Below are 124,718 nucleotides of genomic sequence, written 5' to 3' on the forward strand. Positions count from 1 at the left end.
CTTTCTAATAGGCAAAACTGTATTTTTTACGTTCATTTTCTTGCTTTCTCTTTATTTTTCAGTTCATATGGTCAAGATTGAGAGGATTGGAGGAGAGAGATAAACCATGGGAATTTGGGGGTAGGTTTGTGTGGAAATTTTTATTTATTTTTAATTTTTAATTTATTATGAAAGGCATAGTTGGATTTTAATGTTTTGAAAAAAAATATTGGAGTGAACTTGGATGTTTGATGGGTGCAAATAAAAAAAAAATTCAAAAGAAGGCAACTGGGTTTTGTTCTTTGTTTTTTTTTGTTCTTATGGTGGTGGAAATGGGTACAAAGTGGTGGTGGGAGTGGTAGCGTGATGAGGTAACAATTTCACCCCTAAATTTAACAAATTTGACAGCAGGACCAAATACAAATTGAATTTAAATTAAAGGACTATGACGACTAAATAACCTATATTGATGTAGCGTCTTGCCTTGTGGGATACCATGTTCCTTGAAATGCTCATGATTTGGCTCTATATCTTGAAAGGGACGGAACCAAAACCAAGTGTATTCCTAATATTTTGACTGGGCAACTTTGATATTAGCTAGGTTTGCAAATCTTAATTTCGTAGCAATTTAACAAGTATGCACATAGATCGTTTTAAGATAAGTACATTGAAATTTTATATCATACAAGTAATATTGAGAGAGACGTGTGATTCGAGCACAAGATTTTAAATGCATGAGTAAACTGATCTGAAATGCATGAAATAATTGAATGCATAGTGCACCGTCCACCGTCCACGTACCTTCCTCACGCGGTCCTGAGATTTGTGGTGGCAAACTATTTAGGGGGGCATGCATTTCTCACATGTTAGGAGTTGACTCTTTGTAAAAAGCCTTTTGTGATGAGTAGAGTAGGGAAAAGAAATTTGCCTTTCACTTTCTCACTCCATCACTCCAAATAATGATGGCGATTGGAAAGGCACACACACAAAAATATGGCTAATCCACATCTTTAATCACTGTAGTGGACACTAGTGGGATATGTGAGATTTCAACTCTGAAAATCCATTCCGTGTTTTAAAAAGTGATCCATATATTATTCTAAAATATGAAGCATGTTTGCCTTGTGGCCTTGCCTAATTACCGAGTTTTTTCCTTAATATATTGGGTCGTGTACAACGTGCTGCATGCTTAGGGCATGGTTTTAATATTAATTTGTTAATTACCAAACTAATTTAGTGACAAATGAAGTGGCCTGGAAATGGAAAAAGCTATAGGTTTCCTATATATAGAGAGTCCATAGACGACCAGCCGTAATTTTAAAGTTGAAAAAAGTGGCTCCCTACTCTCTCTCTCTCTATCAGTAGAGACCAAACTCTCTTTTGTTTGGTGGCCATTGGGCGAGAGTGCATCAACAAAGAATCATCTTCTTTTTCTGCGAGTCCAAATAAGAAAAGTTAACAGGACTGAAATAAGGATATATAAAAGTTTATTGGTTTTCTTTGTTGCTAAATTATTATCCCTAGGGTTTGTAGCTCATAAGACCATCTATTTTTGTTTTCTTTCTTTCTGTGATATATATTACCAACACCAGGGTAGATCATTGAAGATTTTAGATGCCCTTTTGTTTGGTGGAGGACAAAAGTAGAGGGGTCAGTCAGAGTACATCAACATGGAATCACCATTTTTTGTCGTTGGGAATTTAAAAGGACTTAAACAAAGAAATATTAATGGTAGTGTATGAAAGTACACCTACATATATTTATAATATATATTTTTCCTTTTCTAATTTACATGGTCGTCATCATTTAAATAGTAAAACCAATTAACAATTCTCAACTTTCTAATGTGCTTCTCATACGACAGTTCATACATGTGTGGCTACATTTCAAGCTTAACACGTGAACAACTCATATTGTGTGACATCGTATTGGGTGATGTTGAATACATGTGGCTATTGGGCCTCACATGTATTGAACCTATCTCAAATACCATGAAAGATATTGAGGTTTCACCCCCAAAACCAATTGACAATAAAGAGAGTAGTTCAACTCCTTGAAAATCCTTGTGTTAGCTTTCTCGAAACATTTCTTCACATTCTCACATTAACTATGATGAATGTAGGAGTGATAGGTTTGATCTTACCAGTAATATATTTGTTTTAGAAATAAGGGGAATTTGTGGAATATCTTAATTTAGTGACAAATTAAGAAGACATGGAAATGGAGAAGGAGTTCCTTTTATTATATATTCAACGAAGATACACTACCGACCCAGCAGTATAAAGATGAAAAGTGCTTCCTGCTCCAAAAGTAGAATCCAACTTAAACTAACTGAGTTACGAGTAGAGATCGAAAGGAGGTGGAAGAAAAGGAAGAATAATGAAAGGTGCTTTTTCGAAGTGGAGGGGTCAGAGTACATCGACAGGGAATCACAACTTTCAGTCAGTCCAATTGATAAAAGGTTAAGAGGACTGAAACAAGGAAATAAAAATGTGTTGCCGACGGATCCTTCCGCTGTGGTTGTAATCTATTAGAGCAACTCCACCCATTTGCCCTTTGCCATGGCAAGGGGGAGCTAAGGCAGCCACTATTCACGTGAATAGTAGTTGCCCTTACAAATAGTATTTTGTGTTTCCACCCGTTGCCATGCCTAAGGGCAATTACTATTCACTTTTTTGTTTTTTTCACAAATTTTTTTACCTCAATAATTAATTCGGATAATATTTTGTTTTTAAATCATAAAGAATTAACTTTGAGAATATTTCGGATAAGATTTCTTGTAATTATATTTTGTTTGATGTATTGAATGTGTTGAAAATTGTGTAGAAAATGAAAAATAATAGAAGGAGAAGAAATTATAAGAGGATTTTGTGTTGAAAATGAAGAAGAATGGCAGGTATTTATAGAAAAACAGTTCAGAACTTTTTGGTGAATTTTTAAATAATTATTCGAATTTTTTTCACATTTTTTTGTAGATTTTTTTCAATTTTTTTTATTGCTGACATCATCAATGACGTCAGCAAACTGGGGTTGGAACTAAGGCAGATCTTGCCTAAGGGCTAGCCTGGGTTCGTGGGCCCCATCTCCTACCAGGGCAAGCCCTTGCCGCTGGAAACAAGATTTTGGTCCAAACCCCCCCCCTCCCCCCAGACAAAGGCTTGGGCGCACCGCTGGAGTCGCTCTTAGTGGGTTGTTGTTACCTTTTGGGTAAGTGTCACCAAATGGCGGACCCATGAATTTTTATAGGGGTAGGCTAAATATATATATATATATATATATATTTTTATAGAGGAGATATATTATAAACCTTTTTTTTTTCTCTTGAAACAAAAATGTAAATAAAATTTTATAAATCAAACATGGCCACATTACAAGCAAATATAACATAAAAAAGTACAAAATATAAATAAATACCAAATCAAATACATTGTCCAACTTTAAAAAATCATATATGCTAATTAATAATTCAAGTTGCAAAAATAAAATATATATCAACAGTCTCTAAACGTTTTCACCCTAACCCTAAATCATAAAAACTTAACAACAACAATTAAAATTGGAAATTCAATATATATAAAATAAAAAAACTTACCAAGATTGAAGAACCTATTGAGGATAGGTTGGTAAATTTTTTAGAGGAGGAGAGCTATTTCCTCTAGGCTCTCAAGATTCAAATATGGCGTTTTGGGTGGTTAGAAGAAATTTTTTTATGTTTGCTCTTTGTAGGTGTAGCCACTGGCGGACCCATAAGTTTTTTAGCGGAGGTGCAATATTGACTAAGTATGAAAAATGGTTTTTCGGAGTACTCATTTTCTCAAGATAATTTTTGACGGCTTTTATTCCTTACACATCAAATAAGAAAACTTGATTTTATGGGATTTTAATATGAAGTATATATTGACCTACTGAGCCATCATTTTTAGCCTAAATCGTATTTTGCACTAAAACCGATTTTTCATATTTTGATTTGGTGAGAATTTGATTTTTCCAGTATTTTTATTTGAATCCAAATAGGGGGTACTTCCTTATTTACATTGTAAACTTAAGTAAATGGAGTAATATAAAAATAAATGAAAGTAAAAGGACAAAGACATTTACTTAAATGTTGAAAATGGAAATAAGGTAATCTGCACACCAGTTGAGCAAAGGGGCAATTTGAAGCACTTACAATGATTTTTCCGGCGAATTTATATAGATTTGGATTGATGTTATTATTTCCTATATGTTTTAGGAGTGGGCTAATATTTATTAGAGTAGAAATGAAACTTATAACATTTAAACCATCTTCAATACTTTATAAATCTTCCCCTAGGTTGGAGCCCACTCCAGCCTAAGCTTAGGTCCGCCCTTGGTGACACCGTTGTACCCCAATTGAGGGTCGTTATTACCCTTTGGGTATGTGGTACATTTTCCGGTGGTGCATCTGCCTTTTGGCTTCTTTAATACATTCTCCCGACTTTGATTTTTTATTTTTTATTTATATATATAAAAGAGTTTTTAAATACATCATGAATTTTTCTTTTTCTATTTACACTAATCATCTTTTAATGAACTTCCTTTTGCTAAACTATCCCTAATTAGAATTATTATTTTTTTAATGCCATAGGTTTAGTTTGTTAAATATATTTATTAAGGTGTGGCCATGATCATCATGATGGTTGATCATGCCATGGCTCATACCACGATCTTCTATTGGGTAAGTGTCACCGTTGTACCCCAATTGAGGGTCGTTATTACCCTTTCGGTATGTGGTACCTTTTCTGGTAGTGCGTCTGTAATGCCATGGCTCATACCATGATCTTCTATTGAGAACCATAAGATCGAAGTATCAATAATATAACGATGATTAACCTAATGATACGAGTAATGTATAAGTAATTTGAGTTTGTATCAAGCAACCATAAGTCGAGTTTGACATGCCAAATATATTTCAATACTTATCCCAAAACATACGCGGTATGAATAGTCTATTCATAAAAGATTTTTCTTTTTTGGTCAAAAATAACATAAAAGATGATCACGCTTCTCCCTTCAATATATTCCCCATATTTCCCATCCTTCTAACTTTTTTGGGAATAAAGAAAACCTCTTTGGTGGCCGGTGGGGGTGTGTTTTTCATTCTTTGTACCAAACATATAGTTTTATTGGTGCATCAAAGATTGAAAGTGACACCGGACACATTGACGAATGCAGCCCTAATGTGCCCGAGAGGGACAGACAAAAGTGACACAGATATATGTTTTGTATCTTAAATTAATCAAACAGAAGAAAAGCCCAATAAAATAACTTAATTAAGTGTGCAAATATGGATTAAGCAATGCATAAGAATAAACCACACGTGAGAGAGATGAGAGAATTGTAGCAATGGAGGAACACCAAACAACCAAACTATTTTTTTTTTAATTTTAGCAAAGCGATATTAACTATTCTAATGTTTGGGGAGATGAATTCAACTCGGGTGTAAAGGGTCAGACACAGTACCTTGGTCAACTAGCGTAACCCATATATGCACCCCCAACAACCGAATCTGAATAAGTATTTAAGTGAATGTGAAATCCGAAGGTGCTTTGTGCGCCTCCCCTTGAGGTTTAATTTGTTTTTATACAGAATTATAAGTTCCTTGACCTAGCTCCTCCAGAGGGTTTCTTTGCGGAAAATTAAAAGAAAATATATGTAGGACTGAGAAGTTAGACTAATTAATCATGATTTTTAATACACATGATAATGTGAGAGAACTGCGTTTTCACTTTGAAACATGGATTTGAGAATGTCCAGGTCAATTTTCTCTTTTTTGGGTCTGACAAAGAGACAATGGATGTCCACTTTCACCAAACATAAGGTTTACTTCTCTCTTATTTATTTATATTCAATTTGGTGACAACCCTGGATTTTTGCTTGATCTCGACCTTCTTCTTTGAATATTAATTTTCTTGTTGAACTTTTTGATTTATAAACTAGGGCGCAATTTAGGAGGGCTCATTCTTAACATGCCTAACCCAGTTCGAATTTTGAACTAGCATTTGAAAGAGCAAACGACTGGAGTATGAGTTTTGAAATTAGGTTAGGTACCAACTCCATCAAAATTTGACTTGAGCACGAGTTGTAGGTTTAGCTCAACCGGTATTCTCAACAAGTTACAAAAACCAAATTTACAACTCCAGCATGCATGACAGATATATAATTTTTACAAATATACATGAAACATAAATCGTATTCGATATTACATATTGAAAAGAAAATTTTTAGAATTAGGATAGGTCAAAATTTCGATCCATTCGTGATGGAACGGAAAAGCAACTTTAGTTGGTAAAAAGAAGAAAGAAAGTTACAATTAAGGGTGGACTTAGAGATTTTCTGGTGGCTGCGTTATATAAACTTTTTCCTATTTATTATGCGTGGGTAACTAACTGACTGACTTTATCTTGGAAGGTGTTAGAGTGTAGCAATTTCCATTAATTAAGGTGAATTTCATAAAAATTAGCACCAAAAATTTGTTTAACTGGGTTGGAATCCATGTGCACAAGCTGTATCACGTGGTCGTACTACCGTACTATTTTGTCATTTCTCATTGATCTGGGCGTGCTTAGTAGAAAAGGAAGGTTGAAATATAAATTTGCTTCCCATGTTTTGCTCTGTTTTCAAATTTTCATCCACGTGTTTTTTAATTTGACTAATTCGATCATCGTGCAAACCAATGACTTCTGAAAGGAATCTACGTCTTTCTGAGACTAAGAAGGGCTTGTGTGACTGGGTAAAGTAAAGTTATATATGTTTCTCCAACTTCAACATGTTGTTGCCAAGTTGACAAACAAAACTACTTTGTGTTTCTTCTTGTACTTACTTTTCATGTTGGGCAGGTTAATTTTTATTTGTAGCTAGAGCAACATTCGAAGAAACATCCTTAGTTATTGACCAAAACCTTACACAAAGGAAACCTAATAATATCTTATCCATAAGAGTGTTGAGAGTGTTTGTCCCACATCGAAAAATTAAGGGACCTAGCTTGAGCTTATAAGGAGTTGGGTTACTCCTCCAATTGTCAATTGATTTTGGAGTGGGGAACCTTAACTTTTTTCATGGTATCAGAGCAAGGCTTCAAGTGTTGAGCCCAACGGCCATATCAAACTTTAACGTACAATCTCATGCATGTGTGTGCTTTCTTCAACGAGTTGCACAAAAATTCTGTCAAATCCATTCTCTTCAAAGAGAGAGGCTTTTGACATAATTTGTTAAAATGGAGAGTCAAGGTTACGTTAAAGTTTCAAAGCAAGACAATTTGATTTGTTAAACTAGACTTTCACTTCGAACCAAAATTTTGGCTGTTCAAATATAAATGTCTAAGCTAACCAATTATTCAATAGAAAGCACACGTGTGATGTGCATATAAACTTTGTTGACCATATATTTCATAAAAAGCAATAAGACATTGAAGTTTGATAAATCATTTCCTTATTTAAGAATAGAAACAATTCAAGAAAAGAAAACAACCCGAACCCACGAACGAAATTTCTTTGCATACAACGATAGTCACATCACATAATAGTTAGGTATTGCAGGACGGAAAACTATCGTGCGTATCTGTTGCACCCATGGTCTTAAATATCGGAGGTATCGGAAGTATCGAAAGTCAAAAAACACGGAAATATCGCAGGAAATATCGGGATATTATCGGTATCGGAAAAAATTGAATAAAAACCACGGAAATTGTAAGAAAAACTTGGAAATTTTTATTGAAACTTTGTAGGATGTTTATTTAGTCAATTATCTATTAGTTTATCACAAAAAATTGGAAGGAAATACATTGCATGATGGATTTAATTGATTTAAGTTGATTATATAGCGAGCTGGCAAACACCGTAAGTGTAGAAATATGTAGTAATTAATGAAAGAAGATTAAACACACCATAATCATTTATATATAATGAATTACTACAATATTTTACACTTTATACATTGCATGGTAAGATACATGAGTGACTTAGTACCACATAGAGTTCCTATGAGGTTCAAAATTTTCACTATCTTCATCATCTCTATGTGTAGAGTAAGTATATTTTGAAGAGTAGTCATCAAATGATAAATCCCCAAAATAGTTTTCCATGTAATTGTTAACATGCCACCCATATGGATCCGAGATTGGTTGACGTTCTCCATAAGCAAAATCATTTGAAGATTGAGTCTCGGATTCTTTCCATGTGTCACTTGATTCCATCCCAACAGGAATGGGATATGAAGGGTAGGAAAATGGTTGGTTATGAGTATAACCATAGTTACTACTTCCTACTCCAACAGAGTCCGAAGTTATAGATAAGGAGTCATCTTCTTGACTTGACAATGTCCCCTTGCCTCTTTCTCTACGAGTATAGTTCTTCCCTATGACACCAATTCCTGGTCCTGCCTGCCTACTGCCATGGTAGGGTAAGTAAAAGCAGGTGAGTGGTTGAATGGTAGGGTAAGTAATGTAAGTTGAAAAAACGTTGGTGAGTTTTATATTTTATCCATTTTGTAAACCAAGCCAGGAATCCAAAGCTAAGTTTTATATTTTATCCATTTTGTAAAAGCATGTGAGCATTCTGTCGGCTAGACATGCTTTGTTTATTAGCTCAATGAGCTACTTTTGTATTACTCTAGGAGACATGCTTTCCGTAGAGTGCCCAAATCAGTTCAATGAGCTACTTCAGTTCTCTACATTTTTTGAGTTTCATATCGGGATATTATCGATAATATCTCGATATATTGACCAAATCATTCATAAAAGTGTTGAAAATATCTTTCCGATATTATCGGGAATCGGGATAATATCGATATATTGACGATAACTATATGGTTAGTTGTTAAAATATCGGACCCCCAAAAATCAGATATTATCGGGATAATATCGGGGATATTATCGATATTTAAGACCATGGTTGCACCACACACATGGTATCCCGTTCTATGTGGCAACGTTTCACTTATATTATTACGTGTATATGTATTTAATATTGAAGAATATAAGTCTTACATCGGATGATTGACTAAATAAAATACAACTTATAATAAGTGGTTCCATTTCTAATAGCATTGAAGCATTTTGTGATAAAACTTACTGGACTTTGTAAATGGTTAAGTTGAGAACAATATCGGTGTTGCTAGTGGTGAGATATTGGCCCGTTTTTCAGAAACTTAACACTTAAATCAACATATAATAGGGAGTACACGTCAATCACGTAGCATATCGAATACAAACTATAGCTTTTCGTTATGCACATACTATCTTCGTGAGAACAGTTGAAAAGATGAAGTATGTGTCAGAACATATTGACATTGTCAAAAGCTGATGAAATGGAGAGAGTAAAAGAAAAAGACTTGCAAGTGTCCCAAATGTTATACACATGTAACTGGATTATAGCTGGAAAATATGTGTTCATTTGAGTTAAACGTATGGACAACAATAAAAGTCTTCCTTTTCTTTTATGATGGCTAATTGAATTTGAACCGACACAGTTTTGGTCAGTACTGCAAGAAACAAGACAATAATGGATTCTAGGTTTTGCTGAGTGTTCATAGCAACTTGGCCAAGTCATGTAATTAATTCTAGGTTTATTTCTCTGTTGAATTGTTCTATCCACTCTGCAGAACTTAGCTGTAACCCAGTAACCAAAACCTAGTCTCAATTAAATTTATAGTCGTTATATTACTTGTACAAGCCAAGCGGTTGAGGGTCCAAATTCCTCATCATTCTTAGTCTTTAATTATAATTTGGTTGATAAGTTTGACGATTTTAATTTGTAAGATGAACATTCCACAATGTCTATATATAATATATAAGAAGAAGACCTTATATATAATATATCTCCTGTTTTAGTCATACAATTGACAGATCTATTCTGCATGTATGTGAGTCTTCCATAGTTGTTGGCTAATTAAACAGACTTCCGTTTGGCGTCATATATGTTGATCTTTGATGAGAATTTTGAAAGTTCCATGCTTTGACTTTGCGTTGACAAACATTATTTAGGAAAAGCTTCATATTACTGAAAATGATATTCGTAACGAGAATGATATTCGTCGTACAATTTTAGGTTATGTTGCACCCATATTTGTAACGGAGGCGAGGCCATTTGTATAGGTAATATTCCATCTTTATTGGAGAAGTGGTTTACAATATGAAAGTTTGATACTTTCTAGCATTAATCTTAGAAGTACATATGCTCTTCATTTAGATATTAGATATCTTTCTAGAGCAGTTTTACCAACAACCCTCTTTTGTACCAAAAGTTCCTTTTTGAAATCTCCCCAAGTGAAGGGCTGATACTTTTTAGGGTTGGTTTTTGGGTCCATTAGCTCAGGAGGGCACTCAATGAGAGCAGAGTTACCAGGGCTCATGAAATATGCTGCTGATAGCCTATTCTTCTCCTTGTTAACCACTGCTCTGTGCACTACACTCCGCAGCCTCCCATTAGTCCAAGCCTGCCAGCAATGAAAACAAATTTATAAACGAAATGAAATTTCCTCCTACCAAACTGTGAATTTGAACCATTTGTTATGTTGAAACCTATTAAAATGTGTGGTCTAGATTCACAATTTGGCAATATAAACATTTGTTCGATCGGCAACAAAACAATAGTATTTAAACTAAATCAAAGTATATGATACACAATTGCATATGAGAGAGAAATTACTTCAAGGGTGTCACCAATATTGATGATGAAAGAATTTTGAACAGGGCGGATACCAATCCATTTGTTGTTACCCATCAGAACTTGAAGCCCACCAACATCATCTTGCAGCAATATGGTTAAGGTGTGAGGGTCTGAATGGCTCCCAAGCCCAAGACATTTTTCCGGGAGAGGACAAGGTGGATATCTGTTGACCCTGATCATGGTAGCCTCTTTCTCTTCAAAGTGCTTTTTAAAAAAGTCGTCTGGAAGGTCCAGTCCATGAGCTAGCATCTCGAAAATGGTCATTCCTAGATTGTCTAATGCATTCAGGTAGTCAATCATGGCCTTGCTGATGCATATATTCCAAAGATTAGAATTAGTTTTATACTATGATCAATGAATAAAACTATTTGACCACAATGAATAAAACCATATGATGGGTTAAATAAATAAAATAAAACCATATTTCTTGCTACACAATGTTTAACGACAAAACAACCCATTTGAAAGATGACATGTAGAAAATATAAGATTGTCATAAAATTTAAACACATCATTTTCCAATTAGAGTATATTGTGTCACTTAGTATTGTCACATGCCAGGAATATCCCGAAGCATCAATAAATATGGTTCTAAAATCAGTGACCAGGAATTGAAGTATTTAGAGGATATGAAATTCTTACCTAAATGGCTGATGTTGATCACCAAAAACCTTCGTAGCAAATCCAACTACCTGTTGTGGGGACTGGAGCAATTGCAAGATCTCTGCCCAAGGCAAATTTTTTCCATAATCAGGATTTGTGGCACAGTAACCCAGTGGTAAGCTAGCTGATCTAACACCCTTCAACTTCTGCTCCATTGGAAGATCAAAAAGCCCATTTAAACTCCCCATGAAACTCTCTATCGTCTCCAAAGCAACCCCATGATCCACTAGCTTGAAGAACCCCCACTTCTCACAAGCCTTCACCATGACTTGGCAAACCTTGTCATAGTTAGGGTTTTTCCTCCCATCTAAAACCCCTTGGAGACTTATGACAGGGATGTCATCTGCATCTGCAAAGTCATCATGGTTAATTTCTGGCCATTCTTCTGTGGACCAAATGAAATTCTTGACACTTAGATTGTGCCCCATGGAGGAAAGTGACTCAACATATTGGTCTTCAATTTGTAGAGCCATGCCAAAGTCTCAAAGATTAGGGTTTGCAATTTCCTTTGCTCAATTCAGTATTAATTTGAACCAGAAACTTCATGTATATAAATGATTCATTTTGTATAGCCATATAGTGTGCTTTGTTAAGTGTGATAAAATTGAAGTTGATTGTAGTTTTCAAGGAGATTCAATGTTGGCTTATAGTATCATTTGTTGCCTAGGATTTATAACGAGGCTGTCTTTTAGTGGAAAAACATGCGATTCTATTGGAGATAACTAAGATTCCAACAAAACAAAGTAGAGAGAAAATGGAATCTGTGAGCCGTCCAATTGGGCAATTGTTTAACCACTAACATCAGAGCCGTGTTAGGCAAACAATGAATGCATCATATGATGTCCTTTCCGCCAACGGGCCAACTAACAAAGGAAAATATTCTAAACCTGATTGTTATATAAGTTTTTCTCACTAACCTGATTTGTTTTTGTTACGTAGAAATGGATCAAGCACTCTTGATCTATTCTAGTCGTAACTCATGACTCTACCCTCTTCATTACTTAGATGGTATCAGTAGAATTCCCATACCACATGGATGCAAGGATAAAGCATAACGAGTTAATTTATCTATGAATCGCTTTATTGGCCTTTCGAAAGACAAAAGCAATCGTAGTACTAATCAACTGTAACAAAAGCATAGCTCACTCTACACTTGTTAAACTAAACAAATTACTGCACTTTAAATTAATTTAAGGTTTAAATTTAGGACTGTTTTTTTCACCGGGAAAATTAACATGGCAGTACTGCCTTGACCAATTTGTTACAAATCTACTTCTCTTCAGCTTGGCATCTTGGTGTGACTTTCTTAAAGTTTTTGCTCTCTTTCTTCATTTTTCACACTTTTAAGTGCAATAATAATATTACTGGAGAAAAGGTGCAGAAAAGGTGAGGATGGACGCATTGCTGTTGGGGGTGTACTAAGAGATAGTTCTGGGCAGTGGATTAGAGGCTTTGCTGTTAGTCTTGGGGTCGGACAAGTCTTGGAAGCAGAGTTATGGGGCGTCTATCTTGGATTGAAAATTGCTTGGGATATGGGTTGCAATGCAGTTGTGCTTGAGTCTAACTCAGCGATTGTGGCACAAATGCTTAATAAAGATGTGGAAGAACTTGCTGCTATGTTGTGGGGATGCCAAGACTATATAAACAGAAGGTGGGTTTGTTCTATATATTCATCATGTATATCATGAATGCAATATGGTGGCAGATAGATTAGCTTAATCGGGTTCATGTTTTGAGTTGGGTCTGTCAACCTTCTATGATCCTCTTGATAATATTAGGTCTTTTCTTAGTGAAGATTTACTTGGAGTCTGTAGGCCTCAAGTTATTGTTTAGTTTCTCTATTGGGTGTTAGCCCCATTTCTTCACATAAAAAAAAAGAAAGAGAAAAACTAAGTTAGACATTTAGGTGGCGTTTGGGGTTGCTTAAATTTTTCAAAAAGCAGCTTTAATAAAAAAAGTTATGGTAGTTTGAGTGTTTGGTAAACATGAGGAATTGGGCTTTTAAAAAAGTTGTTGTCAATGACCCTTGTTTTTTAAAATCCCTCACAACCTAGCTTTTAAAAGCTACTTTAAAAAATTGAGATTTTCTATTTAAACCCCGCATTTCTCTTTGTTCACCCCATGTTCTAAGTTCACCCCAACTTCTAATTCAAATTTTCACAATTTCTAAGAAAACCCCACTATCTTCCTAAACTACCCCTAAATACACACCCAGCAGAAAAAATAAAAAATAAAAGAGTTTTTCTATTCAAACCCCACACTTTTTTTTGTTCACTCCAATACTTAAATCATTAAATGTCACATCCCGCGATCGGCTCCGTCGTAGCACAATATTGTCCACTTTGGGCCCCCCTCTCTGCCCTCACGGTTTTGTTTTTGGGAGCTCACGAGTAACTTCCCAGTGGGTCACCCATCCTGGGATTGCTCTAGCCCTCACTCGCTTAACTTCGGAGTTCCCATGACTCCGAAGCCAGTGAACTCCCAAAAAGCCTCGTGCTAGATGGATGTAGGTATGTACATATAAGACACATCACCCCCTCTCCGTTGGTCAATGTGGGATCCTACAATCCACCTCCCTTAGGGGCCTGACGTCATCGTCGGCACACTCGCACCACATAGCAGAGTGGCTCTGATACCAAATTGTCACATCTCGGGATCGGCTCCGCCGTAGCACGATATTATCCGATTTGGGCCCCCCTCTCTGCCCTCACGGTTTTGTTTTTGGGAGCTCACGAGCAACTTCCTAGTGGGTCACCTATCATGGGATTGCTCTAGCCCCCACTTGCTTAACTTCGGAAGTTCCCATGACTCCGAAGCCAGTGAGCTCCCAAAAGGCTTCGTCCTAGATGGATGCGGGCATGTACATATAAGGCACATCACCCCCTCTCCGTTGGTCGATGTGAGATCTTACATTAAACTCTTAAATTTTATTAGTATATAAAATAAAAAAAATCATATATTGTCATGAGACGATGGTGAAGAGGCAGAAGTGGTGAAGCATGATCATGAAAACGAAGGTGAACAAGAGCTGGAAATGTAGAAGGATGATTATGATATCCCAATTACTCAGGCGATGGTTTATTTTTGGGGTGTGGTTGGTCTTTATTTATAGAAGGAGATGCTGGTTTTAATTAATTAAATTACAATATTAATAATATGTATTTAACCTGATCATTGAGAATTAATTAAATAGGCATGCATGTTCCCCTCTCAATTTTATTTTGATGCTCATAGAGCTAGAGTCAGTCAAAGGCAGGCATGCTTTTTGTATGATTGATTGCTTGTACAATAAGACTAATCAAACTCTAAAGACTACTTAAACCCCGCTTAAAAGCCCCTCATTATAGCCACGCCGATTGCGGAAGATGCTTGTTTGGGCCTCTCTTGTTGCCTTCGGCCTGCCCATGTACCTGTTGGCGAGTATATCCTATTCTATTTGGGTTTTATTTATTTTTCCTTTTGTATAGATATTATGTAATTAGGATTCCACCTATTTCCTAATTAAACCCTACTAGGGTTTGTAACCTTGTATTATAAATACCTCCTTTCGGAGAATGAAATATATCTGAAAATATTCTACCATATTGTTTGACTTGGCATCAGAGCCGACTTTCTGGTGACCTGTGTGTGTTGTGCCCACCCGTGTTCTACTGTGTGCCCTAATTTCTTTTAGGGTTCTTGTGCATGTGCTTGTGCTGTGTTTGTGCTTCGTGTTGTGTTTGTTTCCGCTGCTATCATGGGTGATGATTCCAAGGTTGTGGTTGGTACTAGTGTGTCTACACAGAAGGAGGCACGTCCATCGGGTGATTACCCTACCCCGATTACTTCTGACAAACTGGATGGCTCCAATTATGCCTCTTGGTCTCGTGGTGCGCGTATTACGATTACTAGTCGTCGTATGGCAAGTTGGATCAATGGGAAGAAGCCTGCTCCGTCTCTAGATTCCGATGCCTATGCCGAATGTGAAGAAGATAATTGTCTGGTGCAGTCATGGCTTCTCAATTCCATGACTAAACCAGTTCGTGTCTTGTTTGAACATGGTGATACTGCTTTTGATATATGGGAGGCTGCTCGGAAGACCTATACTGTGACTCAGAATAGTTCTCGTTTGTTTCAACTCCGACGGCAGTCCATACTTACAGGTCAGAATGGTGAATCTGTGAAAGTGTTCTATGAAAAACTCCATACTATCTGGCAAGAGATTGATTGTCTGCGTCCGCATGAGTTTAGCTGTTCTACTGATGGGGCTCGTCGTCTGAAAGAGATTGAAGCCGATCGAGTTTATGATTTTCTTGGCGGACTTGATCCACCGTATGATGGTGTCCGTAGCCGTATTCTTGCTCTTAGTCCTGTCCCGCCTCCTCTCGAAGCCTATGCTATGGTTATGGAGGAAGACACCCATCAGTCCGCTATGCTTGGAGGAGGATCGCTAGCTCTCAAGGTTGACCCAGCTCGTCAACGACCGGTCGCCCAGCACGACGCGACCGGTCGCTCTCCGTCCAGAAAATTTGGTTCTTCTACTGGGTCTCGTCCTTCTGGCTCTACTCCTAGCTCTCTTGAAGGTCCGCCTAAATGTCGCCATTGTAATGGGAATCATTACTTTGAGAAGTGTTTTAAGGAGCATGGTTACCCTGATTGGTTTGCTGACTACAAAGCTCGTATGTATGGCCCTAAGGCCACTTACACTGTGATTCCTGATGAGGCCCATCCTCCGACTACATCTGCAAATTTGTGTGCTTCTGATACTATGCCAGGTATGGGTTCTACTACTTGGATAATTGACACTGGTGCTTCTGATCATATGACTTATAATGATAATATGTTTGATGAGTTGTCGCATGATGGGCATATTTTATATTATATATTTAGCCCCATTCTTAGTATATTTTGGTTGATATTTTGGAAGAATTTTGATACTTTGAATTATATTTCCAATATAGGACTTTCGACTTTTTCTGGAGCAAAACATAATCAAATGGATGAATTTTGGAGTAATTCCAGTTGGACGACGTTCCTGAGTCACTTGGCTTGATCGTATCAAAATTTCAGACTTTTCTATCAAGCGGTTATTTTCTGGCGATAAAATAAAGGAGCAGTGTGCAGTGCTGGAAAGTGATGTTTTGGGCTTTTATGGCGTTTTTGGAGCCCGATATGACCTCTGATGGATTCGTGGCCTTCTGGAGAAGTGTTCAGAACGTTTTTATCTTTAAAACGAGCTGTACTGGGCCGGATTTGGAGCAGATTTGAGGCCAAAACGTGGCTGGGCAGATTGGGGGCAGATTCTCCTAGTCCAATTTGGATTTTATGTCATGTCATTATTTTATTTTATTTAGTTTCCTTGTGGGGATAGAAAAGCAGGTTGTGGGCAGCTAGGTTTTAGGAAGTATTTAAGTTCTTTTTCACAACAAATTTAGGTCTCTCTCTTTTGGGTTTTGAACGCGACTTTTGCTAGGGTTTTTGAAGAACTTCTACTTCAAGGTGTTTTCGATCTTTATTATTTTAATGAAGAACTTGATTATTTTGATTATGAACATGCGTAACTAACTCTCTTTTGCTAGGGTGAGGCCACGAGCGTTAGCAAGAATATGTCGTTCTGTCCAATTTGCTTATGATTATATGCATGCAGGTTTTCAAATTATTCATCACTGGGTTAAACTATCTAAGTGTCTTGATGCTTGATCACCATTAGGATGTTTAGAAAAGTAATTTGATGCAGTTTTGGTCGGAGGTCGGTCCCTAAAATTGACGAAGGCTTCTTGTGATTAATATGTGCAAGTTCACTTAGGATGAATACCACGTCTTAAGGGTTGCATGGTTTTTCAAAAGGTTTCACAGAACTTAATGAGTCATGTATGTTTAGATTTGATCTGAATACCACAGACGGATTGCATGTGTGATATACGCTCTATGTTGGGGGTCCAAGTAGGCATATATTAGGAATACCTAACCTTCGAAATATGCATGTATAGGTCATAAGTAATTGGGAGAACTATATAGAATTGTTAAGGTGACGGCGGATCCCTAGTGCTTTCTTAATTTGATTTCTAAAAATACAACTGTTTCTCTTGCTCTTAGCTTTAATTTTGCATATTGCCTTATTTTTATTAGTTAAATTCGTTTTAATTTAAGGTCTTCAAATCAAACATCTCAATTTTCTCTTTTACAATAATTAATTAGAATTTGGTTTGCAACGAGTTATTTAATAATCCCTGCGGAGAACGACCTTGTGAGAATCATTTATACTACAACAACCTTGTCATTCTTGCAAGTTTTATAGGAGTTTTAACACTGTTTGCGCAGGTACTAAAAAGCCTATCATCGCATAACCCTCGTGACCCCTATATTACTAGTGCTAATGGTTTACCTTCCCCAGTTACCGGTCAAGGTACCATCCATCTCACTCCTTCTTTACCCCTGTCTCATGCACTCTTGGTTACCAATATTCATTGCAATTTGTTATCTGTTGGGCGTTTACTTGATACACTTAACGCGTCTGCTACCTTCTATTTTACCCATTGTTTTTTCCAGGATCTCAGGACTCACGAGAAGATTGGGCATGGTAAACGGATAGGGGGGTTGTATTACTTACAATTGCCGGCTGCAGCAGTTCGTGATTGTGTCGCTAATAAAGCTCCAAGTGGCAGTGTCAAAGACAAGCAACAACTTTGGTTATGGCATCGTCGCTTAGGACATCCGTCGTTTGGTTATCTTAGACATTTGTTTCCTTCGTTATTTAGTTCGTGTGATGAGTCTAGTTTCAAATGTGAGACTTGTGTAATGGCCAAGAGCCACCGTACTGTTTTTCCCTTAAGTAATAATAAAGCTGCTTTGCCTTTTGAATTAGTACATTCTGATGTCTGGGGTCCTGCTCGTGTGACTTCTCTCATGGTTTCCGTTGGTTTGTTACGTTTATTGATGACTGCACTCGCTTAACATGGGTGCATTTGATGAAGAATAAACATGATGTTGCCTCTATTCTTCCTGACTTTGGTGCCATGGTGTCTACTCAGTTTCATGCTCGTGGTAAAGTATTTCGGACTGATAATGGCGGTGAATATGTGAATCATACCTTGACCCAGTTCTTTCGTGATCAAGATATCATTCACCAAACTACCACTCCATTCACACATCAACAGAATGATGTGTCTGAAAGGAAGAATCGTCAGTTACTTGAAGTTGCTCGCTCTCTGATGTTGGATATGTCTGTTCCTCATAATCTTTGGGGACATGGTGTCTTGGCCGCCACCTACTTGATTAACCGTACTCCTAGTCGGGTTCTTGATTTCAAGACCCCACTTGATGTGTTGTGTGCTCATACTCCTCCGGTTTCGGTCTCTAAGTTACCTCCGAAGGTGTTTGGGTGTGTTGTGTATGTTCATGTCTACTCCCATCAACGGAGTAAACTTGATCCTTGTGCTCTCAGTTGCGTCTTCATTGGTTATTCTACTACTCATAAGGGTTATAAGTGTTATCACCCGCCTACTCAAAAGGTACATGTCACTTTGGATGTCACCTTTCATGAAGAAGTATCCTATTATGTTTCTCCCTCCTCTTCAATTCAGGGGGAGAGGGGGAGTGAATTGAAGAGTTTCGGAGTGGAAAATATGGAAGATCTTGGACCTGAAGAAGGAATTTCTGGTGAACAGGAAGCGACCGGTCGCGAGGATGAAACGACCGGTCGCGAACGAATCTGTCTGGATACGACCGGTGGCGTAGAAGTGAGCGACCGGTCACTAATGAATCTGCTTGGAAACGACCGGTCGCACATAGAAAGCGACCGGTCACTTGCCTCGACGAGCGACAACAGTACCGATACGAGTGACGCGACCGGTCGCCAGGAATGTCACGACCAGTCACTAGGAATGTCACGATCGGTCGCCAGATGATATTCTTGGAATTTTCGAGCGTCTCTCAGAAGGACATAACAGTGATACTAGCGACTCTCGTATAGATGAAATTGATACAAAACCCCCCTCTGCCCTGCCATTGCCTCAATCAAGTCGTGATAATGAGGTACTTTCTAGTGATGTGCCTACCTATTCTTTGCCCCCACGTACTACCCGTGGGAAACCTAAAGTGCAATATTCTCCTGATATACATGCCAAGTCTAAATATCCCGTTAACCATTATATGTCAACTCATCGTTTACCTAAAGTGCAATATTCTCCTGATATACATGCATCATATTTGTGTCAATTATCTAGTGTATGTGTGCCAACTAAGTTGCAGGATGCTCTATCTGATCAAAACTGGGTAGATGCAATGCATGTTGAGATGGAAGCCTTGAACAAGAATGCTACTTGGGAGTTAGTTCCTTTACCAAAAGGGAAAAAGGCAGTTGGGTGCAGATGGGTGTTTACTTTGAAGCATAAGGCTGATGGTTCCATTGACCGTTACAAGGCAAGATTGGTTGTGAAACCGATTTTTCATATTTTGATTTGATGGGAATTTGATTTTCTAGTATTTTTATTTGAATCCAAATATGGGGTACTTCCTTATTTACATTGTAAACTTAAGTAAAATGAGTAATATAAAAATAAATGAAAGTAAAAGGATAAAGACATTTACTTAAATGTTGAAAATGGAAATAAGATAATCTGTACACCTAGAGTACACCAATACCAACTGAGCAAATGGGCAATTTGAAGCACCTCCTTGTGCCTTAATAGATCCGTCACAACACTTGTAGGTACATATCAAAACGTAAAGTATTTGAAATAATATACATATAGAAATACATAACAATATATTATTTTTAAAATATAAAAAAATTGAGTGGGGGCCCGTGACCACACTGGTCCCAATGTGGCTCCGCCCCTGATGAGAATGGGCAGAATTTAGGAGCAATCACATGTAGCTCCTCTATTTCTAATTATAGTTTAATTTTATGGATATGGTATTTTGTATGGATATAGTTGGAGTCAAGATTGGTAAACTGTGTAATTACTATTGAATCTTCAAGTTTTATGAAAGAAACAATTTTTGAATATATATATGTATGGTGTGGGCAATAGCAGATTTGGACCTGAATTTATTGTTCACAAAAGAAAGAAGCTAATGAATGCATTGAGAAATAGCATCGCTACAAGTTTAATGAATGCATCTAATTAGCTTCTTTTATATTGTAGTGATCTATTGAGGCATTTTAAAATTGAACAATTTTTGTATATTTGTTATGTTCGAAACCCTCAAAAGACATTGTTATTATTAATATAACAATATTTAGAACTACTTTTGTTACAATAGTAATTTATAATTTATGGTAAAATATGTATGCTAATTGTAGATTAAAGTTTTTGACAAAAAAAAAGTGTAAATTAAAAAAAGAAAAAAATTTATGTAGTGAAGTTGGTTTTTTATATAAAAAAAAGTAGAAAAAGAATGAAGAAAATAGCAAACAGTTTCATCATCATGTCCTTTTTGGTTATTATACACGCTAAAAGCACTTTTGATAAAAATTTACTAAACACTTTGACTACTCACAGCAGTTTTTAAAAAACAGTTTACCAAACGCTTAGTAGCTTTTTTCACAGCACAGCATAAGCAGTTTTTTTTTAAAGCACAACAACGCAAAACTAGCCCTTAATCTTATCCCTACTATTTCGTTATCAATCCAAGCCAAACCAAACTGCAATTAATTTGGTTTGATTCGATTTTTTTGCCTATTACAAAACCACCTAATCCAAACAAAACCAGGTTTTTTTATCTTTTGACATTTATAGGTTGTCACCATCTATGTGTCATTCCCATAGTAATATCAACAATTTAAAATGAAAATGAAAATCCCTAAGAGCATCTTTAAGGGAGATGTCAAATACCAAACATCAAATTTAAATTTAATGGCTGATATGGCAATTTGACATTTTTACACAGTTTTACACTCCTCCCGATATGTCAAATAAATAATTATTGTAACAATCAAATCATTCAAGATAAAGAAAAAAATAAAAAAGGAAAATAATAAATGAAAGTAACAGCCAACTGTCTTTAAAAAATAATAAAATATTCATTTGACATCTTGCTTTTGGGATGTCAAAAGTAAAGGCTGAACCTCCAGCCTTCATTCCACATCAACTTTGACAATTCAGTTGGAGTTATGTGAGATGTTATTTCTAGCCGTTAAATGTCTATATGATACTTTTGACATATCGGTTGGAGATGCTCTAACCCATTTGAATTTGACGTCATTTTTCTCTCATAAAATTTCATCATCTTAAAAAATAAGAAGTTTTCTTACATATGAAAGTTCCCTTTGGTATATGTAAAAACTCTAATATATCTGGTTAATTTCTTATGAAGGGAAATGACTGAATCAAACTGAACCAAATCAACCACTAAATATGAATTAGTTTGGTTTGCTTAAACTACTACTTTGAAGTTTAAATCGAAGCAATTTGATTTGTAATGCTACATCGGTTCGGTGTGTGGTTTGAAGCATAAACTGGACCACTCCATACTCTGGTACTATCTATGCCTCCTACACCGTTGAAGCACAATTTTGCTTGGCTTTTCAATGATCTCTATCACATAACTTTATATCTCAAGATCTCAAATTGTGAACAACTTTCGGGGATTTAGCGATTATATGCTCTAGCTATCGGTTTTCTTCAACCAATAAGGGAGACACTTGACTTGAAGGATTTAGAATGACAATTTAGATCTAGAAAGAAGGTCTTCTCAGAAGATATTTTAGGTAATTCTTTCTGCTCAGTTAAATTATGAGATATTATAAATTGAAGAAGAGTACAATGAATTGTCTTCTAAATCTTATGTTTTGAATTTAGATTTTATGATCTTAAAGGTTATTTTAAAAATGAGAATTTTTCACATTTTTTTCCCTTGGCTTTCATAATTATAAATAATTTTTCTACCAAATCACTAATATCTAATTATTTTGAAAAAATTTTTTTGTCACTATTTTTCAATATCTTATATGGTGGAATGTGATTAATTGAGAATCACAAAATAGTGCTATTTGTATTGAGGATGACAAAACAATGCTATTTGCATGACAAGTTTTTTGTGCTTGTTGAGGGAAAAATGATGGGAGATTCGCAATTATACCCAACACAAGGGCCCAAATTATAAAAAAATTCTACATGAAATGGACTTTACACACCCAAAGTCCATTTACAACATAACAAATAGGCTTTGAATTTCCTATAAATTACAAAACTGCAATCGATTTCTTAAAACAAGCCCAATCCCAAAACTTCATAAAGAAATCCAAAACACTCAATAGAGCATCAAAGTAATTTAATAATCAAAATTAAATTCAATAAGGCCAGCTGTTATTTTTTGGATTTTTTTTTATAAAAATTAAATAGTGTAAAGTTTATCTACATCATTAATACTAATAAGGTGTATATGACTTCAACTTTTATGTAACTTGAAATTGTAATCAACCACTAAAATAATACTTCAACTTTTTCTTTACCGAGGGATAATAAAGAAAAGAATGCACCAAACACGAAAAAGTCCAAAGCAAGACTTCAAAAACGTTCCGGATTCATTTTCATACCAGACAAAAAAATTATTAAGAAAAAAGAAAAAAGAAAAAGAAAAATCCTAACGTTTACGGACCAAACTTCTAACAGCTCCTCCTCGCCTGCGCTCTGAAAGCTAAAGGCTAAAAACTCTTTCTTCTCCGGCGAATTTCCGGCCAAAACTTCTAACAGGCGAGCCTCCTGTCTCTTCTCTTCTCTCCATAGAACGTATTTTTTATTTTTTACATTTTTGTATGCTATACTTTGCTTTCTCTTATTATTATTTAGCTCACACCGAACAAATATGCTATTTCTGTTGAACTGGTGTTTATTTTTTCTTGATAATTTTATGTTTTAATTTCAACGAACCAAAATTGAAAAAGTTTTGTAGCTCAAATTACAATATGTAGCAGATCTCTGTGAAAACTAGAAATCGGAATTTTGATTTCTGTTGTTTGTTTTTGATTATTTTGTTTGCAGTAGGGATATAAGATGTGCCTTCAAAATTCTTGTGCGCATTTGTCGGCAGAGGAGGCGGTTGCAATCGAAGAGAGTCTTTTGATATACTGCAAGCCAGTTGAGCTTTACAATATCCTTCGCCCTCGTGCTCTGCACAATGTATATTTTCACTCTCTTGCATTTTGTTCCAGCTCAACTTTTTATTTATTTATTTCATCGTGCCATGTGTTAGTTTTCGGTTAGAATTGAACATTCATGCATGATAATCCGCTTGATAACGGCCGTGATTGTCAAAGTTTGATCATGATTGCACATTCAGACACCTTTGTTCTTTTCTTATTTTTGACATGTATTTGGTTAGGGATAAAAGGAATATTTGTGTTTATGTTTTCCATACTTATATTTTTATTTGCACACTCATGTAAATGCATTCGGGAATTTGTAGGTGTTCAATGGTCATTGCTGTACTCTTGTTAAAATGGTGCCGTCTGTGTTTTTATAGTCTAATCAAGTGCTTTCTATGTTGTAGCCTTTATTTCTGCGTAGATGTTTGCATTACAAAATCCAAGCAAGGCGCAAAAGGAGGTACCGGTTCTATCTTTGAATACACACAAACACGCATATGGAAGTATGTGTTTATGTATGAATATTATGTTTAGTACTTGTGTTCATTGCTCTGATTTATTTCATTTTGTCATGGCACATACGCACAAACACACAAACACACAAGCATGCTATTTTCTCTGTGAGGACTTCAATAAAACATTTTTGTTGCTGACTTTTAGAGGACAATTAATACTTTTGGCTGCATGCTATTGTCTAGGTTCAGGACTGGGATTGTAATATTCAACTATAGGGACTACAACAACACGTTACGAAAGACTGAAGGTATCATCAACTGCCCCTACTTAGCATGATGTTGACTGTAGAATAACGATGATTTAAGTTGAAAAACTTGATGAGAGTGGAAAATGGGTGTCCACAAGAAGGTCAACAAAGCATGAAAAATCCTATAGAATGCGTTTTTTTCTCTTCTTTCTCTCTTTAAGAGGAAAATGTATTGTTTAGTTTCTTATTTGAAATGGTTTGGTTTGCTGCATGGTGCTATGCACTCCTAGGACAAATATATAATTTAGTTTTTCCGCATTTGAGGTTAAACATTTAGATACCTTGGTTATACTGGTTGTAAATGACTTCAAGCCTATGGTAAACCTGAAGTTTGTAAATTTTTGTTTATATGAACTTATCTTCGTCAGCAGAAGTATCTTGAATTCAACATGATTGACACACTAATCATTATGTGTACTTCTTTTTTAAACATTCAGTTACTGAAGACTTCACCTGTCCCTTTTGCTTGATGCAATGTGCAAGCTTTAAGGTAGGTACTAATGTGGAGGTGTACTACTCTTTGTTGTCCCATTTATGTTTTGACTAAATTTAACATAAATTGTGGAATATCCAATGCTAGAGGTAAGGGAGAGAAAGGAAAACTACTCCACATCAGGAATACTTTCTCATGTACTTTGAAGTTTGCATAAAACCTTTAAAGTGTTTGCAGCAAATGCGAAAAGATTGGGCCCAAAGACTCCCAACATTTATGTTTTCATATACAACATGGTAGGAATTGCTCATCGAGTATGAAAATCTTAGTGATGTCCATATCCAAGATCAATTTTTCCTACATTATTCCTAGATATACATGCATACACACATTTGTTTATTCCTGTGAAACTTAAGCTTTGACTCTTCAACTTTTTTAAGCTTCTTTTTTCCTCAAAATTGATTTGATAGTTATTTGTAATTGTTATAGATCTATTTGATATGAGAGGCTGAATTGTTTGTGAAATGACATCGACATCCCCACCTGTATTGGCAGGAGTTTCAACTTTGTAATCATGTTGCGTATATTTGTTCTACTGAAGAAACCTAATTTATTTATTCGACCATAATATTTTTGGTTTCCTTTTTTCGTTATTCCCTTTCTTTTAAGTGACTATTTCCATGTTTTTTTTTTTCACAGCTTATATGGTTCAATTACTAATATTTACTTATTTAGCTTGATGCTGAAGAGAACGTTCATTTTCCCTTGTAGGGTCTGCGTTATCACCTGTGCTCTTCACATGACTTATTCAACTTCGAGTTTTGGGTTGGTAATGAGTATCTAGTTTCTTTCTGCTTATTCTGAAGAGGCTGCTCATAAAACATTTATTTTGTAGGTAACTGGAGAGTACCAGGCAGTAAACGTTTCTGTGAAAATTGATATATTGAGATCTGAGGTAAGAACTTTTTTATCATCCTGTTTCCATTTTCCAAATCAGAAATGCAAATAATCATTGTGATAGTTTCTTATGCCAGTGTTTAGGTACAGAAACTGAGCATCATATTTAGTCATAATTTGCAAGTGGATCATTTTCTGTGTTTTTTTATTTATGAATTTCTTTAAAATAAGTAAATGAATAAGTTATTTATGGCTAAACATATCCTGTTACATTTTTTGTATACAGACTGTAGCAGATGGAGCAGTCCCACAACTTCAAACATTCTTCTTCTGGTCGGTTTAAATCCTTGGTACAACTTAAAGCTACTGGCTAACATCCTATTTGTTCTTCAATAGGAATTCAGAGTTAATTTGGTGAAAAATTTGTTTTTGCAGTTCAAGGCCAAGAAAACGTAGGGCAGAGAACCATGGTCAAAATGAAAAGCATGTTAATGTACAATTCTTGGAGTTAGACTCACCTAGACTAGCCAATGGAATTGTACACGAGGGACTTTTTGAGAATGATGATGGTAAGTTTTTTTGGTTTTTGTGATACATTGGGTTGGTCATTTTTAACTAGTGAAGAAGGGAAAGAAACTCAAGAGAAAGAGACGAAAAATTCCGTTATATCCTCTTTTCTGCAAAGAACTGGAGAAAATATGAAATATGTATCACCACTGGCCTATTCAGAGTACCTGTAATCTCTGACAAGAATGTTTTTTGGAAATTTGATGTTTCCCTAAAATATATCCACATCTGTGTAAGACATCAGATTGGTCTAGGATTGGAGTTTTCTTTTTCATTTTGTGCATAATTAATTCTCCTCAGTAACAAGGAAACTTGAAGAGGTGTTCTTGCTCTTCTCTGGCTGATCACTGAGCTAATGCTTAAAATGGTGTGTTAATAATAGAATCAGGATCATGAAATATGTCTAAAGCGGGCCCCAGTGAATTATGACATTTCTTCTCTTTCTTTTTTATTTAGTTATTTTTTACCTCGAAAATAGCTGGTCAAGTTGGTATGCATTTGTAAATCTGGTTGATTTGTTCTGTGGTATATAGTAACTCCATGGGATATTCTTGCTGGAATGTCAGTCAATGGCTCAGATAAGTCTTGTTGTAGTTTGAATCAATTATAATAGATTTCGTAATTTTAAGAACTAACATAAAATATGTAGCATCCGTCTTAATTTTGTATATAAACCACAAACAGACTACCTGTTTGATTAATTCTATAATATTTGAATTGCATCCTCTGATTTGAATGTTCACTGTTCCAGCAGACTACCTGTTTGTGGCAAATTTAAGCTCAATTTCAGTTGCGAGGAGTCTCTGATTATTCTGATTGAACTTGAAGTGGGTTGAATGTTGTTGCTTTTAAATTCAAGCCATGCTTAGTTTATAATGGTTTCCCTTGGCCATTTTTATTAAATAAATATTTGATCGCATAGCACAGTTCAGACATCTACAGGTGCAGTAATTTCCAAATTTGTCTAGCAATTGGGTTGAAGGTTTAATTATTTACTCATATATTTCTTTTCTCGTATTCCTTTGTTTGGAAGACTGTCATTTAACTTCAATTTTGGTTGTTCTGTCCTCCAAAGGTGAGAAGGCTTCCAAGGTGCATTGGAAAGATATCCAGCTTCCATCTACAGGTGCAGTAATTTCCAAATTTGTCTAGCAATTGGGCTGAAGATTTAATGATTTACTCATATATTTCTTTTCTCGTATTCCTTTGTTTGGCAGACTGTAATTTAACTTCATTTTTGGTTGTTCTATCCTCAGAAGGTGAGAAGGCTTCCAAGCTTCGCGTCGAGTGGAAAGATATCCGGCATAGAAGGCATGAACATGATAACTATGGTCCTGATCATCCTAGTTCTGTAGAATGTGTAACATCAAGTTCCAATATTCCTGGTTCTACAGTTGGATCTCTGGAGCCTGATTGTGTTAAAATTCTATCTGGAAGTGATTCCGCACCACCTACTAAAATAAGGAAGTTAAATGGAGAGCGATCGGACCCAAAAAAGTATGTCAACCTAGGCCATGATTTTTAGTTCATGTCCATTGTTTTTCAGTATCTTATATTGATTTTCCTTATAATCACTATTTGATTAATGGTCTTCTCACGGTCATTACTATCATTTGGTTCACTTAACCTTTGGATGTGTTTTTACAGTATGAAAAGTAAAGAACTTATGTCTCCACCCTCTTGAGATTGTTATCCTTATCTAAAGGGCCCATATTGAGGCTGTTGATTGATTTTGAGACTTCTCATACTTCTTATTTTTGTTTGTCCAGCCGTATGCTCCTGCAGAAACGACAGTTCTTTCATTCTCATAGAGTTCAGGTAGTTATTGATCTCTAACCTGTTAGCTGTTTCAAAATCTTGTTTCTTCATTTATGTACTTCTTTTGCATGTAAGTTTTCTTATTATTTCTTGCATATCCATGCTGTGTCAACTCAGATCTTTGATTTTCCAAAGGTTTAACACTTGAACTGTTGGTTTCTTTATCAATCGAGAAACTTGGATATGAGCTTGTAATACTCCATTTTTCAACAATTTGGATAGTAATTTAATGCACTTACTTTCTTTCCTTTTTTTTAGTACTTAATTTGCGTAAGGTTAAATTTTATTGTTTAATGACCTGATGACTTTCTTTCTTTACATATAAAAGCATTTATTTAATATATACATAATTAGTACAAACTCCTTGCATGTATTTTAGGGTTGCATGTATTTTTATTATTTTTTGTGGTTTTCTGATTTGAAGGATTGAATTTGCAACATTTTTAATCTGTTGCCCCTGGGAATGCGTGCACCAGGCATGCAATTATCTTTAATAGGTTTCCTAAGAACTGATTCATTAAGAATAGCTTTTAAATTATGAATTATTCATGTGCATTTGAAATCGCAAGTAGACATTTATGCTGCGCACATGATCTATATTATGGTAAACTTATTACGTGTTACCAATCTGAGAAAATATGCATGATTTTTTATATGAAGCCTATGGAGTTAGAGCAAGTATTATCTGATCGGGATAGCGAAGATGAAGTTGATGACGACATTGCAGATCTTGAAGATCGGAGGGTATGCATGATATTCTTTTAGATATTGGGCCAAACACTCCATGTTTAACACTATTAATCTTAGGAACGCAAAAACTAATATCATATTGTCATGTGGCAGATGCTTGATGATTTTGTAGATGTTACCAAAGATGAAAAGCAGCTGATGCATCTCTGGAACTCATTTGTGCGAAAGCAAAGGTGATTATATTTTGCTGCTTTTGGCTTTCTGATAAGTTTTCAATTACTTTTGTGTGTGGTATCTTTGGAAATTTCAGTTGTCAGTTTATTGGGGGTTTCTTTGATGAGAAAGATTTATTTTCATTGTGGCAGTGTGCTGGCGGATGGTCATGTTCCCTGGGCTTGCGAAGCATTTTCAAAACTTCATGGACAGGAGCTAGTCTCCTCTCCGGCTCTCTTCTGGTACTGTTGTTGCATTAATTTTCTTAATCATTGGTACATTTAATGAAACATGATTTGCAGTAGAAGCAGAGGGACCAATTACTGTTGATGTCATTATGAAGAATGGTCATATTATGCATATCACTTCCTGCTTGGGAGTGCTTCTGGAATGAATAAAAGCACTTCCTAAGAACTAAAAACAATTCTTATGACTGCGTTTGGTAGGAAAATGTATAAGTGCTTATGGGCAATAAAAACGCTTTATGGAAAAGAACCTAACAGGTGCTTCTTTAGGAAGCACTTCCAAGTGCTTCTCACTTGGATTATTAACAAAATTTCAGCGTTCTTTTAATAAAAGCGCTTCCTCTGAGCACAATTGCTTCCTATAGAAGCATTCCCACATGGGCCAACATCCTTGTTGCATTTTGGAACTTTTCACTTATTTTCTTGCTTTTTGGTAGTGATGCATGTATTTGCGATTCATTGGAAAATTGTGTTTGAAATGTCAAGTGCATATTAACTCAGGTGTTGGAGGTTTTTCATGATCAAACTTTGGAATCACGGTCTGCTTGATGCGGGCACAATGAATAGTTGCAATATCATTCTCGACGGATACAAACACTAGCCAACAGATGCTATTAGAAGTTACAAAAAGTGGAGACGACTGACGTCTTCGGCTTTAGAAAGTATATAATGAGATGGGGAACTAATTTTTCCCTCGCAGGAGACTCTGGTCACCTTCTCAATGTAGTACTTTAAATTATATGAGCCTCCCATTGTTTTACATTATTGAGAAAAAAAAAAATCAGACTCAATTTATCAATATTAGATTAATGATTTACAAGTTCTTGTTACATATGATATAGTCACCCTTCTTCAGTCTCTCTCCTGGTTCTTTTGTATTTTAGTTTTTCGGATGCAGTTGTGATTCTTTTGCCCCCTGTACTGTATCATAATAATAAACTTACACCTAGACATTTTTTTTCGGGTAAATTGAGGAAGAAACAACCAGGCATGAGAGTTCCTGCTCCTGATCCTCCCCAGCAACCCCCTCCACTTGGCCCTCCTCTAGCCCTCGCTTCCGAACTACATCAACAATCTTGCCTAACAATAACTCATGTTGCTGCTATTATCACTATGCTTTTCTTTTATTTTCTTCGTAGGGTGGAGTTTGCTTGTTTCTTCCTTCTGTAATTTGGCCCATAAAGGGATAAGATTGCTAAGATTTTTTCTTGAGCAAAAATGTTGGGTGTGTTGAGTAATTCCATGGATATGGAGGAGGCTGGTAGGGGAGATGGTGGAGATGGGGAGCTGATGTTGTGGGTTGGGCTTGGTGGTAGCGGCTGGGCGGAGATGGAGGTTGCAGCTGGGAACCTTTTTATTTCTTCTCATTTTTCCTCCACATTTTTTTCCCCTGAAAAAATAACCATGTGCAGGTCACATGATAGAAATTTGAATGACATAAAAGAATAAATAAAATAGATATTTATAAAAATACCCAATCCTAGACATGTATTTATAAAAATACCCAAGCACTATTTAAACATAGAAATATACCCAAAATGGGTTTTGGGTATGTGTGTAATGATGGGTTTTGGGTATGTTTATAAATGGGTTTTGAGTGTGTGTAATGATGAGTTTTGGGTATGATTATAAAATGTTTTGGGTGTTGGGTATTTTTATAATTTCAGACCCCATTTTGGGTATTTAAATAAAACTTGACGGCTAGTCCCAAATTGGTCTATTTCGTATAATCTAAGCTCTTAATTTAAAAGGTAAATTGACAATTATGGTATAGTTTAGAGATAACCCACCTCTTTTTGGTGAGAATCGGGGCTCCAGGCCCAAAGCAACGATTAATGGCCCTAGGCCTACCTACACCTATGGTCTTCAATTTTGATAATCAAGCACAGATCCAACGACAGCGGGAAAGTTAGGCATTGCATTACAATCATATAAGGTCATGGACCTCTCCACCAGTTCCAATTGGTTGATATCGTGTGACAAACATGGCAAGACAAATACTTTTTCTTTATAAATTATATGGATACTCAATAACAAGGGGTTTTTTTTTTCTTTCACCAAGTTTGGAAGGGGGTGAGGTTGGTAGTATTATCGGGGTTCAAATTTGAGACTACTGATATGCCGGTAAATACTCTTATCACCAAGCTATGAACCCGTTAACAATAACAAGAATATTATCCACTCATATAAACACAAAATTGAGCTCTTATTACTCATTAAAGAAAGAAGGGCTACTAAATCCTCCAAATAAAAAACTCTTCAAATATTTCTCATTCAAGGACAAGAAATTTGGTAGGAGAGTGGCTGAAATTGAAACGAAGTGTCCCAAGCATGGGTGAAATTGAAATTTCCCCGCCCACGAATAGGTTGGCCATTGTTGACAACACACTCGGTGTCAGATTTGCTCAAGATTGAAGGATTAATGACTTCCACAGTTTGAAATCCATTGCACCTTAGCTTAATATCATGTCGAGCACATGCACAATCATTAGTGTGATTTCTAGCTTATAAAGCTTTTTACCACCTTTCCAGTTGAAGATTGTGTGATTTTAAGGTTGTCCATAGTAGTAAAAGTTACATGAGATGATGACGCAAGTTAGAAATTACTAAGAACTTGCAGTGATTTTTATTTGGGCTCTTATGTTTTTGGACGCCTAAGAAAAAAATTGTAATATGACCTTTTAGCAGTTATATATAGGCTATAATGAGGGGATTGTGGGTGAGGGCGTTGAATGAGGGGGACTATTCCTTGTTTCGAGCCCCAGAACAATCACCCTCGATGCCCAACCAAAGACCAGCCTTGGGCAAGGCCCATTATACCCTCAAGCTTAAGACAAATAAGCCCCTAACATTTTTACACCCCTTAGAAACACACTTCAAGCTGAATAAAATTGTCAAATCTTCAATCCTTAAAAAGAAATTAAGTGTGCGATCGTATGAGGACCATTATTGCGATTTGTGAATAACCACTTATTATAAACAAAAAGAGAGTCAACAACATTACAAAATGCATAAATCATATGAAACATGACTAACAAAAAGGATATATTGAATTATGAAACAACTAATAGAGTGTTATTAAACGAACCCTAAAATTAACTGAGTACACTATATGATCTAAGTACATTATAATTTTTAAATCAAAATGTAAATTATATACCCATTTTTAGCCAACATTTTTGGCTTCGATGCAGCCAGTTCCTCCTTCGTTACAACTTCGATTTGGGCCCACCACATGTTTACGAACACGTATCGCTGAGCTCTGCATAATGGTGCCACTCAATTTCTCAAAATCCTTCCCGAACAAGAAGTGACCATTGTGCCCCTATCCCTAATGGCAAAATTGTAAATTCACAAATGGAAATAACTTGAATAAAACGATAAATTGGGTCAGCGTGTTACATGTACTCAGTTAATTTTACATTTTGATTTAAATATTAGGGTGTACTGAGCTAATGTTAGGTTTCGTTTAGCAGCACTCTAAAGAAAACTAGTTTAATTGTTGCTCTAGTGTTTGGAGGGTTGTTTTTTTATGGTGCTCAGCTTCTTTCGATTTGTAAATGTTCTAGACTGAGTATAAGGTCCTTTGAAGAATTATGCCCTAATTAATTTATCTGAGGAAATGTTGCAGTTGAGAGGAGAGAAACTCTCATGCAAAGGGGATAACAATTTTTGCTATTCTCGGCTAATAACACAATGACACGTGGGATAACTTTTTACGTGTCGTGTTATTGGCCGAAGATAGCTAAATAGTACTATACCCGTTACATGAGAATTTATTTTCAGTTGAGAGAGAGAGAGAGAGAGAGAGAGATTCAAAACTGCCTATGTTTTCATCCCCAACGTGTCTCTCAATCTACAATGCCTAAAAAGATTAGTGCAAATTTTCAATATGGTCTCTGATATCTTCTCTCTTGAGAAAGTCCAAGAACATCTGTTGTCTAAATCATTCTTGGCCCCAACCATCTGCTCCAATTTCTCAAAAATCTCTTACAAAAGTTCATTTATGTCAACATTTATGTACAACAACAACAAAATTATAATACGATTAAATATCAGTGTAAGTAAATACCTCGTTGCACCTCTTACCTCAAATTTCCAATTGAGGTTATAGCTGTCTCCACTTCAGATGTTTGAGCAACATCAGTTAGTTCTTGTTTATTGCTTACTTCACTTTTTCAAAAAATGCTAGCGCTCTTTGCTTGCCTTCTTGGGGGCCTCCTTTTGTACTCAGGATCATCAGAACTATCTGTTTCATCATGTGCAAACATCGAACTACTTTAGTTACTTTGATATCCCAGCTCGTCCTTTCTATCTCTGAGATCGTACACCATTGTTTTGGTTCAACAATATTCCTACTTTGTAGTTTTGGTCTGGCAAAAAATAAAAATAAAAACTTCAAAAAGTAACAATGAAAGAAATATATGTATAGATAATCATATGATACGTACCAAGAACCAAAATAACAAAGAAAAATTGCATTTTTGCTTGATTGTGAACTCAGACTTATATATATAAATAAATTGATTTATTGACTCTATTGATTTGTTTATTTCAGGTGTAACCTTCGATCCGGTACGGCTTGTTGGTTCATTGGCCCGACCTATTAAGGTTTTAGGTTCATCATGTTAGTTGGGGTCCGGCTCATGGGCTTTTATGTAAGTCTGTTATGCCATATGCCATGAATCAGGTCTCGCAACCCTAACTCTTGCAAACCTCGCAAACACATCTTAACTCGCATTGGGTCTCGCAACCCTAAGTTTTTCATTGACGAACACATTGTTGTCGGACAAGATGAAATTCTCCGGTGGTAGAATCGGAGGCCCGAAACCAGCCGAAAATCTTTTAAAGGTTCTCGATCTAGGTGCGTATTTAATTTGTTGGAAATAGGCTTGCTTGTTTAAATTTTGTGCATTAGAATCTTAGTAAGAAGAAGCTCTTCTCTTCTTGTGTTTTGCGCAGTAAGCTAACTGGAAAGTGTACGGTAAAAGGGCTGCAGCCATCAAAGGCTCTGTTTTAAAGTCAAAATACCAGTGTCAAAGAAGAAGCTTGTCGTTGAATGGCTAATAGTGTAGTTGATGCTTTGTTGTTAAAGAATGCTTTTGAAAATCTCAGTGGAATACTTACGAACAATGTGTGTTTTTGAATTAGGTGTCTTGGTATGTTTTCATGGATTTTGCTGTCTAATGTTTCTTAAGTATCTATTTGTTTAGGTGGTTGAAGGATATAGCAACAAGAGTAATTTCTCTTGAGTGTAATCTTGAGGATACGTCTGTTTCTAGAGTAATGATAGGGGACCTGAAGTTTGTTCATTCTGACACTCCCACTTTTGAAGCCCTTCAAAAAATGCTAGATGGTTAGTAAAAAATTATAGGCAAATTTACTTCACGAAATTCCGTCTCTATAATTGTCTTGTTCATGTTTTATGTTACTGATTTATGCATTTACAAGAAAATTCAGGCATTTGCCTGTTCTTGAGAATGGAGAGCTCGTTGGTTTACTTGGTATAAGAAAGTGCTTACATGATACTATTGGTCGAATGAAAAAGACAGTTGAAAAGGGAAATGCTATTGCTTCTGCTGTTTGAGGTATTGAAAAACAATGGGGCACATTTTTTCTTCTAAATTTTTATCATATGCTTTTGATATTTTTGCAGCTTTGACAATTCGCTTTCTATTTGAGATGCAACTTCCAATAAATTTGTTGAGACACTTCTGAAGCGGTTGTTTAAGACATCCTTGTCTACAATTATTCTGGAAAATTCAAAGTGTGTAATATGTTTATGTTTTTTAATATTTAATATAGCTAGATATCTCGAAGCTTTTTTGAAGTTTTTATTTACTGATAGTTACGTCTTTCAGGGTTTTAACAGTTTCCCCATCAAATACTGTTTTGATGACAACAAAGAAGATGGAGGAGATGGCAGTTGTTACAGTTGATAACAAGTTGTGTGGAATTCTTACGTGAGTTTCTTGTCTTCTCTTTCTTTACATAAAGATATTGCACTTCCTTTCCCCCAATATCACTATATCATTTTACATATAAAATGAATTGTGAATTTCTCATTTGATTCTTGTCAGTTCAAGAATATCTTGATGCGGATAATAGCACAAAATCTTTCTCCAAAGACCACTATTGTAGAGAATGTAAATATCTTTTTCAATTTGGGAAAAATTTAAATCAATATGTCCTTGTCTTATTTGGCCAGAAGTTGTTACTTCTCCTTATTTTAATATTCTTATGTAACTGAATTGATTAATAGGTCATGACTTCAAATCTGAAATGTGCCACAGTTGATACACCAATTTGTGATGCATTGATTAAAAGGCATAAAAGAAAATGTTTACACATTCCTATAGTAGATGAAGGTAAGATGATGATATAGTAAGAGTAGTTTTGTTTTGTTTTGTTTGTATGGTTTAAAGGAGATTTTTAGTTTCTGATGTGTACGGATGATGTTGGTTTATAGGTGGAAATATGGTTGCTGTTGTTGATGTAGCTGATATTACTCGTGTTGTTATGGCTTATGTAGGTCACTACCTACTTTTAAATCATTACAATTAATTTTTTATTTGTTTGTTTATTTTTCTGCTTGGCCAAAGAACAAACTGTTAACATTATTTTGTTTGTTCACAAGGTTAAAATGACTAATGGATCAAGTGGTATTACTGATGCATTGGGTGATGGGCCTACAAGCTATATGATTCAATTGTTTTGGCATTCTACCTTGGTAAATAAAGATAAGGGTTTTCGAAGGTTGTATATTTGTTTATATGCGTATCTTCTCTATTTCAACATGATGTTTGACTTAATTTATTTTACATTTATATGTATTTACACAATCTCATTGTCATCTCAGTGTTGCTTTTGAAGGAGAAAAGATGAGGTCACTTTTCTTTCCATCGTCAAATTTATCTATCACATTTGCTTTCAAAGTTGAAGATAACATGAGTTTGATGCATAGATTTACTTGCAGTAAGTTCCTTGTCACAGTTACTCATAATTTTATGTGTGTCTGTGGTAGCTTTGAAATAAACACTTTTTTTTTTTCCCAAAAAGAACAGTTTGGCTAAAATTGTTGCTTGACTGGGTGTTTTATGTTTTGTCTTTCTTTTTAGATATTCAGAGTCTAACATACCTTATGACCGCAATAATTCAAAGAATGGGTGATGACATTGACCGCAACAACCTTCCTCAAATTTTGGTATTTTTTAGATAGATTACATGTTTTTTAAAAGGTTTTTGAATTTGACTTTAGAGTTTTCTCAGCCTAATCTTATTTTAAATGGTGAAAAATTGTGTAGTATGAAGATGATGATCGTGATGAGGTTATACTAGCATCAGATGAAGACCTTGTAACAACTGTGGACCTAGCAAAGCAACTTAGTTGAAAGGTATTTGCGCAAGCAAACATTTAACATCTATTAACCAAGTACATTAATTCAACTGCTAACTAAAACAAAATGGGCATATCCTAAAGCACAACTTTAGCATTACAAAATAAAATCAACCAATCCAAAACAAACCAAAGGTTCAGCCCTTAAGTCAAAACCAGGTTTAACAATATGACACCAAGAACTTCAAAATGCGCATCCATATTCCAAGTAAGCAAACTGTTACAAATTACCAGAGTAACAATGAATTGACTTAGACAGTGCCTCTCAGCCCCAAAGTTGGCAAAGATTGTAATTAGGACAAGTCTGTAAACCCAAATTACAAGCAAAACCCAAATTTGGGTATTAACAAAACGAATCCAGGTCTAAACCCATAAATTTGTGAAATCTAACATAGAACATATACACTTTGCAGTGCTTGAGATTATATTTGGATTATCTAATATTAAGGCCAGCTTTAGAAAAGGAAAAAGAATTTATGAAGTGTATTATAGAGGAGTATGAAAATATTAGTTCACGAGATCTTATAGTTGCTTGTAAGATTCGAAAGTTTACCTTGACTCCAGATTATTCCATCGAAGAATTTAGTTATGATGGTAAATCTCTACTTAGAGAAAATGGTTCACTTAAGGATGTCAGTGTGATTTCTGTAGGCATATTAGAGGAGTATGCGAAGCACGTGTTTAATTGGACACGTAGTGTGAAAGGTGGAGACATTTTATGCCCTTTTTCTTTTTGTTTTTTCAAACAAGACTTCAACGAGAATGATGTGCCTCTTTGTGTCAAAGAGGCTATGTTGAAGAAAGGGTTTTGGGGTTTATGTTACGAGAAATATGATATGTCATTGTTAGATTGGTATGGAAAGTAATAAAATCAAAAGCGGCAAAGATAAGAACGTAATTGTAAGAGATGAAAATGGATGCTAAACCGATGTCTGGCGTCGAAAAATTCTGTGAGTAGTATTTTTTTTTTTTAATGCAACTGTATTTTTATTGTTAAGTGTAATACTTTTTGTTTTATGACTAAATTTTTTTAATTTTTAATTTAACAGTACAATGTTGGGAACAATTTCTATGATTCATTTTGCAAAGTCATATCATGGTGAATTGGGTGAGAGAAGTTCTTATGTATTTCTTGATAGACAACTGTTGTTAATCAAGGTTGAGAAGACGTTGGAAGCTGTTAATTTGTCTAGCTGAAGTTCCATATTGAAGGATGATTACAAGAATTTTATAAACTTATTAAAGGATTTGCTTGAACCCGATAAGTTTTGGGATGAACGTGATAAGTTTTTCCATTGTTTTGATGATCTTAACCATTTAGAGTGAGTATTTGTTTGCTTGAATTGCATTGATTTTGAATTGTGTTGTTAGTAACTTGATATATTTGTTTTATGTGCAGTTATTAGGGGTGTAATTCGGCCGGAACGGATCGAAAACACATGTTCCGAATTCCGATCCGAAATTTTTCGGAATTGAAAATAAATTCCGATGCCGATTCCAAAATTTCGGAATATAACAACTCTATTCTGATACAGAATTTTCGGCACATTCGGAAATTTCGGAAATTTTTCGGAAGTTACTATTTTCGGAATATTCGGAATATCACTCTATATGCAATTGCGCAAATTAGAGGAGTATGCAGAGCACGTGTTTAATTTGACACGTAGGAGGGTGTATTAAATTAGGATTATAAAGCGTTTAAAAAGATTTTAAAAATCCGGGTGCATTCAATTTGGATTTAGATAAACTTTTAAAAAGTCTATAACAGGTGTGAAAGGTGGAGACATTTTATGCCCTTTTTCTTTTTGTTTTTTCAAACAATACTTCAACGAGAATGATGTGCCTCTCTGTGTCAGAGAGGCTATGTTGAAGAAAGGGTTTTGGGGTTTATGTTATGAGAAATATGATATGTCATTGTTAGATTGGTGTTGAAAGTAATAAAATCAAAAGCGGCAAAAATAAGATCGTAATTGTGAGAGATGAAAATGGATGCTAATCCGATGTCTGGCGACGAAAAATTGAGTGAGTAGTATATTTTTATTTTAATGCAACTATATTTTTATTGTGAAGTGTAATACTTTTTGTTTTATGATTTAATTTTTTAATTTTTTAATTTGACAGTTCAATGTTGGGAACAATTTCTAGGATTCATTTTGCAAAGTCATATCATGGTGAATTGGGTAAAAGAAGTTCTTATGTATTTCTTGATGGATAACTGTTGTTAATAAGGTTGAGAAGACGTTGGAAGTTGTTAATTCGTCTAGCCGAAGTTCCATATTGAAGGATGATTACAAGAATTTTAAAAACTTATTAAAGGATTTGCTTGAACCCGATAAGTTTTGGGATGAACGTGATAAGTTTTTCCATTATTTTGATGATCTTAACCATTTAGAGTGAGTATTTGTTTGCTTGAATTGTATTGATTGTGAATTGTGTTGTTAGTAACTTGGTATATTTGTTTTATGTGCTGTTATTCTTCCTATTTGGATGCGCTTCTTAATCATCCGTTTTTAATGACTGCCAAGTGTCATCGGATGAGCGAGCGATGCAACGTAGCGGTAGCAAAACACACATTTCGCTCACTTAAGTTCATGATATTCATGACTCTCACAATTCCGCGTAGGGGTGTAAATGGGATTGGAAAATCCGATTCCGGTCCAAAATTTTCCGAAAAAATATGACTCCAATACCTTCGATATTCGAAACCTTTGAAATCCAAAATTTCTGATAAAATTCGGATCGGAATTGAAATGAGTTTGTAAATTCCGAAAATTTCGATCCGAAAACTTCCGAAGTTCTCCGAACCCATTCCGATCGAATTTTTCCGAAATTTTCCGAAAAATTCCGAATTTATAATAATATTTTATTATTTATACTTTTCATTACATTGTTTTTTATTTATAGGTTGTATATATGTGTCATTTATTATTATTTTTATTTAAGTACCTACATACAAATATTCATATGTACATGTTTACTAAACATAAGAGCATATATTACTTTAGGACTATATATTAAACATCCATATATGCTAAACATTTGAGTATATTAATTTAATACCATTTCATTTTGTATTCTATGATTATTGTGTATCTCTTTTTGTTCACTAGTCATAATTGTAGCTAGGTTCCTTTGACTAGTACTACTTTGGAATGTTGAATTATGTTAGTTTGGTATAGTTTGATTTCTCCTTTGATTTTAACTTAAATTGAATCAAATTGTACCACTAAACGATTTATTAAATTGATCATACCACTAAACGATTTATTAAATTGATCATACTACTAAACGATTTATTAAATTGATTTTCAATTCCGAAAAATTTCGGATCGGAATTCGGAACATGTGTTTCCGATCTGTTACGGCTAAATTACACCCCTAACTCCGCGAAAGGTTCACCATCAAGTGTCGTCTCCCATAGGCGCCTTGCTCCATGGCTAGACAACGAGTCACACAACCTTGGGACAATACAATTACCCCGCATCCGGCAAAACCCTCGACGCCCATACATCAAGCGTTGCATAAGACACGTCAAATGCATTGACCACGTCGCATGCCAAACTCGTGGCTCACTCATGTCCAAGTCAAGACATAGCGATCCAACACCATCGGTTTACCCATACTTCTGTCGGTCATTCCGTTAGCAACCGAGATAGCCAACATCCTCAAGCTGTCACGCTCGCATGTCGCCCAAGCCTTGGCGACATATGTCTTCCGAATGTCCCACATAATCATCTATGCATTTTATGGGGTCTCAACCCATCCGTACGGGCATTCAAATATCTTCCTTCTAATTGAACAAGGCCAAACCCAAGCCAAGTCCATCAAGTATTGTCAAATGCCTCGCTTGCCGACGGCATAGTGAATGCCATACGTTGACCTCACTCTTCACAACGATGCACAATACGAACGGCCCCCTGTGTTCGTACTGTCCTCGGGAAGTCCTTTCCCTCAGAGACATAGATTATCCTTCAACAATCTTATGCCCGCCCTTATGACTACCTCCAAGGTCATAAGGATGCTCGCTTAGTGCCACAAGGGTGTAAGCATGAGAGGGGGTGAAGAAAACATCACTTATGCACGATGAGTCATAATTGAGCATAACTAATTCATACGAACTCCGAATGGCGAGCAATCAGTTGCGTTGGATGTATCTCAGAATCACGAACGTCCCAGTATTCTTATCTTCCTCAGATTCCTCCCATAACCTTCGAAAATACCTAAAATACCATTCACATGTGCAACCCAGCCAACACAAACCATTCTAGCTCTTAAGCCCTCGCCCTTCCACACTTAGACTATCTCGTAAGCGCATAGATGTCCCAATAGAGTCACGATAGCACTCGCTTATGTGCGATCCGTGACATTCTCTCCCACTGATAGTGTCGATGTCCTCATCGACGTGCCCACTGCACTGCCACATAACAACACCATATAGGAATATCCTCTTTTCCTCGCTCCATGGATCACAATGCACCACTGTGTTCACCCTTTTCAACTTCTCTCGAAGTTCCTCGTCTTTCCCTCTTTGGGCCGAGACCTCCGTTTCTTGTCGCACTCAACTATTGAACAAACACATAGCTCGTTGGTAGGTACTTCAACATTTTCCACATTCAAAGAGATGCACCTTGCCTGGGTGTGACTCATTAGCCAATTGCATGTCCTCCATGGCACCTCCATTTGTTTGTGCATCTGCATTGCTATACCTCCATGGCATTCGTGGTTCTCCCTCACTTATCTCATTAACACACCCTCACATCAATGTGCCTCGAAATAAAAGTTCCAAAACACTTAGGTCATCACAATTCACCAAGGTTAGACATCATCCTTACTACGAGTTGAACCACCTACCTACTAACGCCCAAACTCGAACTCGGCAGCACCACTTCCATAACATCCACACATGAACAAGTAAGATGTCAACACCCAAGTTACACCAACTTTGTCTACCATCAAGTGCGGACATACTCCATGTCCTTAGCAACTACGCTCACAACTATGCTCACAAGTTACACCAACTGGTTCTGTGGTGTAACTGTTGAGATTCGTTCGAAATCCCCAAATTTGGGTATGGAATGGCGAGTATGGATATCTAGAACAAGTATAATTTATCTTCTTTTGATTGGAATCACGATACTCATACACATTCAGCAAAACTTGCTCCCAAATAGTTTTGTTCCAACTCAAGAACTAACTAAAATCAGAATGTCCCAACATGGTGTTGATAAGACCAAGTTTTTAAGCAGCTTGCTAAATTCATCCATTCTTTCCTTGGCAGTCATTAAAAACGGATGATTAAGAAGTATATCCAAATAGGAAGAATAACTGCACATAAAACAAATATACCAAGCTACTAACAACACAATTCACAATCAATACAATTCAGGGAAACAAAAACTCACTCTAAGTGGTTGAGATCATCAAAACAATTGAAAAACTTATCACGTCCATCCAAAACTTATTGGGTTCAAGCAAATCCTTCAATAAGATTCTAAAATTCTTGTAATCATCCTTCAATATGGAACTTCGACTAGACGAATTAATAGCCTTCAACGTCTTCTCAACTTTGATTAACAACAGTTGTCCATCAAGAAATACATAAGAACTTTTCTCACCCAATTCACCATGATATGACTTTGCAAAAATGAATCTTAGAAATTGTTATCAACATTGAACTGTCAAATTAAAAATTAAAAAGATTTAGTCATAAAACAAAAAGTATTAATTACACTTAACAATAAAAATACAGTTGCATAAAATAAAATAAAATACTACTAACAGAATTTTTTGACGCCAGACATCGGATTAGCATCCATTTTGATCTCTCACAATCACGTTCTTATCTTTGTTGCTTTTGATTTTATTACTTTCCACACCAATCTGACAATGACATATCATATTTCTCGTAACATAGACCCCAAAACCCTTTCTTCAACATAGCCTCTCTATCACAGAGAGGCACATCATTCTCGTTGAAGTCTTGTTTGAAAAACAAAAAGAAAAAAATGCATAAAATGTCTCCACCTTTCACACTACGTGTCAAATTAAACACGTGCTCTGCATACTCCTCTAATATGCCTACAAAAATCACATTAAAATCCCTAGGTGAACCATTTTCTCTAAGTAGAGATTTACCATCATTACTAAATTCCTCGATGGAATAATTTGGAATCAAGGTAAACTTCCAAATCTTATAAGCAACTATAAGATCGCATGAAGTAATATTTTCATACTCCTTTGTAATAGATTTTATAAATTCTTCTTTCTTCTCTAAAGCTGGCTTTAATATTGAATAATCCAAATATAATCTCAAGCACTGCAAAGTGTATAGGTTCTATGTTAGATTTCATAAATTTATGGGTTTTAGACTTGGATTCGTTTTGTTAATACCCAAATTTGGGTTTTGCTTGTAAATTGGGTTTACAGACTTGTCCTACATCAGAGTGTAAGTGTTGGAACTCATTGTTGTCCCACATCGGCCAGAGGGCCGAAGAGAAAGTTGTTTAAATAGAAATACCCCTATCTAACTAACACCGAGGCCTTTTGTGATAAAACCCCACACCTGAGGATTGTGCTGGTGGTAAAGTGGGGACAGTATCGGTGTTGTTCGAGTGGGCCCTCGGCCCGTTAACCTGGAAATATGAGGAATACGAGATGTGGAATTTGATTCAGGGTTTGTGGTTCAAGAAAATTCGATACGAGTTAAAGAACACAGAAACCCTGTGAACACGGCTAAGAACATAGAAACCCTGTGAATTCGGTTAAAGGACACAGAAACCCTGTGAACACAGCTAAAGGACATAGAAAACCTGTGAACACGGCTTAAGAACATAGAAACTTCTCTTCAATTCTCTTCAATTCTCTTCTTCCCCTGAAGAGAAGGGTATGTCGGAGTCAAGAAAGAGACAAAATCTCCATGATAAAGAGAAACAGATCCGTTTTCACTCCCCATCCCCCCTTGAAGAGGAGGGGAGGAGAAATTTTGATATGAGAATTTAGAGACAACCGAGGATCGATTGCTCTGATACCAAGTCAAATTTTCCAGGTTAACGGGCCGAGGGCCCACTCCAACAACACCGATACTGTTGAACCACAGGGTTTCTGTGTTCTTAGCCGTGTTCACAGGGTTTCTGTGTTCTTTAACTCGTATCGAATTTTCTTGAACCACAAACCCTGAATCAAATTCCACATGTCGTATTCCTCATATTTCCAGGTTAACGGGCCGAGGGCCCACTCCAACAACACCGATACTGTCCCCACTTTACCACCAGCACAATCCTCAGGTGTGGGGTTTTATCACAAAGGCCTCGGTGTTAGTTAGAGAGGGGTATTTCTATTTAAACTACTTTCTCTTCGGCCCTCTGGCCGATGTGGGACAACAATGAGTTCCAACACTCCCCTGCACGTGAGACCCCATTTTTATGGGTCACACGTGGAGATCCACAGTAAGCAATCCTCCATCCAAGTTACAAACTCATCACAGTCGAGAGTAAATTTAGCTTGAGTTGAGAGCACCTCATTTATACTATAATCACAATTTGATAAGTGTGCATAAAGTTTTCTTTTTGTATTTTTAAAAATTATTCTTGTATATGTGTCAAACCATGATTTGCTGGAAGGAGGAATGTTCACACGAAATGAGGCAAGCCGTGTTCATTCACAATTTAGGAACATACTCATAAGAGATTAGCTATCTAGACTGAAAATGGGATTCTAATTGTGCTTATTTCATCCTAGTTGTTGGAAGTTCAAAACATTTTTTCGAAGTTCATTTGAAAATTAAACATGCATTTAATCAAATTAATCACAGCGGAAGTCTATAGTGGTTGTTTAAATTCAAAAACAAAACTTCTTCCAAGTATCTTAAGCCATGAACATTGATATGTTTTTCATAAATGGAAAAATCAAGAGAAAAGGATAAGATCTAATTAACCTTGAAGCAATTATATGAACCAATTTGTGTTTGGTCTTCTCTTGATGATTTCTTCTTTGTTGATCTCCTCTTTGATCTTTGATCTTTGCTCCTTGATCTTTCTCCTCCATGTGAGCCACAAAAGTATATGGCCTCTAAGTCTCCACACCAATGGAACCTTGAGATGAGAGAGGAAGTATCTTGAGAATACAAGGATGCTAGTACAAGATTCTCAAGATTAGTTTCAATCTAAACCCCTTTGAAAGATGAAAGTGTTTCACTCTTGAAAACTACTATCTTTTATCTCTCTTTGATCTCCCAAACTTATTTGGTTGATGTTGGATTGTGTTTGTATGTGAATGAGCTTATGGAAACAATTCCCATACACATTCACTTAAGCATTTTCGGCCAAACCCCATTGGGCTTCCAAAATTGGGCCTTATGACACTTAAACCATAATATTTAGTTGTCTTATAGCCCTTGGGCTTGATACCCAACCATTTGGGTTTTCCGTTAACTATTACTTAGGCCCAAATACGTTTTTACACGTAGTAAATCATCCACATCAAATCAATCAAATTGATTTCCTCATTCTCATTTGTATTACTCAAAGTTAACCATTTAAGGTGTGCGATCCATTAGGTTCTAATTAGCAAGGTAGTGGGAAAATATTAGAACTCTTTCTAACCAACTGGAATTAAAACCCCTTTTTAATTCTTCCTTTATTTGGATCGATCACAATCAATCATAGGACTTCCACAAGCCAAGAGTGACATCTAGCAATATATCAAGGCTACCCAAGCTAACCAGAATAGATGAAGAACCTATTCAGTTGGAATTGCAATGCAATACGGTCCTTCTCTTATACAATGTTTCAAATCATATTATTAGGGTACGGATTGATTATGTCAAACCCCTAATATGATTTATAACCTCATGTGATTTAAAAGAACATGATTAAGAACAACTTTCTAAATCAAGCTCAAAATACTTTGGCCAAAGATTTACTGAATCACATCTTGAAACATTCTCCTTCTTTATCGAAAGTAGAGATTCCTTATTGTACATTCACATGCCCCTATGATGAATTAAGAGATCCCAACAACACTTAAGACAAATCTATTACGGCTTGCCTTTAAGAGCTATCAAAGATCAATAACGCATCATAGGACAACCATGATGCCTCAGGTCTAAGGACTAATTTGCATTATTGCAACTATGAGTTCTCGTTTGACATATAGATAAATACTCCATACGAGAACTACGGTTGATCGCGTTCAGTGTACTCATTCACTAATGAGCACCCACATACTTGTATTAGTGTCAACTACACAAATGGTTTGAGACTAACCATCCTCCCAATTGAGCATACATAATATGCGCTAATCTTGACGGTTTATCAATGCCCATTTGATAACCTATGATTAGGAACATTTTGGGATACTGCAGTTAGAGATTAAAGGTCTCGTGAATCTAATCTTCTTTAGATTACTTTATCTCTTATTTAGCATACCCTAGACATTTGTTTCTTTTAGACTATGTAAAAGATAACAAAATAAGTTTGCCCTTTATATATCATATACGAAATGTATTCCAAGGAGATTACATCAAATGTATTGGCTCTTAGGGCACATTTCTAACACTAGTTTGGGTCCAGAACTGACCATTATTTCAATCTATTAACCCAAGTATATTATCCGGATTTAATAATCCATCAGCTTAACAATTCAAATACAAATTAATAAAGACTAATCCAATCCAACCTAATATGAGATACAACTCTTCACTTATTGTTATATGTTTGATATAATATGTCGTAGGAGTAATTCAAAGTTTTATGTATGCATTAAAATACAAATAAAGTGTTCACTTGTTTACACAAATTCAAGTTCATAAAATATCCAAAATTATAAGAAAGGAATTGCACAATGCACCAGATTATATAAATCTATAACCTAACATCAAATCGAAGAGATTTATGCTATCCGGATCTAAATGTGGATAGAGGTTAATCTAACACATATGCACATGCAAGTGTAGAATGAATGAGATTGCACTCTGAACCCAAAGGTTGAAAAAAAAAAACACAAATTACAGGTGTGGAACCCAAAGAATATTTATTATTTTACACCAGAACTCTAGTATTTGATTTTCCTTTCCCCTCCAATAATTAATTTTGATTGTTAACTTATTAAGATGAAAGTAAAAATACATTTTGAACTAAAAATTATAGAAAATTTGGCATAAGTCCAATTATGAGGAGAGATTTTGGGTGCAATCCACGCAGAAATTGTTGTTGATCCAAGTCCTTTGACTTTTGCGCCACATAAGATTACATGCCTATTTCAATTTATTGATATTTGCTTTTTTTTATTTTTTATTTTTTATTCCAGTTATGCACCTAAAACATAAATAAGGTAAATTATGAATTTGTAAAACTGGTAAGTTATTGATTTGTAGGATATTAATTATCATATTTGATTTGAATTTAATTGCAAATCTATTTATTGAATTCTGAAATTTTCCCAAGGTATACTGACATCAAAATTTGTAATAAGAGTTCATAAAAACTTCATACCTTAACAATAGATAAGGTACCTATGCATACACCTTGTATGCAGTATGCAGTATGCAGGTAATTAAACCCATAAATTACCTCTGGTCCAGGTAATTAAATCCATAAATTACCTCTAGTCTAGGTAGTTATACTCTCTAGCCCAGCTAATTGAACTCATATAATATCTTGGTATGGATCTTTAAACTCAACTGAGATAAAAATCGATACAAAATTTCTTTGGAAAAAAGGAAAAAACACTATTACATGAAAGACATGTATGTATGTATATAAATATGAACCTCCAGAAAAAACTGCTTAAGAAAACTCAAGAAAAAAACACTTACCTGTAAGGCAGGTACATATATACATGTATGTATTAACATTATTTACATGTATGTCAGGTACATAATTTAATGTGGGTGCTTGTCTGATCGATTGGTATAAAATGTGAGTCTTTACTTTTTATTGATTAAATTGTATTTTATCTATATATTAGGAATATTATCAAGGAAAAAAAAATTCAAAATTCAAAATTTGGAATTCAATTTCAAGGAAATAATGCATTAAATTTAGATTTTCAATGTGTTTTCCTTATTTACCTTAAAGGGTAAAATCGACACAACAAAAAAGTAATAAATGTCAAAGGACCTACATCTAAAACCAAAAACACGAGGACTAGATGACAGCTAATCGTTTTGGACCTAGATCTAAGAACCCCTAAAAATTATACTACAGACGAAACTAACTGGGTACCATTTCTTCATAGAAAAATAAATAAAAAGTTAATTTATGATCTAAGAAACAAGAAAGAATAATATTTGAGATCATATATAAAATGAGTATAAAGAGAATTCTTTTTTACCTTAACGATTCACTATATATGTGATTTATGTGTTAACTTGGAAATCAAAATTCAAGATTCCACCAGTCAAATTAAGGAATAATTCATCATAGTTCTTATCAAATTATATATCGCAAAATGTAGCTAAGTAGAAAGAATTACCTTGAATATCTTTGGAGAAATCGTCACTCTAGATCCCTAACACTATCCCTATCGGTTTCCATTGTCAAGCACCAATAGCAAGGAACGTACGATTTGACAAATCCTTGAAATGCTTTCACAATTTCGAATCCTAATATTTGAAGCTCGATAAAAGGTAAGCACTAAACAAACAAGGTAAATTGTAATTAATGCAGTAGTAAGTAGGCATATTACTCGAGGAGTTGTTGAAACAACTACAAGTTTATAAAAGCGACAAAATTATTACGGCACAAAGTAGCGAGAAACTAGGCAACAATATGAAACTACATGAAAGCTTACCTTGCTAAGTGTCTTGGTGCTTAAACACCCCCCCAAAGGCAAAATTGTATGATGAATTACACCACTTTTCTTATGTATATCTAAAATGGAGGAGGTTTGATGTTTTAAATTAGTGAAATTAACTTTGTTGAAGCAAATATTAATGTGTTATCATAAACCTGAAAGGTACAAAGTATTTGATGGAAAATTTCTTAATTAACCGGTAATCAAAATAAACTATCAAGGTAATACAACTATATTTGCTCCATACCAAGAAAGAGAGTTCATTATGCTTTGGATGTTCGTTTTCAAATTTTCAATTAAAAATTAATATAATATTTAATTATAAAAGAAAATAGTAATAAAGTGAGATAAGATTCAAACTTTAAGGTCCCGTTTCGTTCATGAGAAACGAGGCTTGGGGATGGGAAATCAATTGCTTTCCTATGTTTGATAAGTCCATGCATGGGAAATCATTGCCTTGCACATGGGAAAGTACAGGGGAAACTGAAGCCCCCCTCCCCAATTGGGTTTTGTTTTCCTCTTCATGGGAAAGTTTGGGAAAATGAGCCAACATTAAATACACATTTTTCATGACCATATTGTACTCCTAACAAGTTAGAATTACAATATAGCATTAAATGCATTCTTTTTTATTTGATTTTATATGGGTATAATTGGAAAATTAAACAAACTTTGTTTTACATTCCTACACAAACCAAATATGTGAAAGGAAATAAAGTGGTATTTCTTGGTTACTTTCCCCATGATTACGAAACATGGGAAATGAATCTCCATTTCTCTTCCCCTGAAAAATGACATGGAAAGTGATTTTCCCTCAAATCAGTTATGTGAACCAAACGAGGCCTAAAAGGAAAAAATGAAAACCAAGCTCTTGGGCTCCAGTTGTTTAAAAGGCATGCCACTGAAACGAATGGCTTCTAGGTTTTTGGGCCATGACATTGATAGGCACATCACTGTGCTATTTGAGTCAGGATGACAAGCATGTTAATGGACCAGCACAAGCACAACGTAAAACATGAATAGCCCCAAATTAAATGCGTATAAATTACACAAACATATATATATATATATATATATATATATATATATATATATGTTTGTGTGTGTCTGTATATATATATATGATTCTTTTTTTCTTTTTTCAAATTTGCTATATCTACTTATTGATATAAGGACTGCAAATTGTTTTATTTCTTTTTTGTGTAGACAAAGGAATTGATTTCTGAAATTGAATTACTTGAAGAAGAAGTTGCAAACCGCGAGCAGCATGTTCTCTCTCTCTATAGAAGTATTTTTTAGCATTGCATTAGCAGGCCACCTTCTGAGCAGAACTCAGTTTTGGCTTCCCCTGCCCATATGAAGAATGGATCCAGGAAACATCCGAGTATCATTTCAAGTGCATTTTGTTCCTCAAAAAAGTTTCCTTTCAGACATTTGCGAGCTCTAGTTGCTATTGATGACTCAGGAAAAAAAAACTTTAAAGACTAGGCATACTACACAATCCAGTGTCAAAAGTGACGCCGATTTTGCGAAGACTTGTTCAAACCTAGCAAAGGTAGAACATAAGTTTATTCTTCTTCTTTCACTGATGGACATTTATTAAATGTATTTGTGTCATTTTATTGAAGAACGTTACTTGTTTGTGACACACATAATATATATATATATATAGTGATTTTCTCATTCAGGCCACTCAGAGAAATCAAAATGAAAAGAGGGGATATTCTGATACCCGTTACTATTGCAGAAGATTTTGAAGTTAGTATGTTCTATTTTGAAGTTAGCATGTTACTGGCCGGTCATATAATGCTCTATTTCGTCGAAGTGATTTCAAGAAATTTATTTTCCAGGTTCGTGAAAGGGTTCCAGCCCTGGAAAAAAATTCTATGCTGCGAACTCTGAAAGATCATCTCTCCACCAGTGCCCTAGCAAGTTATCTGAGGAAGTGGTCAGATGCATGGCTGTTGTTTATTATTGGCTTTGCAATGCAGCATCTGTGAACATCGAAAAAAATAAATCACCTTTGTTGTCGAGGTCATCAACTAATGTTATCAACCTCGACATGGTGCTGGAGATGCCCCAGATTGGTCTGGTAAATCAATGGTAGAAGAAATAACTTGGATATCTACTAATAAGAGCAAGCTTCCTCATGCTTCTTTTGTCATCAATAACTACAGGTTGGCTTTTTCATTTAATCTAATCACCCAAAAAATTAACTCTATTTTTTGTCTTTAGAGATCCCCCCGCTGATGCTTATCTAAATTATAACCTTTTTGTTTCTATTTAATCTGCTTAATAACATTCTAATATCCAATATGGTGATGGAGCACAATAATGCCCAACCCATAAATCTTAGAGCTATATGATTAAACAACAAATCCATAATTTTGGATCCTAATATGGTTGATGGGGTGATGACTTGTACACTTATTAATTTTCTGTATGTGGGGCACATAGTTTAAGATACACATAAATGCAGCTAACACACTTGCAATGGATCTCCTCTTATGTTTTACGTCATCAGGAGTGCTGACTAGAATTGCAGAATCTTGGTTAGACAACTGGAGAGGGTGAATGTCACTCTGATGGAATTGCATGCCCAAATTGCATTTTGGATCAACACGTACAATGCTCTTGTTATGCATGTAAAAGTCTCTTAAACAACCATTGATTTGTAAGTCTCTCTAAATTTTCTCCCTACCCTTGTGCAGGCATATTTATCATATGGAATTCCCCACAGCTCTCTAAGAAAGCTAGCCTTGATCCACAAGGTAATTCACTTATTTGCTAGTACAATGGGTTTTTCTGGCAGCTAAAGAAGACTTGTGTATCTCATTACAAATGAATGCTTTCTCTTGAAGTCCTGTCCACCAAGTGTCATTTCGGTATTTTTTTTCTTTCTGAAAGATGGATTAATACATTCATTGGTTCATCCCATTTTAAAATTAAAAGTTAGTTGGTTTGATCTTTGTTTCCTTCTTTTATATTCAAGTCTATTGCTCTTGCCTTTCGAGACATGGACTAGAAGATCCCCATTAAAGACAATCAGAATATTATCTTACTCTTTTTGGCCATTACGTAAAATGCTCAAATACCTTTTCATTTTCTATTGTCAATGTTTGAGAAGTTATCTAGATATTTGGTTTTCATGCCCGAAAAAAAAGGTTCAATCTAAGATAAGTGGAGCAAGAAAAAAGAACCAATGCTTTGGTCTATCTGTGTATTCTAAGTTTGGAAAGAAAAAGAAAAAAGATGATGAGCTTTTTGGTATCGTGCAGGCTGCTTACAATATTGGGGGCCAAGTTATCAGTGCGAATGCCATAGAGCAATCCATGTTTGGCTTCCAAACACCCTGAATTGGACGGGTATTCACTACTCACCATACTCTCTCTGATATGCAACAGGAATGCTGACATCCATTGAATTATTTCGTTTATTTCATAATTTAAATGGTGTGGCAAATCATTTGAGCTCTTCTTATGAATGACAACTTGAACAGTGGATTTTCGTTTGTTTCTTTTTTTCTTTTTTTCTTTCTTTTATATGAATACCATGTTTTAGAATACTCATTTGATCTACTTTTGTGTTTCCAGTGGCTTGAAACCCTCCTTTCAACTGCCTGGAGGAAAAAATTTGGTGAAGACGGACAACTTCGCAATTCCAAATTGGGTCTTCCATTCTCTGAACCCCTTGTTTGCTTTGCTCTTTGTACTGGAGCCTTTTCTGATCCTGCGGTAACCACTTTGCTTTTATTGGTCCTGTTTTCACATTGTATTGAAGATTTAATATATAATTGTCTAATGAATGTTAGGTTGTTATTTTCAGTCTTTTCCCCTAATGCTACACATGTTTATTGGTCAATTACAGTGCTTTGGCACATGATTTTCCCTTGAAATTTCTGTTCATAACTTATCTTTTCTGCCTTATCTCTATGTTTAAAGAAATCTGGTGCTGCTGCAGAAAACTACTTAAAAAACAGAATAATTTTTTAATATAATCAAAAGCATATGGTAGCAACTTTTACTACTGAATTGTTTTGATTGTAAATCATTCTTCTAAAAACACACTCTGATCAGTGATATACTGCTACCACTATATATTTTGCTAACGGGATTACTTGTAGCTAAAAGTATACACAGCCCCAAATGTTAGAGATGAACTTGAAGAGGCAAAGGAGTTTATTAAAGCAAATGTAGTGGTGAAGAAGTGAAGGAAAGTTTTTCTGCCAAAGATACTTGAAAGGTTTGCAAGAGAAGCGTCTTTTGGCTCCAATGATCTTCTCAAATGGGTCACTGAGAATGCTGATGAGAAGCTTAATGATTCAATACATAAATGCATTGACAGTAAATCCAGCAAGAAGGCATCTCAGATCATAGAGTGGTTGCCATACAATTCAAGGTTCCGGTATGTATTCTCAAAGGAACTATCTGAGAAGCAATGGTGCTTGTGATTCATTCCAAATGCTGGAAGAAACAAACCTGACTGACCACTTGAGGAAGCTAGTAGCTCATCAGACTGGTCAATCAAAACCTTCTAATTGTTTTCTTAATGTGCATCTGATCTTTTCTTGTTTTGAACTCTAGTTTCTTGCCCTACAAGCTTCCGTCTCACGAGTACTTTGTATTAACCAGGTAGTTTCGATCTAACAAGCTTACCATTACTTGCAGCTGTTGTATAATTCTAGTTTCTCACCGTATTTCTACATTAATAAGGTTGCTTGGTTTGTGCAGTAAGACAGTACAGTGTAATTGTTTGTCATTTCTACTTTATCCATGCTTCTAAATTCTAATGGCAGCACTGTATGAAATTATATCATTAAAAAAAAAAAAAAGTAGAATTAAAGTAGAATCAAATTTCTAAATTCTAATAGACAATTATCACAACCACCAAAAAGTAGAATTAATGAACTGAATTGGAACAATAAATTCGATTACATGAAATGAAATTAAGAATTTAATTGGAAGAACAATGAAATGAATCAGATAAAATACATGAAAATTTCAATGTGGGAACCCTAAACTCCACGTCATCATCATAATCGACTTGGACTAGGACTAGGCAGGCAAGGAGAAACGACACAGAGGGCAGAAGTGGCTTTTCTCCAACCACTCCACGATGCAAGCTTCGTGGTAAATATGCGAACATGGCAGACCACGACCTTCCGAACCCACCGCAATCTCCGCTATACAAACCGAACAACAAACCCCAGCCGTTTCCACTCTCACCCTCTCCAGCTTCTCAATTGCAGATTTACTCGCCGGTACAAACGCGGGCTGCACTTCATCATCCGCCGCCACGTCCTCAACGATCGCATCAATCTTGATGCACGCCTCCATATGCACACGTAACCCCCTGCTGCCGCTGCTACACACTCTCCCAACAAGACTCCGTGAGGCGTCATGGACTATAGTAGCAGCGACGCACCGAAGGTCCTGGGACGAGACGTGGATAGACTTGGATAGCTCGTTGGATATGGTAGCCAAAATAGATGACTTGGAGCAGTCCTCAATTAGTAGGTCAATCTCAAGTTTGTCGTGGTAATCGAAGCTCTCGGTGGGTTGGCCCATGTGATCGTCTTCTAACATCATTAATTTGTAGTGATCTTCCAAATCCTCATCGTCCTCTAAATTCGAGGGCAACACAATTTGTGTGACTGTGGCGTTGATGTCTAGCCACAATTGGGATTTCATGGCGGTTTCGGGTAATTCGGAGACTTCGAGGATACGTGTGGCGTAATAGGGATCGCCCAACACCTCCCAATACTCATCGGCCATAACAACAACAAGAGCAGCAAACTCTAAGAATAATGAAAGAAGGAAGAATGCGGGTAGAGCAGCAAACTCTAAGAAAAATGGAAAAAGGAAGAATGCAGGTTGAAGGGAGACCCTGAGACTGAAAGTGAGGCGTTGAGAGTAGAAATGAGAAATGCACGGCTAGCTATTAGGATATATATATATACTAGTTTCCTAGTTAGATTAGGATTTTGGGGTTCTTGCCTGGCAATCAAGTCACGCGGGTTCTACTTTTCTAATTAATTATGTTTTTTTTTTAAAACCGAAACTCAAGATTCCTTTTTCTTATTTAAATTTGTTGGAATTTAAACTAAGGATTCAGAGATGTATTTTCAGATATTCAGTTATGATTTTGTACAGCTGTTCCGGCATATCCCTCCACTTCCAATGAAACATAATTCACCAAATTATAACAAGTAACGAAAAATAAGGAAACGAATTAGACAAGTATGTGATCAAATCAAATCCCACATATCGGATGTAGATATGGATACTTAAAAGTTGAGTGGTATATCTCTATCTCCACATACTATCTCTCTTTCCTCTGGCTTTTGTTTGTGAAAAATGTCTCTGCTCCGCGCTCGCTCATCTTCTCGGCCTCGACCTCTCCAATTTACTCCATTTTCTCCGACACTTTGAATAATTAACTAGTTCAACAGTTGATATTGTGTGGCAATGTACTTGCATCTAATTATTCCTTAGTTTTTAAGAATTTTGATTATTACTTGCAGGTCACATGCCCGGATGGAGGGCCAATTCCAACAAATAAGAGGGCTAACGAAGGTTTTCCTTCAATTTCAGCCATCCTGATAACTTGTAGCTGAAAAACCGTGGTGATAACTTGTAGCTGAAGAAACTGAATGAATCGTTGTAGGATTCATTTTTGTAATATCAGGAACAACACTGAGTTTTATTTTTGAGGAATGTTAATGTATGAGTGCTAATATCTCAACACATCACCAAAAATAAGCTTTGTCGGGCAAGCGTCGGTTCAATTAATATAGTAACGACAGTGCAACTAGTACCAAATGGTAATAAAGCTGAGTGCAAATTCTAGTTAAAAACTTAATTTTTCGGGAAAATCAATCAATCGAAAGGTTACCCCAAATAATATGGTTTGGATTTTGGCTCTTCAGATTCAAATCCCTCAAATCAAATCCATAGATCCAAACAGACCTTACAAATTTCACTTTTTGACAAGATCGCACCGGCAATTTGAATCCAGACGAGCATAAGAAGATTTCAATTAAATGAAAACAAATTGGACATATTTGTAAACTCAAGACAGTCAACTACCCAAAAAGAAACACCATACTATTACTTTCTTCAGCCCCAAAATATAAGCTAAGTTCCTAAGAAAATTGGTTTGGAAACTCTTCCCTCTGGCTGGAATTCCACGCACCTCAAGCCTCAACCCTCTCAACATTCTCCAGGAGCAGCTTACCAGTTGGCTTGGCCAGAAGATCTGTGTGCTCTTGGAATGGAGACTTTGTGAACCGAGTCTCCCTCCAGAATTCCGGTGTCAAAAACCCATAAGTTTTCAGCAGACAATCAAAAGTTGCCTGCAAATACAAGGCATTACATTCACACCACATCAATAACTCTTACAAATACCAAAGATATAATATAACACGGCGGTATAGATACGTAAAAGGATACCAAAAACTTCCTAAAAACAGATATAACAACTTTGGTTAGGGTTTTCTCATGCCTCTGTTCGAGTTTTGGGTAAAGGTATTTTCGATCATCATAAAGACCTAAAGGGGTTCCCAGAAATGGGTGTTTATGCATCAGCATCACATTTTGACAATTCAAACTTCTGACGAAAATGGATTTCTTGATTGGCTGTCTAAAGTTATACTACATTTTCTAAACATTTCAGAAAAAAAAAAAATGGATTTCTTGATTGACTGCCTAAATGTATACTACATTTTCCAAACATTTCAGTGCCAATTTTGATGGGTTCTGAGGGTGCACAAATCTAAGTTTGAAACATGATTATATTTCATGGAGAAACAACAAACATATACAGCAAAAAGCATATCATAGAATTCAATTCAATAAAATAATAGTAATGAAATGGGTCAAAACGACAGCGATTTGAGTCAAACCTTGACGAAATTTCCCAAAGTTTTAGTGGAGCCCCTGGACGAAGTAAACACATCATCAATCCCAGCGAACTGCAGCACCTTCTTCGGAACCCTAGCGGCAACAATCCCAGCGCCACGTGGAGCAGGCACCATTCGTACAGTGACGGAGCCACACTTCCCGGTGACCTTACACGGCACCGTATGGGGCTTCCCGATCTTGTTCCCCCAGTACCCTCTCCTCACCGGGATCACAGACAGCTTGGCCAATATGATTGCGCCACGTATCGCAGTGGCAACCTCCTTGCTGCACTTCACGCCGAGCCCGACGTGGCCGTTGCTGTCGCCGACGACGACGAAGGCCTTGAACCGGGTTCTCTGCCCGGCCCGGGTCTGTTTCTGGACTGGCATGATCTTCATGACCTCATCCTTGAGGACGTTGGGGCCCACAAGGGCATCGATGATCTGGTGCTCCTTGATCGGGAGTGAGTGCAGGTAGATCTGCTCCAGGGAGGAGATCTTCGCCTCTTTCACCAGACGGCCTAGCTTCGTCACTGGGACCCACTTCTCCTCCTCCTCGCGCCGGCCAGCGCGACGCCTGCCACCACGTCCGCGGTCGCCGCCTCGCCCTCGCCCACCGAACCCGCGCCCGAAGCCTCCACGTTCTCCGCCGCCGCCTCTCTCTGCCATTGTTTTGCTCTGCTTTGTTTTGCTTGAGTTTTAGGGTTTAGAGAGAGTAAACGAGGGAGATGAGACTCACGCGGCTGAAAAATGATGAAACAGTAGATGGGACCATAAAAGACTGATATGTTTTCTTTTGGACAGAAACGACGTCGTCTCACTCGCGTTAGGGTTAAAGGGCTCAAGATAAAATGGACGACAAAAGTCCACAAGAGAGCTGGGCCAAATCTCAGCTGTAGCTAAACAACGAGCCCAACCAAATTAAAGCCCAATAGACGACCAAACAAAACTCAGCTGTAGCAAACGCCACTATATCAGATCATTTTCAGGTCAATCCGTATAGAAAATTAGTAGGTTTAACCCGCATAGAAATTAGTGATTTCAACCAGCACGATAAAAATTCAAATCATTTTCAAGTCAATCCATCATGACCCATTAAAATACCTATATAATCGATTTATTAAACGGATCGTGTCATAAATAGTGAGTTGTCGTATTACTTTAATACCCAGTAACTCACTCAAAATGAATGGAAATGATGACTTCAGCTCACACACAACGGGATTCCACCCCCTGCCACTTCCATTCCTCTTCTAGAGCCTTATCCACCATGTTGCTGATAACTCTATGATTATATGCTACCACATTTGATATTTATAATGTCTCTACAAGCTGTTTTTCAAAGAAGTAGAATTCACATGTATATCATTTGATATCTATATTTATAACAAGTACATGTTAATTACCAAAAACAATTACATGCAAAAAAAATTTAGTAATTTACACGTTTCTTTGAGCATCAAAACTAATTCTCACATTATTGTGATCATGGAAAAATTATTTGAATAGTCATCTCTTTCCCTACTTTTTTTTTTTTTTGTCTACATTTTTACCTCACTAGTTATTATTTGTTACCACTTAGCGGCAGTGGCATACCTATTAAGGTGCAATAAGGTGCAACTGCACCTCCTTTCGCCGAAAAATCACCTGGAGAGGCTGGAATTTGCCCCTTTGATGGTGCTCACCACTTGTTCGATTAAATGCCTCAAAGAGGCTTTTCTGTTTTGGTAGCTAAAAATTGTATCTACTATGGCAAGTCTGGAGAATTGCATACTTCTTTTTTTTGGCATAAAGGCGCTGCACGAGGAAAATGATGCGTTGTTCCTTTTTAAGTTTCTCATTAAAACGATGTCGTTTGAGTATATGATGATGGATGAGTTTTATTTAAATGAAACGATGTGTTTTGCTCAAACCTTCTTAGCATATGAAAAAAACTGAAAGAAAAAAAAATAGAACAATGGATCAATCACCAAATTAAGAAAATAAAAAATGGGACAGTGAGGATGTTGTCCATCCCTTCCTCTCACCTCATGTCATCATGGAACGGTAGGGATGCTATTTTAAATGCAACGGTGCGTTTTGTCTATAGTAAAACCTTTTATTTTTATTTTTTTGGGAACATCTTAGTTATATTTTTGGTAAAATACCATGAGGTGTCTCCACACCCCAAATGGTGAGATTAATCCCCACTCGGGGTTCGGCTTGCCCTTGACCACAAAGTACTCCCAACTGCATTCAAACTCCTACCATTGAGGCACTAGGTAGTCTGCCAACTGGATGTAGCAGTTTGCCAACCGCACCACACCTTGTGGTTGAACATCTTAGTTATTTGATATTACATTATTCTCAGTCTAATATGCAAACTTAAATTTCTTTCTTAAAATAAAATAAAAATCATGTCATAAAAGGCTTACGCCTCAATGTTTCAAGGCTTAGCGACAAAAAATGTTTCGCCTTTTAAAATTTTGGTAGGAACTAGGGGGTCTACTCTGGGGTTTTATATGTGAAAAAGTGGGTGGGTAAAAACAAAGGCCACGTATGTGTGGCTCCGAAATATGGATTGTATTAGTTGGTAGACAATGCTTGGCTTCTGATATATCAGGAGCCATTCCTTTTCAAAACAAGATGTGGCCTCTTACAAACGACACATGTTTTTGTTATTTTCTTCTTCTTCTTTTTTTTAATTTTTATTTCACCCACTCTTTCTCTCTTTTCGCCCAATCTCCTCTCCTCACATGCTCTCTCATCTCTCATCTCTTCATCTCCTTCCCTGCAACTCAGATATGGAGGAGAGAGAGCGATGTTGGAGAAAAATTTTCTCCCCCAAGTTGTACCCTGTTCTTCCACCATTCCCAAAATTTTCAGAACTCCCTAATAAATACCTAGTGTTTGGGTGATGATGATGGAGGAGGACTGATTGGATGATGATGATGATGATGGAGGAAGAGTGATTGGAGAGAGAATGGAGAATGGAGGAAGGGGAGGTGACGCGGAGATGGAAGATGGCGGTCGACGTTGCACTGAGGATGGAAAATGGCAGCGATCGGGAAGAGAAATGGGCTGAAATTTTCTTCTAAAGAATTGTAGGGGAAGAGGCAGAGACGAAGAGATGAGAGGAGAGAGCAGGGGAAGAAGAGGAGAGAGAGTCGGTGAAACAAACAAAAAAAATACAAATGTCGTTTTTTAAGGAGGCCACATCATGTGTTGAGGAGAAATGACTCCTAATATATCAAAGCCAAGCATTGTACTTGGTAGCTATTGTTTTTTCTTTGGAGCATTAAACATTTTAAATAATGCCCTTTTCTAAAAAGTCCCATGATTAAGAGAGCCAGAGACTTGCATTGCGATCGGCCTTCAACAATCCACATGCAATGAAGGGGAGAATTTACCCAACATGAGCAAATTTGGATACAGCAAACCCATTTCTCCTCTGTTCTGGGTGACTTGGTTTGCTGCCCTGGTTATCTAGGGTGGTGTCTCCTTGTATTGGACTTTGTCCTTGCTGCTTTGGCCGTTCTAAAGTGTCACCAAAAAAATAAAAAGGACTAACTCTCAAAGATGCACTTGCAAAATAATTGGAACATAGAGTAAGCAAAATAATTGTGAAAGGGATGAAATTGATTCTTGTAACTTGCCATCATTAGTAAACTCAAGACAGTCAACTACCCAAGAAACACCATACTATTACTTTCTTCAGTGCCAAGACATAAGCTAAGTTCCTAAAAAAATTGGTTTGGAAACTCTTCCCTCTGGCTGGAATCCCACGCACCTCAAGCCTCAACCCTCTCAACATTCTCCAGGAGCAGCTTACCAGTTGGCTTGGCCAGAAGATCTGTGTGCTCTTGGAATGGAGATTTTGTGAACCGAGTCTCCCTCCAGAATTCCGGTGTCAGAAACCCATAAGTTTTCAGCAGACAATCAAAAGTAGCCTGCAAAAACGAGGCATTACATTCACACCACATCAATTACTCATACAAATACCAAAGATATAATATAACACTGCGTTATAGATACGTAAAAGAATACCAAAAACTTAGTCACCCTCCTAAAAACAGATATAACCACCAGCATCATAAAGGTATTTTCGATCATCATAAAGACCTAACGGGGTTCCCAGAAATGGGTGTTTATGCCCATCAGAATCACATTTTGACAATTCAAACTTCTGAAAAAAACATGGATTTCTTGATTGGCTGTCTAAAGTACTACATTTTCCAAACATTTCAGACAAAAATGGCGATTTCTTGATTGACTGTCTAAATTTATACTACATTTTACAGTGCCAATTCTGATGGGTGTGCACAAATCTAAGTTTGAAACATCATCATATTTCATGGAGAAACAACAAACATATACAGCAAAAAGCATATCATAGAATTCAATTTAATAAAATAATAATACTGAAATGGGTCAAAACGACAGCGATTTGGGTCAAACCTTGACGAAATTTCCCAAAGTTTTAGTGGAGCCCCTGGAGGAAGTAAACACATCATCAATCCCAGCGAACTGCAGCACCTTCTTCGGAACCCTAGCGGCAACAATCCCAGCGCCACGTGGCGCAGGCACCATTCGTACAGTGACGGAACCACACTTCCCGGTGACCTTACACGGTACCGTATGGGGCTTCCCGATCTTGTTCCCCCAGTACCCTCTCCTCACGGGGATCACAGACAGCTTGGCCAATATGATTGCGCCACGTATCGCAGTGGCAACCTCCTTGCTGCACTTCACGCCGAGCCCAACGTGGCCGTTGCTGTCACCGACGACGACGAAGGCCTTGAACCGGGTTCTCTGCCCGGCCCGGGTCTGTTTCTGGACCGGCATGATCTTCATGACCTCATCCTTGAGGACGTTGGGGCCCACAAGTGCATCGATGATCTGGTGCTCCTTGATCGGGAGCGAGTGCAGGTAGATCTGCTCCAGGGAGGAGATCTTCGCCTCTTTCACCAGACGGCCTAGCTTCGTCACTGGGACCCACTTCTCCTCCTCCTCGCGCCGGCCAGCACGACGCCTGCCACCACGTCCGCGGTCGCCGCCTCGCCCTCGCCCACCGAACCCGCGCCCGAAGCCTCCACGTTCTCCACCGCCGCCTCTCTCAGCCATTGTTTTGCTCTGCTTTGTTTTATTTGGGTTTTAGGGTTTAAAGAGTAAACGAGGGAGATAAGACTCACAAAGCTGAAAATTGAAACGGTAGATGGGAATAAAAGACTGATTTTTAAACGAAAACGACGTCGTCTCACTCGCGTTAGGGTTAAAGGGCTCAAGATAAAATGGACGACAAAAGGCCACAAGAGAGCTGGGCCAAATACCAGCCGTCATAAAACAACTGGCCCATAAACGGCTGAAGCAAATCTAACAGAGATTACAACACAACAATGTCAAACTGGTCCTAAAATTCAACGATATTTTAAATAGGAGTGATTGTTGTTAAATTATCTTACCCAAATAAGAGCAACATGATGAATGGGGCTCTAAGAGCACTTCCAGCAGTTGCCCCTTGCCATGGCAAGGGGGGGGCTAGGGCTGCCACTATTCATGTGAATAGTGGCTGCCCTAGCAATGTTGGTTTCCAGCAGTTTCCATGGCAAAGGGCAAACACTATTCATTTTTTTTGTTTTTTTCACAAATTTGTTTACCTAAATAATTAATTTGGACAATATTTTTGGGTTCCTATGTGCATTGACGGACCCATAAATTTTTTAGCGGAGGTGTAATATTGACTAAGTATGAAAAATGATTTTTCGGAATAATCATTTTCTCAAGATAATTTTTGGCGGCTTTTGTTCCTTACACATCAAATAACAAAACTTGATTTTATGAGATTTTAGGACGAAGTATATATTGACTTAATGAGCCATCATTTTTTGCCTAAATCGTATTTTGCACTAAAATCGATTTTTCATATTTTGATTTGGTGGGAATTTGATTTTCTAGTATTTTTATTTGAATCCAAATGGGGGGTACTTCCTTATTTACATTGTAAACTTAAGTAAATAGAGTAATATAAAAATAAATAAAAGTAAAAGGACAAATAAGGTGTTGAAAGTGAAGAGTTTTGGTAGGTATTTATAGAGAAAAAAAATTCAGAACTTTTGGGTATTTTTTAAATATTTTTTTTCATTTTTTTCATTTTTTTTATTGCATACAAATTGGATGTCGTTGGATTGGAGGAAAAAATCAGATCGGAGAGCCCAGGTGTCGACACGTGGAAGCTGGCTGTTGGGGTTACTATAGCAGGCTCGTCAAACATGCTGACGTCAGCCTTGCCCTCGGGCCAGCACAAGGGCCAGACTTGCCCTCGGGCTAGCCCAGGTTGCTAGGTCCCACACTCTGCCCGGGCAACTTTTTGTTGCTGGAAACGGATTTTGGCCCAAACCCCCCCCCCAGCCCTCCCCCTAGGCCTCCTTGCTGGAAGTGCTCTAAAAGGAGCAAATAGAGCTTCGTTTAGAGCTCCAAACAAATCTAAAATGGCATCCAACGATTGAGGCTCTAAAATTCAAAATGAATGTATGGGGCTATGGTTAGGGCTCAAAATACAGAGCAAATACGCCCCAGCTTTTGTTTCGCATAGGGCCCCGCGGGTTTTAGGGGCTTCAACCACGCCCATATATTCAGGCATTTAGTTGCAGTGCTCCGTTGGGCTGAAGCATTTGGAGACCCAGTTTTGCTCCTTTTTTTGGCTTCATTGGGGATGAGTTTTTGGCAAGGGTTGCTCAGCCCAAAGGTGGTGAAGTTTGATTTACAATCCTCATTGGGCTTGCCCTAATCTGATGACTGAAACTTTTTTTATTATTTTTTATCCATAGTTCGTAGATTATTTTATTCTACAAATTATTTTTTTTTAAATCTACTATTTTTCCAACAGAATTTTTAAACAATGCCGATTTACAATATTGAAATTTGATTTTACAACCACCAACAAATTGAAATTTGATATGTGTCAAAGCATTATATACTATATTTTCTTTCGTTTGCTACACTAGAACATTCGGTTGGTAGGTATTGAATAATACATTTAAGTTTAGTATGACCTCAAGTAAACAACTTATTCGGTACCCCCGCCCTACCAAAAGTGTTGATGTTATTTCAGCAATGTCTGATTGGATCTTGTATAAATTTTCAGCAAAACTCTACTACATCGTTTTAAAATTCAAATGCCAATTAACAATGAAAGATACGAGCCAACTCCTTATAACCTTCTAATGTGGAACGATTGTCACCATTCTCACATATGTGTACATGTCTTCTCAATATCTACATCATTGAGTAAAAAACTCTTGCATATGGTCGCCATTTATGTGTTTCCTTTACCATGATCGTTCTTATGGTATTTGCCAAATATAGTGTAATTGAGAGAGTTGAGAATGTATAATAAGAAGAACAAGATAGGTTTTGCAGAGAATTCAAATCTGCCAATTGAGTTTCTTACTTAGTGAAGGGTTAGATATACAAGTATACAAGGTGATTATTAGTTACAAACAATGCACAAGACATGGAGGGAAACATGGAGAGTTTCCATCCCTAAAACAAGGAATATGAAAACAAGGAAAAGTAACAAGGTGGTAGACAAGCCATTTAGGGATGTCTATGTTTTGTCTTTGACTTTACTAACACTCCCCCTCAAGTTGGTGCAAAGATATCACGCATGCCCAACTTGTCCAGTGAGTCATGGAAAACTTTACTTGATACGGCCTTCGTCAAGATGTCAGCAAGTTGGTTTTCCGAGTTTACAAATGGAAACTTGATTATACCCCTTTCTAGTTTCTCTTTGATGAAGTGTCGGTCGACTTCCACATGTTTGGTACGGTCGTGTTGTACTGGGTTATGTGCTATCTCGATAGCTGATTTATTGTCGCAGTACAAGTTTGTAGCTTTCAATGGTTTAATTCCCAGATCCTTCAGTAATTTCCGTAACCAGAGCAATTCACAAACTCCTTGAGCCATTCCCCTAAATTCTGCTTCAGCACTTGATCTAGCCACAACTTTTTGCTTCTTACTTCTCCAAGTGACTAAGTTGCCCCCCACAAATGTAAAGTATCCAGAAGTAGAACGTCTATCTGTGATGGATCCTGCCCAATCCGCATCTGTGTATCCTTCTGGGTTCATATGTGTATGTTTGGAGAATATCAACCCTTTGGCAGGGGCAGCCTTCAAGTACCTCATGATCCGAGTTACTGCATTCATGTGTGCCTCACTTGGTTGATGCATAAACTGACTCACCATACTCACAGCATAAGCTATGTCGGGGCGTGTGTGTGATAGATAAATCAGTCGCCCAACCAATCTTTGATACCTTTCTTTGTCAGTGGGTGCTTGGTCTGGATACATCCCTAACTTGTGGTTCTGCTCAATAGGTGTGTCAGCTGGCTTACAATCAAGCATTCCAGTTTCTGTTAACAAGTCTAACACATATTTTCGTTGGGATAGAAATATGCCATGTGTTGATCTAGCAACTTCTATGCCAAGAAAATATTGTAACTCACCTAATTCCTTCATCTCAAATTTACTAGCAAGGAGCTTCTGCAGATTCTTCATTTCTTCATTGTCATTACCGGTAACCACCATATCATCAACATAGATGATAAGGGCCGTAAGTTTGTCACCACGACGCTTTAAGAATAAAGTGTGATCCGAGTGGCTCTGAGTGTACCCAAAGCGCTTCATAGAATCTGTGAATTTTCCAAACCAGGCTCGTGGTGACTGCTTTAGCCCGTATAATGATTTTCTCAGCTTGCACACGGTGTTGGGACCAAGTGCCATGGAGATCCCTGGTGGTGGTTCCATATACACTTCTTCTTGCAATTCCCCGTGAAGAAATGCATTCTTTACATCATACTGCAAAAGTGGCCAATCAAGGTTTGCAGCCAATGACATGAGAACACGTACGGTATTGATCTTGGCAACAGGTGCAAATGTCTCTTGGTAGTCAATTCCATATGTTTGTGTATACCCTTTGGCCACTAATCGAGCTTTGTATCGATCTATGGATCCATCAGCTTTGTATTTAATGGTGTATATCCACCGACATCCAACTGGTTTCTTCCCTTGTGGCAACTGGACCATTTCCCATGTAGAATTCTTTTCCAGAGCTTCCATTTCAATCGCCATTGCTTCAGCCCATCTGGAATCTGTTATAGCATCCTGCCACTTATTTGGAACACATACAGTAGATAATTGATTGACAAATGATGCATATGACTTTGACAATCTATGAGTTGAAACATGGTTATTAATGGGATATTTAGATTTGGCAGTAAGGTCAGGACAATATTGAGGCTTGGGTTTTCCTCTAGTGGTCCTAGGTGGGAGAGTGTATGGTATAGCATTAGGTGCTTCGGGAATTACCTCAAGTGTTTCCTCATCACGAGACGACTGGTCCGATGGTTGAGAAGAAGGGGTTGTATTTTGTTGTTGATCGCAGCAACCATTTGAATTGTCTCCTCCGGGATCTTCACCAAATAAGAACGACAATTTTCCAATACCTTCATCGATGTCCAAATTTTGAAGTTCACTGGTGCTTGGCGACCGGTCGCTGGATTCTGTGCGACCGGTCGTTTTGTCACGACGACCGGTCGCTTCTGGATTACGACCGGTCGTTTTGTCACAGAGTCGATCTTCATCATCGCTGGAGCAAGGCGACCGGTCGTGGTCAGTGCGACCGGTCGTTTCAGGAAAGCGACCGGTCGCTTCTGGGTTGCGACCGGTCGTTTTGTCACAGAGTCGATCTTCATCATCGCTGGAGCAATGCGACCGGTCGCTGTGGTCAGTGCGACCGGTCGTTTCAGGAAAGCGACCGATCGCTTCTGGGTTGCGACCGGTCGTTTTGTCACAGACTTGGATATTTTCTTCCTTTTCTTCCTTCTCTTCATTCCTTCTCTCCCCCTGAAGAGAAGGGGGCATAGCAGCTTTAAAGTAGGATAAATCTTCATGAAATGTGGCATCCATAGTGACAAAGAGCTTACGAGTAGGAGGATGGTAACACTTGTATCCCTTTTGAGTTGATCCATACCCAACGAACACACATCGAATGGCACAAGGGTCCAGCTTACTTCTTTGATGAGATGGAACATGAGCATATACAACACAACCAAATATGCGAGGAGGCAGCTTGAGGACTGTAGGAAGAGAGACATGACGAGCCAAGGTGTTCAGTGGAGTTTCAAACTTCAAAACACTACTCGGCACTCGATTAATTACATATACTGCAGAAAGAAGGGCATGTCCCCATAAGTAGTGAGGGACCGATTTATCCAGCATGTAAGCACGAGTAACCTCAAGTAATTGTCGATTCTTTCGCTCTGCGACACCATTTTGTTGCGGAGTGAAAGATGTGGAGGTTTGATGAATGATGCCTTGGTCTCGAAAGAAATGTGCCAAGACATTGTTCACATATTCCCCACCATTATCAGACCGGAATACTTTGATGGAAGCTTGGAACTGTGTGGTAATCATAGCATGAAATTCACGGATTGCAGCGGAAACGTCACTTTTATGAGCTAGTAAATATACCCAAGTCATGCGAGTACAATCATCAATAAATGTAATAAACCATCTTTTGCCATTGGAAGAAACTTTAGCAGGACCCCAAACATCAGAGTGAACCAAATCAAAAAGGAATTCCGTTTTATTATCACTTAAGGGAAAAACAGTTCGATGGCTTTTGGCCAATACACAGGTTTCACACTGAAACTGAGAATGATCTAGGCCACGAAACAAAGACGGAAACAAACGTTGAAGATAGCCAAAGGATGGATGTCCTAGACGACGATGCCAAAGCCAAATCTGATGTTGATTGCGAGCTTGTGAGCTGGAACCTTGAGTATGAGCTGCCCTTGGTGGTGAAGAGACCGTCAAGGAATACAACCCCCCTCTTCGTTTACCATGCCCAATCGTCGCGTGAGTCGTGAGGTCCTGAAAAAGACAATGGGAAGGATAGAATGTGGCATAACAGTTATGTGAGTCAAGTAATTTTCCAACAGACAGCAAATTGCAATTGATGGAGGGAACAAGTAGTGTATGAGATAAAGATAAGGAAGGGGAAAGTGATATAGTTCCTTCACCAGCAACATTAGAGGGGACTCCATTGGCACTAGTGATGTAAGGATGACGAGACTTAGAAGATATTGTGGAAAACATAGTAGAGTCAAAAGTCATATGATCAGTGGCACCTGTGTCAATTATCCATGTAGTGGGTTGTGTACCTGATTCGGAGTCGGAGAGTAGGGTGGAAGATGGAGAGGCATCGGTAGTTATAACACATGCTGCCTTGGGTGTTTTGTTGCGGGATTTGAAAGCATCCCACCACTCAGGATAACCATGAAGCTTGAAGCACTTCTCAACAAGATGATCACCACCACAATGAGTGCACTTCTCAGTTCCCTTTGCATTGTCAGTTTTGGGACCCCGGGGGGGAAGTCCGGAGGACGTACGGTGTGGTGGCCGATATGGCTTGACCGCCATTGCACTCCCACCGCCAAGCATGGAAGATTGGCGATTATCTTCTTCTACCACTAGTGCATAAGCTTCAATGACTGCTGGAAGCGGATTCATGGCAAGAATCCGACTACGAACGGAATCAAAGTTGGGATCGAGTCCTCCCAAAAAATCGTACACACGTTCCACCTCAAGTGCTTGTTGGTGAAGAGCCACATCATCGGGATTGGTATGTTTGCAGGGACGGAGGCTGTCAATTTCCTGCCATATTATGTGTAATTTTTCGTAGAATACATTCACAGGTTCACCACTTTGAGAGGTGGTGACTGACTGACGACGGAGTTGGTACAACTTGGAGCTATTCTGTGTGACAGTATATGTCTTCCGAGCTGCGTCCCACACCGCATAAGCCGTTGAGCAGTGATCAAATAAGGCACGTACATTTTTGGTCATGGAGTTGAGGAGCCATGACTGCACCAAACAGTTGTCTTCATCCCAAGCTTCATAGCTAGGATCATCAATGGCAGGGGCAATCTTTTTACCATTAATGAAACCAGCCATACGACGAGCAGTGATGGCCAAGCGAACACTACGAGACCATGCAGGATAGTTGGACCCATCCAACTTATCAGGAGTAATTGGAGAGTAGTCATGAGAGGACCGGGGTGGTGGTGGTGTTGTGGAGTCGATCTTGGTGGAGTCGATTTTAGAGGAGTCGTCCGTGGAGTCGTTGATGGAGTCGTTGGTGTCACCCATGAGGTAAGTATATAAAAGGATGTAGAGGAAGAAATAGCTTAAAACTTCAGCAAACAAGAGCACAAAAAGGGCTTGTGATCAAGACCAATTTTGAGGCAAGGCAAAGTATGAGGTAGGAATAATATAACAGCAAATTATGGGCAAGGATAGGTAGAGATTTAGGCAAGAACAAGGTTATGCAGAGGCAACCAAAATCGATTGCTCTGATACCATGCCAAATATAGTGTAATTGAGAGAGTTGAGAATGTATAATAAGAAGAACAAGATAGGTTTTGCAGAGAATTCAAATCTGCCAATTGAGTTTCTTACTTAGTGAAGGGTTAGATATACAAGTATACAAGGTGATTATTAGTTACAAACAATGCACAAGACATGGAGGGAAACATGGAGAGTTTCCATCCCTAAAACAAGGAATATGAAAACAAGGAAAAGTAACAAGGTGGTAGACAAGCCATTTAGGGATGTCTATGTTTTGTCTTTGACTTTACTAACAGTATTGAGGTCACAATCTTTAGTCCCTTGGATAATGTACTTGAATCCCAAGGCTTTCGAACTTCACGTGGCCGAATGGGTGACAAAATGCGTCAAGAAAGGCGTCCAGGAGCTCGATCTCGACGTATGCCAAGCCAAACAACGTTCTTATTTCTTTGTCCCTCCGAACTTCATCAACATGGGGGACTTTCTTATTCCATCTTTCAAATCTCGCCCTGCTATTGTCATTCCTCTGACATTGATGGCACATTAAGGGCAGTTCCTCTTCTTTAACAAGCTGTTAAATCAAAAATCTGAAAAAAAAAATTACTTAAATCATACGAGCTTTTGCCACATAGGAGAAGTACTACACCAACAATCATACCCAAACTTTCACTTTCTATAAATTAATCTCTTCATATATATATATATATATATATATATATATATACACATTACCTTTAGATCTTTGTCTACGCTCGATTTTCCAACCACGGAGGCTTTGTGCTAAAGAAGATCGACGTGTTCTATGCACAATACTTGCATAGATCTCGTCCACCGGAATAACTGTAGCCATCCACAAACACGCAATGAGTCTGTTAAGAGTATCAGACGTCTCGAGAAAGTTTAGAAAAAAAAAGAGTATGTAATATACACTATACCTTTACATTTTCTGGTAAATCATAGATTCGATAATATCTCGAGCAAGTTTCTTGTACCACAAATTTCTGTTTGGGCTTTCTTCCATTAATGTTGTAGCAGCCGACTGTTCCCTTCATGTGTGCACAAACTAAGACTCTTTCTACAATGATAAACATAATTTAATTAGAGAAACAATAAGAAAAGCCAATTTCTAATAAAATTATTTGAAAACTACATCAATTAAATGGACATCAAAATATGAAAATAATTATGTTTTAAATCAGAAATTTGTGAAAATAGGCTTTCCCCTTTTTTTATTTTTCCAAACTGTAAACTTTCACTGGAATAATCTTTGAGATATCTATAAAATGATGATACCTTAAAAATAAATTAAAAAATTATTGGCTTTAACGAGTCACAACTTATGTGGCCTATGAGCTGATGTTGAGATCTAAATTCAAGATCAGCTGATTGTAAAAAGCAAAAAAGAATATAAATCAAGAAAAAACTAAATAAAATAGGGAATTTTCCTAAGGTTCTTATTGGAGTTTAGATTTCAAAATGAAACTGAAAAAGAAAAAAAGAAAAAAATTACTCAAAATATATTTCGAGAAGGTTGTCGCTTTAGATCCGGGAAGTGTTTGGTCGTATTGTTCTTCTTTGAAATGCGTCTAATTGAAAACAAACAGTAATTAATCCTCAAACGCCTTCACAAAATGAAATCCTAAGATATGAATTTGTATGACAGTGATCCTTTAAAAATAAAAATAAAAACAAGAAAGTTCAGGCTCAAGTGATATAGTAGGTCAATCAATGGTTATCTGAGGAGACGCTGAAGCAACTAACAAAATTGTTGAAAACAATAAAACAATGTGTTTTCACAAATTGTCTGAGACCACCGTATTTAAAGAATAATTATTTGATTAACTGGTAAACCGAAATAACCTATAATATACAAAATAAGTTAACAACAACAAAGAATGATTAGAATGCATGAATCTAATTTAAAATTGTCAAATCTCTCCTAATGGGAATTCATTTACACCAAAGATTAATTTGTATGCATGAATCTAATTCAAAATTGTCAAATGTCCTACTAGAATGACTTGCATGCATGAATCTGATTTAAAATTGTAAACTTCATACTGGCGCATGCCTAAATTATCTTTCATATTAATGTTCTATTATAATTTGTTGTGAGATAGTTTGAATTTGTTTTAATTTCCATGTATATACAAGTGACAATAAGTTTTTATTTGTTGAACACAAAGTAAGTTGATAGCCGAAATTCATTCACAACCCAATATGAAGGGATGACTTTAGACTAAGTATAAAAGGGCCATGCCGTGTTGGAATCAATATAATTTTTTTTTTATACAAGCGATATTCTACTTTAATCTCATTTAAATTATAGAGAGGGAAATTCGAACTCGGGTGTAAAGTTGGGAGCACATCCATTCTAACCAACTTGTCTAAGTCCAAACTCTACACCTGCTGTAGCAGACGTAGTATGAGCACCTGTGAATCACCTTCAACAGGAATATTTTTAAAACCAAATCGTAGTGCAGTAGCAAGACCAAACTCTACACCTGCTGCCTCAGCCTCCAACACTAAACAATAACCCAAAGGAATAGAGCCAGCAAGTTTAAGAACTTCCCAGTGATCACGAATAACAAACCCTGCATCAGCTTTACCCGTACTATGCACAGACCCATCAAAATTAAGGTTTCCATCGAATAAAATAAATTAAGTAGAATTTTCGAGGATGTGGTAGTTATCTCCATCTCTCCACTTTTTTTTTTTTTTTTCCTTTCCTTTTTTATTAATTACAACTAAAAATATAGAAAACATATAGATAAAAACATATTAATTATGAAAAAAAAAAATATTGACAACTAGAAAAAGAAAAAAAAAAGAAAAAATAAAGGGATTGCGGGAGTGAGTTCGAGTCAGTTTGAATAAGGGGGAAATTGACCAATCGGGTGTTAGTCGGATTGGCTCATACCTTTATCCGTGTGTATGAATTTTTCCCCACTCCCTCTAACTTTCGCAAAAAGAAAAAGGTGAAATTGAAAGTCTATTATTCATTAAAATGTTAGGTTTTTTTTTTTTGGTCAAATAAAATTGAGTTGAATCAAATCAAAGGCACTCAATTAAAAAATTCTAACAAAAAATTGAATGCATACTTACTTGATTACGCTTGTATTGAAGTCCTCTCTCCTCCCAGGGCGCTCTATCTCTCTGCCACTCTTTCTCAAACTCACGCAATAGCTGACTAGTCCGACTGAATTCCAACCGTCGACAAACCACTCCAACCGCCGAGTCCCGCGCTGAGTTCCCTCCAATTGACGAACGTAAGATTTGTGTTACTCTGGAACCTCTTGAACTTGAGCTTGTGAAAGAAAATGGTGGCTGCTTTGAGAGCCGTAAGCAGGTCACTGAGACATTACAAACCCAGAACCTCTGCATTTCCAGAGAGTCAGCAATGGCTTTACCAAGCTCGCCGCAGTCTAATTTTGGATCAAGCACCTTCTCACTCCGTCAGCCTTCACAGACTCTCTGACTCCGATTCAGGTAAATTTCAATTCCAAATTGCGTAAGAAGAAATGGGTTATATCTGTTTATGCCTATTTTCTATGACCCACAAAGCAGAAACTGATTTGGTTGTTTTGGCAACAGGGATTGTTGAGGTTAGTTTGGAGAGGCCTGAGGTGAGAAATGCAATAGGGAAAGATATGCTGAGAGGGTTGCAGAATACCTTTGAAGCTATAAGTAAGGACTCTTCTGCTAATGTTTTGATGATCCGCAGCAAAGTGCCCAAGGTGTTCTGTGCTGGCGCGGATTTGAAGGTAGGAGTTTAATTATGTTTTTCATTTAATCAATGTTATGTTTCGAATGAAATTTATATTGGATGTGCAAAGAACTCTTCAATTAAGTTCTCTTAGTTATGCTTGTAACTCTTTTCTGTTAATTTTTTTTTCCATGTTTGATTTACTTAAGTTGTATTGAACTGTGGTCATATATACAGGAGAAGATAGTGCTCACTAGTCAAATTGTCCTTCCCTTTTAATTGATTGACAGGAACGCAAAATGATGAGTTCATCTGAAGTTCGAGATTTTGTCAACACGCTGCGTGCCACATTCTCGTTTTTAGAGGTTACCTTTTCTTCAATTGCATTGTATTAAAATCTCTTTGAGGATGATAATAATTGGAACATCTTTTGGAGTTGAGTAGTTGGTTTTGACATAGCTGATACTTGGTATGCTCACCTGTCCCAGAGGGTAGCAGGTTTTCCTTCAATTTGCATTTTGGAGGTCGGAGAGCAGAGTTATAATTAAATCTGCCCAATAAGATTTTCAAGGTTTCTTGTTGCATTTTGGTAGACAAATTGAATGCACAATGTGCTATTATAAAATGTGGAATTTGCGCTGATCTGGTGTTCAAATCATGATAGTGAGCTTCTGATGATGAGAGATGCTCATTCTTATGCCGAAAGTGTTTCCGATTCTGTACAACACTCCAAAAATGCATTTGTTTTGGTATCATACGTAGTTTAATGGTGGGCATCTAATATGCATACATGAGTGTTGTATAATGGTGGACATGTAATATTAACACTGTGCACATAGATAAAAATACTTAGATACTCATGTCCAGGATATGTTGAGACTTCATTATATGTACTAATTTTACTCTGTCATGCTGTTGGTGTCTAGTGTGGTATGTTCACTCCCATAAAAGGTCCTGGTTCCATTTTTCTGTTTGACACTTATCTGACGTGCTTAAATTAATACAATTAGGCACTTTGTATTCCTACTATTGCTGTGATTGAAGGAGCAGCATTGGGCGGTGGACTTGAAATGGCTTTATCATGCGATCTCCGGATATGTGGTAATTCCATTTTATACTGATCGCAATTGTGCTCATTGAAATATCAAGCTACTTAAATGCTTTATAATGCTCAGTCTGTGGTTTTTTCCCCCCACCATATATGGCTTAGGAGAAGAAGCAGTGATGGGCTTGCCAGAAACAGGACTTGCTATAATTCCGGGGTATGTGCTAAATCTCAGTAATGAGTTCAAACTCCTCAAAGGACTGCAGATCACCTGCATCTTGTTTGACGAACCCAACCTCCATTTTCGTTTCAACTTCTTATAAGAGAGTTTAGAAGCAGACCATTGCTTATCCCATAACAGATGGGAGGCTTTTAATTGCATGTCAAACTATTGATATCGTTTACCTTTCTAGAAAAATTTCTTTCCACACAATTACTTCTTATTTTACTATTTCTTTTCTTTTTTTCAATTGTTTTTCTCTTCTTTCCGTTCTTTGGAATTATTCATGAAGTGACAGATCAACCTCTCTTGATTACGTCCATTCACAGGGCAGGCGGAACACAGCGACTTCCTAGAATTGTGGGAAAAGCATTAGCAAAGGAACTCATATTCACTGGCAGGAAGATTGGTGGCAGAGAAGCAATGTCGATTGGTATGTCTACTCCAAAGCTTTGATTTGGTCTTTTGTTTTGTTTTTCTTTTTTTATTTCTTTTGACGTGAGATTGTGCCTTACTGCAGGTCTGGTAAATTACTGTGTTCCTGATGGTGAAGCTCATCTAAAGGCACTTGAAATTGCTCGCAATATAAATGAGAAGGTATGAAATTATGTGATCCACTAGAGCTTCACTGAGATTTTATTTTATTTCACTTTTCTATTTTCTAGTCGATGGGGGAAGATTGTAGTTGAGAGCAATCTAAAAATGAAATCTACACTCCAAAATCTCTATCAAAGTCGATGTCTATAGCTGAAACTTCTTTATCACGTGAAAACTGAACAATTGCCTCTTTCGTTTTAATGACCAAATTGTAATAGGTGCACTGAAAAGAAAATCCTGACTGTAGAAACTAATTTCAACTTGAAATTTTCATATTCGGCAAAGAAAGAAAAAAGTTACAAGTAATGGTTGCAATCAAATTTATGAAATATAGTTTTAGCAGGGTCCCATAGCACTAAGGATGGCAAAAAAAGCTATTGACGAGGGACTGGAGGTGCATAAAACCTCATCTTTGGCACTAGAAGAAGAATGCTATGAACAAACCTTGAACACAAACGATCGCTTGGAAGCCCTAGCAGCATTTGCTGAGAAGCGCAAGCCAAGGTATACCGGAGATTAAGATGATAAAATTGCAGTAAATCTGTCTTGGATGAGTTTATTTGCGTTATGGAAATAAAGTTACTTGTCAGCAATGAGAAAATGACTGGTTCGTAGAGGCCCTAATTTTATATGTGATCATAATTTACCCTTATCTCTATATTTGAATGAATTTAGAGGTCGATGAAATGTTTTTCATGGGTTCATGAGAAATTACTTGCATACGGAATTATCGAACATGTTTATTAAGGAGTCAATTAAATTCACTCTTCAAGTCCTTTCTTTTTGACATTTGATGACAAAGTGGTGAATCTATTCACTGAAACTATTCACAATGACAGAGGGTGGTTGTTTTCGATGCAAAAAGTTTGTGCTAGAAGTCGACCCCTTTAAGTTAAGCTTATTGGAGATTCATGCTTGAAATCAATGGCAAAAATCATTTTAACCATCTAAGACCAACATTTCGTCGCGTAAGACCTACAGCGACAGATTGCTGCTTTTCGATATCCTTATAATTGAATTAGGAGTGGCGCTATTTCTACCCACCAGTCCTAATTCTCCACCCATTTTAAAAGCTTTTTTAACAACTTTCATCTTATATAAAATTACTAACGAGGACCACTCCTTTGTTGGGTACTACACACCTCACACTAGAACACAAAAACGAAAAGTATTGAAACATAGTTCCAGCCATTTTACACTTCCTATACAAATTTATAGAAATCAAACTGAAACAATGGATGAACTTCCAACCACTACATTGAATTGTGTATCGAAAAGAATATTTGAGACAGTATACATTACAAGAGATGAATATTTGCAAGCATATTGTTAAGAACATCGAAATTGTGAAATGCTGATAGTCATTGCAACTCAACCAAAAGGAATCTGATGGTAAGATTCGTGGAAATTTCCAGTTACACCCCACCATATCATTCCTAAAAAAATCCAACATTATGTTTTGCATTCATTGATTTAGTAAGATTTAGAATATTAACAGAAAATTGGGTAAATTTCTCCAATTTTGATTTAACAAATACTGTTGATTTTTTTTTAATGACAACTTCGATTATAATAAAATTGAAAATTTAGTCAATTAAATTTGTGCAATAAATAAAACATAAAATATATATCATTCCTGGGTTTGTGATGGCGGTTAAGATCAGATAGTTATTGTCAAGTCTCGGATCTTGTCACAACCCCCAAATAATGGCCCTAAACCTTTCAATTGTTTGGCAAATACCTTTGAATCTTTGTGGCTGCCATCATGGTTATTGTAGTTTTCCCCGAGCCATTTTACTATGCTTTCTCCCTGTTGATTCACATATTCTTATGGAAGAAGAGCTCATAAATACCAAAGCTACAAAGAAATATAAAACATCATATATTACATGGAACAGAGCATGTATGGCAACAAAAAGTTTTGTTGCAAAAGGTTTTATGCGATGAAAGTTAAGGATGTAATGTAACAACCTAAGGTCACATCTAAAAGTGCTTGTTGAAGTTGACTTTTGGACTCTCCACCTTAGGTAAGGCCACATGATCTCCCCAACTATTTACCATCGTGCATGGATGGTGGCGCCTCTTCCCTCATCGTCAAGGAACTGTCATGATAGCCATGGCCCATGAGTCCCACACAGGCAATGTGCTCTGATACCATTTGTAACGACCCAAGCATCATCCAAAAGTGCTAGCTGAAGGTCACTTTTGGATTCTTAGACCTTACTTTAGGTACCCAGGATCTCCCCAATGCTTTATCAATATGGGATTCAGGGTTTCACAACGGGGAACTTCAAGATTCTGTTGTACAACTAATACGGTGACACCCTCATTCAGTCCAAGGGATGAAAGCATCCCTACAAACTTGCCCCAAGACTTGGGCAATCGTCGTCTTTGTTAGAAGAGGAAGTTCAGAGTTGAAAATGACTTTTACAGCGACAATGCTTCTTCACAAAAATATGATTTTTCTTGTGCTGTTGCAAAAGCTTTTGCTATTATTTTGTACAAACATTTCATACACTAGTCGACTGATAATTACTCTAGTAGGATCACTAGTAGTATAGCATTAACATCATTCCCCAGAATAGGTCACAACTGTTGAAAAAACAATGTCGACGTCTCATCTGGTCCTGGAGCTTTTATAGAATGTATGACCAGTGCATCTTCTATTATCCAATCACTCTCATATCAAATTAAATACAGTAATTAAAAGATAAATTTTACACTGAAGGAAACTGAATAAATTCTGAATAGATAAACCTAATTTGTTAGTTTATGCCTACATATAAATAATTATGACTTTTTATTTTACGCAATTACAATTTTTCTTCATGTGTTCAATTGGCAAGTTGTTTTATGTTGATCATCTCACTCACAACATTACTGAAGGAGCCAACAAAAATGGTTTTTGGTATTCCAGATTGACAAAGATTGTCTAATTGATGGCATTTTCTATTGAAACAAAAAAATGAAGAAGCAGAGTTGGCTAGAAAATTCAGAGTATTAGATTTTAAAAAATGAAAAAACTAAAAATCAGAGGGTTTTCTAATCTAAACCTGCCCTCCCCAAAAAAATAAAACTGGTGTTTGCATTTTTTTGTAATGATGGACAAAGCATGACTGTAATTGAAAGACATGTTTGCTCGTCAAAGCAGACGCCATTACAGATTCTGTATAGCTTTTTACAATGAGGTTTATAGTTGAGGATCACAATTTGGAACTCGTGTATACTATTATCCATGTCAAAATTGCATATCCTTGGATGAGTTCAAAGTACAAAATTGATTTATCTGTGTATAGCTCAAATTTCCTTAATTAGCTTTGGTATGTGTTATACAGTTATACTATTAAATAGCAACAACACAGCCACTTGTTAAATAGACTACAGCCTTGCATATTTCACCATATCAGTTTTTCTCTGCTGTCAACATTGTCTTCAGTTTGTGAACACCTCTCTCTCTCTCTCTCTCTCTCTCTCTCTCCTTCTTCCCCCTTCCCCCTGAGTCAATGGAGGCAGAGTTTGTATCTGAGTCAAGGGTAGACATGGTGTTACAAAGAGGTCCTTCCTCCAGATTCAAAGGGGTAAGTCTGCTGAAAAGTGGTAACTGGGGTGCCAGGATCTCCTATATGTACAAGCCATACTGGCTTGGAGCATATCAGATGGAGGAAGAGGCAGCTATTGCTTATGATAGAGCAGCCGTCAAGCTTCAAAGAGGTGATACCCCACTCAACTTTCATTGGAGTAAATACAGTGCTGAAGAGAGCATATTCCAAAGTCAGTACTCAACTGAGGAAATTCTGAGTATGTTGAAGGATAAAACTTACTCATCCAAACTTATGAATTTTCTTTCAAGTCATTCATCAGGTTTGGGAACTCAAACAACAACCTTCATGAATGAACAAGGGATTTCATATCACTTGCTCTTTCAGAAGGAACTGACTCATAGAGATGTCACTCACAAGTGCTTTCTGATCCCAAGGGAATTTTCATTTCAATACCTTCCCCTACCTGAAGGCATCATCAATGCAGGAGAAGATGAAGCTAGGTACGTTAAATTAACCTTTTATGATAAACATAGCCGTTCTTGGACATTTGGATATTCATATTGGCAGAGTACGCGGAACTTTATGTTTACAAATGGCTGGGGACACTTTATCAGGATGAATAACCTGAACCAGAAAGACATAGTAATGTTTTACAGATGTGAGTATGAAGGGGAGGTTCTCGGGAGAGAAGTTTACATGATAGACTATCAAAGAAGAAATGGGGAAAATTATGTCCTAGAGCATTCTTCGGGAAGCAGTACCATAGAGTTAGAGGCTGATTGCAAGCAAAAAGAGACTAAGAAAGGATTCAAGCTATTTGGTGTGGAGATTAGTGGTTAATCACCGGCCAGAATCCCATTTTGAGGTTTTTTCTCCTTGTTCTTTTTTTGGGAGAAAATAGGATTTATTTTATTGCATCTTGTCTGTTTGTCAAGTCAACTTCATGGTTTGAGCAGTTTTTCATTTTAGTTGTAGGTCATGGGAAACATTGAGTAGGGAGAATTTATTTTAGCTGTGTCATACGTTGTCCTAAAACTTTTAAGCAATGTCATTTCAGTTCTGCCCATCAGCAGCATAATGGACCATCTCTGCTTTTATATGGAGATCCTTACAGTTTATATAGGTTATGAGAATTGCTCAATATAATCTAAATAGCTTTTACATCAGATATAAGTCTATAATTTTTCAATTAGACAGGTTCGACAAATTTTAAAAGTTGATCCTGTATTTTTGTCCGAAACAATTTGCTCACAGAAAAAGGCAGTTTTCTTACATGTTGGTCACAGTTAGCTGATAGTTAATTCTTCTGATTCAAGATTAGCATGAAAAATGGTATGCAGACACAAAGTTCTTCTGATATTTTTAGATTTTAGAAAAACATTATGTGATGAATGAAGCATGGTGGAAAACGATCCACTTAGAGGCATAGTTCACAGTTACACAAAAGATGAGAACAAGGTTTTCTCCTTATGGCAGCAGAAATTTTCCCGTTTACTCGTCAGTCCGATAGGGGGCTTCAAGGTCCGTATAAAAATGGGTCTTCAACACATTCAGATGGGTTGGAGTATAAGTGCTCATTAGTAGTTTGAGACACTTTTTTATAATTCTGTTTTGGAGAAACCAGGATGTAGTTTCTGCGTCTTCTATTCATTTTGAGCATGATTTTTTATTTTTGTGATACTCACTATCCTCGATCAACTTTGAGGACTCTTTTTTGGAGAAATTAGGATGTAGCTTTTGCGTCTTCTCTCCATTTCGAGGACACTTTTTCATAAATACAAGGGCACAGTTTCAGCGTCCTCTGTTTATTTTGAGCATGCTTTTTCATTGTACAAGGATGCAGTTTCAAAATCCTTTACCAACTTTAAGGATGTGCTTTCTGCCTGCTTACACCATCAAAGAGCGCGCATTTCTGTTGTGTCCTTGAATTAAAACAAGGACACAGTTTCTGTGTTGTGTCCTTGTAGGTGTGTTTTGTAGTAGTGCTAGCAAATTACCTGCACTCTGCAATAAATAGTCATACTTAAACTGGGGGAACCAATTCTCTTAATCTAGTAAATGGACACCTTGAGAATAAAAGGCAATGACAAATCAGTATTAGAACCTTCAGTGAATCCAATAAACCGTTCGTTGCTGAGAAAGAAATTTGTGTATGCTGAGAACTGTCTTGTCATTTATAAGGCAAGACAACTCAAACAGTTCATCAGTTGCCATTAACGACATATAGAGCCTTATTATCATTTAAAATGTGGAAGCATGTCTTAGTTCACTGTCTTGTGCCATAGACTACTTTTGGCCTTCTATTACCTTGTTTGGAACCTTCAACTTTAGTTGATTGGTGAATTCCTTGTGCACGTCAAAACCTTCATGGACACCTCCGTTTCGTCGTCTTCCGTCCAACTTCATTGGCATGCATTCAATAGTAGTTCATTTTTGGACCAACCACCCCCCCCCCCCCCCCCCCCCTCATTATTCATGTTCATTTCATTAATGTTTCTGTTTTAGCTATCAATAGATTAATTTTCCTTCATGTTAAAAACTTAAAAAAAATATATAGTTAACCTTATAGATGTTCTTCAATTTTGTTTGGAGGAAATGCTGTCTTAATATAGAGTGGAAAGTAGAAAGAATTGTTGGAAATTGTAGGCTACCTTTATTATGCAGAATTATTGTTTTCCATCCATCTGCATAACTTATCTACTTTTTATTTATTTTTATTTTATCTGAGTTTCAGAGTGGAAACTCATATATGTCTCAGAAAAATCTGCATATAACTTATCTCCTGTTTCTTTTTCAGAGTTTCAAGTGGAAACTCATGTCCCAGAATTAAAAAAAAGTGATAATTGAACATAATGAATGAAATAAACTTGTTGGTAACTCACAGGCTAGAATGCTCTAGTTAACTATTGCTTGGACTTACCATAACTATTTAATGTAAATTAATGTAGGCAATTTTCATTTGCTTAGTTATATCAGATCATTTGTTGTTTGTTTATCTACTCTTCTATGTACTTCCTTGATCTTACACCACAATGGAAGGGTTTATGGACGAGGATATATTGTTAGTGCTAAGTTCTAATGATGAAATCAATAGCTGTCGCTTAGAAGGTTCAAGCTCAAATGATGAAATTAATTCATGCAAACGAAATAAGCGAAAGAGAGCGTGTGTTTGTAGATGTACCATCACAGAGATGTGGAGGGATACCTACCATTACTGAAAGTTTGTGGATGGCGAGCTGCATTCAGGACTCAGGAGGCAGCTAGGGTTTATGCTCCTGCTGCCTTGTTCTCGTTGCAGCGTTCCAGCTACCTGTCTAACTAATCACTGTCCATGAGCCAGCCTTCCCATTCTTTCAGCTAAAGAAATATGTTATGGCACACTTACCACCCGGGAGATGCACTAGCTTGGAGGAAGTCACAGTGACAAAAATATATCAAGGCATTTATCTTAATGTCCAAGGTAAAGTTTGGGATGTGGAATTTTAAGTATGAATAATGGGAGAGTAGTCAGAGCCTTGTGATTACAAACTTTTAGCAAATTTTTCAAGAAACAAATGTTAATGAAGGAGAGGGATGTGGTTGTTCTCTTTTAAAGCTCTGATGAGAAGAAAAGGATTTTCTTCATCAAAGTCATAGGGACTGAAAAAAATCAGTATTTTTTTTAAGTGTGGTTTTGGTCAGAGAGCCCAGAAGCAAAGCAGGAAGGAGAGATGACAAAGAAGCCAAAGATATTTTGGCGTGGAGATGAGTTCATCAAACACCAAAGCCAACAGCCTCATGTGATCAGCTGGTTATTATCTTTGTGCAGTCTATCAATTGAACCTTTCCCCCTTCTCTTTTAGTTGTGAGTCATATTTTCAGCTGCAGATGAGCCAGTTCGACCAAAAATATGTAAGAACCATTGTCGTCGTTGTTGTTTGCGTGATCTTTAGAGCCAATTACACTGAATTAGTTTTTTCTTTTCTTTTTTCGCTAAGAATATGTTGAATTGGTTGAACTATGTTTGTCTTTTAATTTCCTTTTTCAGCAGCACTTGCATTAATGTAGTGTGCTCTGCAATCTTGGAACAATTTCCTTACTTCACTTCCCTCACATGTTCAATGGGAAATGAACTATTTACCAGCACTATTGCAGGCACAATAATATCAGCTTAGATTAGTTTCGAGATTGGATTATGAAATAAAATCTTAGAAATTATCTATGAAATGGTGCTTTGAACATGGCAGGGGAATGGTCACCCACAAAGCTCATAGAAAGTAATTTCAGTTGGCATGGTAACCACAAGGTTTAGTTGAAGTGGTATGGATTGGATGAGAAATTATGTAAATTCAGTTTCTCCTATAAGAAACCGAAAGAAAAAAAATGGTTTTGAAGTAAACTGGAGATAAGTAAATGCTTTTATTGACACAGATTGGAAACTGAAAATGCTTCTTCCACATTAAAACTTGACTCGACTATGCTTGTGAAGAAGCACTTACCAAATGTGCTTGTGTAAATATGACTCTCAAAATCACTTCCAAACTGCCAAAGGCTCTTCTGTCCATCTCAACTCAACGTTATAAAAAGAGGTTTTGATCATTTGAGAACGTTTTCAGCAATCAAGGGCAGTGCGAAACACACCCTAACCATGATTTTTTTCACGAAAGAAAAAAGAAAAAAAAGAAAAAAAAGAGAAACTGTGTGGTGGAACTATATCACTATGGGCCTAGAAATGACCTGGGCAAGGCCTGAGTCTGTTGAAAATTACCCACCGCCCAAAACCTATATATATAAAAGCAAAGCAAGCAACAAGCTGAAGGGCCATTTCTGAACTCTTAAGTTTGCTTAGCGTAAAACCTCAGGAAAGGAAAAGGGACTTGAATATAAGGTCGAATCGGAGAAAGAGAGAGAGAGAGAGAAAAAAAAAGCGATGGCTGCTTCGGATGAAACTCCATCGGCTAAGAGATGGCTTCCTCTTGAAGCTAACCCTGATGTTATGAACCAGGTAATGCAATTAATCTCCTTCATTTTCTCATCAAAGAAAACCCATAATTATTTGGTGTTCTTCGGATTATGCTCTGTTTGTTTCTGAATAAAACTTCGGAAAATATAATTATAAAAAAAGTATATAAATTTTCTTAGAAACCAGACGGAGAGCTAGGGCTTGTGCGTATTTGATGTGGAAAATGGAATGCTTCGATTAGTCTGGACATGGGTTTTAAAAAGTCATTTAAAAGTATTTTCTTTTTCATGTGTGTGATAAAAATAGTATGGGATTTTGGAATTAGTAAAGGACTTGTTGGGTCTGAGACTCTGAAATGAAATTATTCTATAGTAGTTTCAACTGACCCTAAACCACTCTATCAGAGAATCTGTTTAGTTTCTGTAGGGGAAAATGTTTTGGCAAAGAGGTATGATAATTTTCCTTTTTATTTGTAATGAAATTTTAGCTTTTTGGGAGACCTAATTAGTGAATATTACCTTAACATTTGCACATGAAAAAAAGTTGAAAAAGAAATCAATTTTGGAGATTAATGAATAATGATAATGATTTGTACTCAACATAAGGGAAAACGTATTTGCTATATTAGGAGGGATGGAATTAGTTTGGGAAGTTAAGTAATATCGCCGTATTGTAAAATGATCAAGTTCTTGAGAAAGCATGCTATTGCTCATTAAAAAATAACAAATTAAAAACCGTACTTTTCTTCCTCATTTTAATTACATGCACTCTTGTTTGTCATAACTTCTAAAATGCTTTATTGTAAATTAGATTGTTGATTTTTCGTAAAGGTGATAACCTTAAGAAAGGTTACCTCACTCTGTAATTTTTAATAGACATAACTACCAAATTAGATGTCAGAAAGGGTATTTCGTCAATGCAGTTCCTTTGGGGTCTGGGTCTTCCAGAGCATGAGGCAGAATGCTGTGACGTTTATGGGTTGGATGGAGAACTCTTAGAAATGGTTCCGAAGCCTGTACTTGCTGTGCTGTTTCTTTATCCTATAACCGCTCAGGTTCTGTTTCGTTCCTTGAACTAGAAAGTAATTATTTAATTATTTTTGGTCATTATTGTTGATCATAAGTTCTCTGCTCTATGGTTTTTTTCATTAAACTTTATGAAAATGCAATTGTCTCCTGATTTGAGGGAAGTTTCCATTCTTTTCAGTCTGAAGAAGAGAGAATGATGCAGGCTAACGAGAAACGGGTGAGTGCAAGGAAATTTGGTTAGATGTTCTCTATAAAACGAAAATATTTTATTCTTGAGCATGTTATTTGGCTTGTGATCTCTCTCTCTCTCCTCTGTCTGTGCATGTACGGGGATGCGTATTTGCATGTTCATGCGATGAGATTAACTTTTTATAGAAGAGTTTTATGTTGAATTCATGTTCATAATCAACCATACTCTATGACTTTTTACCTAGCTCACTTATTTTCAACTGTATCAGGTGGTTTTTACATGTATACTTCTGCACTTGGTAGTTGCTACTTGGTGTCTTGATCTTGAGTTGTATAATTTAACCATGATCCTTTGAATCATATTCTGGCTGTAGGAACCCAAAGGTAGAGTTTATTTTTTGAAACAAACTGTGGGAAATGCTTGTGGAACTATTGGGCTTCTACATGCTGTAGGAAACATCACTTCCGAGATCAAACTTGGTAAGTTTACAATTTTCCTGTGATGGACGAGTTCTGATTTATAATGATGCATGGCAATTATGAATTCTCCATCATTGGGGGTGTATATCCCACACAAGTATTAATTTATGCTGGTTATTCATAGATGCCAAGGTGTGCCATATCTTTTATGAATGGCTGCTAGAAAATCTTTGTTTCTTTTGGAGGGAGGGAGGGAGGGTGTATATTGCACACAAGTATTAATTTCTGCTGGTGATTCATAGATGTGTGCCATATCTTTTTTGAGTGGCTGCTAGAAAATCTTTGTTTCTTTTGGGAGGGGAGGGGGGGAGGGGGGGAGGGAGGGAGGCCAATGATTCCTTAAAATGCAAAGCAGTTGCATGACCACCTTGATTGATAAAAGTATTGAAAAAAAGATAGAGCTAAGCTACCTTGTAGGTGAGTTTCTTTGGTATATACCACCTAGGTGTCTGCCATCCTAGTTTCCAACTAGGACACAGCAGGTACTTGGACCACCTAGTTGGAAGGTAGAATACACAGTCGTAAAACTACACAGTTTTCTTAATTAACACCTTGGGAGGAATGAGCTTGGAAGGTAGGGACACAGTCCTGAAATTAGGCAGTTCTAGATACCAATGTTGTTACCTTGAATAAACACCATTGGAGGAATGAGCCTTGCTTTTGTTTAAGTACACAGCCTTTGAAATCAAACTTCTGTGTCAGAGCGGAAGCCAATTATTTAACTTCTTTCTGGCTAATTGTTTACTATTTATTTTTAAAGTTTTATCACTTTACTTTTTCCCTGTTGATGTGTGCTTGTTTTTCTCAGTTGAGGAGTCATACTTGGATAGGTTTTTCAAAAGTACTGCAACAATGGATCCATTGGAGGTTCTATTTTGTTTTCCTCTCTCTACATCATTTTTTGTCCTTTCAGTTTGACCTTTTCATATAGAGCATATGATATTTTTCTTGCTTGTCATTGTCATCTATTTTCTGTACATGTAGCGTGCCGCATTCCTTGAAAAGGACAGAGAAATGGAAGTTGCTCATTCAGTAGCAGCTACTGGCGGTGAAACCGAGGTGATATATATATAAGTAGCAGAGAAAATTATATAAAGTGCCAATATTTTCTCTGTTCTTTTCTTGCTTTTGGTTCAGATGGTTTGTGCATCTAATGTCTTACCCTTTTTCTTTGCAGGCATCAGATAATGTGGACACTCACTTTATCTGCTTCTCATGTGTTGAGGGTACATACTTAAATTCTTCTATCTATCTCTGTCTTGTGTCTCTTTACCACCGTGTTCAGATGTATCTTCGGTCCTTTTGATCTTCTTTTTTTATAATAATAAAAATTTATATGTAGGGGAACTTTACGAGCTTGATGGGAGAAAATCAGGTCCAATTTCTCACGGTCCATCTTCACCAAACAGTCTATTGCAGGTATCTAAAATTGCCATGATGCATTCTGATTTAAAAATAAAGGGAGGAAAACACAAGGGATGCCAAACCATATACCAACGCTAATCTGTTTGGCATCTATTTTGTTCAATTAAGGATAAAGGGTGGAGAAGCATATGAAGATAGATGAAATAGTTGGGGAGAGAAGATAAATAACACATCAAGTAGATATTAAACTGAAAAAAAATTTAATATTGTTATAATATCCCTCCTCTTTTCCTCCCTTCTCCTATATATGTTCTCTTTCTCATCTCCATCTACTTTATTTTTCTTTGATTCGAAAAAACCAAAGCATAAACATTTTCAAATGCGCCCCTAGTTCCAATGCTTTTATTTTGGAGTGCAAGTCTAGAAGAAACCTTTTGAGATTGTTGTAAAGCTGCAAGTCTTAAACCTAAGCATGTTGAGCCAGAAAATGCCGAGGCCAGCAGCTCCTCCTAGCAGGCTTGGGTAGGGCAATTGTGCACATATTGGCTTTTGGTTTAGAGTAAATATGCTAAGAGGAGCAAGTCTCTGTTCCCGCAACATGCATGTGCATGTGCATGTGCCTTGGAAAATTTATTTTAAAGAAAATATTGAGTAGATAATTCTCATATGTTTGGCTGTTTTAGAAAATTAAAATACAGTGTTTCAATATGGGTGTAGGAGCGTTTTGGCCCTTCTGCCTGAGTGTTTATGTGCAGTTCGCATCCTTTAATGGAACATTTTTTTCCTTAATTATAGTCCATTGCATTGACCCTTTCATGTATTTGATTGCTTTTTTATTGTTTAACAGGATGCAGCTAAAGTCATACAGGGCATGATCCAGAAAAATCCTGACTCCCTCAACTTCAACGTCATTGCAGTTTCGAAGAAATCAGGGGGCTTTCCTTAAGTTGGAGCACATTGGTGCCCCTCAAAGGTGGTTCAATGTTTAATGCAATAGTAGCACTTGATGTACGCATCTTTGTACTGAACAATTCCTTTTCCCTGTTAACATGTGTGGTAGCATCTTAGCATAAGCTTACTCAACTAGCGTTAAACTGGTCTTAGACTTTGCTGATCATAGCATTGATGTACTGGCCAAGCCTGTTGGGTATATGGATAGATTTCCAGTTTTGCTTAACCCGGTACTGAATGTATTGGTAATGATCCTGGCAAAAGAAATTATTGTGTATGGTAGATGCAGGTTGGAATTTTGAAAACCAAAAGCGAACTGATTTCCAACTTTTAGTTCCCTAGATTGTAAGAACAGTTTGTTTGATTGTCGGCATGGAATATGTGCCTATTGCAATGATGTGACAGTGTACATGGTAGATTAGATGGGTTGTGTTCAGAATATTTGGAGGCCTGATGGTGCCCACTAACGTGAGAAAGCATTGATGATGGTGGATCTTAAGCATTCTGTGTACCAGGACTGCGCTGCTCGGTCCTCAACGTTAGGACTAGCTTACAAGTTGATTAAGACCCACATGGAGTGGTTAAAAAAAATAGCTCGTCGAAATGAATATAGGTTTCCCTCATATCTTCTGGTGAATCATATCTGAAGGCTATACTTATTCTTTCACTGGCTTGCCATGGTGGTTGTGTTGTGTTACTGTAAATGAAAAGCATTAGCATATAGTCCACTTACCTCTCCATAATTTACATTAAGGTAACCGTCTAAGGTCGTAGGTTCGATACTCCACCAGAATATTACTCGTATAAAAATAAAAATAAAAATTTTGATTTCAATTTCCTCAGTTCAAATCAAGGGGTGGGTCTTGGTGTGAAACCCGCATGTAGAGCCCACTCTTCCGTGAGAGATCTGCTAGGCAGCCCTACGCAAGAATTTCTCCCAAGGAACATGTTGTGGCATCTAAAATGGTCTTCTATCTATTATGACATGATTAGTTGTTGGACGTCATTATGGAACATGGCTGATACCCTAATAAGACAATGTAGCAGTTACTCAAGAAAATAAATTGCCACCGATAAAGTGGGGCTCATCATTAGTTAACTTATAAAGACGGGTACTAAATTCCTCCTTTAATCCCTACAAACAAACAGGTCATGAATTCTGTTAGGTATACCAACTTTGATTGGGACCATAACGTACATCGGAAAAAATTTGGTCTCTAAAGCATGAGATAACAGCGATGTAAAATGACTTCATCTAGTAAAAATCATGTACGCATTCAGACTAAGGTTATTCATGGTATTGGCAACTAGCGAAATCTCATGGATATAAGAAAGTTTCTCCTGCGTGGGTCAGATCCTCTTGATTTTTGAAAATGTTCCCGTTTCAGAGAAGTAGGTGCTTTGAGTTCCACCGCCGAGCTGGTGTGCATGAGCCTGTGGATTCGAGAGCTCAATCCCCTGAAGGAAAATGGCAACTGTTATTAAGAAAGAATTTCCTAAATGTAAGAAGTAATTTTCTATGTCACTAGCTTGGAAACCAATGCATTTGTGAATATGGGAGATTTTTCAAGTGTAAGGTAACAAGTGATGTTACCTGCACAGGCGTAAATGCTAAACTTGAAGTAAGTCCAGATGTAGCACCACTGCTTCCATAATTCTTTTCCTTGAACCTGAAAAGAATATGCAGCTCGTGATATCAGGTCAAGGATCATTATCTCATACTTTTACCAATAAAACAGCACAGAAACACAAATGGCAATCCATATTAATCACTGGGCCATAAAAGAAAACAATAATTAAAATCAGCAAGGAAAAGCGTACTTCTTAGCGACTTTGGCAGCAAGTTTGCTCTGACCCATTGATACACGCAGCTTGCCACTCCCAGCTTGACCAAGCATTCCATAACCTTCACCCAGTCCATCCCCTATTATCAAGACAAAAAAATGAGTATAAACATATTACGAATCCAGAGAGCAACATATTCCATGCAATTGCACAGATACCAACTATTCATGTAAACGGGAACCCCACTACAACGGACAATTCAGATCCTGATTGTAGGAAGTGTAAGAAAGTAAATGTTATTGGCAAACTTCAAGACAAAAATCCTGTTTCCTGTAGGAATTCACAATATGCAGCGAAAAATATTACTCAATTTTTGCCCTTTTTTTTTTATTGGGTTATAAATGAAAATTAGAGAGAAGGTGGACTCTCTGATCACAAGTTTTGAAACCCCCCACCCCCCAAAAAAAAATCCTTCAGTATAAAACATGCATATTGGTATTGGACCTGTGCATTCAGGACAAAAAAGAAAAGATCTCGGCATGCCCACATATTTTTCCTCACATAATCGGAAACTTAATAATGAGCAATCAAGTAGGGCATAGTGACTCCCCTACAGATGTATAAAAGAAAAATGCAACATAAGAAAATATACAATCTAAATTTACTAACAGGAGACAGAAAATTACCTAAGGAACTCTCTTCAGGTATACCGAATTGCATCCTATTTGCCAGCTTCCTCATGTCCGTTATCGCATATCTGTAAAAGTAAATATCAGTATATGAATCAACAATTACTAAATGGTAAGTATAAAACAATAGAAACACTGCACTACCTTTCCTTCATCTTCCTTAACCGGCGACCACCTCTCTTCTTTTTAGGTTCAGAATCAGGAACCGGAAGTGGTTTAGGTTGTTTTGCAGGAGGAGGCTCCTGCCATTTCTCAATTTTCTTATGAATCTCCTCCCGGAATGCCCTTCCAGTGTTTCCAGATGGATCTCCTCTTGTGGAATCCACCCGTGCTGCAAGTGTTGATTTTGCAGCCAAGAGCCGGCAGGCACGCATCCTCAAAGAAGGGGGTGTAGTTTGAAATATCTCTGTCTGTTCAACATAACCAACACGGAATTGTGATGTTGCAGTGGAAAACCCAGCAAGGTTTTTTCTCTTAGCACCAAGAAGCTGAACATTACAAGCAGGCATCTTAGCTAAGGATGTGAGACCGCCAGCTGTCCCCATAAGTTTCGCCGCAACAGCACTCCCAACTATAGCAGAAAGGTTTGGTGCAATAAAGCCCATTCTACTTTCAACGAAATCAAGAACCTTCTTCTTTGCTGAATCAAGCGCAAGGGCTCGATCACATGCCTCATTTGTTTTTGTAAGGACTTCCTCCAGAAGCGGTTTGCCACTTGTAGTTGATGCTGTAACTGACACAACCATAATAATTGCGGAAGGTAAAAGCCCCTCCAGATCAACAAGGGTTACATCCATTTCATTCCCAATTTTCTTAACAACTCGGGCATAATCAATTGGATGATGCACAAGTGATTCAAGCTCTGGAAATTTTGGGCGATACTTATCACGAATAAAATTGTGGATGATTACAATTTCATTCTCAATGTCAACTGACAAAGCATTACAGTCCACAATCAGCTAGTATTCTGGATCATCTTCTAAAACTATTCCATGACTTGACATATCAGAACCCTTCACCAGTGCCTCTTCCACTTTCTACAATTTAAACACTGTATTCCAATTACATACATGTCATTATGCACATTCCAGTAATAAAAATGGAAAAAGAAGATGGGGCAGGGGGAACATAGAAGAGTACTGAACCACAAAGGAAGAAACACATACAAGTACTTTTAAAATAACACCAAAATTAGTTTCAATTTAATTTTAAAATAACATCTTCTCTTCCGTACCTCATATTTCTTCTATATATTCTCATTTTTAACCACCTTCTGTCTTTATTTAAAAAACCAAAACCAAAACCTTTATCAAACAGGGCATACAGTACACGTTTAAAAAACCTAAAATAAAGGCAATGTTGAAACCTAAATACACAGATATATGTGTCAACATGATGAAAACTTTATAAAGAAAAACCCCAACAAAAACAAAAAAAAAGTTAACTGCAACAGCAGTCATCCTAAATGCTAATGCATCAAAGAAAGGATAAGCATTAAGAAGATATAAATACAGTAAAGTTAAAAGATCAAGTTTGGACACAATATAATATAAAGATTTTGATTAGAAAGTACTCCATGAAGAAAATCCAGGCATTCCTATTACAACAAACCTGCATTATATCAGTATATCTTTGTGTTTTCTGTAATTTTGAAACACTATCCAGATCATCGTAATTAAGCGTTTCCAAGTCTGCCAAGTCCCCATCAACATCTTCTTCCATGTTTTCAGCATCAGCATCATCTTCAACCTGCAAAAAAAAAAAGTAATTACTTATAGTGCAGAGATTGAGAATCTGAGAAATAAAATAAAATTTTAACATCTCATTGACTAGCTTTGTAAATGTTGGTCGTCATGATTTTCTCATATGAAAGGCAGAATATACTCACAATAGCATCAGCTTCATTGTCAGATAGTTCATCAAGGTCTGCAAGAAATGAATCAGCAAGAGTCGCCTGCAATTACCCCAGAGAAATGTCAAAGTTATGTAGCTCGCTCTTAAATTTGTTACAGCATCATTAAACTACGAAATAGTTTTAGTGCAACTGAGAAACCAATAAAATTTAGCAAGGAAAACAAAACCAAAAAAATAACTCACCATCCTTTAAGGTTCAAGTAGCGTCAGCTTCCAAACAGTTGGTGCCTAATAAAACTGAAAATCAAAACTCAGAGATCTTCAAAAGATGAAAAACTTAAAACGAATTACAAATATAATGGGTTGGTAGATTGGCAGACCCAACCAGTGCTCTGCTCATTCAAGAATCAAGACAGCATCTAATTTCCTTGCAGTTAACCACTTCACACACTAATATGAAATTAATTGCAGTGTACCAGTATCACATATTTTGCATTCATATGCATAAATTATAGCATTGGCAACCCTTCCCATCCTCTTTCACTTCACTATCCAACTCTTTCCTACTCTCACTTCCCCTTCTCTTTCTCTCTCCTGTAATGTCTGTCGTCTTGCTCAGTTGCAATGACCTGAGCCCAGTATTTTAATCTCTCACAAAGCCATATATGTTTTCCATTAATGCATCTGTCTTTTTCCTTTTCATTCAATTTCAATCAAAATTATATATGTGCTGAAATTTGAAAGTAGTGAGCGAGGGAGTGACTGAGGCAAGAAACAGACAAACAAGCCAAAATTTAAGCAAAAGGGAAAACACCATAAAAATCAAACAAGAAAAATAAACAGGAGATGTGCACCTGTAGAGAAGGAGATAACTTACTGTGAGCTTAGGGAAGATTCAACTGAAAGTAAGAAAAATATTAAAACCCTAGGAATTAAAAAGAAAGGTAAGAACGAAACTGAGAAGATCAACCCAAAAAGAGCGTGAAAAGTTATTTTCGGAATTTTGCTTGTTTAAATTATTTTTCTCTTCCAGTAACAAATTCAGCTTGAGCACTAAGGGTGGTCGTGTAATTCCGAAAGAAAAACCCCAAAATCTCAAGGGTGTTATTGTAAATAACTAAATTTATAATAAGGGCTAGTTTGACATTGTCGTGCTGTGAAAATAATCGTTGTCCGATTTGCTGTGAGAGAAATCAGAGTAGTTTGACCTTTGGTAAACTTTTTGTTAAAAGTGTTGTTGGTACTGATTCCCACATAATCAAAAAATGATTGATGCATAATCATTAAATCTAGCACCTCTTTGAAAATGATTCCTCTATAATCAAAAAATAAGAGCACTTTATTAGCTATTTTCCCTTATAACTTTCTCTCATAGCAATTTTTAACAATAAGTGATTTTCTCATAGTTTACCAAACGAGCTGAGCTTCCCAAATTTTTTTATAAACCACTTATTATCCCAAATAAGCAATACCAAATGACCACTAAGTGCCAGTTTGGCATTGCTTATTTTGGGTGATAAGTGATTTTTAAAAAAATTTGGGAAACCTAGCCCGTTTGATAAACTATGAGAAAATCACTTATTGTTAAAAATTGCTGTGAAAGAAAGCTATAAGGGAAAGCATCTAATGAGGTGCTTTCATTTTCTGATTATGCAGGAATCAGTTTCGAAGATGCGCTGGGTTTAATGATTATGCATGAATTATTTTTTTGATTATGCGAGAATCAATACCAACAATACTTTTAGCAAAAAGTTTACCAAACGCCAAACTGCTTTCTCTCACAGCTGATTTTTTTCACAGCAAATCTGACATCGATTATTTTCACAGCACAGCAATGCCAAACTGGCCCTAAGGAAAAAGATGTGTACAAAGCGAGGGAAAAGCAACTCAACCAGCTAAAAGAAAACTCTCTCTCTCTCTGAAAGCTCAGCCACCGCTCCTTTTGGGGGTTGGTGGCCATTTTCATTTTTCCAACCCGTTCCGTTTCCCCTCCCTTCCCTTCCCCACAACCCTCCTCTCTATCGTCTCTCTCTACCCCCTGTTGCGGTTTTCTTTTATTTTTTCTCGCACTTTTCTCTTGCCTTGTTCTAGTTTGGTTTTGGCCCAGATCTCTCCTTACCCTCCTTTCTACTGCAACTGTGGCTGATCTTGGTGGGTTTGTGGTTTTCTAGTTGTTCCATTTGCGGTCTGCACGGTGGTGGGCTCTGATTTTGGTGCTCCTGTTTAGATCTACTCAGATCTTCTCTTTCCCGAGGACTGCCCGTCGGCCTGAGGTCAAGTTTTAGAGGTCCTGCTCCATACCGACCCAAAATCCATGGCTCATTTGGATTCCTTCACCTCCCTTTTGATCTGGCCTCATCCTTGGTTTGCAGCTGCAAATTTTAAACTCGTTTTGGCGCGTATTTATTGGAAGGTGTGTAGAGCTCTAGCTTAGGTGCTTGCACAGCCTTCTTCTAGGTTCTTGGTGTGTAGAGCTCTAGCTTAGGCGCTTGCACCACCTTCTAATTCCTTATTTGTTGGCTGCTGTCCTTTGGATGTATTGGTTGGGTTAATTCTGGATCTGTTAGTGAATCTCGAGTGGGCTATGTTTTGAGGGATGTTTGGCTTGGTTTGCTGACCTACGGGTGTTTGGTTCTTCATGGTGGTGATTGGTAGCTTGTCCATTTACAGTCGTGGAGTTTCTCTTTGCTATTGGTGGCAGCTTGGAGTTTCTCTTTGGTTGTGGCGGCTAGGTTTCATGTGTTTTATTTTATGTATTTTATGTTTAATGTGGGCTTTATGCTGAATGCGGGTGTAATGCCTCTTTGTGGGCTATATGCCTTTATCTGAGCTAAATGCCTTTTTGTTGGCTTTTGACAGTTTAGTTTTTGGCTCAAGAACATGATCTTCATGCTATACTGTACTGATTTTAGCTAGATTTGTTATTGTATATCTTCTGGCCGGTGCTTTTGCTCGGCTTTATTTGTACTATCCTCTACCCATTTGGGGGTTTGCAATGAATTGCAACTTCGAAAAAAAAAGGACCACTAAGCACTCGAAGGTTATTATAAAAGGTTAAAATTGGAACTTTAAAATAGCATGATGCTCTAAACACCGCTGCGCTGAATTCACGGAATACGTACATAAATAAATAAATATACAGCACCCAAAATTCTCTCCGCCAAAACCCATCAAACTCATCCTTGTTCGTCTTTTCAAGCTCTCTTTCTGAATTCTTTTTCTTCTATCTTTCGAACTTTTGGTTTTTTTTCCCTCAAAGAGGGCTTTCAATGGAGATAGAGCAGAAACAAGCCCAAGTGATCGAGCACTTTGTGAAGCAAGCCTCTACTCTGCAAGGGTCTTCTCTCGTCAGCCTCATAGTCCAAGTCACTTCTCATTCTTCTCTCTTCGCTTTCTCTGAGATTTTGGCTGTCCCCAGTGTGCTCGAGGTCAGTCTTACATGCATTTATTTATTGTAGTTAATTTCCTTTGTTTGGTTTTAATTGTTATTTGCTTTGCCTGATACAGTTTGGGTGTTGACAACAATTTATGCTTTTGGCTTTGTTGATTTGGATTTTGTTAGTCCCATGCTTTATAGCTTTTGGGTATTTTCAGATTATCAATTTGTTTAATTTTTGTTCTTGTGTTCTTATTTGGGTTTTATGTGCGGTTATAAACGTGGGTTTGATTTAGTATATGATCTCAAAATGAGAAAGTGGGTTTGAATGCCAATTTAGAATTGGTTTCATTATATCTATGTTCCTTTTGGTTTTTTACTTTTCCTGTACTTTCTTTTATGTTTTATATTCTTATCAAAAATAGAATCTTAGTTCTATATCAGATTGTTATATTGTGTGTTTGATCAAATATGGATATCAAAAACATCACCTAATAAGTCTTAAATCCCGCGTCAAAATTGGATTCTTGTAGATTGATTTTGACTTCGATGAGCTAAGTGACTGTGTTCGCTTACTGCTTACAGACCTTAGCAGGCATATTTCCTCCAGTTGTATCTGACCATGTCTTCAGTAGTAGTGAGGGGATGTTAAGTACCCAATCCAATATATTTTCTTTTAATTTTTGGGTTAATTGATATAATTTTGTCTTCAGCATGGCATCCCATTTTATTTTCTTTCTTTATTAACGTAGTTAAGTTTTACTGATTGATTCTTGATTCAACTAACAATGCAGCTTCAAGGAACTGATTATGCTGTATACATTGATCTGCTTCGTCTCTTTGCTCATGGTACATGGAGCGACTACAAGAGTAAGAGATTTTCATCACCACAGCTTATTTTTGTTCGAGTCACAAGCTATTATATATTTTCTATTTATCTCCACCCATGTAATTTACTGTCCTCCTATAAGCCACTATGTTTAACCCTTGTTCAAATGTCCAAACCCTTATAACCTGTTCTATCTCATATTATCTCCAACTGGAACTAATTTAGCCTTCTTGTGTATGTGACTCTATCCTTCTTTGTTTTACCACACATCCATCACAACATCCTCATTCATGTCACACTCATTTATGAATATGTTGTTTTTTAACTACCTATCGTTCCGTCTTTTATATATGAGTTGAATTTTCGGAAACTAAGTCAGGTCTACTTCTCTTGCTACAACTTCATAAATTATTTATCTATATAGGACGAGAAATTGTTTAAGGAGCCCTAAGATCTTAGATCAGTCGTGTTTTTGGTTGTTTCATTGGATTCCGACATTGGTAGTGGTACTTGAAAATTTTCTATTTCTTGTTTCACATGCCTATGGATGAAATTTAATGACTGAATGTGTGGCAGGTAATGCTAGCCTTCTTCCACCACTAACCCCAGATCAAATCACCAAGCTGAAGCAACTTACTGTGCTCTCTCTAGCTGAGATAAACAAGGTATAACGATTAGTATTATATCATACTCTATTTCCTCGACCTTCTCTTTTTTGATAGTTGCAATCTGATTATATCATACTCGAAACTTCTGATTAATCCTTGATAGATGATGGTATTAAGTATTAAAAGTAAAGCATTTTAGTCCATTTTTTATTCTTACGTAGCCTAGCAACAAATGTGAAAATTCCCACTTTAGTCAAACCATTTCACATAGGTACCAGGCAAAAAGCCACTTTATTTTTCCATGTGTAGAATATACGGACTTTGGTGGGTGATATTGCACTAGTTGGTCATTTTTTCTCAAATCAATGTTCATGTGAGATTTCTCAAGGTCTTGTTGCCTAGGTAGCAAAAAGCTTCCTTTGAAATTTGTGAACTAATTAATTCTACAATTGTTTCATAAACAAAGTTAGAAGTTTCATTCGATGAAAAAAACAATTGAGAGAAAAAGGAGGAAAAAGGGAGGCTCAGAAAAATTTGCAACAACTGCCTCTCCGGTTTATATGTGTGTAACATAAGAGAGTGGAGGGCCTACATTCTGTTCTTAAGAATTAAAAAAGAGTGGACCCACTTTCAAACATATTTGAGGGGTCCCAAATACTCACACAACAGATTACTCACATAAGTATGAAAACAGGCTAGAGGCAGAACTAAAAATGAAGACTTGTGATATTATCCAAAGTAGGAAGCCTATTGTAATCCTATCTGAATTGTTGCATCATGTGCAGCAGAAGAGCTGAAAGTTTAGACCATTTGTTTCTTCACGGAACTTTAAGGCTGTGGCATAAACTGTTTAGACCGTTTGTGTCTTCTATTTAACCATGACTCCCAGTATTCCTTACACAAACATCACAGCCACCATGGCCTCTGTGATCACCACCAAGGCCTCCACTAGTAAAAACCATTGTTAATGTTTTCTGGGGCCTGTGAGGAAACCTCATGTTCGTGCTGATAAATGGAAAAAGGCTTGGGCAGCTGTAGGACCATTTTCACTTAATAAAATTTTGGTTATTGTACAGAAAATACTCAGAATTCAACATAGACATCAAGAAGGAAAATAAGGGAAGGATAGTACCTGTCCCTTGACTAAAAAAATTTCCAAAGAAACGGGAAACACTTTTTTTTTTCCTGCAGAAAATTGGGTGAATTTGGTTAGAAAAGCAAAAGGGGTTTGCCATAAAATTGCAGTGTTGCCTAAAATCGAGGAGAGGAACTGCTACTTCTTGCTGGAGGAACTGCTTAACGGTTTATTCGATGCTCTATAAATTTGTTTTCCGGTGTGGGTTTGACCTGGAAACTGCTACTTTTTGTTGGTGGAAAATCACTTTTTATCCCCTGGTGATGCCCGGTGTTGGATTCTTTTTTGGGTTATTTGGTGAGAAAGAAGTAGGTTGTTTGATGATAAGGTAGAGGATGTGGATTCATTTTGGGTAAAATTAGATTTTTTTTGGCTTAACTATTGCCATTTTTGTTAAAGCATTTTCGAAATATGTCTTTATCTTGATTTGGGGAAGGGGGCTCGTGTTTGAATTGAATGGAATGGGACTTTTGTTTGTTGTTTTGTCTCTTGAATATGCAATTAACAGGAGTGATACCATTTTTTTTCTTTCCTTAAAAATGGGAGCTACCCCTATATTTGTTTCCTTCCTAAATTCCGATCATAGTGTAACATAGCATGGATATGTCGACCTCTGAGTTTATAAGTACAAATGCAACTGCAATTTCTAAATTTCTATTTTGTTTACCAGGTTTTATCCTATGATCAACTTCTTGAGCAGCTTGATCTTTCAAATGTGCGCGAACTTGAAGACTTTCTTATCAACGAATGCATGTATGCGGTAGGTGCAAATCATTAATCGGAAAAATATGTCAAATTCATTTGGTTATCAAAGATTTGTTATGTGTTCTTATCTATAAGACGATTTCTTTAGACCAGTAAAAATGAGATACTAAAAAGGTCGCCAGTCAACAAGGCTAATATTTCATTGTCTTATGTATAGGGCATAGTCAAAGGGAAGCTGGATCATTTGAGAAGATCTTTTGAGGTTGAATAGTTTGCCTTAATTATATTTGCTCTTTAGATAATTTCCTGGATACATGTTTTGAACTCAATGTTTAATCTTGACCATCATTTTCTTTCCAGGTTCAATTTGCAGCTGGCAGGGATTTGAGGCCTGGACAACTAGGGAATATAATACAGACTTTAGATGATTGGTATGTATACTTCTGTTTCTTGTTGGATGTTCCATGTCTAAGGTCTTTCAACTGTGTTAGTTAAGGCTGGCAATTTTCACACTCCCATTTTGCACTCCTCCCCTTATTTTTATGCTTTCATTCTCCTTTGATTTGTTCAAATATCGAAGCATGGAAATAAGAGAAGGGGTGTAAATGGATAAAATGGGAGAGTGAAAACGCCATCTTAAAATTCCCTCTCCAACTCAAATCCTTTTTGTTATGTTAGGCACCTTCTTACTTATGCCTTGCCTGGTGTCTGTACCCCGGGATGGTGGTATAAATAATGTTACCGCCATCCTGCAGCATCTCTTTCTATCTTTTAATTTATAAGCCATCTGTTGCTATGAGATCTCTGTACATTCCCATAAAGAAATCTCTTTACATAGATGATATTTTACAGTAATTTTTTGGAAAAAAAAAATCAGGTTAAACACTACAGACAATGTGCTTCTCACAATTGAAGAGAAGATCAAATGGGCAGATAAAAAGTGTGCGTTGAATACAATACACCAAAAGCAAAAGGCAGTCAAGGACAAGGTGGAAGAAGTAAAGAAGTCTCTTTTTAACAGGGTAAGTTGAATCTTCTTCATCAACCTATGTAATTATGATTTTGTTTTGAGTTATCGTTATACACCTCTATCCTACCAAATTTGCAAATCAATTTATATTAAATGCCTTTGTAGAGTGAGCATGCATCGGTTGGCTTTTCATTTCCAAATTTTGGACCTCCATCCTTTTCATGTCAAGGAGACATTTATCTTTTGCTTAGTATGGAAGAGCTTTTATCAAACTTGTCAGCATGCTAGGACCAAGATACATTAAAATCATGAAGCTTGAACATGTCAAAATTCACACTTCCCAAATAAGAGGGGAAGCAATTGAAATTTTCTCATATTAAAGGATTCCGTGTTATAAAATCCCAGTTTCTGTCCCTTTTAAGCTATTTACTTCCGTATCAAAAGCTGTGAAAGATAAGGGTTCCTACTCTCGTGATCCTCAAAAGCTCAGTTAACTAAATAGGAAAGAGCATTTTTCATGTACTTCCGAAATGGCACGGGCTTTACCTCATTGGATCATTCAACCTACTTGTCTTTTCAAAAAAATTATTTAAAATAATGATTTCACTCAAAAAACTGTGCACATGAGAGAATTTTTCTTGGTTGTGATACTGGTATATTGGTCAACATGTTTTACTTACATGGCAAAGTTTGCACTTTAAGCAGGGTGGGCGTGACTTCCAAGCACTCGATGACGTCCTGTTTGGTGAAACAGCTGGGTTAATGGACTATGAAGAAGATCGCACCCGAACCAAGAGGTATTACAATTCAGATATCTCGTACACCACATCATGTGTGTTAATCATATCTTCCCCCCTTGAAAAATCAATTTTAATTTTATGCTAAGTCAACCTATGTATTAATTGTGATGAACCTTCAAAGTCGTGTGTTAGTTACCATGGTCTCGTTGACAATATGAGGGCATCTGTACTTGTCGGTACAGGCTAGCATATACCGTATGCATTGAATCCAAAATCATTCCCATTTAATCTCATGAAATTCAATATTGCAGGAGAAGGTCGCCAATATATTGAGAAGTGCAGGGCGGGTGGATCCGTTTGATGTCTTTTAAATGACGTTCTGGTTATTTTTTTCAGGGCATATTGCAATCATAAGATATAACTCCTGATTGAGCTTAATCTTAGTCATTGTTTCAATTGAACCATGGAGAAGAAATCAAACGTTTCCGGGGTACTGCCAAAAATGAATGCATGGACTTGATTGTTTCGTGTTTTGTTGCCCAAGGGTGGTGCTATTGCAAGAAAACTTGCCCACAGACATTTCAAAGCTTGACGTGTATTTATAAAGCTTATACCATATAACTGAAGTATCTCAAATTAGTAATGTTGTATCCACCTTCATAGGGTTGTGATTTTGGTTTTCAGATTGGTATTTTCATATAACATTTAAGGGGTCATCGAAAGAATCTTCAATCCCTCTTACATGGAATGCTATATATTGCTCCTCTTGAATGATTTTCATGTTCTCTCATGGGAAATGCTTCCAGTTGAGACTGCCAAAACTGTTCAATCTTTGACAACCAGTGCAGATTAGGCACACTTGCTTGAACCTGAGTGTCCTGAATCCATTGTATGAACGAATGGACACCCCCAACAATTACTTAGCAGGCCCAAACCTAAATCATTCCACCATTCACAATTACTGGATTGGCAGGGGTACTCATTGGGTCCATACTAGGCCCACTGAACATTTCTGTGTAAGTTTTAGTACATGTCAAGTTGCAATATATACATGTTTCCATTCACTGCCAATGGGATCTTGCTTAGTGGAAAAGGATATTGATTTACAGATAAATGGTCTCAAATTATGATGGCCATGTAAGTTGCTGCACTTGGAAGCTCTTGAGGTTAGCAGAAGGGAAACATGTTTGCTTGAATGGAAACATGTATTTTTCCTTACATATGAACATTGTTTCAAAGTTTCTGTCACAAAATGTGTCCTTACCCACAAAAACAAAAAGATGGAAACATTTGTTAGCAAGTAGGGAAGAAGAACATTAATTGCTTGGGAACACGTAAGCATGATCTTAAATGAGAGATATTTGAATGGTTGAAATGTTGGAAGAAGAAGAAGAAGAAAACAATAAATTCGAAGTTGGAAGAGTCGTCGATCGCATTGTAGTTTTGCATAAGTGCCCTACCCCACTACTAGTGTAGCATTCTGGATTTGATTCTAATTTCTGATGAAAATGGCTCGAGTTGAATATTATTATTAACAAAGTCTTATGGTCAAAATGTTTGAAAGTCAAAGGAGCTTTGCCTGCCTGCGGTTCCTGTTGCTGTTGCTGTTGCTTGCATTGACCGTACAACTGTATTTTCTTTTATTTTAATTTAAGCCGTTTTGGCGCCCCTCGTGCGTTGAGTTTTATTTATTGTGAGCTTGACATGAACCCCGTTTTTCTTCTCTCTCTCTCTCTCTGCTAATCTTTGAAATATCTCAGCTCCAGTAAAAAAAAAAGTAATAAATAATTTAACAGGATCAAACCTAATAAAACAAGACCTTAATTTACAGATCAATAGTCTTAAGTTCGAACCTCAATCACACCTTGACAATGAAAAATGTCATGACCCAACAGATGGAAAATGTTAACTTCAACCAAAAGGGAACGAATGTGCACATGCACACGTGCGTAGGAAACATGTCTTAATGCGGCTAGAAAGGAATTATATGTACATGTAAATTTTTATTTTGCTGGATTATATGTGAAGATTTAGCCTGGCAAAAAGATAAGTATAGATACGTGTGTGTTTTTGTGTGGGAATTTAAGTTACTTGTTAATAATTTACAGGTTTTGGCAATCAATTTGAGCTTAAATGGTTAAAAACAGTTATCTCTGTATCTGAAGTTGTGTCCGAATTCCCATTCCAATATCGTTTGTCAAAAATTAATAATAATTCAGAGCTCCCTATACTATCATCAATAGAATCGATCATTTTGCATACCAAATTAATGTTTGTTTTAGTGAACAAATAGATGAGGGCTTATTCTATTAATTGGGGGGAGTTGAAAAGTTCCGATTGCAGACAGAGAAGGAAGTCAAATTTCAATGCACAACAACTGTGTGCATTGCGTACATGGTATGGTCATTTGAAATGAGGAAGTAAAGTGTATGAGAGACCATCTGAATAGCTAAGACAGAACTTTCCAAAGTGCTTGTTTTAGTCAAAGATAAATAGACGATGGCTTTAAACATGCTTTGGGAGAGTTGGAGGCGTCGAAAGAGAACAAAATTGACCATTTGGGAATTTAGGACGAAACCTCCCTCCCACGGTGTTTGTTTTAGGAACGCTATGTAGAAGTGAAAAGCATTTATTATTAAAATTAATGCCGATCATAAATTAAAGTCAGAAATTCGTACATTTAAAGTGGTTACAAGTCATACTCATTTCTCATTTGTGGTCATGTTTAGTTCCTTCTCTATTTCTGAAATTCGTACATTTAAAGTGGTTACAAGTCATACTCATTTCTCACTTGTGGTCATGTTTAATTCCGCCTCTACTTTCTTTCCAAATAACTCAACGAGGAGAACAAATTTTGCAATTTGTATCCAAAATGTGCATTCCAAGGCCAAAAAGAAAAGACACGAAGATGATTGCAATGCTTGCCAACTAATTTGTTCTTGTGAAAAAAAGGGGACTAACTCAACTTCAAAATTGAGTTCATCAAACAATAACAGAATCTTGTATTCACAAAACCGACATAAAGCAGCAGCAGCCTCTCTTAGCTCATCTATCAACAACCATCCCCTCTTTATTTTCTTTTTCTTTTTCATTTTTGCAACCCAAAAAAAAAAAAAAAATTTGGCTTCTCCCTGACAAGTTAGCCTCCAAAATCATGGGAACCCCAAAATAAGAAGCTGAAATCCTACATTTCCCTATATATATATATATATATATATATATCTCTCAGATAATTACAGTGTGCCCTCCACAATTCAATGAAGCAGCTAGTAGTGCTTTTCGCCTTCCCCACTCTCCCACCATCATCATCAGCTCACCAATAACTGCTCGCCACGTGTACACGACACCACCACTTGGCCTCCCACTTGCTGCTGCCCAATTCCAGCTCCCATTTCCAACCCAGCCTGAGCCGGGTTCAAAACAGCCACCTTCTTCCTCCTCTTTGGAGAACCGCTCTCCGAAGACGAGGATGGCTCAGGCGACGACCGCTTCGACGTCACCCGAACCGGATCAGGCTCGCCCGAGTTAACCCTGAGCGGGAAATTCAACAAAGCTCTGGAGCCGCGCATTCTATAAGCGGCTCTGTCGTAAGCCAGAGCCGCATCCTCAGCCGTTTCAAAAGTTCCAAGCCAAACCCTCGCGCCATTCTTTGCCGGGTCCCGAATTTCGGCGGCGAACTTGCCCCACGGCCGTTGCCGTACGCCCCTGTAATGCTTCCCTTTGGCAGGAACCACAGCTGGACCGGCTTGAGACGGCTGCTGAACCGGTCGGACCGGTTGAACCGGTGCCGGTTTTTTCTCCGGCACTGTGCTCACCGGCGTCAAAACCTCCGGCTCCGATTTTACCGAAAAGTTTAAAGAACATGTATCAGCCGAGCCGGACCCGAGCGACGGGACCCACCCGACGTTAACGGCGTCCCTTAGAACACCGTAGAGCACCATGTCCTCGGAATCGTCCTCCTTGAGCGGCAAATCGCCCCAGTTTTCGGTCAAGCACGGGTACAGGCTGCTGAAGCTGGAGCTCCGGGAGAAAATCGGACCCGAAACCGAGTTGGCCATCGAATTTCCGATCCGTAGATCCGTCTCGCCCAGCAAGTGGCGCCGAATCGAGTCGAGGAGTGTGATATCCGCGTCGGTTCCACTCTGTCCGTACATTTTGCAACTACGAAACTCTAAATTGTGGCAAAATCTGGGCAAAATTTCGGGTCTGGTACAAACCGAAATGTTTCTTGAAGCAGAGAGAGAAGAAGAAAGAGTGTTGTTGTTTTGTGAGATTTGTCGAGTTGTTCGGATTCTTTTTGGGTTTTGAAGAGGGGGAGGTTTAAATAGGTGATTAGGTTCATGCACATCAGAAGGCTGTGATATTTTTCGAAAAATAAAATATTATTTTTTATTTTCTAAATATTATTTTAAATATTAAATATTTTCGTGTGTGGATGATATTCTAATTTTCTCGAGGTCGACGACAGCTTCTTTGAAATTTCCCTAGTGTGCAAATTGTGCATTGTGGGTCCCGCATTTCAATTAATCACGTGACTAATTGCGTTCTGGTTTTTGGAAATGAGGAGCGCCTGACGTCATCTTCTTACAGCAGCAAAATGTTGCTTGTCGGTTTGCGTGGGCACATTTCTTTGTCCTCATTTGTCGACAACTTTCGGCCGTTCATCTTTTTCGCCTATTTTGGTAACTAGTATTAAAATGGAAGGTCCTCCTTTAAATAAAAAACCCCGTGATATTAACTTATTATTTGCGTCATAAATTATAACAAAGTGCCACATCATCCCCAATCCAGCGTACTTATTTCGGTAAATTATAACAAAGTGGTCCATCTTCGACCACTTTTACGCTAAGGTAAAACATTCTAAACACATTATTTTCCTACATGCACATTTTGATTATTCGCCATGTTTACGGAGATGTTACTTTCATGACTAATTGTCTATCCGGTTGACCTTTTTATTATCGGTTGTTCGTATAGGTTTGTTCTCCAGTTTTCTTTTCTCATTTGAAAAAAAAAAGACTATTACGTAAACTCATTTTCGCTTGTGTAAATTTGACTGATAATTTGATAACAGAAAATAAGTTCAAACGCATTTTGTAAGTACTAATTCGTAAATTATTAGATCTATATACAATATAATTACAACCGTATATTTTTCAAAGCTTCGTCCAAAAACATCGAAACTTAACCAGAAACCATACTTCATACAAAATAGTTATAAGAGCACCAACCAAAGTTATGATCGGTAAGTCAATCTTGAGGAAAAAAAAAGCACTGGAGAAGAAAAGTTGTCTCTTTATTTATTTATTTTTCCTGGTCAATTAGAAGACCGGACTATTATAAGAATATATTTTCCTCTGAAATCTGGTGAGCTAAAGAAATTTAAAACGAGCCGAAAAGGACACCTTCTCATTGGTATACGGATTCATCGGTCCTAGACACCCCTACAAAATATTTTTCTTCTGGATAAGGCTCCGCAAATTTAAAGTCAATTAGACTAAAAATCAATATACAAGGATTCGTGCTATGAGTGGGACCCACCTCTCTCTCAATTTGCACACTACCACTTTAACGTCCCTTCAAGGAAGGTGATTCACTTGAAACCCTTTTTTTTCTGTTTTAGCTTTTGATTATTTTATTTATTTAATTAAATTAAAGATGAGATATATCCAAGCTTTTGGAGGATCTAAATGGCCCCAAAGTTGATGATCCATTTGTAAAGAGCACTAAAATAGCTTTCGATCTTGTTATTGCTTTTTTGGATTGCTCAGTTGTACCTTCACTTGCATGATAATGGAGCCACTTGTGATCTTTTGTACTCATTCTCTTCTTAATGTTGTATAGGATTAATTATTGCTCTTAATGCTTTTGGACATTCATTCGTTTTTAGTACTTGATTACATATTAGATGACAACACTAGACAGTTTTAATTGTATTTAACTTAATTAGTTAATGGATGCTTCCATTTGCCTCAACCTAATAAAAGGTATCAAATTCAGACTACATAGATGTTGAGAACGATATATAAATGTGATGAGTTCATCAGTACTTAATTGTTATAACATTACACTATTCAGTGGGTTTTCACAATTGGACATTTGAAGAAATTGAAAGACCTAATCAAATGTATAATTGCATAGCCAATTGTCTCGCTAGGTATCCTTCTTCCCTTTCAAGGGGACATGGGCATGGCCCAGTGAGGGAGCCAGAATTTCACATTAGAGGGCCCCTTTATAAAACTTGTCTTCTCTTCATGATTATCTTGAATTTCATATTTTAAATTGGTTAAATACTAATTTCATCATCTACATTATTAAATACTTAAAAATTAATAATTTATATTCCAAGATAGAAAAGAAATAGAAAGAAAAAGAGAGAGTTCATAAAGCCCAATATTAAGGTACACAAGTCATACATAAAATGAAGAAAATTAAAAATTCACAAAGCTTTAAACAAAAGAGGAAGAGAAAGAAATGTTAAAACTTTAGGAGTTTTTAGTGCGAATATCATAAACTAACCTAGAAGATTTAAGGGAGATGATTAGAAGGGAGATCAAGAAATTTTATGATTAATTTATAGACAAAAAGAACCTAATATATTATTTTATTTTAGGGTAAATATCATAGAACTAATCTAATATATATCATATATAATATACAGATAAAAGTACAAATGGAGTGGAGTCCTGGAACCACACTAGTCCCATGTTGGCTCCACCCCTGGCATACCTAATGCTAAAAGGGGACATGGCCTCACACTATTGCTTAATAGACATTTGTGTTGAGGAAGAAGAGGAGGGGAATAACACTTTAACTTAGTTTGACCTTCAAAGATCTTCAACAAATTCTTATGTACGACGATTCATGTGAATTTCTTCACGATCGCTTTCTTGTTATGCGAGGAGAGTCGTGCGTCAATATTAGGATTTCCTTCCACGTTCAGCCGTCATCGCCCTCCTCGTCTTAATAATGGTTGTCATCGTTGTGGTTGTGTGGTCGTGTGGGTATGCAGCCTTCGTGGTGACTTGGTAGTGAGGGTTGTGTTAGGGATTTTCGCGAGGTGCTGGTGGTGCCGACTGGGAGTTTACTGGTGGTTGGCTTCTAAGAGTTCTTGGATCGAATAGATCTGGTGCGTTCTAGGATCCTCAGTGTTGGGCGCCATTTTCAGCGGATAAGGTTGTTGGTTGCGATCTATGTTCCTCTCTCTCATGGTTCTTTTGAGGTAGGGATCTAGGATCCGGGTGGTGATAAAGCATTTACTGTTGTTGAGCAATATTTCGTCGAGTTTGCTGAAAAGGTGACAAAGGCCGACCTTGAGGGGCCTCCCAATTCTCCCTGATATGTTCGGTAAAACGTTTGTGGGCTTGGCATATGATAAATGTTCCCTTTATGATGCTCTTCTGTTGGAAGTTTGTCACTCTAAGAGGCAAATGTTGATCCCCCCTACCATGTCAAGTAGGGGTCTAGATTAAGACTCATGGAGTTGGTATTGGTTCTTCTTCTGACTATGTTCTGACGCGCCACACATTGTTCTGCATGCATATGAGTTTTTCTTTCACAATATTACGTTGTGGCAAAGGGCTTGGAGTTGTGATTTCTTTTGTCTGCCTTCTTTCGAGTTCTTTGAAGACTCGTGAAGTTGGTATTGGTACTTCTACTGGCTATGTTCTAATGCTCACGAAACGTTGTTGTGTACATCGAACTATGCGTGCATATGAGTTTTTTTTTAAAGTATTACGTTGTAGCGGGTTGTTTTATGCAGAGCTTGGAGTTGTGCTTTGTCTTGTTTGTATTCTTTCGGGTTCTTTGTAGCGTTCCAAAGTGGCTTGTGTCGGACTCTCTTATTAGTCCATGACATGTGTGGTATTCTTTCCTACCATAGGGTTTATCCCATGTGGTTTTTCTAGGAAGGTTTTAACGATGCCACCAGTGACGAACCCAGGATCCAAACCTCGTAAGGTCATAGTGTAAATGTTCCAAGGAAAATTTAAGAGTGGGTTATTTTTCTTATATATTTTTTCTCTTCCAAATTTTATTCCTTTCTTTGAAAAATATACTTTGAATGATTTTAATTTGTAATTTTTTTTTTAATGTATGCTTTTTGAGTGATTTCAATTTGTAAAATTTCAAACTGAACCTAGGCCAATTAACCAAAAAACAAAAAAACCACAACCACCTAATCCACAAATCAGCAAAAACTTCATCGAACAAATCAAACCAATACATTTGAATCATAAATTTTATCCAAGCAATTATAAATTTGATTTCCATTACATTAAAAAAAAACATACATCATCCTTATTTTGATGTTAGGATTTAGAACTTACTTGAAATGAGAAATATCACAATAATAGTGGTGCCACAATATGTAGTGGACGGCGGCATAACTCCGACGGCAGTGGCAATACATCGGCGGCACTAAAGCAAGTGGGGATTGGGGACCTTGGGGTTAGGGTTTGAGAAGAGAATAACATAAATTGGGAGATGGGGTTTAAGGGTTTTTGGGGTGAGGGGAAGATTGGTTGGGTCGGGTGGGAGAATAGAGGGATACAGAAGGGATTTTTTTTCTTTTAAAAATTTTCTTGGGCCAAAACAACGTCGTTTTGCTCAGGATATTAAAAACAAAAACAAAAACACGTTGTGTTGCTTCTTCTTCCTCTTGCGCACAGCTTCCTCCCTCTTCCTGTTAGGCAAAACATCAAGCACTTGGAGGGCAATCCAAGTGGTCTTACAGCCAGCTTAGGTGGACCTCCAAGCCTATTTCCATGGCTTTCGTGAGGTCGTTTGACCTCAATGACTCCAGTGTAGGTCCGTCCCTAGATGCCACTGTATTCCTGTTGGTATTTTTTTTTACTTATGAATGAAATCCTATTTTCCAAAAAAATGATTTTAAAAAAAAAAGTTAAAATCGTCACCAATTTTTGAAATTAAATTTGTGTTTAAAAACTAAAAGTAGAAATAAATATAAATAAAAGGGAGCTCAATGTGGATGGCTCTCGACAGGCTGCTTCTGGATGTATTGGTGCTGGAGGGGTCCTTCGAAATTCACTTGGAGAGTGGAATGGTGGTTTTGCTATTAATTTAGGGATAGGCCAGGTGCTGGAGGCTGAACTTTGGGGTCTTCTCTTTGGTTTGAAGCTTGCTGCTGATAGTAGAATGTCTAAACTCATTATTGAGATGGATTCTGCTATTGCAGTTCAACTAATCCAACAACACAATCTTCTCCTCCTTCATCCTCTTGCTACTTTGGTGTCCAGTTGCGTGGGGATCCTAAATAAGTTTGAGAGCTATGAGATTTACCATATTTATAGGGAGAAGAACACTGTTGCGGACAGATTGGCTAGTTGGAGTCATAACCTGGATTTGGGTTTGTATCTGCTTCATGAGGCTCCTGATTGGCTTGGCTCTGTGTTGGTGGATGACCTACTGGGGTTGTCTAAACCTCGTATGTTTTGTGTTGTTTAGTTTCTTTGGCTGTTGGGGGTTCTTACCCCTCCCTTGTTCACCAAAAAAAAAAAAAAAGGGAGAACTCTGTTTAATGAGAAAAGTAAGAATATTAATTATCACGCCCGTTTGATACAAAGAAGGGCACATCCTACGAGGAGAAAGCAGCGCCACGCCAGCTTTGACGTTGATTAGTTGACCGACGACCGTGACGGTCTCAGTAGACTCTGACCGCAACCGCAGGAGAACAATTCTCCCAACGTTTCCATAAATAGGAAGTTGGCTCGCTACGTGACAACATCCGCACGTGCCAAGTCCCATGATGATACCCCCCCCCAACGAAACCTTATCTACAAAACGACAAGATAAATTATTAAAACGACTTTTCTCACAAACAAAATGCATGAACGAATACACAACAGTGACCAGTGACCACCACGATAATAATTAACAAACCCTACATTCACCACATGTCTAAATTAGGAGCTTACTTGGTACCTTCTCGGCACCAAAGCCATGGGCCCCACACTTCCACTTGGAACATATAATTTCCCATAATAGAATTATTGTAGGACAATCATGCATTTTTGCTATTTTTTTTGGTTTTTTATTTTATACAAGCGATATCGGAAATGGCACGAGAGATTCGAACCAGAAACTCGAGTCCAAAAATAACTGTTCTTAACCACTTAAACTACAAACTTCTTACCATTTTAATTTTTGTTGTTGAATTCTATCATTTTATGTTTTATTGGTATGGTAAGATTGGTGTCATGCTTTGCTATGTTAGTAGATCTGTGGATTGTTGAGTTGAATTTAAAATCTAAAGATTTATTATAACAAACAAAATCTAAATATTTTATAAATAATTAATGCAAGTTGCAACCATATTTAATTAATAAATATGTACCTTAGCTACAGATTTCAACCAAGTTGCTGATTTTTGTGTATAAAATAACTGATTTTCAAAAGATTTGAATTTGATCATTGACGGTGTGTATAGGATTAATAGAATCTAAAACTGATCAAATTAGAACTCAAAAACCAAGTTCCTGGTCATCATAAAAGACTTTCCAAGATTGGAAAGCTAATTAGATTCTCAGCTGCTTTTTTATAAATTAAATTTAAAATATATAAAAATATATATATATATATATATATATATATATATATATATATATTTTTTTAAACCATGGCTGGCACACACCAAACCCTAAGTGAGCCGTGAAGAATCTTGCATTGTGTGGAAAAATAATCAAAATAATCACAAGATTACAAGAAATGACTAAACAGGATATATATATATATCCATTTGATGGGTTTATGAAGAAGAAGAAGGAGGAAGGAGATTAAAATAATAAGAATTGAAGCACGTTTTGGCTTGTACATAATAATTGTGGGCGGTCATATGGAAATGCGGCAGCCTGTCCAGTTGTTTTGCAACTTGCATTACTTAATTTTGAAGCTTTTTTTAATTTGATATTATTTTCTTGCATTTGCTTTATTAGGTTAATTAGGAAAAAAAATAAAATCTTTTTACCATATTATTGATTGCATCTCTCGTAGCTAACACTATAAAATATGTGATCAATAATGTGGTCGACATAAGTATATTTTATACCATTTTAATTATTTCTCTAGAGGGGTGTTTTTTTTCTTGCAAAGTCTTGATATTGGGCTTGCCCCTTGCTTGCCATAATAGGCCCAAAAGGATTAGTAAGTGACTTGGTGCTTTTCTTTAGTGGGTCCTTGGGACTTTAGGCTTGACATAAGAGGCTTGAAGTGTGGGGCTAGAAATCTATGTGTCTCTAGTGAAGAGAATATAATCTGCGTTACATTTTAGTTTTGGCTGTCCTTGAACATGGGTGAAATTAAGCTTTTCTTTAAGAACTTTCTCGGCCATGATTTCTCAAGAGGCCGTGTAGAATCACTAACCCTAGCCATGGTGTGAGATCTCATGGATCATGGTCTTTTGCTTTGTATGGCATGGGTTTACTCTTTCTTAAATTCATACATGGTTCTCAAAAGAGCTTGCTTTACGACATCGATTTATTGCCTATTTTTGAGGTTTAATTCTTATGATGTAATCGAAACCTTATGCTTTACTCTCTTGATACCCTTTATTTTACTGTTACGATCGTATATTATATTGGGCTTCAATACACTTGAACTTTTCTAATTTTCATTGAGCATCAACAAGTCCAAATTTAGGTTAAATACAATTAGCACTTTCTTTGTACCCAATTCAATTAGGTATCCCCTCTCTCCGAGAAATTCAGGAAAGTTCAGTCATTTACTAGCATCAAAGAGATGTACCTATAAGCAATATTGGAGGAAGGGGGAATCAAACTTAGGACCTCCAATGCATGGGTAAATGCTCTTAACTACTTGAGTTGCAAGTCCCAATTTTGTAAAGTCGGAAGGCTATGTACACGAAATGGAGTTTTATACATTACTTCATCTGAATTCTTGACCTGTAAACGCGTTTGCAGCTCTGATTATAACAGATGGTGATAACAATTGTTGTTGTTATTGTTATAGATAGGGCATGGTATATGTAAGAATGACCTCATTGGGGTGGTTTCTAGAGGACCTTGTCGTGCAGCTGGAAGAATGAGCTCAGATGTCCATATGAGCTTTAAATATATATACCAACAGCACGTAACAAGTGTAAACACTTCATCCATTCACAGTGTGAACAACTGAATATGAATGAAGACGAAATTTTTAACTCATTCAAGAGTTAAAAGAGTATGCAATAACTAGGTTACATAAAATATTGGGATTTGGTGTTGCTTGTGGAATACGAGTATGACAAGTCTTTCTTTGCTTCATCCTCGCAGAATTAGAAGACTGGATAAATTAAAGCTGGTAATGGGAAACCAAAAAGAAGAAGCTGTAATTCTAAATAAATACATCACCATAACAACCTACACACACAAGCTATCGTCAAGTCCAAGTAGGCTGTCATCAAGAAATTTCCACTGTGGTGGCCTTGAATGGCGCTGCAGAAGGTTGGTTGGTCACTAAATTTGGGACCCTTACTTTTTGCAACTTGAAGGCAATTTTTTCAACAATTGATTGCAAGTTGCAACAGCAACTTGTCTTGCCGAAAATGATATAAGACAGATTTTGTAGATAATTAATCCCAATTTTAAACACGTTTTCACTGATAAAAATTAGCAGAAAGTAAAACTGTATGCAAATCACAAAAACAAGCAAGCATTTATCAGCTGTATATAAAACTTTTGCAGAACTTGTTGTTCCATATAAAGATATTGGTGGTCATTTAAAGATTAATGCATAAGCGCTCATAAAACCATATCACTGGAACAGACAGATCCCGCCCCCAAAATTTTATTTTAGCATGAAAATTCAAGCATTACATTATTTCTAAGAGAGATGAACAATACTGTCTTCAAAATAATGATCTGAGATATGTTTCTGAGGCGCATAAAAAACAGGTTAAAGACTTTTTCATAGTTTCATTTCAGCATATAAGAGTTTTCCCAACAAACACAGAGACTTATATCTTCTTGATCATCAATGCCGGATAGTGTGACTCTTTCAATCAATGAAGTGTTCAAAACTTTGTTTTAATAACTTCCCCTTGTTTTGATTCGAAACGCGCCTTGAAAACTTGGTCCACTCAGAAACCCATTAACTTTATCCGGCAACAACCATGCATGATTTCTTGTAGAGGGGTCGGGGTGGTTCACACAGACCTAACAGTGGAGCAAACATACAAAAACCATGCAACAATGAGATTAGCAAACATACAAAAAATCTAGTCATATTTAAAACAATATCAGACTAAAAAAATTTGGTGGCCCTCCATGATTTGCATGAATTATGTTTATCTTGTTTGTTTGTTCTTATCTCTTTGTTTATATAAAAGAAGAATGAGACTTGGCAAACTCTTGGACTTAGTAAAAGCTCCTCCACTTCACTTGCTCAGTGCTTTGTCTATAAACTATATTAGTTCTTCAATATATATATTGAACTTTCTTGTAGGCATCTCTGAATTTTTAGATATTCTCTCAAAGATCATCTCTGCAAAATATAGATGATTGTTATTTTAGTCTTTTCTTGAATCACCGTGCTTGTCTATAAACTATATTCTTCAATATTATATATTAGATAAAGATTAGTTGAGCTGTTTGGGGCCTTGTAGACCTTTGGAATTATTAACACCAAGGTTGCTTGACTCTTTCGCATCCTTCTTTCTTTTGATTCCATTGACCTAACTGGCCCTACCTCATTAAGGCTGGTACTTAGGGTTTAGATTGGTTCAGGTCAAACCAAGATTGAAAATTTATGAATATTTTTTTGTCTTATTTCCACCTGAAAATTTATGAATATTCCAATACAATCTTGTTAAGCTTGAAAATGTATTTGGACACATTTATTTTCTGAATGTTTCCAATCAATTTCACCAGTTGTCCATTAACTCTAACAAAGAAATTAAGGGGCTCGATCCTATACCTAGGAGGTGATAACCAATAGACTTTATCAACTACACTAGTCGGCAGACCAATCACCCTAAAAAATTAACTCAACTATTTTAATTTTAAAAAAAAATAAAGATTTCTTTGTTTGTCTTGAGATCGCTTGGCTGGCTTTTAATCAGAGCTTCTTATTAATTATAAGTTGAAGGAATATCTTGCATGTTTGGGTTTCCAATAAACGGTTTATACTACAAGTCAAGCAATGCTAAGACAAGAAGAGAATTCATTTCCCAAAGAAAACAAGGGTTTTGTTCGAAAAGATATATATAGGTGACCAAGAGAGAAGACAAAACACATAAAATAATTCACAGCATTATCAAAATGGATCCTTATTTTGACAAAGTGATATTATAAATTACTCTAATTTACGGAGAGCGAGATTTGATATCGGATATGTAAGAAGGTGGACACACTGTCCTGATCAACTAGCCTAACTCACAATTTTATTACATGAATACTTTAATATTCATTTGCAGAATAAACGTATTTTGTGATGTGTGACATTCTATATGTGTACGCGTATGAATTGAAGAAAAATAAGATACTTCTACATCTTCCCGAAAGCATTAATAAATAGAATTTATATACGTACATTGTCCTTGGACAACGTACAAGAAAAGGTTGAAGAATGAAATTTGATTCACTCAGCCCAAAAATTTATATAAAAAAAAGTAAAATTCGACAACCATTTCCGGACGTTGCAATGCAAAATCAAAGAGTAGAACATGGAAAATTTCATTTAGTTCACACGTCCTGCATAAATAAAAAATTATTTATAGGGTAAATAAAGTCGATAACGTTGCATAAAGCGATAAATTATAATTCAAGACATGAATAAAATAAGAGAAACTCGAGTTGAAAATTTGAAACCAATTTGTTTCTGGAACCGAAAAAAGACAACGAGGGGAAAGCAAATTCTCCGGAAGTTGGCTTTTACTTGCTTGCACGTTAATGTCAATTGTTTTTGTCTCTAGAATCTTAAAATATATTAAAGGCATCCAATTAAACAGCAGAGCTTAACGAAAGATTAGAGCCTGAGATGACTAAATCTTATGTTGATTAACTTTGTCTTTAACCGCTTGACCTTGTCTAGATTTTGGTAATGATTCCACTAAGCGATTATATTAATGTTAACGATTTTATTTTAACTCTAAAGATACACTTTTGTGAAGCATCCAGGAAATCAACCACTACTTAAACCCAAACCAAAATCCTCTAACATTGAGTAGAAAACGTCAAAGTGATAAAGCTTAGAATTACATATACATATACATATATATATGTATTATGATCGTACTTGGATCGTATAATCCCAATATAAGTTCTCGTCGTGTGAAAGAGCTCACACAAAAGAAAAGCAATAATACTAGTGGCATCAATTGATGTGACAATTTCTTATTTGTTGAAATATTGTAAATAAGTTTTTCTTTCTATTTCTCGTCATGTGAAAGAGCTACACGAAAGAAAAGCAATAATACTAGCGACATCAACTGTCGATATGACAATTTCGTATTTGCTTAGTGTCTAAAATTTGGTGTAATAAAGTTTTTCTTTCCTATTTTACTAGTTCTCGAAAAAAGTATAACGATGGATAGTTTAGAATCAGAATAGGTCGAATCCAAGAATAAATCAACGGAAAATGCTATTTACTTTGGAAGAATAAGAATAAACTTCTAGAAAGTGTAAGAGTTTAATGCTTCATACTAATTTTGAGGAGTTATTCTGAGATAAAACAAATCAATTACTTGAAATGAAAGAATGAAAGTGAGATTAATGATCCAACGGTGGAGATCAAGTAAAAGAGTTATTACGTAACATAACGCAGAAGCTTGTAATGGATAGAACGGGACCCGCACTACAAGAAAAAGTAAGAGGATGCTTCGTCTCTCTGTCATCGAACCTTCAGCATGGAAGTCATCTCCCTCTTTTCCCTTCTCTATATATATAGAAACCCCTCCTCATCTTCCATTTCACTCCCAACTTCCACTATCAACAAAATTCAAAAACAAGAATCCCTCTCTCTTCTCTCTCTCTCTCTCTCTTCTTCTCTCAGATATTTCTTCTGTAAAAACAAGAAAATTTGATAATATTGCTTGTTTTCAATGGCTTTGAGCTCAGACATGGCGGGTTTTGATCAGGTCTCGGCGCTCGAACTCATCAAGAACCATCTTCTCGGTGAGTTCTCGCCCGCAGCCAAGAGCTCCGTCACTGAGCTAAGCGACTCTGCTTCCAGCTTCCCCCAAAATCAATGGAGCCCCGACGCCAATTCGGACCTTTCCAGGTCTCAATCTGACTCGCTTTGCTCCAAATCCTCTTCCACTTTCGATTCTTCGATCGAAATCTCCGACTACTTGAATTCTAATGAGATCTTCGAGTTCGAGTTTAATTCCACCGATTTTCTCGATTTCGAAGCCAAACCTCAAGTCATCGACCTCACCACCCCCAAATCCGGCGATTTGAGGTCCCAAAATTCCTTCGAATTTGAATCCAAGCCTCAAATCAGTGATGATTTCTTTGAATTCGAACAAAAGCCCCAGATCTTGAACAAAACAGCTCCGAAACCGGCCAACCCGACCCGGAAACCAGCGCTCACAGTCTCCCTCCCGAATAAAACCGAGTGGATCCATTTCGCAAGCTCTGACCGGGCCGCGAAGGTGCCGGTTCAGAAGTCGAGTTCGAATGAGGAGAAGAAGAAGCACTACCGCGGGGTCCGCCAAAGGCCGTGGGGCAAGTATGCGGCGGAGATCCGGGACCCGAACCGGAGAGGCTCCCGGGTCTGGCTCGGGACCTTCGACACGGCGATCGAGGCCGCCAAGGCCTATGACCGGGCGGCGTTCAAGCTGCGCGGCTCCAAAGCCATCCTCAACTTCCCGCTCGAAGCCGGCAAGGCCGAGCCGGTCGCTGCTGTCGAGAGAAAACGACGTCGTGAGGAGGACAAAGAAGAAGTGAAGGCGGTGGCTGTGAAGAAGGAGCGGTTGACGGAGGCGCCAGAGGCCGTTGGGTTTACAAGGGATATGCCCTTGACGCCGTCAAGTTTGACGGCGTTTTGGGACTCTGAGTCGTTCGAAGATGTGAAGGGGATATTTAACGTTCCGCCGTTGTCGCCGTTATCTCCACACCCAGCGATGGGTTATCCACAACTTATGGTCGTGTGAAGGATTTTTAACATCGAATCTTTATTGACGACGTGATGTGTTATTATTATTAGATTAGAAGCTGGGTTTTTTTTATTTCTTTAAATTAAAAAAATTGCAAAAAAAAAAGTATATAAAGCCCCGTATATAATATCATTGATATATATATACGTGAGACTTTCTGGTAATGGAAAGAGGATTTGGTTGATTAAAATTTTTTGTTCTCGGCGATTGGTTTGATACTTTTGTCACTTTTATGTATTTATGATGAGAGATTTGATAATGTAGTTTGTGAAAATACATTCAATTATGACATTTTGTAAATAATAAAAAAATCATTATGAACTCAATTGAGTGTTTAAAAAATGACAATGTTATCTACACATGAGGGTTCGGGTACATAATCAACTGAATCTCGTATGTAGAGATGATCGCCTAATCCTTTGAATCTTAATCTGAATCGTTGAGTACTTCTATCTGAGTTATAGACAGCCTCATATTTAGGTTCAAAGTTAGACAAATTCTATATAGAGGAGCAGTACAATCTTTTTTTCTTTTAATTTCTTAAAAGAAATAATAATTTCCATTGAAGAACTCAAAGCAAACACCATTTTCCTCTGTCAACAAAAAACACTTTGTGGTATATTACTACGATCTGCTTTTCTAGCTAGGACTTTTGTTATATGTTTGTTTTCAAACACTCGTAACTTTTTGAACTTTGACTTAGATTAAACAAAAATAATTTAAAACGTTTCTTTGAACTCGGTCATTAAATGATGGAGTTGAAGATGATACATCAATATTCTATTCATTAGAAATAATTAAGATTTGAAATACTAATTTGGATTTGTTTTCACATAATCTAGCATGTGTTTTTAAGTCAATGATCTAGCATTGCTGTTTTAACATCTGAAGAAGTTGACGTTTTCATTAATTTTACGGGAGTTTCACCAAAATACCCAAAATAGGGGCTGAAATTATAAAAATACCCAACACCTAAAACACTTTATAAACATACCCAAAACTCATCATTACACACACTCAAAACTCATTTATAAACATACCCAAAACCCATCATTACACACATACCCAAAACCCATTTTGGGTATGTTTCTATGTTTAAATAGTGCTTGGGTATTACATGTCTAGGATTGGGTATTTTTATAAATATCTATAATTTTAATTCTGATATTGGTAGAAGGGCATAGCTGGAAGGACCTGAAATAATATTTTCTAATTTTTTTTTTATGAGTATAATATTTTCTTATTGATGCCTGTAAATTTATGTTGGTAACTTAACTTGTTAGTGCCCATTTGACATTACTTATTTGGGGTGATAAGTGATTTTAAAAAAAATTTGGGAAGCCAAGCTCCTGTGGTAAACTATGAGAAGATCACTTATTGTTAAAAATTGATATGAGAGAAAGCTATAAGGGAAAACAGCTAATGAGATGCTTTTATTTTCTGATTATGCAGGAATCAATTTTGAAGAGGCGTTGGGTTGAATGATTATGCAGCAATCATTTTCTAATTATGCGGGAATTAGTACTAACAACACTTTTAACAAAAAGTTTACCGAACGCCAAACTGCTTTCTTTCACAGCAAATCTGACAACGATTATTTTCACAGCATAGCAATGCCAAACTAGCCTTTATCGATACAAAACAAAAGTGGAATTGGTATTCGATGTCTTGCCGATGCTCTTACTGATACTGTTAAAATATATTTAATGAAGTTTATCTTCGATAATAAAAAAAAAAGTTATTAGAGTATGCGACACATAACACAATCATAATAAATCTTAGGAAATAAGATTTTGGCTTTTCTATGGGACACCATCTAGCTAGAATATTTGATCAGTTGAGGGAATCACGCTACAAAATATTGCTGATTACACATGAAGGATAGTAAATAAATGTCCTCGGTAAGTACGTGTCAATGTCAATGTCCAAACCAAGTACAACGTACTATAGAGTCCTTTTTCAGACATACATCATTTCCATTTCTGTGTTGAATTGGTAATGTCAAGATGAAAATAGTGTTATAAACTAACTTTTGATCTAGTGGTATTCGGCAGTTAAGTATTATATTCGACTCGCTTCAATGCGAGTACGATAATAAAGTAAATAAACAATTAAGGAGGAGTTGACAAATCACAGTTGATAAAAATGAAGTTTGACATCATAAAACTTCAAAAATCTCTTCAAGTAAATTATATCCCAACAATTCGTTTCACATATAAGCCGTCATTTAACTAATGCTTTGATTTGATGCTTCAACGATAAAATTAAGAGCACGTGTCTGAAATACGTACGAGTTAAAAACTGGCATATCATTCGATGTATTGACCAAGATTATAACCAGCCTATACAGACCGCTACCCAATTGACTTGAAATTGTCTCTGTCTTGTGTGTTCAGATTTCAACTGATTATAGTTTGAATGGTCAAAAAACTCCACATTTCTATATGATTTGATCATGAACTTACGTGATTTGTGAAAAGCTTTATATAAAAAAAAGGCTTTTGTAAGGTTTTCTTTTGGGTGCAGTCACATGTCAAAGCAGTAGTGAAATTCAACGATAAATTATATAATTATGTTACTCATTTCAATCAACGGTTTACTGTTATTTTGTAGGCGAGAGATTGTAGCAGGTGGCATTTCTCTTTTGTGAAATGTATGACCTGGTGTTGCCATTTCCCCCCAGTAAAATCTTTGACCTAGTGTAAGTTATACATGCAAACTCAATCCATAATTAATAGTTGTTCTTGGTCTACTGTCTGTGTCATCCAAGCGGTCGCAACTGTGGATTCAACACCAGCAGTGAGTTTACTTTTCCTCCCAATTTTGAAACATTAGATCAAATTCTGACTATTCAAACAATTAAACTCGTGGGTCGGGTTTGAGGTGGACCACAAAAACCTTTGAAATTTTGAAAATTAGCACTCACCTTTGACCGCCAAAAAACAGTCAAAGATGAAAGAGAGAAGAAGACAGTGATGATGAGCACGTAGCATATTTATAGATATATTTGCTAACTTCACTCTTACTATTACTGAATATATTGGATTAATTTGAAGGAGAGCAGTTTGTTATTTGGTCATGGAGTCGCTCTGTTGAATAATAATTGGTAGGTTGTTGTTGTGTTGTGTGGCTCTGCAACTCGTACGTGGAGCTGTAGCATTTTATTACCAGCACCACTTGTCACCAGAAAAAAGGAAAAAAAATCATGTACAAACAAAGTCCCAGTGGGTCTTTCACCGACGACTAATTCATCCATCCATCCATATCTGTGTTGTCTGGTTTTGCAGGGTTCAACTCCTTCTGTACTACTCGAATGGTATAAAGAGATTTGTTCCAACTTGCATATAGTGTTGACTAGTGTGTTGTCTGCTAGGGTTGAGGTGGGTCATTGTGTCGTGCGCCTTGCAACAGCTACACCTACATGGAAAACTCTTCGCAATTTTTCTTTTTCTTTTTCTTTTTTGTAACTTGGCGGTCCACTTTAAATACCCAATGACATCACAAGGGGCTTGTAACTTAGCTGATTAAGAACGTTCATTCATAAACGTGAAATTCTATGTTTGAATCTCCCTCTCAAATTTACGAAATCTATCACAACCGCACTTGCAAAAATGCATAATTACCTAAGTTAATCAAATGGTGTAAAGAGATGTGTTCCAACTTGCATATAGCGTTAACTAGTGTGTTGTCTGCTAGGGTTGAGGTGGGTCATTGTGTCGTGCGCCTTGCAACAGCTACACCTACATGGAAAACTCTTCGCAATTTTTCTTTTTCTTTTTCTTTTTTGTAACTTGGCGGTCCACTTTAAATACCCAATGACATCACAAGGGGCTTGTAACTTAGCTGATTAAGAACGTTCATTCATAAACGTGAAATTCTATGTTTGAATCTCCCTCTCAAATTTACGAAATCTATCACAACCGCACTTGCAAAAATGCATAATTACCTAAGTTAGTAATACTAAAATGAAGGTGTTATAATCAGTCGTACATATAGGACATAAATTTCTTTCCGTACTAAAACTATTGTAAAAGCATATGTGAGTTAGGCTAATTTGCCATGATAGTGAGTTTGCCCTCTTTACACTCAAGTTGGAATCCCTCTCTCTGCAAATTAGATTAATTTAAAGTAATTTAGTGCTTAAAGTACCTAATTCTAAAGTGGTTTATGTAAGCCTTCCCCTGTGACCAAGGCATAAATAATTCCCTTACATCTTGCTCAACAAGTACCAATGCACATAATTACCATATTTGAAGTTGTTTAAATTCAAGAGTTGATGATACACAAATGTCAGTGGCTTATGCAGCCTAAACCTTTTTATTATATAGCTGTTTTGAATTTTTCTCAAAACAATGAAGAAAAAAATGGATATATACATGTTATTATATATAATCAACCGATGATGATCCGATGGAGGCACATGGAGGGAGATGGTTTCTATATTATTACAGGTTGTGCACGGCTTCAAAGCCCCTTGACTTCACAAGTTGAAACTTCAAAGTTTGGTTGGTGGCAAACAGGTATCTTAAATTAATTATATATATATATATAGAGTCCCTTTTTATTGAGAAATTTCTTAAATAATTTTATTTGAAGGACACCCTTTAGGATACTCTACAATTTTTTTTTTCGACCATCAAAATCATCTATTTTTTAAGTCTACATTCATAGATCATCCTTGCAAAAAATTAGACAAATTAGAAACCGTTTCGACATTCAATTGTATCCTGCAAAATAAATGAACATGGTGCTTCTTCAAGAAAGTACTAAAATTTTAATAACACAATTGAGTGGTCAAACAATATTGGATTCAAATGATTTTTTGTAAAGATGATCTTTAAATGATTATCTAAAACATAAACGGTTTGGAGTACTGAAATACAATGCAGAACATGCCCTACACTCGCAATCATAGATAATTAATACAAAACTGAGAATTTCCAATTCCCAAATTTGGGAAAGTGCAAATGAAGCACAATATGAAGATATCAAAAGCTTGATTTTAGGCGAATAGTTTAAGTCCATTATTCAAGGTTGTGAAGAAGAAGAGGAATTAAAGCAGTAAGTTCTTAATTAATTTATACATAGTGCTTATGTTTTAATTCTAAGTATAAATTAGAAGCTTAACCTCACAAGTCAAAGTCATTGCATTCCTTGTTTCATAGACAATTAGTTTCTCATCCCCAATGACTTATATTTTGTTTGTTGCTTTGTATATGACTATGCATGATGTAAGATAACAATATGTTGAACATGATATTTAATGTTGTTGAACATGATATTTAATGTTGTCGTGTAGTTTGGGAATGTATCCCTCAAAGACTCTAACATGTGTGCCAAATGAATTATAATTCTATAGATATATTTTTTTTTTGTCAAAGACTTGACATGTTAATTTTTTTTTATACAGAGATGTTTATATAATTTAATCAAGGGGCCAAGATAATCACAATAAAGTTATACCACCATAATGAGCTAGTCATAACTAAATATTGAATTTGATATATATATATATATATTGTTCTTGTCGTCCATGTGAATTTAGCCTGAGACATCCTCCAATCAAGTGAAGACAAATACCATAAGATCAAAGTCTTAGTTCTCTAATATGTTACTTTATTTGAAAGATTTGGTATTGTTCTACATATTTCACAATCATTTGATACAAATATATACAAAATGCTGCATCAACTATTTGCTAGACAATAAGAGTGATTGACAATTATACAAATCTAGCAAGATTGTCCTTCATTGTCAAGTAAGTGACCCGCTTGATTGTGTGTTTGATTAAGGGAATCTACATATTTCCTCTGTGAATTATGTGGTATGTCATCCCCTAGCAAGCTCAGGGACCCAGTGTGGATGAGATTGGACTTCAAAAATAAAAACTGATCAAGAGGCAAACCTTTGGTAAAAATATAAGCAACCTGTAAATGACTTGGAATGTAACAAACATTTAGAGTTCCAGCAACCACAAGCTCCCTAACATAATGAAAATCCACCTCTAAATACTTGGTTCTGGCTTGAAACATTGGGGTTAGAAGTGAGAGCAAGAGAGTTTTGGTTGTGGTTCGACCAAAATTTGCATTTGTACCCATTTATAGTCAAAATATGTGATCAAGAAGATTTCAAGGAAATTACTTGTTGTGCATGCCCAAGAGAGGAAATCTAAGAAATTTTGTAGATATTGTCGTGAATTTTAGAGATAATTCTGATAGAAATTATCTGTGATTTGCTTAGGATTTATTGCAACATCAAATTTGGAAGGAATTGTCATAGTTTCATAAATACAATACATAGATATTTTTTGGAAATATTTTTGGTCACCACTTTAACTGAAATGTATGCTCACCACTCTTTTTAATACTTGACACGTGTCCAAAGGTATAACCATGGTTAACTTTTTACTTTGATTTATGTAACTATGGTTATGCTTATGGGCACGTGTTAAGTATTGGGAAGGGTGGTAAGCATATACCTTAGGTTAAAGTTGTGAGCAAATATGCGCATAGAAGGTACAAACCACATGAGGCAAGGATCTTTGTGTGTATCAATTAGCCATATTTGTGGCTCAATATTCAAGAAGTAAAGATGGCACAAGGCACTCGAGAGAAAATAAAGATATTTTCAAGAGATATGATGTGCTTGGAAAATAATTCTCCAATTTGGTGGCTAAGTAATCTTAGGGTTAGGTATCAAGACAAGAAAACAAAGACCTCTTTTTCAACATAAAAAACACAACATATATACCCTTTGTTCTGGCACCCTTTGTTGTGATTTTGACGCCACTCTGTTGTACTGGCACCATTTGTTGCTTTCTTTGCTTTCCTTTGATTTTACTTCTTGTACTAGGAAAATAATAAAGTCCTTATTTGTCTTAATGTATAGAAAAGAACCAATCTAAGCCATATCCCTACTCAGAGCACAATGGTTTGATTGGAAGTTAATTTATTTGAGATGCATATTATAATAAATTCAACTTCTTATTAGGTTATTTATAGCACCAGTGGTGGCATGCTTGCGCAATTCAATGTCTTAGCCTATTTCTAGGGCTAGGGTGATTTAGGGAATAACATGTTGTCATACTAGATCATAGGAGAAGACAACAGCGACGCATGAAGGTCACGAAGAAGATGGCAAAGCCTAGACAACTCAGCAGTAGTGATTGTTAATTGACGATATTCAGATTTCGTACTAGAGTGAGAAACTGTATTTTGCTTCTTAGAATGTCAGGAAATTAAATTGTGGCCCAAATAAATACAGAAGCCACCTGTGGATTTGCGTGTGTTTGGATCGCCAACATAATGAGAGTCATAATAAGAAACTAAATTGAAATCACCCTTTGTAAAAGAAAAAACTATCACTCAATGTGCCCTTAATATAACTTAGAATGCACTTTACTACAACCCAACAAACTGAAGTAAGCCAATGCATATGCTAAAGACTTGATTCACATCAAAAGTAATATCATGACGGGTCATGGTGAGAATCAGAAAACATTTGAAAAAAATAAATATATGCTCCACTTGTTGAGTTGTCAAGTTTCTTCCAACAAATATGTGTCAAGACATTCAGTGTTACAGATCTTGATAAGTTGGAAGAAAACATTGTTCTCGTATTGTGCAAACTAGAGAAAATCTTCCGACCCGCATTTTTTGATGCCATGGTCCACGTGACTGTTCACTTACCCCGCAAGGCTAAATTGATAGGACTCATCAGATATCGTTGGATGTATCTTGTAGATAGGTAATTTGGCATGAATTTTATTTTAAACATATAGTGGAGTATATAATGTGATATATAGTGTCCAGTATATAGCCGGTTTATAGCGTGATTGATTTAGTGTGAAACCCTTGCATTTTTGTTGAAATTCCCAAAAGGGCAAGTAACTATACAATATATATATATATATATATATATATATATATATATATATAGAAAGCTCCATGACATCTAGGATTGACCAACAATCTTATTAGGATGAGGTTCTCCAAAAAGCAACATATATACACAGTGGCGGATCCACATAGAGGCAAGGGGGTCAATTGACCCCCGCAAGCCCAAAATCTGCCATAGGAACCCAAGAACTTGACCCCTGCAAATGCCCATAAAGTGTTTGATGAAATGCCCCAAAGAGGGAGCAGCCATAGCCAAGAGGAAGCAAGCTTGCTTGCTGCCCAGTGCGCGCGAGGAGCGCAACGAGTAGAAGATGTTCAACGTGTGGGAAAGAGAGGCTTTTAGGTGTTGTATCAAACTCCGATTTGCTTCTTTCTCTGCTGGTTTGTGGAAGAGAAGTCCCTTTTGGCATTTCCATTATACTCAAACTGGCTCATGGCTCAACGCATAAAATCAA

The 124,718-nt window shown here is 36.8% G+C and overlaps 12 protein-coding genes, 1 long non-coding RNA gene and 2 pseudogenes across 14 annotated transcripts; 8 read left to right on the plus strand and 7 right to left on the minus strand.

Annotated features, from left to right (window-relative positions):
- Nucleotides 1-10,057: 10,057 nt before the first annotated feature.
- LOC110756403 (gibberellin 20 oxidase 1-like) lies at nucleotides 10,058-11,915 on the minus strand. Its single transcript, XM_021957836.2, has 3 exons — nucleotides 11,307-11,915; nucleotides 10,644-10,971; nucleotides 10,058-10,431 (listed from the first exon to the last, which is right to left on the minus strand). Exons 1-3 carry the CDS (start codon nucleotides 11,798-11,800, stop codon nucleotides 10,177-10,179), a joined length of 1,077 nt encoding a protein of 358 aa, XP_021813528.1. The 5' UTR covers nucleotides 11,801-11,915; the 3' UTR covers nucleotides 10,058-10,176.
- A 10,923-nt stretch (nucleotides 11,916-22,838) lies between these two features.
- Nucleotides 22,839-29,860, plus strand: LOC110756446 (polycomb group protein VERNALIZATION 2). The gene is made up of 16 exons (XM_021957880.2): nucleotides 22,839-23,005; nucleotides 23,294-23,431; nucleotides 23,802-23,857; nucleotides 24,096-24,160; nucleotides 24,598-24,650; nucleotides 25,365-25,418; nucleotides 25,489-25,548; nucleotides 25,777-25,823; nucleotides 25,926-26,059; nucleotides 27,133-27,183; nucleotides 27,314-27,554; nucleotides 27,827-27,875; nucleotides 28,536-28,619; nucleotides 28,719-28,798; nucleotides 28,931-29,020; nucleotides 29,525-29,860. Exons 2-16 carry the CDS (start codon nucleotides 23,306-23,308, stop codon nucleotides 29,622-29,624), a joined length of 1,290 nt encoding a protein of 429 aa, XP_021813572.1. The 5' UTR covers nucleotides 22,839-23,005; nucleotides 23,294-23,305; the 3' UTR covers nucleotides 29,625-29,860.
- A 381-nt stretch (nucleotides 29,861-30,241) lies between these two features.
- LOC110756424 (CBS domain-containing protein CBSCBSPB1-like) lies at nucleotides 30,242-36,414 on the plus strand (annotated as a pseudogene).
- Nucleotides 36,415-48,294: 11,880 nt separating this feature from the next.
- LOC110756425 (uncharacterized) lies at nucleotides 48,295-52,662 on the plus strand (annotated as a pseudogene).
- Nucleotides 52,663-55,115: 2,453 nt separating this feature from the next.
- LOC110756476 (uncharacterized) lies at nucleotides 55,116-56,872 on the minus strand. Its single transcript, XM_021957920.2, has 2 exons — nucleotides 56,116-56,872; nucleotides 55,116-55,566 (listed from the first exon to the last, which is right to left on the minus strand). The coding sequence occupies exons 1-2, from the start codon at nucleotides 56,779-56,781 to the stop codon at nucleotides 55,408-55,410; spliced, it is 825 nt and encodes a 274-aa protein (XP_021813612.1). The 5' UTR covers nucleotides 56,782-56,872; the 3' UTR covers nucleotides 55,116-55,407.
- Nucleotides 56,873-59,709: 2,837 nt separating this feature from the next.
- Nucleotides 59,710-61,295, minus strand: LOC110756479 (uncharacterized). Its single transcript, XM_021957921.2, has 2 exons — nucleotides 60,550-61,295; nucleotides 59,710-60,041 (listed from the first exon to the last, which is right to left on the minus strand). Exons 1-2 carry the CDS (start codon nucleotides 61,213-61,215, stop codon nucleotides 59,883-59,885), a joined length of 825 nt encoding a protein of 274 aa, XP_021813613.1. The 5' UTR covers nucleotides 61,216-61,295; the 3' UTR covers nucleotides 59,710-59,882.
- Nucleotides 61,296-66,731: 5,436 nt separating this feature from the next.
- On the minus strand, nucleotides 66,732-68,762 carry LOC148294452 (uncharacterized). The gene is made up of 2 exons (XM_088253558.1): nucleotides 67,314-68,762; nucleotides 66,732-67,023 (listed from the first exon to the last, which is right to left on the minus strand). The coding sequence occupies exons 1-2, from the start codon at nucleotides 68,299-68,301 to the stop codon at nucleotides 66,989-66,991; spliced, it is 1,023 nt and encodes a 340-aa protein (XP_088109684.1). The 5' UTR covers nucleotides 68,302-68,762; the 3' UTR covers nucleotides 66,732-66,988.
- A 38-nt stretch (nucleotides 68,763-68,800) lies between these two features.
- LOC148294453 (uncharacterized) lies at nucleotides 68,801-69,575 on the minus strand. The gene is made up of 3 exons (XR_015835999.1): nucleotides 69,435-69,575; nucleotides 69,232-69,339; nucleotides 68,801-69,086 (listed from the first exon to the last, which is right to left on the minus strand). It is a non-coding gene; the product is annotated as an uncharacterized LOC148294453 (long non-coding RNA).
- A 1,987-nt stretch (nucleotides 69,576-71,562) lies between these two features.
- LOC110756447 (ATP-dependent caseinolytic (Clp) protease/crotonase family protein) lies at nucleotides 71,563-74,719 on the plus strand. The gene is made up of 8 exons (XM_021957885.2): nucleotides 71,563-71,988; nucleotides 72,094-72,263; nucleotides 72,496-72,570; nucleotides 73,216-73,306; nucleotides 73,416-73,467; nucleotides 73,800-73,903; nucleotides 73,991-74,067; nucleotides 74,411-74,719. Exons 1-8 carry the CDS (start codon nucleotides 71,820-71,822, stop codon nucleotides 74,585-74,587), a joined length of 915 nt encoding a protein of 304 aa, XP_021813577.1. The 5' UTR covers nucleotides 71,563-71,819; the 3' UTR covers nucleotides 74,588-74,719.
- A 187-nt stretch (nucleotides 74,720-74,906) lies between these two features.
- On the plus strand, nucleotides 74,907-81,737 carry LOC110756428 (AP2/ERF and B3 domain-containing transcription factor At1g51120-like). The gene has a single exon (XM_088253526.1). It carries the CDS (start codon nucleotides 77,571-77,573, stop codon nucleotides 78,447-78,449), a length of 879 nt encoding a protein of 292 aa, XP_088109652.1. The 5' UTR covers nucleotides 74,907-77,570; the 3' UTR covers nucleotides 78,450-81,737.
- A 655-nt stretch (nucleotides 81,738-82,392) lies between these two features.
- UCH3 (ubiquitin C-terminal hydrolase 3) lies at nucleotides 82,393-86,790 on the plus strand. The gene is made up of 9 exons (XM_021957919.2): nucleotides 82,393-82,593; nucleotides 83,474-83,605; nucleotides 83,758-83,796; nucleotides 84,143-84,248; nucleotides 85,057-85,115; nucleotides 85,233-85,307; nucleotides 85,426-85,474; nucleotides 85,591-85,667; nucleotides 86,461-86,790. The coding sequence occupies exons 1-9, from the start codon at nucleotides 82,519-82,521 to the stop codon at nucleotides 86,557-86,559; spliced, it is 711 nt and encodes a 236-aa protein (XP_021813611.1). The 5' UTR covers nucleotides 82,393-82,518; the 3' UTR covers nucleotides 86,560-86,790.
- Nucleotides 86,791-87,611: 821 nt separating this feature from the next.
- LOC110756385 (U4/U6 small nuclear ribonucleoprotein Prp31 homolog) lies at nucleotides 87,612-90,013 on the minus strand. Its single transcript, XM_021957815.2, has 5 exons — nucleotides 89,183-90,013; nucleotides 89,036-89,106; nucleotides 88,386-88,488; nucleotides 88,159-88,234; nucleotides 87,612-88,022 (listed from the first exon to the last, which is right to left on the minus strand). The coding sequence occupies exons 1-5, from the start codon at nucleotides 89,833-89,835 to the stop codon at nucleotides 87,915-87,917; spliced, it is 1,011 nt and encodes a 336-aa protein (XP_021813507.2). The 5' UTR covers nucleotides 89,836-90,013; the 3' UTR covers nucleotides 87,612-87,914.
- Nucleotides 90,014-93,997: 3,984 nt separating this feature from the next.
- Nucleotides 93,998-100,029, plus strand: LOC110756473 (COP9 signalosome complex subunit 7). Of its 2 annotated transcripts, none has more exons than XM_021957916.2 (9): nucleotides 93,998-94,320; nucleotides 95,063-95,138; nucleotides 95,674-95,762; nucleotides 97,511-97,600; nucleotides 97,763-97,807; nucleotides 97,906-97,976; nucleotides 98,423-98,567; nucleotides 99,221-99,312; nucleotides 99,652-100,029. In XM_021957916.2, exons 1-9 carry the CDS (start codon nucleotides 94,162-94,164, stop codon nucleotides 99,674-99,676), a joined length of 792 nt encoding a protein of 263 aa, XP_021813608.1. In that variant the 5' UTR covers nucleotides 93,998-94,161; the 3' UTR covers nucleotides 99,677-100,029. The 2 variants fall into 2 exon arrangements, with proteins under 2 accessions (XP_021813608.1, XP_021813609.1); XM_021957917.2 differs by having other exon boundaries at nucleotides 93,999-94,320; nucleotides 99,567-100,029.
- A 2,185-nt stretch (nucleotides 100,030-102,214) lies between these two features.
- On the minus strand, nucleotides 102,215-103,565 carry ERF-1 (ethylene responsive element binding factor 1). The gene has a single exon (XM_021957922.2). The coding sequence runs from the start codon at nucleotides 103,407-103,409 to the stop codon at nucleotides 102,564-102,566; it is 846 nt and encodes a 281-aa protein (XP_021813614.1). The 5' UTR covers nucleotides 103,410-103,565; the 3' UTR covers nucleotides 102,215-102,563.
- An 11,600-nt stretch (nucleotides 103,566-115,165) lies between these two features.
- Nucleotides 115,166-116,581, plus strand: LOC110756458 (ethylene-responsive transcription factor 5-like). The gene has a single exon (XM_021957897.2). It carries the CDS (start codon nucleotides 115,310-115,312, stop codon nucleotides 116,360-116,362), a length of 1,053 nt encoding a protein of 350 aa, XP_021813589.1. The 5' UTR covers nucleotides 115,166-115,309; the 3' UTR covers nucleotides 116,363-116,581.
- Nucleotides 116,582-124,718: the final 8,137 nt, after the last annotated feature.

This window comes from Prunus avium, chromosome 5 (genome assembly GCF_965620075.1).
Source record: "Prunus avium chromosome 5, drPruAviu1.hap1.1, whole genome shotgun sequence".
NCBI lineage: Eukaryota > Viridiplantae > Streptophyta > Magnoliopsida > Rosales > Rosaceae > Prunus > Prunus avium.

Bases quoted from the DNA above. Each gene is read 5' to 3' on its own strand.
- LOC110756403 (XM_021957836.2), bottom strand. From the start codon at position 11,800: ATGGCTCTACAAATTGAAGACCAATATGTTGAGTCACTTTCCTCCATG. The intron at 10,972-11,306 runs GTAAGAATTTCA...TATATGCATCAG, and splicing joins GATCAACATCAGCCATTTAG to CAAGGCCATGATTGACTACC. The intron at 10,432-10,643 runs GTAATTTCTCTC...CATTGCTGGCAG, and splicing joins ATATTGGTGACACCCTTGAA to GCTTGGACTAATGGGAGGCT.
- LOC110756446 (XM_021957880.2), top strand. From the start codon at position 23,306: ATGTGCCTTCAAAATTCTTGTGCGCATTTGTCGGCAGAGGAGGCGGTT. The intron at 24,651-25,364 runs GTAGGTACTAAT...TTTCCCTTGTAG, and splicing joins TGCAATGTGCAAGCTTTAAG to GGTCTGCGTTATCACCTGTG. The intron at 28,799-28,930 runs GTGATTATATTT...TCATTGTGGCAG, and splicing joins TCATTTGTGCGAAAGCAAAG to TGTGCTGGCGGATGGTCATG.
- LOC110756476 (XM_021957920.2), bottom strand. From the start codon at position 56,781: ATGGCAGAGAGAGGCGGCGGCGGAGAACGTGGAGGCTTCGGGCGCGGG. The intron at 55,567-56,115 runs GTTTGACTCAAA...TTGTATTTGCAG, and splicing joins CTTTGGGAAATTTCGTCAAG to GCAACTTTTGATTGTCTGCT.
- LOC110756479 (XM_021957921.2), bottom strand. From the start codon at position 61,215: ATGGCTGAGAGAGGCGGCGGTGGAGAACGTGGAGGCTTCGGGCGCGGG. The intron at 60,042-60,549 runs GTTTGACCCAAA...TCGTTTTTGCAG, and splicing joins CTTTGGGAAATTTCGTCAAG to GCTACTTTTGATTGTCTGCT.
- LOC148294452 (XM_088253558.1), bottom strand. From the start codon at position 68,301: ATGGGTGACACCAACGACTCCATCAACGACTCCACGGACGACTCCTCT. The intron at 67,024-67,313 runs GTACACAACCCA...TGTCTTTTTCAG, and splicing joins ACTCTCCGACTCCGAATCAG to GACCTCACGACTCACGCGAC.
- LOC110756447 (XM_021957885.2), top strand. From the start codon at position 71,820: ATGGTGGCTGCTTTGAGAGCCGTAAGCAGGTCACTGAGACATTACAAA. The intron at 71,989-72,093 runs GTAAATTTCAAT...TTTTGGCAACAG, and splicing joins ACTCTCTGACTCCGATTCAG to GGATTGTTGAGGTTAGTTTG. The intron at 73,904-73,990 runs GTATGTCTACTC...GCCTTACTGCAG, and splicing joins CAGAGAAGCAATGTCGATTG to GTCTGGTAAATTACTGTGTT.
- LOC110756428 (XM_088253526.1), top strand. From the start codon at position 77,571: ATGGAGGCAGAGTTTGTATCTGAGTCAAGGGTAGACATGGTGTTACAA.
- UCH3 (XM_021957919.2), top strand. From the start codon at position 82,519: ATGGCTGCTTCGGATGAAACTCCATCGGCTAAGAGATGGCTTCCTCTT. The intron at 82,594-83,473 runs GTAATGCAATTA...TCGTCAATGCAG, and splicing joins ACCCTGATGTTATGAACCAG to TTCCTTTGGGGTCTGGGTCT. The intron at 84,249-85,056 runs GTAAGTTTACAA...TGTTTTTCTCAG, and splicing joins CACTTCCGAGATCAAACTTG to TTGAGGAGTCATACTTGGAT.
- LOC110756385 (XM_021957815.2), bottom strand. From the start codon at position 89,835: ATGGATGTAACCCTTGTTGATCTGGAGGGGCTTTTACCTTCCGCAATT. The intron at 89,107-89,182 runs GTAGTGCAGTGT...TTACTTTTACAG, and splicing joins TTAAGGAAGATGAAGGAAAG to ATATGCGATAACGGACATGA. The intron at 88,489-89,035 runs GTAATTTTCTGT...TCTTGATAATAG, and splicing joins ACCTGAAGAGAGTTCCTTAG to GGGATGGACTGGGTGAAGGT.
- LOC110756473 (XM_021957916.2), top strand. From the start codon at position 94,162: ATGGAGATAGAGCAGAAACAAGCCCAAGTGATCGAGCACTTTGTGAAG. The intron at 97,601-97,762 runs GTAGGTGCAAAT...TCTTATGTATAG, and splicing joins TCAACGAATGCATGTATGCG to GGCATAGTCAAAGGGAAGCT. The intron at 97,808-97,905 runs GTTGAATAGTTT...TTTTCTTTCCAG, and splicing joins ATTTGAGAAGATCTTTTGAG to GTTCAATTTGCAGCTGGCAG.
- ERF-1 (XM_021957922.2), bottom strand. From the start codon at position 103,409: ATGTACGGACAGAGTGGAACCGACGCGGATATCACACTCCTCGACTCG.
- LOC110756458 (XM_021957897.2), top strand. From the start codon at position 115,310: ATGGCTTTGAGCTCAGACATGGCGGGTTTTGATCAGGTCTCGGCGCTC.